The sequence below is a fragment of the Dromiciops gliroides genome, chromosome 4, assembly GCF_019393635.1.
Source record: "Dromiciops gliroides isolate mDroGli1 chromosome 4, mDroGli1.pri, whole genome shotgun sequence".
NCBI classification, from domain to species: Eukaryota; Metazoa; Chordata; class Mammalia; order Microbiotheria; family Microbiotheriidae; genus Dromiciops; species Dromiciops gliroides.
In genome coordinates, this window is record NC_057864.1 from 411,846,096 (window position 1) to 411,964,373 (window position 118,278).

The window sequence follows — 118,278 nt, forward strand, 5'->3', positions numbered from 1 at the left end:
GCCTTACAGCTAAGATCTTAGAATTCTACTTGGGGAAAAAAAAAAAAAGTTTAACCTCACTAATACTCAAAGAGATGAAAATGGAAACAACTTGGAGGTACAGTGTCATACCCATCAAATTGGCAAAAAAATATTTAAAAACAAAATTCAATGCTGGCAGAGCAATGGAGAAACACTTCCACTGATTCCTTGCTGGTGGCATCTTTTTTTGGTGATGAGAGAAATGATTTATTGGACCCCTGTTTTATTTCAATCAGTATTAATCAGTTCAGTGTGATTCTGTAGGGGTAATATGCTCATCTAGTAATATATATTTAGTTAGTCTAACTAACATGAGTTAGGAATTACATATATCAAAACATACTTTATATATCTTAGATATAGGATTATTAGATAGGGTTATATAGATTCTTTCTTGTAGCAGGCTTCACACTTTAAAGCCACCTAGTTGTCTCATTTGATTCTGACAACAACCCTGGGATGTGAACCTACATCCTTAATTATGATCCCTATTTTGAGGGGCAGCTAGGTGGTACAGTGGATAAAGCACTGTCCCTGGATTCAGGAGAACCTGAGTTCAAATCCGGCCTCAGACACTTGATACTTACTAGCTGTGTGACCCTGGGCAAGTCACTTAACCCTCATTGCCCTACAAAAAGAAAGAAAAGAAAAGAAATGTGATATTTAAAATAATTGTGAAAAAGACAAGTTTTGGGTAGGCTTATTATCTATTTACCCATTTCTACCAGTAAGGGATTGACAAAGAGGCTCCCTAACCTCTCATAGTCCAAAGAGGTCATGTGGCTACCTTTTCAGGCTTTTATCCCTTGTCAACGAAAGGTAGGTCTTTATACATTAATCAAATCTAATTGGTTCACATAATTAAAGGTAGATTACATCAGGTCAGAAGGACTGAGAGTCCCCTTGATTCAAGACAATATCTCTATATATGGTAATCAATCCAAAGAATTCAGACCCCACCCAGACTGAGCCCACATGTTAGTTCCTATCCGGGTGTGGTCTTGAGAGAGTCTGGCTGACAGCATTTAACACAAAGGGAGATCTGAAATTCCCCATAACATTGGTCATTAATAATTATTTTCTCACGAAATATAATTTTTAAAGGGGGTAAGAAAGGGATAGTGTAACATTATAATTTTAAAAGGTATAGTCCTATGAAATAATAAAAAAGTTATATAGGGAATCATGATGAAGACAATGTAGCTGAAGATCAACAAAGGCAAAAGCACTAGTATTGTCCTCAGAGTATACTACAGATCTAGAAAGAAGGGAGAAAGGGGTGAGGAGTCTGGGAAATACATAACAAGCTTGTCCTAGAAGCATGATCCAGTAGTGATGAGGGACTTCAGTTATTTAGATATCTGCTAAAGCTTTCTACCAAAAGGCCAAAAGGCCATTTTAGCCCCTCATCCTTATAAATGATGTCTGGTTTTTTTGTTTGTTTGTTTTGGTGAGGCAATTGGGGTTAAGTGACTTGCCCAGGGTCACATAGCTAGTGAGTGTTAAGTGTCTGAGGCCGGATTTGAACTCAGGTCTTCCTGAATCCAGGGTTGGTGCTCTATCCACTGTGCCACCTAGCTGCCCCATTGATGTCTGTTTTAATATGTATTTCCTTTGGCAAATGAAATAGATGTAAAGAAATAAATTCAATAGTGATTTTTCTTCCTTCTCTACTCCATACACACCTTCAGGATATTTCTTGGTAGAGTATTTCCCATCATTACCCCCAGGTACTGTGGTGAACTCTGAACTTTCTTCTTTTTAAAGTCATACATTTTAAAATATTAAAATAAGGTGTCTTTTTTTCTTTCTCTTAAAAGTATCATGGAATAATTGGGAGAAGCAATAGTAAGGTTATGCAACTTTGCTCTCTTTATAATGAACAACAAGAGTCAAGAAGAAACATCTACTCAAACCTAACCCAGATCTACCAGGCAGTACAGGTAAGGAAACTTAGTCACAAGCCAAAGATGCTGCTTACACAGTAGATTTTATATGTAAAAAAATTTATATAAAGAAATAAAAATATGTATATATGCATATATATACATTATCTCTCCATTTCTATACATATGCACATACATACAGAGAGAGAGATTGTATTAAAAGAACAACACCTACAAATTTTAGTGTGAACAAATAAATCCAAGGTCATTTGGGGAGGGAGGGACTGTGGGGCAGGGTGGGGGGGGCGCCCCGCAGAATCAGGAAAGGTCTCATATAGGGTTTGTTGCTTGAGATGATCCTTGAAGGAAATTAGGTTATTCCAAGAGACAGAAGTGAGGAGGGAGTGAATTCCAAGCATGGTGATGGTCTATGCAAAGGCATAGAAATGTATGTATGTATATGTGTGTGTATGTGTGCAGTATGTCATGCATGAGGAACAGTAAGGTCAGTCCGACCAGACTAAAAATGGAATGATGTACAATAAGAGTGGGAAGGTAGAATAGAGTCAGGTTTTCAAGATCTTTAAATGCCTAACAGAAGATTTTTTATTTTATCACAAAGGTAATAGGGAACCACTATATTTTTCTGAATAAGAGAGTAATATAATCAGACCTGTACTTCAGGAATATCCCTTTAGCAGCTAAGTAGAAGATGAAGTGGAGAAAGGAGAGACTTGAGGCAGGGGGGCCAATTAGAAGGCTAACACAAAAGTTCAGATGAGGGGTGATGAAGAGCTGAACTAGGGCTTGAGAGTCAATGGAAGGGGACAAGTGCAAAAGATGTTGTAGATGTAGAGTTGACAAGCCTTGAAAACTGATTGGATACGTGGGAGTAAGGAATTGAGGGTGACATAAAATTTATGAACCTGGTAATTGGTACCCTCAACAGAAAAAGATGTTTGGAAAACAGGAGGGCTTGGGAGGGAGAGGGGAAGATAAGTTCAGTTTCAGACATCATGAGTCTGAGATGCCCACAGGACACGGTTTGAAACATCCAATAGGCAGTTGCAGTGAAGGAGGAAAGAGACTAGGGATAGATATATACAGATTTGGGAATATCTGTATATAGATGGTCATTGGAAACTAATGAAGTCACTAAGAGAAAAAGTATAGAGGGAAGAGAGAAAAAGGATCAGGATAGAACCTTGGGATAAGCCAACAGGAGGTATATTATGGATGACAAACAAAAGTTGACTGAGAAGGAACACTCAGACAAGTAGAGAGAATCAAGAGAGGGTGGTGTCATAAAAATCATATAGAAAAGAGTAGGGGGGTGGAGTGGGGAGGGAAGGAGTGTCAACGCTGTCAAATGATACAGAGGCATAGAAGGATGAAGATTGAAAAAAGGTCATGAGATTTGGTAACTAAGAGATCACTGGTAACTTTGTTTTGTTTTGTTTTGGGGGGGGTGGGCAATGAGGGTTAAGTGACTTGCCCAGGGTCACACAGCTAGTAAGTGTCAAGTGTCTGAGGTCAAATTTAAACTCAGGTCCTCCTGAATCCAGGGCCAGTGCTTTATCCACTGCACCATCTAGCTGCCCCCCACACTGGTAACTTTGGAGAGAGAAGTTGCAGTTGAGCAATGAACTTGGAAACCAGATGGCAAAGGGTTAAGAAATGAGTGAGAGGAGAAGAAATGGAGGCAATGAATGTAGATGGCTTTTTTTTTTTTTTGGCTTGATAGCAAAATGGAAGAGAATTTCTGGATAATAGCTTGAGGAGATAATGGGGCAAAGGATGAGGAAGTATATTTATTCTCATCAGAGAATGGGCCAGTAGTGGGGAGATGACTGTGGGGGCATTCTGCTAGAGGAGAAGGAAGGGGATGGGAACAGGCTATGTGTAGGGGGATTGGCCACCTCTTCACCAAAGACTCTAGGAAAGAGATAATAGTGGATGATGTTAAGATTTGGGGGTTTGTTTGTTTTGATTAATGTAGAGAGGAGGAGAATGACGGTGTTCACAAAGATTGGCCTATATTATCTCAGTAAATAATGAGGCTACATTTGCTGAGAGGGCAAAGGGAGGGGAAGGTGCAAGACATTTGAGAAGGCAAGTGAATACTTGGAACAGCTGTTATTGGGAATGTAATGAAGAATCAATTAGAGAGGAGTAAAAGGATGGCCTCACTTCCATGAAGTCTTTGATGGCTCAGATAGCAAATATTTGAACAGTTTCCAGTCAATGTGATTATGTGAATTTTCCCAGCTTCATTCAATAGTATTTGAGTAGGAATGGAAGGGGAAAATCATACATCATAGACTTAGAACTCGAAGGACCCTTAGAGGTAGTCAACTCCAACTCTCTCAATTCTTGGGTTAAGAAAATGGGCTGCAGCTCCAATGATTTATCCTCTAAGTAATATTGCCTCTCTAGGATGGTGACAGTTAATCTAGCATTAGGGTTCATTGAGGTAGTAGAATGGTAGTGGGGTAAAGGGACAAGAGACCAAAAATAAGAGGATGGTGTAACATTTAGTTGGCTAACTACAGGCAGGATTGGGAAGAATGTGAAGCCAAAACACTGGTTAGGGTTTAGGAGAGTGTTGAGGGGTGGAAGAGCATGTAACTATAATGAGAATGATAATAGATTGAGGAAGAAGGAGGCATATGGAGCAATGGGAGGCTATGGTAGGAAAAAGGACTTTCAGAATTCTTCATCAGGAAACTAGAACATTTAGGAAGTGATGGTGAGATCCACCATCCTTCTATGGAGCTAAGGTTAAGTAGAATGAGGAACTGGGAAGTCAGTATGTTTGAGGGAAGATCAAATATATGTCTTCTAGTGTAAGAGCAGGGATTGGGAAAGAAAAGAAGATTGTAAACCAGGTAGAGAACTCCTTCAAAAATGAGGGAGAATGACCTTATCTGCTAGATAATTGCCACCACGTTCTAGATTGGGTGATCTATCTGCATAGAAGGAAGCTCAAAGAAGGGGAGATTGCTGAGTTATAGTGGGAGAGGAAGGGGCTAGAAAACGTGGGGAAACAAAGAGTGTGCTGATTGGCCCTTCAGAACCAGTGTGTTCAGGAGGCATTAGGGAAGGGGCAGAAGTTCAGTGTGAAATGAGATGAACCACATATCAATGGGTGCCAGAATATGGAGGGAAGCACAAGAGAAAAAAGTGTGACATGAAGGGGAGTCTGATCATGATAACGTGTGGATTCTAGAAGGGACAATGGAAATGGGTTTGCAGAGTTGAGGCGATGGCGAGTGACCTTGAAAGACTGGAAAGTGATGGCAAGGGTAGAGGCATGGTTTATGCTTCTGCAGCTAAGGATTCTTTTAACATTTGGATAAGAAAAGTAAGAGCTTGGGAGTCATAGGGAAGTTAATCCCTTTTAACTGAGCTTTTCCCTTCAAAGGTGCAATGAATGGCAGGGTAAGTGTGAGGCCTTTCAAGCCTAGGAACATGAATGCTCTGTGTATCCAGGGGAGGGTGGAAGGGGCCCTGATGTCTGAGTCTCAGGTTGCATCTAGAGGGTGAAAGGTGAAGTACGTAAGCAGGGTCCCGGTGGTGAAAAGTATGCTATATAATCTGAATCTAGGAGGCAAAAGGCAAGGACTGTGACTTAAGTTGAATTTGAATTGTGACATATAAAAGGGACATCTTTATGACACTCAAAAGAAACATAGTTGAAGTTAATCCATGTGTGTTAAACAGCATTCCCTTCTTTTTTTTTTTTAAAGTGAGGCAATTGGGGTTAAGTGACTTGCCCAGTAAGTGTTAAGTGTCTGAGGCCGGATTTGAACTCAGGTACTCCTGACTCCAGGGCCGGTGCTCTATCCACTGTACCACCTAGCTTCCCCCCTTCTTTTTTTATTTTATTTTTTTGGGGGGTGGGGCAGTGGGGGTTAAGTGATTTGCCCAAGGTCACACAGCTAGTAAATGACAAGTGTCTGAGGTCAAATTTGAATTCAGGTCCTCCTGAATCCAGGGCTGGTGCTTTATCCCCTGCACCACCTAACTGCCCCCAGCATTCCCTTCTTCAAAGTCTACTGATCAATACTGGTTGAAAAACCTCCTCAGATTTAGTTATGAATGTCCCCCACTGGGAACAACCTCATATTTTGGGCCCTGCTTTCTAGCACTCACAGAATAGAAGGCAAAAGCTTCTAAAATGAACCATATCCAGGCTGCTTCTGAATAAAAAATTTTAAAAAGGATAAGGAATTTAAAAAACAGAATAAATAGTTTTAGCATCCAATTCTGGTGATATGCTTTCCACAAAGGGATGATAATTTAATTTTCGAAGCTGATGTCAAATCTATCTTGATTTTTAAAAGAAATTAAATGCTAGGAAAATGGTTGCACTTAGATGCTTTATTAAAACCAAGGCTGGGACAGCATGTCATTTCATAGGACAGGCTCCCTTTAAAGTACTGACAATTTCTGGGATAGTATTAGAATAAAAATTAGGTTTCCATATTGTTTTGCTGGAGATTTTCCAAGTAAAACTATGCGGTTATTTTTAAACCTCCAGTTCAAGGCATTGTTTTGCTTTTTCATTATAGCCAAACAACGTGTCCAGCATCAAAACTTTGAAATGTAGTCATTGTTATGACAACAAAAACACCACCTGTAAATGTGATTACTGAGCTGTCCTGCTTAATAAGGCTATAGGTTAGCAACGTCTTTACTTTTTTATGAGGTACTTTTGCATATTAAAAGTTTACTTTAAGATTTCTAAATTAAAATCTTTGAAATGAATCAAATTGGTCTGTCTCTGGTTATTTGTGGAACAGTTCAAATACAGAACAGAGAGAACAAGACATATTTCTAAGCAGATGATCAGCCAGAGCTGATTAGATCATAGTATTAATAAGCCAAGAATCATGGATAGGTTCTTTTGGAATCTTTTTTTTTTTTTTGAGGCAATTGGGGTTAAGTGATTTGCCCAGGGTCACACAGCTAGCATCAAGTGTCTGAGGCTGGATTTGAACTCAGGTCCTCTTGAGTCCAGGGCCGGTGCTTTATCAAGTGTACCTCCTAGCTGCCCCCAAATTAATTTATTCTACAGGAGCATTTCTCAAACTCTTTGGTTTCAGTACCTCTTTACACTCTTAAAAAGTGATTGAGGAACCCAGTACACTCCCAAAGTGATTGAGGACCCCAAAGAGCTTTTGTTTATGTGAGTTATAGCTATCAATATTTACCATATTAGAAATTAAAACTGATCATTTAAAAATATTTATTTATTCCTTTACAAATAACATAAACAACAAATTTTAACATAACATTTTCATGAAAATAGTTACTTTCCAAAACAAAAAAAAAAATTGGTAAGAATGGCATTGTTTTATGTATTTTTGAACATCTAATGTCTAGCGTGATAGAAGACAGCTTCTGCATTCTATCTGTTGTGATATGGTGTCTTGGTTGAAACATATGAAGAAAATCCAGCCTCACTCAGCTATGTAGTTGGAAAAGGGAAGAGTATTTTAATAGGTAAATAATGTCTTAGTTTTATTATAAAAGTAGTTCTGACTGTGGAGACTCACAGGTGTCCATGGACCACACTTTGAGAACCACTGTCCTACAACAGGGCTTCTTAAACTTTTTCCACTCGTGACCCCTTTTCACCCAAGAAATTTTTATACCACCCTGGGTATATAAGGATATAAAATAGGTATACATAACCTTTTCCTGTTGCCAAATTTTTAGCGACCCCCCACATTCAGTGATGTGACCCCATATAGGGTAGCAACCCACAGTTTAAGAAGCTTTGCTCTACAATATATCCTCTTTTATGTGGTCTCCCGCTCGCCCTCATTTCTACTTCCATCCCTCCTTCCAAACTATGTCATATACCTGGAATGTTAGACCATCCCTTGTCCATAATATGTTTCTTCCATGATTCAAATACTCCTAAAATCCCACCTCTTTAACTCCTGACAGAAATCTCCTTGACTTCTAGAGTTAAGCCCTCTCTAACCATTACACATGGTATTACACATTTTTAGATTTCACTGTATTTATCACTTTCTTATGAATATGTCTATATTTCCTTTATGATTTTGTCTACTAGCTACGTTAACTGCAACACTGTGTTAGCTGTCCTGGATATAAATCCTCTAGGACAATACGGGAAGAACTTTTTCTAAATTCTGGATAAAACCTAGTATAGTCCACGTAGTATTTAAATGTACTTTAATAATAAATAATGATAAAATAAATTATTCTATATTTGAACAATATCTAGAACAACAAATTGTTCTAAAATAAATGGTAATAAAAGGAATTAAATTATTTTTAATCAACATGATGGTATTTACTTTTATTAATTTCTTTGTTAACTCAATTAAGGTGATTTTAAAGTACTCATTCAATTTAATACAAAAGTTTACTTTTATACCCTATCTTTCATTTCTGCCTCCCCACCCCAAAACACACATAAAAATGTTCATGTAAATAAGTAGAAGTCATCTGATCTTTTAAGCCTGTGGTGTCCATGTTATAGATTAAAGACTAAGAAACAGACAAAATAACTGGACCATTTTACAGGATTTATGTGATCCAGGACCATCATTAATCTGTATCATTCAATGACAGTGCATTCTCTTTCATACTATTTACTTATCTTCTCTATGTATATAGAAAATGTTTTGGTTTTGTGTAAAGAAGAATTCGTTATATAGAGTTGGGTTGTTTGTTTCTTGTTTGGTTTGGTTTTGGGGGGGGGTTTTGTATAGAGAAGGATTTGTTTTGTTAAAGGGCAAAAGGAAAATATGATGAATGGGATTTTTTTTGGTATGCTTTGTCCTTAAGAGATTTCTTCTGGGATTTTGAAAAAAAAAAATCTTATTTAGAATTTCACTATGTTTGAGTCCACAGTAAATAGTTTTAACTTTATGAAAATCCTTTTTTTTCCTCATTCATCCATCATAATTATGTCTCTAAAAAGTGGATCTGGGTAATTGATAAGAATTTCTTTCCCCATTTAATGGCAGGGTGACAGAGAGTTTCGGAAGTGGTGCCAAATTCATAAGGAAGTCAACAGAGCCAGCAGAGAAATACCATATGTTCATTTCTTCCTACTTTTATTTGGTATTTGATGTTCTAAAACATAACACTTTAAATAATTGTAGTTGAGGGGATGTCTTCTTTGGAAAGTGAGGAAATTATCAGGAAAATGACTATGGTACAAAAAGCATAGATAAGAAAAAAGTTTTTAAGAGCGTGGTTGACAGTAGCAATGGTATTAATTGTTAGGACTGTGTTCTTTTCGTTTATAGAAATTTAAACAAGAGCTGAAGGATTTTCAGTCTTTTTCTTGTCTACTCATGAAAAATTTCCAACATCATTACCAGGACTGTGTTTCTCAGATAGCAGATGCCGTTCAAGGAACACAGCTGGAAAATGAGAATCTGCAATGTAAGACTCATTACCTGCAAATATGAGTTGGGTCACTTGGGTTCAGGAAAATTTCTGTAGAGAATGCAACTTGATTAGCATGAGTGTTTTCCTTTTGGACCATGCAGATCTCAAAAATCTGAAGCAGATAGTACAAAAATCACATGTGCCTGAGTAATTAAATGTTTTAATGCCTGACTTCCAAACTGGGCTCTAAACATTGTGCAAATTATAGATGCCACCTTCTCTCTGCCTGCCCCACCCCAATGGAACTTAACTGTTAATGGAATTTCACTGGATCAATTCACAGTGGTTACAGTAGGAATGTACTACTCTGCTTCTTTGGTAAGGAAAAATAGCTAGGCAATTTCCTGGCATATGAGAATGGGGTACTTAATTTTAAATTTTAGATGTTTTTTCATGTGTAATGCTTTATATTTAATACTGCTCATTTTAGAAGATTAGTCCTCCCTTTCCCCACCCTCCCTAAATACATGGTAAAGTAATACAAGGTGTCCTGATTTGCCACTGTAGAAAGTAGTAGAAACTAATGAATGCATTGTATTTTGGAGAGATTCTCTTCCAAAGGCTGTTTTTGTTACACTTTTAATTTGAGCTTATATTTATAGCTTCAGACATTCAAAGTACTTCCCAGTTAAAAAGGGCATTATTAATCCTCTCTAGTCCAACCCCTTCATTTTGTAGAACTAGAAAAATGAAGTGGTTCCATTTGTTCTGAAAATGTTTCCATTATCAGCTAGTTTAGACATGACCTGACCACTTCTAAAATCAGAACCTTTGGCAGATTGTCTCAGAGCATAGAGAAATTAAATTGCTGCTTAAGATCATATGAATCATTGACCCAGATAGAATTAGTATTTGCCTCTCTTGTGGAAAACAAAGAAAGGAATAAAGCCTGGTGTTGCAAGTGAGATTTAACAAAAGGGTAAACTGAGGCAATACTTTGAGTAAGATAACCTTTATTAGCAGGGTCAACAGATAGCTTCCATTTATGCCAAAGACCCCCAGCAAAAGGACGGTTCCCGTTTTATAGGTTTGGGGGGTGTACAGAACAGGGTAGGTGACATCATATTATTGAGGGCAATGTGATTGGTTACAGAGCTAAGGCACAGGGAACAACATAATTGATTGGAAGTTTGGTAATGGTGATTAGCAACAACATAATCCTTTTCTCTTGAGAGTCCAGGTGCAAGATAAAACAAAAACACCAGACATCCTTGAAGGATAGCTTGGTGGTATTAGGATATTAGGCCCAATTCTCTATTCACAGATATTCCCCAGGGTCAATTAAATTCCCTGAGGCAAGAATAGATCAGTGATTAGCAGGAAAGCTGGGTTTTAAAACTTAACTGATTGGGGCAGCTAGGTGGCGCAGTGGATAGAGCACTGGCCCTGGATTCAGGAGGACCTGAGTTCAAATCCGGCCTCAGACACAACACTTACTAGCTGTGTGACCCTAGGCAATTCACTTAATTCCAATTGCCTCACTGGGGAAAAGAAAAAAAGAAAAAAAAACTTAACTGATTTACAGGCCATCTGAGTTTTGAACTAAGTTCAGAACATAAAGAACTGTGACTTAAGCAGTAACAGGACAAAAGCAGTTACAGGACAAAAATAAATTAATAATCTTCTCACTGGTAAACATTCTAGGTGTGTTCTGGTCAGGATAGACATTCCAAATGCAAAGTTAGAAAATGAATAGCCTCCAGGTATTAAGGTTCTGGGACAGGGACAAAAAAATTAATTTATTACATCCTCTTCTTCTTTTTTTTTTTTTTAAGTGAGGCAATGGGGGTTAAGTGACTTGCCCAGGGTCACACAGCTAGTAAGTGTTAAGTGTCTGAGGTCAGATTTGAACTCAGGTCCTCCTGACTCCAGGGCCGGTGCTCTATCCACTGCGTCACCTAGCTGCCCCTATATCCTCTTCTATACTGCATTTCACCTGTTTCAATATTTTTTCCCTATTCATGTTACCTTTAATTACTATGATGCTTTAAATTAGGTTCCAGAACTCTTTTCTAAGACTAAAACAGCATCTTAGACCTGACCAAGCTATGAAAAAAAAAAAAAAAGTTAAAAAGTAAAAGAATTGGGGGCAGCTAGGTGGCGCAGTGGATAAAGCACTAGCCCTGGATTCTGGAGGACATGAGTTCAAATCTAGTCTCAGACACTTGACACTTACTAGCTGTGTGACCCTGGGCAAGTCGCTTAACCCTCATTGCCCTGCAAAAAAAAAAATAATAAATTAATTAAAAACAAAAAACAAAAAAAGTAAAAGATTCATGTTGTGTGACCCTGGGCAAGTTACTTAACCCTGTTAGCCTCAGGTTCCTCACCTATAAAATGAGCTGGGGAAGGATATGACAAACCACTTCAGTATTTTTGCCAAAAAGACCCCAAATGGGGTCACAAAGAATAGGACCTGACTGAAATCAAAACAAGAACAAAAATAATTCATGAAGACTACTTGGTAAAGAAAAAAGTTAATTAATAATAATGTCACCGCAGCTAAATGACTGCTTAGTTATAATGGTTTTATTACCATTACTGTTTTTTTATTATATTATTATCACTGGACTTAGGAAAGATTATTTTACTCTTTTTTCTCCTGCCAAAATAAGTATTCTGACCTCTGATATATAGTGAGGTCAGTGAGAGTAGAAATTATATTGTCCCATATATAAGGATGTTTAAGAATTTAAAGGTCAAATGATGATGGGAGAAATGCTAACGTCTTTAAGCATAATATATCTATATGTGTATATAATCCTTAAAGACTGAACTGAACTGACTTGTATTTCCTGTCTAACTTTTGCTTATAAAATTCTTTCAGTTTAATTTTATTTCCCTTTCCACCCTTGGGAACAAATCATCGTTACCCCTACAAATTCAACAATTAAGAATGATTAAATGTAACATTGACTTTGCAAACTGTATTTTTTTCAGTTAGCCTGACAAAGCTTTCAAGTTCAAATTCCTTTCATTTAGACTTTCTACACTTGCCAATCAATGTACTTTGTGTCAACACTGTCCCAAAATGCAATCTCTCAGTACATCATTGGTTTGAAGTCAAATCTGAGTTGAGCACACATTTGTTAAGCACCTTACTACATGCAGACCACTCTACTAGAGTCTGGGGAATACTAGAGATGGCCCTGGATGTTTAAGGCAATTGGAGTTAAGTGACTTGCCCAGGGACAGCATAACTAGTAAGTGGAAAACATTTGTTTGTTTTGTTTTGCGGGGCAATGAGGGTTAAGTGACTTGCCCAGAGTCATACAGCTAGTGTCAAGTGTCTGAGGCCAGTTTTGAACTCAGGTCCTCCTGAATCCAGGGTTATTGCTTTATCCACTGCTCCATCTATCTGCCCCACATAACTAGTAAATGTCTGAGGTCAAATTGGAACTCAGATCCTCTCAACTTCAGCGCCAGTGCTCTATCCACTGCTCCACCCAGCTGCCCCAAGTGGGGTCACAAAGAGTCTGAAGTAACTGAACAAATAGCTTTTGTTAAACTTCGAATGGTAGTTTCTTTTTTTCTCTTGACACCCAAAGTATTTTTGTCGGTCTCCTTGCTCCATAATTATCTTCCTTGAACCCTTTGTAATGATTGGAATGACGCCACCTGCTGGAGACTTACTGTAGAAGAGTTCCACCCATGAAGCGAAGGTCTTTGAGGGCAAGACCAGGAATCTTTTCTTTGGCGTCAGGAAGTGACGCGGGCTAGTGGGAGGAGGAAGGAAGAGACTGGCACTCGCTCTGACTCTTTCTTTTGGACTCTGGTGGAGAGCGGAGCTAGAAATGTGCTCTCCCTTTAATAGATAGGAATCTAGGCCTTTCTCTCTCTCTTTACCAAATTCTTGTTCTCCTTAATAAATGCTTAAAAGTCTAACTCTTGCTAAAGCTTATAATTTATTGGCGACCACTCATTGGATATTTTAGACAGACTAGCTAGGATTTTAGCCCTTAACACCTTCTTAGCCTAAGCCTTATTTCTGCAGAAACTTAACATTTCTCCTAGATAAAAGAATTATCTACTTTTACTATTTTGACTGACAGCTGCTCAAGACAATTGTCGGGGCAGCTAGATGGCGCCATGGATAGAGCACCAGCCCTGGAGTCAGGAGTACCTGAGTTCAAATCCAGCCTCAGATACTTGACACTTACTAGCTGTGTGACCCTGGGCAAGTCACTTAACCCCCATTGCCTCACTAGGAAAAAAAAAAAAAAGACAATTGTCACCTAGATCCAGTTGAACCAGGAATTTCAGAGAAAACCTCCTAGCCCAGACATAAATATAGAAGAGAACCACCACAAAATGAGCCAGGTAGAGTTCAGTTGGAGTTTAACCCAAGAGGCATGTAAGATCTGATTAGTTTATGCAAGTGTGAATTTCTACAGGTTGGATTTTATTTCAATGTCTGATTAAAAGAAAAAAAAACTATTTTCCAGTATTTCAGGCCAGAGCAGTTGATCTTGAGCAGTCCTTACAGGAAATAAATGAGCGTTATCAAGTTGAAAAACAGAAGAGAAAAGCACTTCACAACAATCTGGTGGTGAGCATCTGTGGTTAGTCATTAGTTACTTTACCAATATAATAGACAGCTTTGTACGACACATTACTGTTTCCAAAAACATCTGGGAATTCTGGTTCTTTTTCCCCTTCCTTTCCAGTTTTTTCCAGCTGCTTTTCCTCAGATTTATTTTTTTAGGAAAAAGTTTCAATGAGTTATTTTGTTTATTTATTTGATCTGAAATTCTCTGAAATCTAACACTATTTAAGATCCAAGTTTCTATTTACCATTCATAGTTTTTTATTCTTTGGCAAATCTGGGCATTTATTCAGTGTCTGACTCGGCCACAAAATATGGATTTAACACCTTTATGCCTTAGATAAGAAACACCCCTTCAACATTTCATTTGTGTACACTGTACTTGTGCCAGGATCTTTGCTCTCCTGTTTGCTTTTCTCTAAAGTCATACCATCCTGCCATTCTGGGAAACACCCATTTCTAGCCATCTGCTGAGAATTCTGGGTCAGTCTCTAAAGACAGGATATAGAACTATTTAGCTCTAGAAATAGTTCCATTTTTCTCATTCTTATTTGCATTTCATTTTTAAAAAAGAAACATTTTCTAAACTATACAACTCATACTAGAAAGTTGATTGACTTCCTGTTTTATTCCTATTTCAGGCCACTAAGGGTGAGATCAGGATTTAATAAAACTGAATCAAAAACCCATTAGCAAAAAAGAACAACAAAGTAATTGCTTCTAGGTAATAGCATCAAGGTTATTACCACTGAATGAGAATGTGAATTGATGGGCACAGCTCTCCAACTCTCCTGATATGGACTTCTTTGGTCTAGAGCAGCAGCACCTTACAAAGAAATGAGAAATCCTTCAGGTCTGAAGTGCTATGCCATCATGCCCACAGCTGACTTGTGAGGGATTCCTTACTTCACCAAATCACCAAGAGTTGGCCTCAGTGCATTTAACCAATCAGCTAAAAATAATGCCCTACTATAGTGCTACCTGTAGTCTTCTGGCTCTCCATAGATAACGAATAAGCATGCATTTTGAATCATCAACACCATGGGGTCTAGTCACCCCCTTGGGCAAAGCCCTAGGCTCAGGCAAAATGGGTGATGCCCAGGGCAGTTCCCTTCTGGCTTGGCAGAGCATAGCGTTCTTGTGGTATATAGAGTACAACTACTTCCTCTCTGCTTTTTTCTCCCGTATGATCACATTCCATGACAAGGGGATATTGGGAACAGAATACTGCATTTCCAGACAATCTCCCAAAATATCACAGAGAAGTATTTCAGGATCTTGTTTTTCTTGTCCCTTCAGGTCTGGTCCCTTATTCCAAGGTGTTTTACTGCCCTTTTCCCCAAAAAGAACAAATGAAAGAAATCTTTCTCACTTAAACAAAAGAGTTTGTAAGAATGGAGAAAGTATTTTAGTACTATCTTGTTAATATTCTAGAAAATATTCTATTAGTATGTCAGTTAGTTAATCAGCCATTAGACAAGAAGCTCACATTTAGTGTACCAACAATTACTAATGTTAATCAATGGTTTAAAAAAGATTTATCATCCTTTGCCTATTTTTCTGCCTGACACCCTTACTGCAAAAACAGGAAGCCTGAATGGACTTTGAATCATTTTGTATTTTTCTTTGTTTCATAGTCTGCCAATTTGTTTCATAGCGGCCAGTCTACTGGTGTTCACCCTCTCCATGCTAAATCAGCTAAACCATACTAAACCAGCTAGACTGGTCCTTGGAAAAGACGTGCGGTCTGTCTTTAGGACCAGAGTCTATGAAGGATTAATGTTGAAGATAACAGTGAAATACATGCTGGTGAGATATGGGCTGTTCTGCACCAGAGAATGGCATAAAAGGTGTTGTCAATAAGACTATGAACAGAAAAAGAGAAAAGATGGGATTGTAGTGAGATCAAGGCTAAAACCATGGGTTTGAATGAATGAATGAATAAAGCATTTATTTAGTGTTTGCCATATGCAAAGAATTGTGTTAAATCTTGATAATGCAAACAGAAAAGCAAGGCAGTCCCTGTTCTCAAGGAGTTCACATTCTAGTTGTGGGCGGGAGCAACACATAGGGAAGGTTTCAGCTGCAAATGAGATGGAAAAGTCCCATGGTTCTTAGGGTGCAGCAGCAAAGCAGATGGCAACATAGCCTCTTTATTGTCATTTCCACTGTTAAAAATCCTATCATTTTCTGATGCTGAACCATTTGGCAGGACCAAGGACATTGGTGGCAAGACTCCCTTTTCTTGTTCTTCAGTAGCTGTAGCTATAGCAGCTGCAAGAAATAGTTGCCATGCTGCATCTGCCCAGTATGGTGGACTGGAAGCATTGCCATTTCCAAGGTTTTGGGGTTCAAGGTCCTTGGCTACCTCCATCAGGGTCTGAGGGAACACCACCTCTCTAAGATATTGGTGGCAATATGACTGGCACATGCTGCCTCCTATCTTTCCTTCAGTGTGCTGAAGCTAGTCATCATGCATGTAATGTCAAGAATTCTAGAGGAAAGTCCCTAGTCCACTGGGCATACCACTTGTGGGGCATGAACAGGAGGTCAATGGACAAGGAGTCACCAGGATGAGATGGGTAGCAATCGACAATGTAAGAAGAGGGACCCACACTTTTCAGAACACAGATCCATTGAAATATTAAAATATTATTATAGCATGTGACACATGATAATAAAATGCTAGGAGATCTATAACAGATCTAATATTTGATCTTCCAGGGAAAATCTGGCCAGAAATCTATGTCCTACTTCTTAATATTTTCAAGGTTCATAATTTTGCCAGGATGTGTACTTTTTTCACCAAGGAAGATTGTAGCCCCTCTCTGTCTCAGTGGATAGTCTTCACACATGGTTATTTCTAGAAAATGCATCATCCTTTGCCCAACCTGCTAATAAGCCTCCCTAGGCTTAGCTAGGCTGGCCCTTATATAAAAAATGCAGCAAGCATTGACCAGCACTTACAACTTGGTAGGGCCTGCATAAATTTTGAACATTCCCACTGTAATATGATATCAAAGTTAGGACTTCAGTGAAAAACAATGTTTTTTTTCTTGTTGAATACTTTCACTACCTGAATATTTTATTAGCTGGAGCATAGATGTAATTCTTATCTTTATGTTGTTCACAGCTTCAGTAAGACAAGATATTTATATGCCTACATTCCGGGAAGGGAGAAGTAGTAAAGAGCAGGGGAGACATGAATGATCAGGGAAAGTTGAATCATTTATTTGTTTATTTTAAACCAGGAATATCCCTAAAAGAAACCTGCCAAAGGAAAGTAGCACATTCAAAGGGAAAACCAAAGGCAAGCTCTGTCTCTCTTCTCCTTTGACGATTAGAAGGTATATCTTTCATTGTAGGAACTGAGAGGAAATATCCGAGTGCACTGCAGAATCCGCCCTTTGCTGCCTTTCGATACTGAATCTGGAGATCCAGCCCTTCAAAACAGGTCATTTGTGTTTACAGCATGATTGTTATTGACCCATAAAATCATGGAAATCCAGATGCATAAGTGGGATATATGAGTATGTATGCAAAAAAGATGAAATATTCTTTTAAAAAACTAATAACAGGGCAGGGGGCAGCTAGATGACGCAGTGGATAGAGCACTGGCCCTGGAGTCAGGAGTACCTGAGTTCAAATCCGGCCTCAGACACTTAACACTTACTAGCTGTGTGACCCTGGGCAAGTCACTTAACCCTCATTGCCCTGCCAAAAAAAAAAAAAAGAACCCAATTAAAAACTAATAACACACACATATAAAAATGTGTTATTAGTTTTAAAAAACATACACACATACTCACACACAAATATATCTGGAAAATATTGACATATGTTGACACATACATACATATATCTGAAATGTTGCCAACAGAGTTCACAGTATTTTAGGTAACCCTCTAATCTTTTTTTTCCCTTTACTATAGATAGGTAACTGCCAATTGAGACATATGGAGATTAAGTAACCTTCCTGTGACGTTATTGTCTCTAGTAGTTCCCACTTCTCTTTGATGGACACCAGTGGGGCCTCAGAACCACACTCTCAAGTGTAAATCTGTCCTTGACTAACCTGAGACCCATTTTCATTACCAACAATTGCCTTCTGGTAACTTGACCGGCTCTGGCCCCACTCGCAGATACCTCCTGCCCCAGCCCAGGTGCACACAAACCACCTGTCATCTCCACAGGGACATGTAAGATGAAACCCATCTCTCTTGGTTCAGTTCCTAGGTAGTAGAACTAAAGGAAATGTATACACAACCCTGAGGAAGGATAGGGCTGGTAGGTGATTCCTGCAGGTCTGCAGTTCTTTGGTGTGACTTGACCTCACATTGTCTCCTTCAGAAGCACTAGTCCACAAGTAACTAATCACAAAGTACTTTTGGTTTAAAAAAATAGAGCAAAGGATGCCTCTCTGCTGGGTTCTTCAGTGGCAGAACACAGAGAGGTGGCTCCCCTGTGGAAGAGAAGGGGGAAAGGAACAAAAAGCCAGCTATATAGTACCTAGAATGTGTCAGGCACTATACTAACCACTTTTTACATATATATAGAAGGTGGATAGTGATTCACAAGCTCTTCATATGCATTGCAGAATTTGTGAGTCTCTGAGTGTCTAAATGGCTGAGAGACTATGACCCTGACATTGTCCAGAACCCTATCATTATATCCGTGTCACTTCTCTCATAGGTCACCCTTTTACTCAATCACTCAGTATTTCTCAAGGTCCTGTTGATGGAATCTGACAAAATGCTATTGGACGAGGGCTCTCCTTTCCCTCTTTCCCCATTCAATCTCCCATGTCATGTCGCTATCAGAGTGCGTGAACATCTGAACATCCAGGGCCCTGTGACTTCTGGCACTGACATACATTTAGGTTTTAGGAATGATGCAGAAAAAAAAAATATTCTCAAGGATGTTCCAGATCTTGACTCTGGGGCAGCTAGGTAGCACAGTGGAGTCAGGAGGACCTGAGTTCAAATGTGACCTCAGATATTTACCTGCTGTGTGATGCTGGGCAAGTCACTTAACCCCAACTGCCTCCAAATTAAAAAGAAATACTCTTGACTGCCACTAACTCCATGTGTGATCTCATTCAAATCACTTAAGCTTTCTGAGTGTTAGTTAGTTTTCCCCCTAATCCTTGATCTTCAGAGTCTTTGTAGTTATAGCAACACTTGTTGTTGTAAAGAGTTGCAAACAAAATGGGTTCTCATTGATTGGAAAATTGCTGAACACACTGGTATATGAATGTAATGAAATATATTGTTCAGCAAGAAATGATGAAGATGAGGAATCCAGAGACACATGGGAAGGTTGGTATGAACAGATGCAGAATGAAAAAAGAACTATACACAGCGACTAAGCAACATAAATGAGATCACTAAAAGGAAATCAAACTCTGGATAATTAAAAAACCAACGATGGTCCTGGAGAATAGATACTTAAACCTGCCTCCTTCCTCTCCCAGAAAAGCTGATGACTACATAGACAGAATGCCTGATACTGTCACTGGTCAGCTGTTTTTGCATGACTGTTACAAAGGGGTTTCAATTTTGGAGGCATACCTTCAGAAATTACAAAAAAAGTAAAAACGACATACATTAATAACACTTTTGTAGGCTATAAAAGAAAACAAATAATTTTGAACAGTATTTAAAAATTTTGTAATTTTTGTCCCATTAGGTCCATATCACTTTCCGAAAAGGTGGTACATGCAACTGATGATGTGAGTTGTTTTATAGCAAAAGTTGATGGGAACTTGGAGGGGAGGGGGCAGAAATTAGGGAGAGAGGTCTTGGTGTGTGGAAAAGAAATCTGAGAATTGGTTTTTCAAGAAGGCCAAGGTCTTCTATCTCTACAACTCTCATCTAAGCACAGTACCCAACAGTTACCATAGTACTTGGCACATAATAGGCTCTTAATATGTATTTGATTGATTGATCTGCCAGCACAGAAATAATAACAACTCACATTTATGTGATGCTTTAAAATAGAATAGGAATAAGATTGGAATAACTTATAATTAGCTAATTGTCGCAGGGAGGTAATAAAAACCAGGTGAAACAACACCATTTGACATACAAATGGCCTGTAGGCTTGGTTATCTGAATAAGTCTTGGGCTACTTTTGGAGCCAATAGCCCAGTTGGTTTGGGGAGGTACTTGGTTCGGCTCACCCCTGAAAAACCCAAAATGATCAGAACAACCTCCCACTGACCAGGACAGAAAAATTCTATTTTGTTCTTCTGCAGAGGGAGGAAAATAAAGAGGGCTAAGAATTTCTCTATGAACTGCTCCAGCTCCTATTTGCTTTTTCTTTCTGTCATTTTTGCTTATGAAATCATTTTGGGCTGGATGACAGACATTCAAAACAAAGCTTGAATGGATATCATTCTTTCCTCAATAAATAACAGGCTAGAATCTTTTTTTTTTCTTTAACTCTCACTGTCAGCTTTTCTTCCTCTCTCTGCTCTTTGGGCCCAGCTTTTTAGGGTTCAACCTAATTTGAAAAATATAGACTTATGATCCACTAAAGGAATATATTTACGTAGATTTTAAAAACCAATGGAGCCCAAATTAATGATGGAAAATAGAAATCAGTTACTCTGGAGACCCGGGTATTAAATTATTTTCAAATCAGTAAGTGATTTACTGCCAGATCTTTAAGTTCTGGTTCTCTGACGTCCATCATCACTTTCACTGGTACTGATACCCCAGGCATAATTTGAAAATAAAATTACTCCATTATTTTGTCCTTCCTGAAATGATAAAAAAAAAAAAGTATTTTCCTTCCTTTGATTCTTGTTGATGTCAATAAAGCTCTTTGCCTATTTGATGCTAGCTCTTGTTTTGTAGGTTAGTGTGGGGAAGTTTTCTCATGGTTGTTTTTAGTCTAGAAAAGGTTAGTTTACTTTTATTATTGTTCTGGCCCCAAAGACCATGAACACATGGTTAGAAGTGATTTGTAAGATTTAAGGAATTTAACCCAGGTCTTCTGACTCATAAGTCCCATAATTCTTTCACATCTAGTTCATGGTTGTTTGCATAAATAATGTAGACAAGTAAAGGCTGCCTTGTTGTTGTTGTTGTTGTTGTTGTTGTTGTTGTTATTGTTGTTATTGTTGTTATTGTTGCTTTTTGGAGGTGGAGATTTGAGGAATAAAGAAATGTAGTGGATATTTTCAAAAGATATTTAAATCGATTTTGAGACTTTTAAAATTATACTTACTGGTCTGATATTCAAGATATAGAGGGAATTAGCACAAATATGTGTACCATTCCATAATAGATAAGTACTCAGAGGTGTATTTTTTAAATTATTGTGCTAAAATTGTTTTCTTTTGTTTTTATTGTGCTAAAGTGTTTTCTAAAATTATTGCTATTTATATATTAATGGCTATCGTACCCATTTTGGCAGTAAGCATTTCTTTTTTAGGACTTTCTTTTCTTCTTCTTTCTTCCTTTCTTTTTTCTTTCTTCTTTCTTCCTTCCTTCCTTCCTTCCTTCCTTCCTTCCTTCCTTCCTTCCTTCCTTTCTTTCTTTCTTTCTTTCTTTCTTTCTTTCTTTCTTTCTTTCTTTCTTTCTTTCTTTCTTTCGGCAATGACTTGCCCAGGGTCACACAGCTAGTAAGTGTCAAGTGTCTGAGGTCGGATTTGAACTCAGGTCCTCCTGAATCCAAGACCAGTGCCTTATCCACTGTGCCACCTAGCTACTCCCAGCAGTAAGCATTTATTATTAATTAATATTATATATTAGTAAAGTATTGAATAAGTGGCAGTTATCACAGACAGGAGAAAAGCCCCAGACCCATGGTGTCTCTCAGAGAGACAGCACATGGTCTCAAAGCCTAAGAGAAAGAATGTGTATCAAGTAATGGCATTCTGAACCAAGGGAGGGGCCAAGAGCAAGCCAAGATGGCGATCCTCGAATGGTCAAGGCTTTTATCCTCTTTTGATAGAGGTGGGTCATTATACATTGATCAAAGCTAATTGGTCAGTATCATTCAACTCCATTGGTTGACATGACCTGAGGGTGGTCCAAATTAAAATGAACTCTACAGATGACCTAATGGAGAGACCCTCGGCAAAGGCAAATCAAGTATCTAATCCAATCAGCTCAATTTAGCTAGACAAAAGAATTCCTTTTGTTTCCTTGGGATTGTGCCAAACAAGATTAGAACTTCCTCATGAATTGAACTTTCTGGAGGGAGGAGGAGAAAGGGACTGAAACTGATCTGAGTCCCCCCCCCAAAGAAATTCATTATTAATAATTATTTTCTCACAAAGAATATAAATAAACAGCTCTCAAAAGAAGAATTGTAAAGTATTAACCATCATATGAAACATTTCTCCAAAGCACTAATAAGAGAAGTGGAAATTGAAACAACTTTGTGTGCTCATCTCAAAGCCATCTCTCATCTTCGGGTTTTTGTGACACTATGTTCCTGGTTCTCCTCTTCCTTCTTCTAGTTTCCATCACTCCCTGATGATCCATAAAAAGCCTCCTAACTGTGGCTCCCCAAGGTTCTGTCCTGGGCCTGCTTTTCTTTCTATACCTGGGGTTCTTAACCTTTTTTGTGTCATGGACCCTTCTGACAGTCTGATGAAGCCAGTGGGTCCTCCTCAGAATAATGTCTGTAAATGCATAAAATAAAATACATGGGATTGCCAGGGTAATACATTATACTGAAATACTGTTATTAAAATATTTTTAGAGTTCGTTGACTCCAGATTAAGAGCCCTTTCTTTATATTCCCTTGCTAACCTTATCAGTTCCCATGGATTTAGCTGTCATCTCTATGTGGATAACTCCTAGACCTTTATGTCTAGCTCCAGTGTCTCCTCTGAGCTTTGGTCCCAAATCATTAAATACCATTGGATATTTCAAATTATATGTTCTAGAGACATCTTATACTCAACATGTCAAAGACTGAACTGATTATTTTCACCCCTAAATCCTTCCCTCTTTCAAACTTCCCTATTTCTGTCAAAGGCATCTTTCCAATGTCTCAGATTTGCAATTCCATCATTATCCTGAACCTCTCCCTCTCCCTCACCCCACATTTCCAGTTATTTGCCAGACCTTGTCATTTCTACCTTTCCCTCTTGGATCAGACACTATTTCTCTACTCTCATACTACCACCTTAGTGGAGACCCTCATCATCTCTTGCCTAGATGATAGCAACAGTCTCCTAATTGATCACCTTGCCTCAGTCTTACCACTCTAATTCATTCATCCATCTGCTTCCAAAATAATTTTCCTTATGTGCAGATCTGACCATGGGTTCTCCTCTACTGAACCAACTCCAGTGGCTCCCTATTGTGTCTAGTATAATTTTTTAACTCCACTGGTTAGCTTTTAAAGCTCCACACAACTTGGTCGTAATCTGTTTTCCCATCCTTATTGCAAAGTATTCCCCCTTCCCTGAATTGTCCTTCATTTGGTTCCATCTCCATCACCTGTCTTGTTGCCCTTGTACCTTTTCCATGCCTGGAAGGAAATCTCTCCTTAGCTTATCTTCCTCCTATCTTTCTTCCTTTTAGATACAGCTCAGACACCATCCTCTTTGTGAAACCTTTCCTGGTTCCTCTGTTAGTATCTTCCCTCTCAAAAGTAGCTCATATTTAACTATTTTATGTGAGTAGATGTTTATTGATTTATTAACTATTTCCATGTCATCTGTATATATTTTATATATATTTGTTGTCTCCCACATTAGACTATAAACTCGTTGTGAATATGGATTGTTTCATTGTTTTGTACCTATACCCACAGCATGTCATAGAGTGTCTAACATATAGTAGGTGCTAAATAAAAACTTTTTGATTGATTAATAAATATACCCTCTATTAGTAAAAGAATTGTGTAGTCTATCCAAAGTGAAGTGAGATATATACATATTTTGAACCATGTCCCTCAATAAAAATAATGTATTTCAGAGGAGGAAAGGACTTAAGAATAATCTGATCTGGTGAATCAAAAGTGATCGCTCAACCTTCAGTTGAAGGCCTTTAGTGATAGGGAAGGCACTGCCTCCAGAAATAACCTAATTTTTTTGACACTTCAATTCATCAAACATTTATTAGGCACCCACTGTGTACCAAGCACCTTGCTAGTTGCTGGGGATACAAAATAAAAAACACAATTGCCGAAGTGAAAACATTCCTCTTTCAAAGAATTACTGGCCCAGACAATCCAATCACAATTTAAGTAAAAGTTTTTATTATTCAGCACACAGAGGCACGGCTGGGAGAAGAAGCCTAGACTTCAACTCCCAGAACAAAGGAGAAGATGACAATTTGATAGAGGAGAAAAGGGGGTGGGGGGAGAGACTTAGGACCCAAAAGTTACAACTGTTTGGAGAATGATGGTGCTAGCTGTTTGGATACATGAATAATAAAAATTCCACATTTCTAACTTGAGATTATTGCCACTAGCTGGTCCTAATCACGAAGCAAACACGACTGGCCTCCAACTAAGTTCATGCTGTAAATTCAAGCTGCCCAGCTTTCTGGGTGTCTATGAAAGGTTTGCTTTATTATTTGTTTGACCAGCCACTATCTGGTTGCTTCTCCAAGGAAAGAGTAATCTCTAATTGACCCCAGCAAGCTGATCGACCATACTCTCCATGGTCAGAGTGTCCCCCTCAGGGCCAGAGCATCCCTAACTGGGCCCAGGACTACCAGGCTGCTACTACAACAATAATTCTAAAGTTTTTTCCCCCTATAATAGACTGAAATTTACTTATCTGAAATGTCAACTCATTGCTTCTAGTTCTGGTCTCTGGAGTTAGACAGAACGAGTTTAATTTAGTTGATTTGATTTAATTAATTCTTCTACATGAAAGGCCTCAATGCATTTGAATACAGTTCATGTGTCTTGCCCACTCTCTAAATAAAGCATCCTTAGTTCCTTCAGCTGATTCTCACTGTCTAAAGTAGCTTTCCACCTCTTGGTGTCCCTCACCTTAATAATAATCTAGCTCATATGTATCTTTTCCAATATTTGTTGCTCAGAAATGAACCCATGAAACATAATACCTGGATGTTAGAGATGACCTGATAATACCTGAATGTTAAGAGATTAAACTGAACTCTCCCTACACCACTATAGGAAGCTTCCTTTTTTGTTTCCCCCAGATTAAGAGGCAGTATGGTATAGTGGAAAGAGAAGTAGACTTGATGTCTAAAGACCTAGTTTTGAATTTGGGTTCCAACACTTCCTAGTTCCATGGCCAGAGACAATCAATAATATTCCTGATCCTCAGGTCATAGAGTCTTGGAGTTGGTTGAAATCTCCTCGGCCATTGAACGACATTCATACTTGAACAAGAATTCCTTCTACCACATACCAACAAAGGGTTTTCCAGTCTTTGCTTGAAGACCTCTAGAAAAAGGGAACCCACCATTCTAAGATAAATTGAGTAAACCTACTGTCCTTCCAAAATCTAAGGTACAGGGGGCAGCTAGGTGACACAGTGGATAAAGCACTGGCCCTGGATTCAGGAGGACCTGAGTTCAAATCCAGCCTCAGACACTTGACACTTACTAGCTGTGTGACTTTGGGCAAGTCATTTAACCCTCACTGCTCAGCCAAAAAAAAAAAATCCAAAATCTAAGGTACATGTGTGAGGATTAAAACATACTTAACACTCTCTAGCATTTCTATAGTAATTTTAATTTTACAAAGAGCTTAATGTGTTACCTCATTTGATTCTTCCAACAAACCTGGGATGTAGGAGCTATTATTATCCCCATTTTACAAATGAAGGAAACAAAGCCCAGACATGCCTAGGCATCACACAACTAGTGTTGTGGTGGGATTTGAACTCAGGTATTCCTGACTTCAAGTTCTGCACTCTGGCAACTAGAACATCTAGCTGTACTTATTAAACACCTGCTATATGCAAGGCACTGTGCTGTCTGCTGGTGATACAAAGACAAAAAGTAAATAGTTCCCACCCTCAAGGGGGATTATATTTACTGAGCTATATTGGGGGAGGGGCAGGGAGAAGGAAATGGCAAATCACTCCATTATCTTTGCTAAGAAAACCCTAAATGAGGTCACAAAGAGTGAGATACCACTGAAAATTGACTGAACAACAACATGTAAGGGGTAAGGAGAATGAGATAAATACAAATATAAGAATACGTGGGGTAATTCCAAAAGGGACACTAGCAACTGTAAGGATAAAGAAAGGCTTCATGTACTTGGCTTTTTAGTTAGTCGGCAAGTATTCATTAAGGGCTTCCTGTGTTCCACAGACTATGCTAAGTCTTCAGGATACAAAGAAAGATAAAAACAGTCCCTGCTCTCAAGAAGCTCACAGTGTCATGGGGGAAACATAGAAATAACTAGTTACATACAAGATATATACACGGAGTAGATGGAAGATAATATCGGAGGGGAAGGAATTCACAAGTGGGGGACTGGGAAAGGCACTTAGATACAGTGAAATTTGGACTGAGTCCTGAAGGAAGACAGAGATGAGGAAGTAGAACATTCTGGATGTGTGGGACACAATCACATAAAAATAGGAGATTGAATATCATATCCCCCAAACAGCTAGTAGAGTTAGGGGTGGGGAGGGAAAGATACTAGGTTGCTGATAAGATTGCCAGGCATTAAAGGGAGGAAGCATGGTATTGGGCAGCCACCAATGGGCATAGAGGTGAGGTCTGGAAGAGGTGTTTCCAGAGCTGAAAGTGTTAAGTATTTCAGAACGTGGGAAGAGTTTAAGTCAAGACAGCTGGGATGGCCAGGGAGGAAGGTGATGCCAAAGTTGATTTAATAGGATGAGGAAAATGAGACTAATGAGTACCTTGGTTTTTGGTCATCTGATTGACAACAGCTCCCTACCTTCAGTGTACACACACACACACACACACACACACACACACACACACACACACACACACACACACACACACACACACACACACACACACTACAAAAGTTTTATTGTCTTCAAATTCAGAGGTTTGAGGTTTGCATACATCAGAATAAAGTTAAGATTCCCTTTCATGTGGAGGAGTGTAATGGAGGAGAATTCTCAAAAATGATAGCAAATAGAACTCCAGTCTCATACAAATACATATTTATTTAAACCCTCCAAATTATTAAATCTACTGAAAAGACAAGTGCTCTTTTCTTTGGCTATGTAACTCTTGGCCCCTCTGTTGTGATTTTAATTCTAAATGCCCAAAAGGAGTTTGAGTTTGTATTGGACACGTAAGATAATATTTAATTTCAATTTCTAAGCTACTTGAGTTCATTTGAGGGTTTTTTTAGAGTCCTAGATTGCATCGATACACAAAAAACACTCTCTGATGGAGAGTCTTACTATTAGGAAAAGGGATCCAGGAGTCTGGATTAGGGGTTCATCTATTTTTTCCGTCTATTTTAAATAGCATAGATTTGGAAGAGCACATTTGGATTTCAGCATCCTTCAGTTTGACAGTTACTGAAAAAGAGTTACTGAATTTCATGTTAGTGAGAATTGTTGGCAGAATCTTGCTTAGCTCAGCCTTTTGAGTTGCACACATGCCAGGAGTCACCCCTTTAGGTCAAATAACCTGCTGTTTCGCATGTCTTAAGGTCTTTCTAATAAAGTCTCATCTCCTCTAAATAGATATGTTGAATTTTGATCTTGGAGATGGGTACTAGTCTTAGACCTGCCAACCAATTTGTCAGCTAACCCTCAGTAAATCACTTAATCTCCTTTAATTCATCTTTGGCTAGACCATAAAGTAAAAGGTTTGAGAATATGGTCACCTTATGTGAATTCCTTTGACATAAGGAGACTTTTGCAGCTGCTTTATTCTTTCTCCATGCTTGCTCCTGACATTTCTGACTTCTTTCTCCTCTGTGTTCCCTAAAAGGTGCCTTCTTCCTTCCCCTGAACCTTTCAATTTCCCTTTATGTGTCGTCTTGGGTTATTAGAATATTAAAATGTAAGCTCCTTGACAGCAGGCATTGTCTTTTTGCTTCTATGTGTATTCCCAGCATTTAGCACAATGCCAGGCTGACAACATAGCAAGCACTTAATGCTTGTTGACTTGATTGAATTTGACTTGCTTTCTGAATAAAGGTGTACCCATATCATAGTTTAAAAAGAATTGTCGGGGGCAGCTAGGTGGCACAGTGGATAAAGCACTGGCCCTGGATTCAGGAGGACCTGAGTTCAAATTTGGCCTCAGACACTTGACACTTACTAGTTGTGTGATCCTGGGCAAGTCACTTAACCCTCATTGCCCTGCAAAAAAAAAAAAAAAAAAGAATTGTCCTTTCTGATAACTCAGGGATCTAGTCTAGCAGTTGGAACATTTGTTTTCCCAGGGGAAATTTTCCTAAGATCAAAACAATGTTCAGTATTTGAATATTAAAGATAGCTAGTCAAGTGGATAGAGAGCTGGTCCTGGAGTCAGGAAGGCCTGCATTTAAAACTAGCCTCAGAAACTTACTAGATATGTGACCCTGGGCAAGTCCCTTAACCTGTGTTTGCTTCAGTTTCTTCATCCGTAAAATGGGGATAATAACGTCACCTATTTCCCAGGATTGTTGTGAAGATCAAACGAGAGAATAATTGCAAAGTACTTAGTACAATGCCTGTCACATTGTAAATGCTAGATAAAAGTTAGCTATTATTAGTAATAGTATTAACATATTCTGGGAAGTTAGAAAGAAGGGACAATCCAAATGTGACTGTGAGAAAGGCTGTTTTGCACTAGAACAAAGACTAACAAAAACATAACAGAGAAGTTACATCAACTGGTTCATTTCACCAAATCAGTGCCCCTAAGATTGCACTATTACATTTCTAAAAATAGATTTTTCATAATTATACCTGTATGTATTTATGTGTGTATATACATTTGTGTATGCAAACACATGTGTAGTTATATGTGTGATTGATGATAGGTTTGTATGTGTTCACATATCTGTATGTACATGTATGTTCATATTACTTTGTGCACATGTGTGTTTTTTATGTGTGCATGCATAGATATATGCCTTAAGTTTACTCCATATGGGTACAACTGGTGGCGGTATATTTAATGTGCTGCTAACAAACTTGCTTTTTTGAACAACCTTCCTAATTCTCTAAAGTGACACCACTGTGTCTTATTTCATTCTTTCATTGTCATGAAAAATTTATTAACAACTGATCTACACATGGTGTAGTGTCTAGCTCTATATGCATGGGCTCTGCTCCGTATCATATAATCTAAGACAAGCAACACTGAGCAGATGGGTAGATTTGGGTCAGGCAAAGGACTAGGTAGCACCCTTCTGGCCCTTGGAAAAAAGACAGGGAAGAATATGGAGGTAAGCTAGGTCATCTAAAGGGAGGTGGAGGGGTGGGGAAGGGAGGGATGGAACAGAGGGAAGAGCCAGAAAGCTCAGAGAAGCCAGGAAGGAGAAGGCAGATATAGCATTAAAATTTTGGCTGACTTGGAAATTAAATAAAACCTAGTTTCCTTGTGGTACATTAAGAAGTAAAAACAAACAAACAAATAAACAAAAAAAAAACCAGTTTTGAGATGATGGAAAGAAGCAAAATTTTAATTGACCACAACTTTTTTTTTTTTGAGAATGTTTTTCTCCTTTTAATCAGTTTAAATAAGCACAACTAAAGGCATCTCTCAGTATGGCTGAAAGATTACCAGTTTTATAGTCAGAAGACCTATGTTTAAGTCCCAGTTTTACCATTTAATGTCTATAAAACCGTGGACAAGTCATTTAACTTCCTCAGGCCACATACGTATATGACTCTTCTAGTTAACCACAACTTCTAAGGAGAGCGGTTTGATTGATTCTAGGGTCTAGAGTGGGAAGATAGGGAGGTGAGGGAGAGCAGGGGGTGATGGGCTGGGAAAACAAGGAAGGGCTGAGAGGGTCTACAGGTGTTCATGAGGACAAAGAATAAATTTGGGAAGTTGGGAAGAGGTAAAAAGATAGGAGATTATGAACAGAGTAATTATGGGTTAAGGGATGGGATGGCATGGTGGAGTGCGGGAATGAAAGTAAAGAAATGATGGGTCCAAATCCCATTTCTTTTTTTTCATATATAATCCTTTTTTATTTCTCTTTATACTATGGAATGTTTCTATTTGTTGATGACTGTTAAGTTCATAATAAAAGGAGGGTTTTCCCCTTTTTATTTCACCAATTTTGGTGGACAAAGATCAACTAATCACAAAGCATTTTTAAAATAATTTTTGTTTCTTCCATAACCATAATATCCCATGTATCCTACCCCTTCTCCCTAAGCCATGCCATGTGACAAGTAGTATTTTTGAAATCAATAAGAATTTATTAAACACCTGCTCTTCTCCCAGAGTTGAGCTTGGTGCTGCAAATACAAAGGAAAAAAAATGAACCAATCCCTGCCCTCACAGAAGATGAGAACTACCTCCTCTGCCTCCATTTCCTCTTTTGTTACTCCCCTGTAATCTGACTTGATGATGATTTAGTATAAAATATTCTTCTGGTTCTGCTTACTTTAAGTCATTTCAGACAATTATTTCATATTTTCAAATCCCATTTCTGATACTTGCTAGCTTGAGTTAAGAGAATATCTAAATAATTTAGCATTTTTAAAGAAATGCAATCTTCTCACTAGAAGGTATTCAATAAACACTAGATAGAGTAATACACTATTACTGCTTGCAGGGGAAAGAAAAACTCAAGCTGATCCCCGTTAATTGCATTGCATCATTCAAGTTTAATCAAGGCTAAAAAAACTGGAACCCAGAAATAAATAGCTCAAACAATCAAGAGTAAGAAAAGGAGAGCAGGTGGAGTGGGGAAGATAGAATCTAAAAGATCAAGAAGAGTAAAGCGAGAAAAACAAGGGGTTATAGAAAAAGAGATGAAATTAATATGCCTCTATCAGTGGATCAAGCTAAAATGTTTAAAACAACAACATTAAATCATGCATTCATTCAACAAGGACTTATCGAGCAAATGGTGAATGGTTTCCAGAAGACAGCTTACAGTCTGGTCGGGGAGATCAGACCATAGATACATGTCTAACCATCAGGGGGAGAGCTGGTGGGTGAGGCTGGGCCCCCTCTGGCCACAAGTGCTGACAGCTTCCATCATCGGCCACCTTGCTAACACTGGTGCCTACAAAGTCCTCCAGCTCATTACACTTCGTGAAAGGAGCTCTCCTTACCTCCTTGGGTTAGGCCTCACAGGGAACCAGTTGCCCAAGCTTCTCAGTCTACAGCAGCTGCTTCCCCCTTTCCCCCATAGCATGCAGTTGTCCAGGCTTGCAGTCCTAGAGGTATATATCCCTATGGGTCTTGGCTACTACTTGCCTCGGTGTTTAGCACAATACCTGGCACATGAAGGATACTTCATAATATTTTGAGGATGAGAAGCAGCATAGCAACATGAACACAATGGCAGACAGTGGTCTTGTGGTTGCGGAGAGACAAAGATAGAGAGATGGGGCAGGTCCAGAGATGGAGACTGGGGGAACCAAGACAGCTTGAATTCTCCCCTTGCTTGGTGTCTCCACCTATCTATTGCATCCACTGTGAAAGTTGTGGCTGGGACAGATTAGAGCTGAAATGTGCGAAAACCAGGTGAAGTACTTTTAACTGTACCTCCTCTCCCCCATTGCCCCTCTACCTGTAGTCGGAAGATGGTTGCTCCAAGATTGTTCTCTGTTCTTCAGAAAACTTTCTTTACCAGCTTTCCTTAAAAGCTAGCTTACCCTTGATATAATAAATAATGAAAAAAGCATTTATTAAGTTTTTACTATATGCAAAGTATTATGCCAAGTGCTGGGGTACAGTTTTTCAGTGTCCAACTCTTCATGATCCTATTTGGGGTTTTCTTGACAAAGATACTGGAGTGGTTTTTCATTTCCTCCTCCAGCTCACTTTACAGATGAGGAAAATGGAGCAAACAGGGTTAAGTGACTTTCCCAGGGTCACTCAGTCAGTAAGTGTCTGAAACCACATTTGAACTCGGGAAGCTGAGTCTTACTGAGCTCAGGTCCAGCACTCTATTTACTATGCACCCTAGCTTCCCTCAAGGATACAAACAGAAAAGCAAAGGAAAAAAATCCTTCATTCCCAGGAGTTCACATTCTAATGAGGAGCTCCCACACACAGGAGGTTTCAGCTGTAAATCAGATAGCAAGCACTGAAATATTTTAGAGTCTCCTGATGTGATCTATAATCGCCCAAAGTAGTTTGGCCGCCATTGGATTGTAAGTTTCTTGAGGGCAAGAACTCTTTTTTTATCATTAGCACTGAGTGCCTGGAACATAGTAGGTACTTAATAAATGCTTATTGAATTGAATATCTACATAAGAAATAGCAAGTAGATAAAGTGTACTTATTGCCCAGATTACAACATGCATTTGAAAGAAAAGCCTATGGAGCTTGTCCAGCAGTATGTATGTCTTGTACACACAGTTCAAATGGACAAAGAGTTTGGCTGAGAACAGAATAGGAACAGAAGGGCCTGCTGGATTGCCTTTGGGGAAGTGCAAAGCCCTTTTAAGGGCTCTAAGTTCCCCGGAAATCAAAGGCCTTTTTTTTTTAATATTAACATTCTACGGGTGTTGATGAGTGGCATCAAGACACGGAATAAACAATTAGAAATATGACACAGAAGACAATGGAAAACACATTATTGACATGAACAGGCTGCAATATATAACCAATGGGGAACTTTGAAGAAGAACAGGAGTAAATCAAGGAATCACATGATGGGAAGAAAAGATGGGCTGGTTACATAATAAAGGAGAGGAATGACAGGTACTCTTGAGATACTGAAAGTAAGAAAGGTCTCAATACATTGGGTGGATCCCTTGTGGGGGGGTCTTATGGGAAAACAAGGATAAGAGTAATACAGGAGAAGCAATCATGGATCAGTCATAATCAATATCATTAGAAAGAACTTTGGAATCAATGAGATCATAGATACACTTGAGTTTTTTAATATATAAGAAGTGATGATGATTTGTGTATATTTTACTTTGTCTCTTGATACTTTACTGAAGTTAACTGCCTTAGTTTCTTTGCTTCTTCATTAGGGTTGTCTGGGTCAAAGCTTCTTAAACTGTGGATCAGGACCCCATAAGGGGTCACATAACTGAATGTAGAGGTCGCAAAAAAATTGGCAACAGTAAAAGGTTATAAATACATGTTTTATATACCTGTGTACCCAGGGTCACATAAAAATTTCTTGGGTGAAAAGAGGTTGCAAATGGAAAAAGTTTAAGAAGTCCTGGACTAGGTAAACCATCATGTCTTCAACAATGGGGATAACTTTTGTTTACCTATGTTATGACTTTGATGTTTGTGCTAACATTTCTAGAACCATGTCAGATAATAGTGTGTAAGGGTAAGGGTGAGAATCTTTGTGTTATGTCTGTTTTTATTGGGAAAGCTAGTGTTTCCCCATTACAAATAATGCTACCTTTTGGTTGTTAATATATACTCGCATTTTTTAAATGGCCCTGCTATGACTATAATTGAGAGGGGTTTTTAGCATAAATGAGTGTTATATTTTGTTAAAAGTTTTTGCTATATTCAATGATACACTTCTGGTTTGGGTTGTTTTTGTTTTAATATGATTATGTTAATTGTTTTCATAATGTTGAACTACTCTTATATTCCTGGACTAAATCCAACTTGGTTATAGTAAATTGACAAATGGATGGATGGATAGATGGATGGATGAATGGGTGGATGGATGGATAATCATTATAGGTTAGGGTTTTTTTGCTGATTTTATTTTTAAAATTTTCATATTCTTTAGTGAGTTTGTATTATGGTTCTTTTCCTTTGCAAGGTACTTATTTCTTGAGAACCCATATGGGTTGATCAATTTTTGTTCAGAACAGAAGGATACCATCAATAATGAGAGTTTGAAAATGAGTAAGGAGAGAGAGGATATTATAGAGAAGTCACTAATTTGAATAGAGAACAAATGGGTTCCTGGCTTAAGGTGGTGAGGCTAATATTATAAGGAAGGAAAAGATTCCTATATCACTCTTGCTGTTCCATTTACAATTGGATTTCTTTATATAAATAGATTTCATTAAAAGTATAGCTTTTTTTACAAGTTTCTTTTTAATTCTGATTTTAAAAATACTTTCATTCCCTGAGTCATTTCAAATACTCTGAAATCGTGTAGAAATGGTCACAAATAGGAAGATATTCAAAACATCCATGAGGACTTCTTGGAAAAAAAACAATTTTTTAAAATGTTCTGAATATGGTGTCTCTTGGGCTTTTGGGTGAGACATTATGAATTTTAGCATTTTAAATTTGTTTTCCTTTGTTGTTAAAACCCAGGCATCTGATGACAGCGGTTGGACACTTTAGGGTTTAAATTCCTGTGTAACTCATGCCAAATCAGGGCGATTACATTTTGGCCTCTTTTTAAAGTAATACTACCACAATCAGGAGACCATTAAAATGAAAATATGCCACAGGGAGGGAGTAGAGGGTTAGTGGTTAAGAGTCCAGGCCTGGGAGCCAGAAATTTTGAGATCTATTCTTGTAACTACATTAGGATATGATTTTTTTTTATTACTCTCTGTTTTTGCTCTTCTCTTCCCATGTCAGGTAACTATTAGAAAAATAATTTCGGATCATAGATCTAGAGGAACCTTAGAAAACATCTAATCCATCCCTCTCATTTTTCAGATGAGGACACTGAGGCTTTAGGGAGGTAAAATAACTTGTCCCAAATCACACAGATAGTTGTGTCAGGGGACACTGTGATCTCAGAGACCCTTGCCCTGGTACCACGCTGCAATGTACTAAAATTATATAGTGAATCTTTAATTACTAAATCCCTTGGGAATGAAGCTCCTCTATAGAAAGACAACTCTTTCAAAAAGGATCTTCTTAAAGCATATGCAACAGAGTGACCTGTATTGCACCTGTTTGACAAATGTACCTCCATCACTCAATTTATGTCTGCCCCATCATCCATTTAGAAGTAAATAGGGCCAACCCTAGGCAAAACAGTAAAGTCTTGAGAAATTAGGTTTTTACATCACTAGCTTCCTTCCCTTGTCCCTTTTAGGAATATCTATGTCTTGTATAACACAATGACTTTTTGTTAGTTATTTATCCCCTGGGATTGGCTGATTACACATGATCCAAAATTCTATCACAAGAGTACATTGCCCTGGCATTTGAATTTTAAACCTTTTGTCTCTAATTATTGAACATATTATGTAAATTACATATAAATCATGTTATATATAACATAAGAATCTCTTATTAAAGGAATTTAAGGCATCAGCAAACAAGCGGGGATTTTTTTTTTTTGGATAAGACTTGACCTAGCAAGATCTGTGTTCAAATCCTGCCTCAGACACTATCCATAAGACCTTGTAAAAGTCACTTCACCTCCTTCAGCCTCAGTTTCCCCATCTGTAAAGTAATACTAGCTAAGATATAGATAGTGCTTACTCTGTACCAGGTACCTCAGTAAGTGATTTACACTTATTTGGTCCTCACAGTAGCCTTGGGAGGTAGGTGGTATTATTATTCCCATTTTACATATGAGAAAACTGAAGCAAGCAGAAGTAAAGTGACTTGCTCAGGGTCATGTAGCTAGTAAGTGTCTGAGGCTGTATTTGAACTCAGATCCTCCTGACTCCAGACCTGTCACTAGATCCATTAGTACCCACCTCACAGGATTGATGTGAAGATCGGATGAGATAATATGTGAAGCACTTTGCAAATTTTACAACATTATATAAATGTTGTTGTTATTGTCATTGATATTTTTGCAGAGGGGCTTCAAAGTCATCATAAGCCTGCCTAGCAAGCTCTTAAAATCAACCTGAGTTAGTCCTTTCAGGCTGACTTACAATGCAACAACAAATTCAGCAAACATCCATGAAATGCCTGCTATGTAGAAAATACTTCCAAAGTTCTGGGGACTCAAACATTTTTACAAAGGACAGAGGGCCTTCTCTCAGAAAGCATGGAGATAAGGAAAACAAAGCCCAGAGAAGCACTGACTTGTCTTAGGTTACAGTACTTGTGGATACATGCAGAGAGATGAGCATAATTCAAGATAAGGCATGATGGGGGCAAAGAAGAGATGATGACAAAATGCTCTTTGGAGAATTTGAGGAGGACAAGAATGGTTTCACCTGGGGTGTGGGGGCAGGGGCAAGGAAGGTACTATGGTAGTGAGAGCACCTGAGCTGAGTCTTGAAGGGAGAGGATTCTGAAAGGAAAAGAGAAAGAGAAAATGCCCTTTAGGCACGAAGGATGATTTGCCCAAGTCCAGCAAGGTAAAAGATTGCAGAATGAGACCAGATAACAACTAGTGGCCCAGGTGAACTGAAACTCAAGTTTGTGTGAAGGGGAGGAGACTGGAATGGAGGCTAGACTGTGAAGGACTTTAGAGGCCAAGCTGAGGGGTTTGTATTTCATTACCATAGGCAGGAGGGAAACACTGAAGTTTTGGAGCAGAGGAATGGTCTGGTCAGACCAGGACGTTGAGAAAATTTTTTCCTTGATGTGGAAAGAATAGGTTAGAGAAGGGAGAGACTGGAGACAGAGAGACCAAGAAGAAGGTTGTTGTAATAGTACAGATGAGAGATGGTAAAGGCCTGGATTAGGACGCTGGCAATGAGTGGTGAGGAGACGGATGTGAGATATTTGCAGAGGAGTTTGGTGGCAAGAGAGTGGGAGGGGCTTCTCACAACAGTGGAAAGCAAAAAACACTGGAATGTGGGCAGATGTTGAATCCCAAATATTTATTTTTTTCTAAAAAAACATCTGGTCAGTCAATTTATTTGACATTTAGGAGTTGATATATTTGAAGGCAGTGTTCTAGCATTTCCTAATTACTGTTTACAAAAATAAAATGTTCATTTTTAGACTAATCACTATTGCCATTTAAGAATTTCTTTAAACTATTTGACTCTTCCGGAATATATTTTTCCATTCGACTGTGTTTCCCTTCACATTCCATATAGTAGATTTCCTTTCTCCTGGCCCAACTGGAGGTTGACTGCAACTTACTGAAAGTTGCCTATGCCTCTAACCACCATACCCCAAGAACAACACTTTTGAAAAAAAGAACAAAATTTGAAAGAGCTTTAAACGTCTTTCTATACTGACACAGTGGCCCCCAAACTCTTAGTGTGGTTTTAGCTTTGATAGGTTAAAAACTTCATGATGACTTTTGGAGCATTTTATAAAAATAGCACCTGAGATTCCACAAGCTATCCTTAAATCACAAAGACATGCAAATTTAAAGTGGTCCTCATCCTAGCGTGTTAAGCTTTATGAAGCTTTGCCCCTTCCCTTGAAGTGGTCAGTGAGTAAGTGGTCTACTCAGCCCATTTCTCTCTTGCATTTTCGTGGGTCCCTTAACATATTTTGAACTAGTCGCGTATTTTTTTTCCCATTGTGCCATAGGTATATTCTTAGTATGGTCTTACCTTTTATTTTTAATGTTCTTTCTTATTTTTCTTTATTTTTTTAATCATAAAAGTATTTTATTATTTTCTAGTTACACGTAAAAATAGTTTTCAACATTTGTTTTCATAAGATTTTTAGTTCCAAATTTTTCTCCCCCCGCCCTTCCCTCTCCCCTCCCCAAGACATAAAGCAATCTGATATAAGTTATATATGTCCAATCACATTTAATGTTCTTTCCTGTTAGGAAACTGTCCTGGTGAGATGCAGTCGAACCGGTCACCCTTTGATCAATAAGACATTTCAATTTGAAAGGTAAGTGGCATGCAGAATGGCTTGTTAAGTAATACTGACTGTATAGCAGGAAAGCAGATTTTGCAGCAGGGGCTGATAGAATAAATTGTGCTGAAGTATTGACTTTGCAAATACAAATAACAGGATTACAGGTTCCCAGAACTGGAAGAGGACTTAAAAGCCATTTACTCCAACCCCTATCTAAGAATCCCCTCTACAGCCTCCCTAACAAGTGGTCATCCAGGTTCTGTTTGAAGAACTCAAGCTGCCCTAGAGTCAAGCCTTGTAAGATTGGGTGGGGTCAGATAGAGGAGGGTTAGCTCGACCTTCAGAGACTGAGGTCTTCAAATGAGGATAGAAAAAAGGGGAACTCTGAATTTCCCCAAATCATTAGTTATTAATAATCATTTCTCTCCTTCATGAGTTCTAATTCTGTCTCTTATGCTTATTAGCTGTGTGACCACGGAAAATACACTTAACCTGTCTGAGTTTCAGGGTTTTTTTAAACTATAAAATGGGAACAATAATACCAGGAGTACCTTCTTATGGAGTTACTATGAAGTTCAAGTGAGATGATGTATATAAAGAACTTTACAGACTTTAATAATTTCAGATAAATAAGCATGTGCTGGAGTCAGCTCAAACCAGCTTAGAAGAGCCAATTGGCAAACGCTCCAAATCAGAGCCTGATTTATTGTTTTGTTTATTATCTAGATTTAAGAATATGATGAGGGAAATGTTAATAATGCAGATAAAACTTAAAAGTGTGTCATGCATATTTTTTTGAGGGGTGAGGAGAGCTGGTTGTTAAACATTTATTAGCACATTCCTATATGTAAATGTCAGCTATCATTATTGTTGGACATTATGCAGTGAGTTCAAATATTTATAGATGTGTATTGTTTTATATAATGGTAAAAAATTGCACAAAGATCAATGTTTTATGAATTTAATCACTTTAAATGCACTAGAGAAGCAAGTGGGGTTCTCAGGTGCATCCTGAAATAGACTAAAATGAAACTGGCAAACGTTTAACAAAATAAATAAAAATATAATACATCTCAGTGGAGAGTTCCAGAGAGCTGTGCTTGGCCCTGTGTTCTTTAACATTGAAACCAATGATGTGTGTCATTTTGCAGTTGACCCAAACCTGGGAGGGATAACTTACATGCTAGATGACAGAATTAAGATCCAAAAAGATCTTAATGGGATGGAACATGTGGTTGTATCCAATAAGATGAAATTTAATAGGGAAACATGTAAAGTCTTAAACTTGGGTTCAAAATCCTAATTTCACAAGTACACAATGCGGGAGGCATGTTTAGACAGGATGTCACAGTCACATAGCAGTTTATCTGAAAAAATCTGGGTGTTTTGACATACTGCAGACTCCCATGTGAGTCAATAATATGATATGGAAGCCAAAAAAAAAGCTAATTTGCTCTGGGCAAAGAAAGGCACAGTTACCAGGAATGAGTACATGATAGTTCTACCATTATTCTGTCTTGGTCAGACTGTATCTGGGTACCATATTTAGGAAGGATATTAATAAGCTGGAGAGTGTCTAGAAGAGGTCAAGCAAACTGGTGAGGAGCCATATAAGGATCAATTTAAGAAACCTGGGAATCTCAGTTTCCAATTAGTCTGAATAAGAGAAGATTGGGGGTGGGGGGGGTGGGGGGGGGGGTTGATGGATATCTGCCTCTCTATATCTGAAGTACCATCATATACAAGATGGATTGGGTTTGTTCTGTGTGGCCCCAGAGGACAGCACACAGAACCGTGGGCACACGTTGCAAAAAGACAAATTGAAGCAGTATGACAGAGCAGAGTTACTGGATTTGGAAAAGAATGTCCTTCAATGTTCAAATGTTTCTGACTCTTATTAGCTGTGTAACCCTGGGGCAAGTCACTTAACCTCTTAGTGCCCCAAGCAACTTTCAAAGACTCCAAGTGGCAAAACAGTTGCTGGCATCCATTGGTAAAAGTACTTTCCTAACCAGGATCTCCCTACATCACTGAAATTGGGGCCAGACCAAAAAAAAAAGAAAAGAAAATGTTCTAACACTTAGAGCTATCCAAAAGTAGAATGAGCTGCCTTAGAAGGCCGTGATTTCTCCCTTAATAAAGATCTTCAAATAAAGGATGAATAACCACTTGTCCAGGATGTTGGAGAAGAAAATCTCAGGGAGGGTATATGTCTTTTGTTTTTGTTTTTGTAGGGCAATGAGGGCTAAGTGACTTGCCCAGGGTCACATAGCTAGTAAATGTCAAGTGTCTGAGGCCAGATTTGAACTTAGGTCCTCCTGAATCCAGGGCTGGTGCTTTATCCACTGTGCCACCTAGCTGCCCCTGGGGAGGGTATATGATGAACTAGTTGGCTTTCAGGGATCCATCCAACACTGACTTTCTGTGATGCCATGAATACCATCCCAAGGTATTCACCTGTCATTTGACAAGCCATTGAGCTGGGGTGTGGCATGAGGACTGGGCTTTAGAAAGACTTCTGGCAGTGGGGTATGAAATCATACTGGAGGCAAAGAGACTAGTTAGAAGGCTAAATGTGGGGTGAGAGGTCATGTAATCCTTAACTAAGGATGATCAATCAAGCAGTCAGCAAGCATTTATTATAGTACTTGTGTGCCTGGTAGATAGGCTGTGCAGTGGATAGAGCACCAGGCTTGGAGTCAGGACGACTCAGCTTCCTGAGTTCAAATCCTGTCTCAGACACTTACTAGCTATGTGACCCTGGACAAGTCACTTAACCCTGTTTGTCTCAGTTTCTTTATCTGTAAAATGATCTGGAGAAGGAAATGGAAAACCATTCCAGTATTTTTGCCAAGAAAAATCCAAATGGGAGGGGGCAGCTAGGTGGCACAGTGGATAAACCCTGGACCCTGGATTCAGGAGGACCTGAATTCAAATCCCACCTCAGACACTTGAAACTGGTGACCCTGGGCAAGTCACTTAACCCTCATTGCCCACCCCGCAACACTCCCCTCCATCCCCTACAAAAACAAAAAACACAAATGGGGTCACAAAGGGTCAGGCGCGACTGAAAACAACTGAACAACAACAGAAATGTGCCTGACGCTGTATTCTTCTAGTCAAAACAGTCTCTCCTCTCAGTGAGCTTGCAGTCTATCTGGTGGGACCACAAGATCATATATAAGTATATGCAGAATACAAAGAGGTTGTTTGGGAGGGAGGTCACAAGCAAGGAAGTCAGGTCATGCTTTAGCTATCTCTTGCAGAAAGTAAAGGATTCTGTGAAGAAGAGGTGAGGAGGGAATGCATTTCAGGTAAGGAGAAGCTGAAGGTGTGATTGGTGGGGGAATATAGAAAATGGGAACAGATTCAAAAGAAATTTCAGAAGAATGTCTTGGTGACTAACTAGTTGGGTAGAGTCAGTAAGTCAGATGTTTCCAAGATTTTGAGCCTGGGGGACTGGGGGACTACCAGTGCTACTATCCACAATAGAGAAGTCAGAAGGAGTATCCTGAGGGTGAAAGAGTATGGGAAGGTGATGAGGTGATTGAAAAAGAAATAATGTGTCATCGTTTCCCCCTCCAAGGTGATTCATCCAGTGTTGGGGGGGGGTACTTAGACACCCACAACCAGAGAGCCCATCAACCCAACTAGTCCATGGTCCTTCAGCCAAATAAATAATATTTAAAGTTTAAAAAAAAATTTAATTTTAAATGTCAATTTTGGAAATAAGTTTGAGCTATTGGTGGAAACATCCAAGTGAGAGGGAAATGTGTTAGTTGTACTCAGAAGAGAAGTGAGGTTAGAAATAAAGATTTATAGTCATCTTCATAAAAATTACATCTCAGGTCATGGGGCTAGGTGAGATTGTCAGAGGAAAAATGTGTAGAGAACATAAAGAATTCCAAGGACAAAACCTTGGGGAATGCCTCAATACTGGGGCTGAGAAGAAAGGGAAAACGCATTAAGAGATGACCTAGAATAGTGAAGTCTAGGCCATTGGTCCCTAACTTCTCTATCACCTTAGTGTCAAATTTTTTTGGACTCCCCCCCTCTCCCCTGCTGTGCTGTTCACTAGACATTACTACCTGCCTTAAACTATCATCCTATATTCTCCTCCCTTTCTTAGCCAGATTCCTAGAAGTTGCCTATATTTATTGAATCAATTTCCTCTCTATTCACTCACTCCCCAGTCCCTTTTTCCAATTTCATCACTCCACTGAAACTTCTTTCTCCAAACTTACTAGTGATTGACCTTTTCTCAGTCCTCATCCTTTTCAGCCTAGCCTATCTCCTAGCATTTAGCACATCTCCTCTGGGTTAACACTCTCTCCTCTCTGGATTTTTGTTACATTCCTCTCTCCTCCTTTTCTTCCCAACTTTCTGATTGATCCTTCTTGGTCTCCTTTGCTGGTCCGTCATCCAGATCACATACCCTAACAGAGGATGTATGCCAAGGATCTTTTCTAGACACCTTACTCTTCTCTCTCAGTGACCTCATCTGTTCCTATGGGTTTAATTATCACCTCTATATATCTAGCATCAGTTTTTCCCCAAGCTTTATCCCCACATCATCAAATTTCTATTGGAAAGCTTAAGATGGATGTCCTGGAGACATCTTAAACTCCGAGACATCTCAACTCCCCAAACAGAATGCTTTCCCTCACCCCATGCCCAATCTACCCCTCTTCCAAATTTCTCCATTTCTGTCATTCTTTCAGTCTCTATGGTTCATAACTTTTCCCTTATCCTTGACTCCTCACTCTATCTCACCCCCTTATATCCAATCACTTGACAAATCTTCCCATTTTTACTTTAACATTTCTTGCATCCGATCTCTTCATTCTGCTCATACAAGTACCATCTTAGTCCAAGCCCATCATCTCTCACCTAGATTACTTCAACATCCTCCTAATTGGTTTCTGATTACTCTGCACAGCTGCTGGAAAGTGATTTTCCAGCCGTGTTATAAATTACTCCCCATCTTGTCTCTGAGATCTAGTCAAACTGGCCTCTTCTTTGTTCCTCACATGGAACACTCCATCTCTAGTCTCCATGCCTTTGCACTGGCTGCCCCTATGCTTGAAATGTACTCCCTCCTAATAATAATTTATTTTATTTTCCAATTACACATGGAGATAGTTTTCAATATTCATTTTTTCATTTTTTTGGTAAGATTTTGAGTTCTAAATTTTTCTTCCACTGTCCCTTCCCTTCCCCCTCTCAAAGAGCAAGTAATCTAATATAGGTTATACATTACAATCACATTAAACATATTTCCACATTAGTCATGTTAGGAGAGGAGTCAGAAAAAAAGAGGAAAAACACAAGAAAGAAGAAATAACCACAAAAAACCAACAAAAGTGAAAATAGTATGTTTCAATCTGTATTTAGATTGCATAGTTCTTTTTCTGGATGTGGAAAGCATTTTCCAATCATGAATCTTTCAGCATTGTCTTGGATCATTGTATTGCTGAGAAGAGCTAAGTCTATCACAATGTTGCTGTAACTGTGTACAATGTTCTGCTCACTTCACTCAGCATCAGGTCACTTAAATCTTTCCAGGCTTTTCTGAAATCTGCATGCTCATCATTTCTTATAACACAACACTGTTCCATTACATTCATATACCACAACTTGTTCAGCCATTCCCCAATTGATGGGCATCCCCTCGATTTCCAATTCTTTGCCACCACAAAAAGAGCAGCTATAAATATTTTTGTACATGTGGGTCCTTTTTCCTTTATTATGATCTCTTTATGATATAGACCCAGTAGTAGTATTGTTGGGTCAAAGAGTAGGCACAAATGTATTCCCTCCTCATCTCTACCTCATAGAGTTCCTCTCTTCCTTCAGAACACAGATCAGGCAAGACCTAATATGTGAAGCCTTTTCTGATGCTCTTAACTGCTAGTTTCCTCCCTGACTACCTTGCATTTATGTTCTTTATATTGATGTTACATAAATGTTGTCTGCCTTAATAGAATGTAATAATAGTAATAACTAACATTTACATAGACCTTACTATTTGCCAGACACTGTGCTAAAAACTTTACAATTATTATCTTATTTGATCCTCAAACAGTTCTGGGAGAAGGTGCTATTTATAATTCCCGTCTTATGGATGAGGAAATTGAGGTTAAGTGACTTGCCCAGGGTCACACAGCTAGAAAGTGTCTGAGGCTGGGTTTTGAACTTGGGTTTTCCTAACTCCAGGTCCAGCACTCTATTCACTTAGCCACCTTGTTGCCCCTGTAAATTATTTGAGAGTAAGGATTGTTTCATTCTTTGCATTTGTATCTTCGGTGCCTGACACAACTGGTCTTTAAGAAATGCTTGCTGATTCATAGATTAATGAATTGAAGTTTAATGACCAAAATCTACTATGAATTGAGGATATTTTAAAATAAGTTTGATTTATTAATCTTAGAAGCGTATATTTGAAAAATAGCTATACATATATTGTGACATTATTTGTAGTTTATAATTCCTTACTTGCGAATTTACATTTTGATTCACGAACCCCTTGCAAAAATTCTCTGCCTTGACTCCTCTCAGGAGTCTACTGCATACATCCTGGTAGCCACTAGCTTTGGCAAAGCCAAGACTAGAAAGTGTCGAGAAGATTGCCATCATAACCAAATACTATAGAGCTGAAGAGGTGGCATTAATTGAGAAAAGAACATTGGATTTTCCCCCATATGTCATTGATAACCTTTAAGAGAATAGATTTAGTATAGTGGTGGGAACAGAACCAGATTGCGAGGGATTAATGAGTGCATGTAGACTACACTTTCAATAAATTTCATCCCAGAAAGGAAGGAGAGAGACAGAAACAGAGAGACAGAGTGAGACAGAGACAGAAAGAGAGATAATGAGACATATATGGAGAGACAGACAGAGAGAGTGAGAGAGATATACACAAAGAGACAGAGAGAAAATCATAGCTAGAGGGAATGGCTTGATATTTTCAAAGTAGTTGTAAGATCGGGAGAATTGAACTTGTAGACAATTTGGTTCAACAAATACTTTTGTCAAAGCCATTGTGGAAGGCATTGCAGGGTTACAAAGATAAATAAGGTGTGTTGCATACTGTTAAAGAGCTTACTCTAGAACCTAGTGGAAAGGGAATGAGTGAATGAATACATGTGTTCCATCTCCTTGAGCTTTATGAGAGTGGGTGTTTTTTTTTCTCTGTGAGTTCATTATAGATTTGATTTTATTCAATTGATTAGTCAAAATCACTCTAAGTGAATAAATAAATACCCACTGCCTCTTTTTTCAATCAGCTAATGGTGCCAACTAGCTATCTTGAAACGTAGTCCACAGCCTTTGAGACTTGACTCAATCAATCCATGTTTTTTTTAACTTGTGCAACTGGTTGAACAATGTTCTCTTGTTGGCTGTTTGGCCTGTTTAGCTAATTCTTTTCAGAGCCAGGTGGCTTAGAAGTACTCCCATAAAATCTTTGCTGAACTTCCAGCACTCTACATGCAGCACCAAACCGAACAAGCCAATCCTTCAGAGCAGCTTTTCCTATTCATAAACTCAAATGAATGTTGCCTGTTTCCCAAATGGAGCTCCGTGTTTTCTAGACATTTCCAGGATCCAGCGCTTATGCAAGACCTTGGGGTGTTTTTTTTTTTTTTTTTCCCAAAGCTTGTTACTATACAAATAGTAGATGGTCTGTCCTTTGTCCCTGGTAGTGTGCCTGTTCTCACGGTTTGTATATTAGAGAAATAAGGCAGGATGGAGATCATCTTTTTTTTTTCCCTTCTAAAAAACAGTTGTGAAATGAGTCTCTGTATTCTCTACAAATATTCCTTTTTCATCTCCTTTATGAAGTTTAATTCAGTCTCCCTCCAAAGTTAATAATATTGTGCAATTCTGCCCAGCAATATCACTATTAGGCCTCTAACTCCAAGGGGATCAAGGAAAGAGGAAAAGGACCTATATGTACAAAAATATTTCTGAAAGCTATTTTTGTTGTGGAAAGAACTCGGAGAGAGGCCCAGCCCAAGCTGGTTCTTTGTTTAGAGGTCCCACTTTAAACTGGTTGACAAGAAAATGGGGGCAGGGGTGGGGTAGGGGGACAGCAGGAGAGATCACATTAATGAACCATACCTTTAGTTCAGACTAGGAAGACTACCTGAGACTGCCTTCTGAACTAGATTGAGAAATGCGGTTTGACAAAATGGGGAATTGGGTGGATTACAGAATAATACTGATTATTAAACAATACAGTATAATATTAATTTTCCATTAGGTAACTTTGGGCCCAGAGCAGAGAGCTGGAGGTTGCAGAGGTCTTAGAGAATTCCAAGGAATCGCAACCTAATGTGTGCTTTTTTTTTTTTTTTTTGGTGAGGCAATTGAGGTTAAGTGACTTGCCCAGGGTCACACAGCTAGTAAGTGTCAAGTGTCTGAGGCCATATTTGAACTCAGGTCCTCCTGAATCCAGGACCAGTGCTCTATCCACTGTGCCACCTAGCTGACCCCACCATAATATTTTAATGTAAGAGTTCAGTAGAGATAGCTAAGGAGATAGGAACTCCCAGAAAAGTGAGTTGTTTTTTTTTTAACCCAGCACTTAGTTAAATCATTCACTTTCATGTCTACTTACCTAGCACACCCAACTCTTTACAGGTTGCTTTCTTTAGCAAAGTTTATTACAAGTTAGTGTTTTAAGTTGTTGGTAACTAGCCAGCTATAATCCTAGATAGGTAAGAGTGTTTCTGGTCCTGCCAACTGCTGAGAAAGTTCCTTCTAAGACTTAGCCAGTTAAAGCTTCCATCACCAAATAGAGCATGGTTCGGAAGGGGGACTTGGGTGAGCAACACACACACACACACACACACACACACACACACACCACCCCTCTCTTCACTTATGAAGGAGATGAGACCCAGAAAAATAAAATTGTCCAGAATCAATAACAGAGCCAAGACTACCATCTATCATGGGCAAACAGACCTTTGCTGTGTGTATCTCCCAATATGATCTCAAGTACAAATGAGGCTCACAGTTTGAAGGGAACAGGAGAAACAGCAGTTGTATAGACTGAATACTGAAGGAAATGCCGGTCTATGTGGAGCACCTACTTAAAGTGTCCCAGGGATGCCATGACCCCTTGTGTTCAAGATGCTTCTCTGGCAGGAGGCAAAGAGTTAAAATAAAAATCCGCTTAAGAATGCTGCTTTGGGGCAATGTTTTTTCAGCATTTAGTCACAACTCATTTTTATAAACACTGAAGCATATGGTTCTTATGAACTCAAAACACTGTTTATTTTTTTTAGCAACTTTTTATGGATCTAATAAATGTCAAAATATTTGATTTCTCTTCAGAAAGAAAATTCCAGCTTTCAGCATTTTATTCTTCAAAGAAAAAAGTTTATCAATGAATCAGAAGGGAAAGCATGATACCTAATATCCAGGAATGCAATTAATGGTAATATAGGAGACATAATGTCAAAGGAAAGTTGGCTCTTAGGTGGACGAAAGAATGTTGTAAAAATCAGTGATAATAGCCATTCTCCAGAAACAGTGGTCTGAGAGCTATCACAAGCAGCTAGGTGGTATAGGAGACAGAGTCATGGAAATGGAGTTATAAAGACCTGAGTTTGAATTCTGGACTACCTAGCCTCAGTTTCCCTATTAGTAAAGTGAGGGGATTGGACTCAATAGTCTGCAAGGGACCTTCTAGTTCTAATTTTGTGATCCCGAATTCCATTTGGCTCTGTGTGATTTATATATCTGAAAGTTGAAGTGTTCTCAACACTATTGTTTAGGAATCTTCATTAATAATAATAAGCATTTATATAGCACTTTAAGGTTTGCAAAGTGCTTTGCAAATATTATTTCATTTATACTTACAACACTGGGAAGTAAGTGCTATTATTATCCTCATTTTCCAGATTCAGAAATTGAAGCAGATAGAGGTTATGTGACTTGCCCAGGGTCACACAGCTAGTCAGTGTCTCAGGCAAGATTTGAAGTCAGGTTTTCCTGATTCCAACTCCGGTTCTCTTTCCATTATGTTTATTCTTACCAATAGATCTATACTTATAATCCAACTTTCTTTCTAGACACACCACACTGATTTTTCAAGAATAAACTTCTTACCTATAGTACCTGAAGATAAAGCAAGACAACATAAGATGGAAATTACCTCAGGTGTTGTACTAAAATGAGTAAGAGTCCAACTTCAGGTAGTTATCATTGATGTGGATGGTGTTTTTAAAAACTAACAAAATACCATCCTTGATTTACCAGAGGCTAATCAGGACATTCAGTTAAGCAGAATTTATTCTGTCCTCTTGACTTTTAGGACAAAGAGACATCTGATAGAAAAACAGGGCATCAATAATTTCTTTTAAAATAAAATGGAATCGGGGGCAGCTAGGTGGTGCAGGGGATAAAGCACTGGCCTTTGAGACAGGAGGACCTGAGTTCAAATCTGGCCTCAAACACTTGACACTAGCTGTGTGACCTAGGCAAATCACTTAACCCCAATTGCCTCACCAAATAAATAAATAATAAAATGGAATCTTGAAGAATATGTTTTCAGAAAGGCAATGTGGTCTCGTAAATAGAGATGTGTTAAGTCATTTTTCAAGTGTGTTTGACTCTTCCTGACCCCATTTAGGATGTTCTTGGCAAAGATACTGCAGTGCTTTGCCATCTCCTTCTTCCAACTCATTTTACGGATGAGGAAACTGAGGCATGTAAGAGTCAGTGACTTGTGCAAGGTCACATAGCCAATAAGTGTCTGAGGCCATATTTGAAATCAGGAAGAGTCTTCCTGACTCCAGACCCAGTGCTCTATCCACTCTGCCACCTAGCTACCCAAGTGGTTAGAGAACAAGATTTAAATTCCAGAAGATCTGGGTTTGACACAGACTGGCTGTGTGACCCTGGACACTTAAACTCTCAGTACTCTAGGCAACTTTCTAAGACCCTAAATTGTACCTGTATTGGTAGAAAAGTTTAATTATCCAGAAGTTCCCAATAGTAATGAAATGTCCAGTCGCTATCCTTATTCCTATTCCTATGATGCTAATAAAAAATATAGTTGACAAATTAAATTTTTAAAATTAAGCTCCTACTCCATACTAGATACTGTTTTAGGTGTTGGGAAGCCAGAAATGTTTTATGCCTTCTCTTTCCTCAAGACACAACTATGCTGACTATACTGTATTTTCCAACTCTGGAGAGTGGGCTAATCCATTTTAGAAAGCTTTCCAAAAACAATCACTGAGACAAAAGTATTTTCCATTAACAAGGGAATTCACTTAGGCTGAATGACCCATTCCCCAAGCATTCTAATTGATCTATGTTCTACCGCAAAATAGAAAACAACAACAACAAGGACAACAAAACAGGCTCATAGCATTTTCCTTTGGGTAATGATACCCTAAAGGCAAAATGAAATGCATTCTACCTGATTCACCAAAACAATCTAGCGCGAATTTAATTTGTAGCCCACGGGCTCTGGAGCTCCGCTCCCAAACTTAACTTGACTGACAAGCTAAGTCCCAGAGGGCAACTATTTTGTTCCCTTGAGCACCTCCAAGGCAGGTCCTTCAGATACTATAGTTCACTAGCTCCCATTGGTATTCTTTTTTTTAATTTTTTTTTTTTTGGCAGGGCAGTGAGGGTAAGTGACTTGCCCAGGGTCACACAGCTAGAAAGTGTCAACTCCCAAAGGTAATTAACTGATATCAGTTAGCTAGATCTGATTAGCTTTTAGAAAATGATATTTACTAAGGTGGTACAGCAAAGACAGGTGGTCTAAATATTCAGTCTGTTCTCCCATCAGTACATGCAGAGTCCAAGGGAAAGCTTAGAAATCACATGTGGTGAAGGAGTAACTCCCAGCTTCTAGTTGTTGTAAGTTCTTTTCTTCTCTCTGAAGAATATTCATTAGGTATGTTGCGGCTTTCTGCTAGGCTCCTTTTAGAGAGGGGGGAGAGATGAGCCAGTCTCATCCCTCCAATCCTTTGTGTCATTTCATTTTTCTGAATTCCTGAAATTCTTAAACTATCCTTTCCTAAATTGATCAAGTTTTTAAAACACCTAGTTGAAATGCCTTTGATTGATTGATGCAACAGAGATGTCTAAGATCTCTTTACAATTAGTTCCTGGGGGGTAGCTAGGTGGCTCAGTGGATAAAGCATGGACCCTGGATTCAGGAGGACCTGAGTTCAAATCCGACCTCAAACGCTTGACCCTTACCAGCTGTGTGACCCTGGGCAAGTCACTTAACCCTCACTGCCCTGCAAAAGAAAAAAAAAAGTACAATTAACTCCTGCTTCTGATTGATTGGTTCGATTAAGATAAATCAGGATTCAGGGCAGCTAGGTGGTGTAGTGGATAGAGCACTAGGCTTGGAGTCAGGAGGACCTGAGTTCAAATCTAGCCACAGACACTTACTAGACACTTCAGACAGTTACACACTTATTATGTGACCCTGGGCAAGTCACTTACCCCCAACTACCTCCAAAAAAAAAAAAGATAAGTCAAGACTCACTGTGATTACTGAGGTAAGGGTATGGAACGTGCAGGAGTGTGCTGTAGACAGCTCAAGTAGTAAAAACTGATGACTGAATTGTTTGTGTGAGTATTTATGCCTCAGAAATCAGCAAACTCTACAAATGGGAACTTGAATGATTATTTTGTTGATTGCCTACACTTAAGAAAGTCATAGAGAAAATTTTAATAATGAAGATTAAATGTAAAAGTGTATCATGAGGGGCAGCTAGGGGGCGCAGTGGATAAAGCACCGGCTCTGGATTCAGGAGGACCTGAGTTCAAATCTGATCTCAGACACTTGACACTTAACTAGCTGTGTGACCCTGGGCAAGTCACTTAACCCTCATTGCCCACCAAAAAAAAAAGTGTATCATGAGTACTGCCTCCCCCACCTGCTCCCAGCCAGTTGTTAAACATTTACTAGTTATTAAACCATTTTCCACTTGGGACACTTCTCTTACACCACATTCTGAATTCACACACTGATAAGGTTCTCACTTCTAGCAAGTATGAAGAACAAGACAAAATGTGCTGACTGTATGTGACATTTGTATTAGTGCCACCGTCAAGGCTGGCTTTCTTTGAGAAGAGTGGGGCTCCATTAACACCTCCTTACTCTCCAGTTATTTTTAGTCCTGGGCTCCCCGCTAAGGACCTCAGGCAAATAATCAAACCTCTCTGGGTTTCAGTTTTCTTGTTTGGAAGATGAGGAGGTTGGATCGATTAAACCCTAAAGTCCCTCCCCCCCCCCCCCAGCTCTAACATTCTCTGATTCTCTAATTCCTTGATTTTTGGTTGATAGCCAACTGGATTGTTGGGAACTAACTACCCAGACAAAGCACATCATCCTCACCTGCTCGAATTCAGTTTTCTACTCCAGGGTGAACTCTTTGTGTCATTCTAGATGCTTAGGAAAGATGACTTAGGTCAAAGCTGAGAGCGAGACTAAATCAGGCTATAGGGAAAGGTCAGCCAAGGGATGGGGAGCAACTCTCCTCAGGGACTGAGGCTGCTACCTTTAGATGTCAAATTCCTTGGTGTGGATAATGATTTTCATGCTTTGTCACTGTAACATTATACACAAGGAGCCCCCCATGCTCATTCCTGATTGTGATCTATAGTCCTGAAACAACTCCAAAGGGTGTTGGACTTTCTGTTGACATTCAAATGAGGGAATGACTTGGAATGTTTAGTTTTATGTTTCAAACCTTTTCCTTGCCATAAATTACTTTTGGAGGTACAAATCTTTTAAAGGAGCAAAGTACATCATTAGAAACCAGTTGTTCTTTTCCCTTGATTTTAGAAAATGAAATAACTTTGATTGATAGAAATATAAAGTAGGTGCATAAGGTCATAGATTCAGAACTGGAAGAGATCTCAGAGAACAATTATTCAACTCATTTTGCTGATTAGGAAATAGAAGCCTAGTGAGGTTACTTGGCCAAGGGCATAAAGGTGGTGAGGGTCAACGGTAGGGCTTCAAACCAGTGCCTGTGACTTCAGAGCCGGTGCTCTGAACCAAATATTACCATGGCCACAAAAACAGTGAACATCAATGAAGAGCTTGCCCTGTGTTATGCACTGGCCTAGGAGTAATGTTTGGAGATGACACTGTCCCTGACTTCATAGAACTCATAGTATAATAGAGGGAACAGGGCACAAACACAGATGAATGTGTAATACATGGAACTATAACAAATGAATCAGAAATGTGTAAATCAAAGGGATCCAAGTGAGAAATCATTAATAATAGGGGAGGACAGATCAACTCAAATGTTAAGTGCCTATTGAGTACTAGACACTGGAGATAAAAAGAAAAAACAGAGTCTTTGAGGGTGAGAAGCTTTTATGCTAGATAGATGATAGACAAACAGATAGATAGATAGATAGATCTATATATGTGTACATAGATATGGATATATCTTATATGTATAGAGATACAACATGTTCACAAGCAAGCATAATATAGTAAATTTAGGAAAGATAAAACACTAATAGCTGGGTGAATCAGAGAAGACTTCACAGAGGAGGGAGCATCTGACTGGAACCTTGGAAGAAGATAGGGATTATGAGAGACAAACTTCCTCTTGTCTCCTTCCCCTCATCTCCTATCACCCAGATGCCTTCTGTTACTATCTTCTCCTTGACCCCTGTCTCGTACAATGAGATGGCCTTTCTCCTTACCAAGGCAGATACCTCTACATGCACATCTAATCCCATTCTATTCTATCTTCTCCAGTAATTGCACCCCCACCATCCCTACTCTCTAAATGACTCTATAAGAACATAATAAATAATATAACCACATATTGTTTTCTTTGGAGAAAGATTCTATGAGATAAAGGAGCTGTTTAATGTTTTTATTGTAGCATTATTTAATGTCATTGACATACATTGATATATAAGATGTTTTGGTTCATTTCCCTCCTTGATTTTGAAGCCATGTTTAGTTTTTGTTAGGAGACATGATCATGTGTTGTTATCCATTAATATTAGATAGTGAATTGTTATTAATATTATTATTGACCTGATCTTCATAAGATTTGAACTGAAGGCCCTTCTTCTTGTGTGGTCTTCCTCTGGATGCCTTCTGGCATATCAGTGTCTATCTTAAAATGTGGTGCCAAGAACTGAAGACAAGACTCCAGATGTGGCCCAACTAATGCCAGTTTCTCACCTCCTTATTCATAGACACACTGCCACTTCTAAAGCAACCCTAAATCAGATTAGATTGGTTGTCATATCATATTATTGACTCTTCTTGAGCATGAAATGGATAAAGCTCTCAGATCTTTTTTAGGCAAATTGATGTCTAAAATTTCTTCCTCCCCAATAACAAGCTCCATTTTTGTTGGGAGTTACTTATGGGACATGTAGGGGAGGTACCCAGAAGGTAGTAGACATAAGTGTGAAGCCTAAGAGGAGAGGTAAGGACTGAAGATAGAGAAGGGAAAGTTATCAACATAAAAGTCATTGTTGAAGCTATACTTGTGAATTAGAGTGTAAAGAGAGAGAATGTAGAAAGAGAAGATGTACAAGGGAAGAGCATAGAGAATCAACGGTAGCTACAGAGGAAGAATGGGTAGAGAAATAAGAAAATAAGAAAACCTGGAGGAGAGTATTAACTCTCACAAACCATGAAAGGAGAGAATCAGAGAGAGATCAGAGGATGAAGACTATGAGCACTGGCTTGTTAAATAAATACCTACTGCGTACCAGGTACTGTGCTAAGCAATGGGGATGCAAAAAGTCTTTGACCTGGGGCGGCTAGGTGGTGCAGTGAATAAAGCACCGGCCCTGGAGTCAGGAGTACCTGAGTTCAAATCCGGCCTCAGACACTTAACACTTACTAGCTGTGTGACCCTGGGCAAGTCACTTAACCCCAATTGACTCACTAAAAAAAAAAAGTCTTCGACCTTAAGGTGTTGAACCTCGACTAGCCCTAAAAATTCAAATCTATTGGTTTATTGGACTTGAGGGTGGTCCAGAGCAGTAGGTGCTGAGGTGAAAGTACAGAGAACAGACCCTCTGAGGGGAAGGTTTACAGGTAGGTGTGGTTTCAATTTCCAATTGTCTTTATTCACAGTGCAAGGTCCAACCACATTTCCTTTGGAATTCTCCTGACTCTGGGCTGGCCTTAAGAAAGATCAGGCAAGGCTCTCTGGGTCTCATAGAATGCCATTATTTTCTCACAAAGGCTAGACCTCCTTGAAGTGTGTGTGTGTGTGTGTGTGTGTTGAATCATGGTGGGGTGGAGAGATGTAAAGAAAGGATTTGGAATGCTCTAAGGATTTGATGTGGATAGAATAGTTGTCATTCAGTCATTTCAGTCACATCTGACTCTTTGTGACCCCCTTTTGGGGTTTTCCTGACAAAGACATTAGACTGGTTTGCCATTTCCTTCTCCAAAGAGTAGAATAAAAGGCTTGTCAAATGACAATGACAATGGGGAAGGTAGGTGGTGCAGTGGATAGAGTGCCAGGCTTGGAGTCAGGAAGACTCATCTTCATGACTTCAAATCAAACCTCAAACAGTTACTAGCTATGTGATCTTGGGCAAGTCACTCAACCCTGTTTGCCTCAGTTTCCTCATCTATAAAATGAGCTGGAGAAGGAAATGGAAAACCACTCTAGTATCTTTGCCAAAAAAACTCCAAAGGGGTCATGAAGAGTCAAATACAACTGAAAACAAAGTTAAGTTTGAGAGCTTTTGCTATAGTGTGCTTACTGGGAGTTTCTTTGTTTTACATGTGGTGAGGGGGTTGTTTGTTTGCTTTTACCAGCTTGGCTTCCTGCCTTTGGCATGATTCCCTCATAACTGGTACAGGCTAGTCTGTGTATTGTTGGAGATTAATGGAAGAAGAGAAGTCTTCCCAGCCCTTTCTTCATTTTGCACCCCCAATCCCAGGCTACCAAAGTTGGCTGGCCCTCTAAGACCCATTTAATCCACCCTCCTCTTTTTGCAGATGACGAAACAGAGGCCAGGAAAAGTAAAGACCTGCCCAGTGGTACAGTTATACCTAAGGGACCCCCATATCTTCAGATTTAACCCCACTGCTGGTGTGTGAAATAGTGCATTTTGGAAAAAAAGCAAAGTTTTGGAGAAGTTCAGTTCCAGCAAAAGTAAAAACTCAGATTTCAGGAAACTATATGAAATCCTGATATCAAAGCAGCATTTGGCTAATGAGAGAATCCACTGGTGTTGACAGTACAGGGTTTTTGGCAGGCTGTCCCTTGATGTTAACGTTATTGTCTGGCAACATTTTACACCTCCTCGATTGTGCAATGAACAGTACCCACTGGATGCAGCCTCAAAACTTACCTTGATCCTAAGCTTAAGAGACATATTTAGCCATTTAGATGTGCTAATCTGATGTAGGGCCATGGGGGGAAGCATTTAATATATCTGACTGTAAAAGAACAAATGTTTGTTTGGACTGTTGTTTTGGATAGAATTTTTAAATTTTCTGGTGAGAATTGTATTGTTCCTGTAACAAGCTTAACACAGAGTCTGACACACAGTAGGCCCTTGAAACCTGCTTGTTGACAGGATTTAATTTGAACGGTAAGAAGACTTTAGTTGTAAAATAAATAGTGTTTTTAAGCTTTGCAAGCAGTATCTTTCTCCCTGTGTTCTATCATGCATTTTGGCTTTGGCCTCTGTTAACTTGACAAAGTTGAAAACCTCATTTCCCTTTGACTCTGAAAGAACATTAAACCTTAATTGTGTTGAGTAGTTCAAATGACACTGGTCATGGGAAATATGCCAGTAAATATTTTCCCCACAATCTTAAATTTATGTTGCTAAAGTGGATCAATCTTCTTTTTTTCCTTTCATTAACATGTCATTTCTTCTTTTCCCATCAGAGTTTATAGTCCTTTAGAATCTCAGAAGATAGTGTTTGGGGATGTGTGCCCCCTGATTACATCTCTCTTAGATGGGTAAGTAAAGAAAAAATAATTTTGATGTCAGCACTCACATTTGTAATTAATATTCTAAAGGAATTTTATGCTTTTCTGAATATACTGTATAAACAAGAAAATACAATTATGGTTTTATCATGCAATGATATAAGCATACCCAGGGGGGAAAAAAAAGGTTGCCTGGGTTAATATCATTTCCCCAAAATGTCATTAACACAGTATGACCCCATACACACATGCATAAAGATGTGGAACCTCATCTGTAATGTCATCTAGCCAATAATCTCTGAGAGCAGCATTCGAGAGCTGTCCCCTGTAATATTGTTTCACCCAACATCATGTTTTCAAAGAACCAATTAACACAATGGATGACACAGGGCAAAACCAAGATTAACAGTAGCTTTTGTTTATTTTTAAACAAAAATTGCAGGTGAACTCCGAAACATTTCTCACATGTGGAGTTGAGCATACTAACCAAATGGTCTTGTAACTGGGTTAGGTCGTCAATATTGCTATAGATCAGTTAGGACTTGGGCTCAAAATTGTACTGTTTACCACAATAAGTAGGATTCTGGCCATTTCTGTGATGTCATTTGCTCTTCTCTCCCGCATTTATGTTCCAGAACTTTAAAAAAATGTAATAGGAACAATCTGTCAGTAACATTAGCTTCAGAAAGGGAATGTCCCCCTCTGGGAGTCAGTCTCCTGTTCATCACAGACCAAGCTCCTGTTCACTTCAAAAGGAGCTTTTGACTGCTATGGAGTAGTGAAATCTGGCCTGATTTTGATCTCCTATGGCCCAGTGGGTTATGAGTCAGTCATGAGGGAAAGGAAATTCATTGAGCAATAATATTATTTTTTGGTGAGGCAATTGGGGTTAAGTGACTTGCCCAGGGTCACACAGCTAGTAATTGTTAAGTGTCTGAGGCGGGATTTGAACTCGGGTCCTCCTGAATCCAGGGCCGGTGCTCTATCTACTGTGCCACCTAGCTGCCCCTGAGCAATAATTTATAGAGTGTTCTTATGCATTTAATAGACTCACAGGAGGCACAGACTTTCCACATCAGTTTTGTAAGACTGTAAAATTCAGTTCTGCAGGTTGTATTGATTTTCCAAAAGAGAGATTATATGTATCAATAAAGATATAGATATATTGCACAAAAACTTATGTGAAATCAGTGGCAATATAACAGACCCTTTTGTTAAAGGTGCTATATGCACCCACAGTATACTAGGCACTTAATGAACATAGAACCTGTCACAAAATATAGGTGGTGATATTTTTTTAAACCATTCCTATGATTTCACTGGTATTCCCAGGGAGAGAAATCTCCTAATGAGGAAACTCCCTCTACCAATTTAGAAACAATAGTTGTTTAGCAATTTACAGTCTTGGGGCAGCTAGGTGGCACAGTGGATAAAGCACTGGCCCTGAATTCAAGAGGACCTGAGTTCGAATCCGGCTTCAGACACTTGACACTAGCTGTGTGACCCTGGGCAAGTCACTTAACCCTCATTGCCCTGAAAAATTAAAATAAAATAAAAAATTTGCAGTCTTATAGAGTTGCCTGGGGGCACCAAGAGGTAAAATGGTTTGCCTGAGGTTGCAATAAGTATGAGTCAATGGTAGGACTTGAGCTCAAGTCTTTCTGATGTCAAGGATAGCTTTCTATCCACTATTGTGGATAATGTCTCTCATGGCATATTTTACTATATATAATGACACGTAACTCATGATAACACAGAACAACACATAACGCAGCACAACATAACATTACAACACAACACACAACACAACATAATAACACAATATAATGTAACATAGAGTTAGAGAACAAAACTGTGAGTTCATGGTATAGGGAACTCTCAAGTGAGGAAAATCCCTCTGCTAGTGCAGATAGAAAAGTTGTTCAATATCTTAGTCTTGGCAATTTGCTTAGAGGACGGCGAAGTTAAGTGATTTGTCCAGGGTCACACAGTCAATCTTTGTCACAGGCCAGACTTGAGGCCAGGTCTTCCTGGCTTCAAGGCCAGTTCTCTATCCACTACACAACGCTGCTTCTATAACATGACGTGATGTGATATGACAGGACATGACCTAGCACACAGCGCAACACACAGTGGCAGTCCATACCAAGCATACAGAATCAACATAGATGGCCCACACAAGGCAGTCTTTCCCATTATGTCCTGGAGCTTCTGTTTGACCTTTTCTTCCCAAATACTGGGATTTCCACATTCATTTAGGAAATATTCTTCCATTGAAAACTTAACGTTGTCCGCCATCATTTAAGCAGAAGCAGATTCCAGAAAATAGGAGAGGCTTGTGGGTCAAAGCCATCTGTCTCAGAGTTGCTTTTTCATTACAAATATGAAACAGATGACATTATTTTGAGCTTCTAGTTCTTCCCGTGGGTTCTTTTTAAAATTATGAACTCCAAAATAGTCTGAAACATCCCTATAAGAAATAACATTTTGAGTGCCAATGATCTCCTGCAGATACTATTCCAAAAGCCAAAAGAATGCAGATGGATGGGCATAGGAAAGGGGGGGACAGGACGGAGGTTTTTTTGGTCATGTGTAGGGGGGGAGGTGTTTTTTTTTTCCTTTTTCCACAGATATCTATATCTTTAGACTTGTCATTTGGGAAAGAGAAAACAAGAGTGACACGAATTGTCATTGATTTTTCCCTCTTAATGATTAGTTTTCATTGGAGGTAAAAGTTTATCCTGGAAATCGGTGCTGCCTGCAATTGTTAATGGTTTTTGGAACACTTTCCCCCTGTGAATCAGAGGTTTCAATTAATCCAAATTGCACTTTCAGCATCTCTATCTGTGTTGTTCATCTCAGGACCAACAAACAAGCAAACCCCAGAATAACAGCTTTTTATTGCTATGATGAGTCTGCCATTTGAACAGAAAAATTTGAGTTTGGGTCCAGTTATATTTTAGATGTTCATATGGGCTGTGGACCAAATAAGCCTTAACTTCGGTCTCTAAACTTTTTTTAATTTACAAACCCGACTGTGAATTTTAAATTTCTAAAAAAATTACCCATATGAAGAAACATTATTTTATGTCCTAAACTGCTTCCAAATGTTAAGGATCTACTCGTTTTTCTCCCTGTTGATGACACAAATACTTTATGCTTTATCAGACAAGTCAGAATAACATAACTGAAGGGGACTTTAATATTGCATGTGGTCCTTGAGGCATGAGACACCATTACAGGTTGATGACACTTCATTTCTTGGAGCCTCAGTTTCTTCATCTGTAAAATGAAAGGAATTAGGTCAGAGGGTCTCCATGGTATCTCTTAGTTCTAAAAGTCTATGATCCTAATGTAGCTTACTACTGTAACAGGGGAAGCTAGGTGTCATAATGGATAGAGCACTGGCCCTAAAGGATATTTACTAGCTGGGTGACCCTGGGCAAGTCATATAACCCCAATTGCCTTAAACATCTGGAGTCATCTCCAGTGGTCCTGATAATATATTTTACCATTGGACCCAGATGGCTCTGAAGGGGAGAGTGAGCTTGGTGGCTTTTCACAGACCTCCCTTGTTTAAATCCACTTCATTGCAAGTCATGACATCTGTCATGGTCCTCTTCAAGAATGAAGGACAAACAACAACAACTACTGTAATCTTCCATTTATATATTGTCTTTACATATTGTCTTAAAAGTGCTTTAAATACACTGAACCATAGAACAACAGTATTAAGTATTCAGTCCAAGTACTATTATTCCTGTTTTACAGATTAGGAAACTGAGGCTCAGAACAATGTACTCACAGTCACACAGCTAGTAAATGGCAGAACTGGGAAAAGGCACTGTTTAAAACAGTTGGTAAATACTAGTTTCTGTGGATATGGAAACCATGTATTATTTTAGAAAAACATAAATGTTCAAACAATCATTGGAAATTGTGGTCTTAGTCAATTCTGGTACTTGTTGGGCTGCCAATATAATGCTAATAATTTCTTTCTTTTTTTTTGTTTTTTTGTTTTGTTTTGTTTTTTGGCGAGGAAATTGGGGTTAAGTGACTTGCCCAGGGTCACACAGCTAGTAAGTGTTAAGTGTCTGAGACCGGATTTGAACTCAGGTCCTCCTAACTCCAGGGCTGGTGCTCTATCCACTGAGCCACCTAGCTGCCCCAATGCTAATAATTGCTAAAAAATATTTTTAAATCAAAATAAAATCCATAGATATTCACAAAGTAGGATAAATGTGTATGTGTGTGTGTGTGTGTGCAGGTAATCAGATTTCATAAGAGCAAACTCTGCCATTCAATAGTGACACAGTCAGTACTTTCCAAAGAACAGCAATTTGGTTGGCTTATTTTAGACACAGTGGGTGTAGGACTCTCTTCATGACTCCAAGTCCAGTGGATTTGGGTTACAGTCCCTAGATTTCTGGCCTTGGGCAAGTTACTCCACCTCTCCATCTCAATTGCTTCATCTAAAATATAACAAAGTCCCAATTAATGTATAATGAATCCCCTGAAGTGTCTGCATTATTAAAATTTGCACTATTCAAAGCCGAAATTATTTTAAATATGGTAACCGGTTCAAGCTCAATGGAAGTAAGCAAAGTGAATTCAAATAATTTGAGCATTCCAGAGAGGGATCCATTATTCACACTCATGGAGATTTAGCACTACCTACCTCAGAGGGTACTTGTAAGAAAAGTGATTTGTGAACCCTGAAGTGTTCTATAAACATGAATTGTTGTTTACATTATTACTACTAGAAGAGTTCTGCTAGGATTTGTACCAGTTCCCTTGAAAAGGGAAGGAATAGTATTAATATATTCAAGTAATCCCCAAAACACCAAGGAAGGGAGAAAGAATTAATAGAATTCATGTAGTATATATTCAAGAGAACAAGAGATTTCTTAAATGGTTTTCTAGCAAAACTCTAAAACATGTCATAAAATTCTACATTTACAGCTAGAAGAGACCTCAGAGGTTTTAAAGACCAATGCCCTCATTTTATTTTTACATTTTTAAAAAATTCTAAACTTAAAACAATCAAAAAGAGAACATTCCCATACACAAAGCAGAACACAGAAAGAAGAGTCTTTATGAAATGGTAAATCTCCATCTCACACTCCTTACTTTTTAAAAAAGCATGCAATAAATTCTATGCATTGCTTTCAAAATGATCTTGTCTGTGCTTTCTGAACTTCCTTATGTTTTCTTTTGAGCATTTAAAAGTATTACAATCACTTTTTTGGCATTGCTATTGTTAATCTCCTATCCCCAATTAACCAAGAAGAAGAAAGAAGGAAAAAAAGACCCTGGAACAAATAAAAAGTCAAACAAAAGGAATCCATATACTTTGCTCAGAAATTCATGTTTATGTCACTTGTATCCATCATCTCTGTCTGGAGGTGAATAGTATCCATTCTCCATTCTCCATCCTCCATCCAAGCATCAATGGTCCTCTTATTGAAAAGCAACAAATGGTTGTTACAACAAAAATAAGACTACATCCTTTACATAATTGGTTACATTTCATTTCTCCATACTTTCTACTATTAGGCTAATAGGTGGTTTAAAGATTTCCATATTGTTAGTCCATCGGAGATATTGTGAAATGATTGTGATTCCTATTTTCCCCCCAGAGTATGTAGAATCTCCCCAAATAGTACTTAAATTCCTTGAGCACAGGGAATGGTTTCATTTCAGGTTTTATATTCCCAGAACCTACAGTACCTGGAACATGGTAGGTACTTAGTGAATGTTTTGTTAATTGATGTGAATTAGACATTTCTGTTTTCTTCTTCCTTCTTTCTTCTCTTCTTCTTTCTTCTCTTCTTTCTTCTTCTTTTCTCCTCCTCCTCCTCCTCCTCCTTCTTCTCCTCCTGGTGAGGCAATTGGGGTTAAGTGACTTGCCCAGGGTCACACAGCTAGTAAGTGTCAAATGTCTGAGGCCGGATCTGAACTCAGGTACTCCTGTTCCAGGGCCGGTGCTTTATCCACTGCACCACCTAACTGCCCCTAGACATTTCTGTCTTCTAGAAACTTCTGCAACTTACACTCCTAGCAATGTACCTAGAGGACAGAGAAGTGATTTGCCTAGGGACACACAGTCAATCTATGTCACAGGAAGGATTTGAACCCAAATCTTCCTGGCTTCAAATCCAGCTCTCTATCAGCTGCACTGTGCTACCTCTAAAATACACTATAACATATATGACATGAAATATCATAGCATAGCACAGCACAACATGACAGATCATTTGACATCATATATTAGCAAGGTTTGTAAATTGAAAAAAGTTTAGAGATCAATGCTAAGGCTTACTTGGTCCACAGCCCATATGAAAGTCTAAAATATTACCAAACCTCCAGCTCATATTTTTCTGTTCAACCTAGCAGACTCATAGCAATGAAAGGTGCTAAACATTGTTATTCTGGAGAAAGATTTGATTGATTGTTTTGAGATGAATGACCCAGCTGGGGACAGTGAACATGTGATTGGGATTAATGGAAACCTCTGTTACACATGGAGAGAATGTTCCAAAAACCATTAGCATTTCCATGTAGCATCAATCTCCACAATAAACTCCTACCTCTAATTAAAAATAATCATTAAGGGGAGGGGGGCAGGGAGAATCAATAATAATTTATCTATTACCCTTGTTTTCCCTTTCCCAAATGACAAGTCTAAAAACGTAAGTATCCATAGAAAAAGGTTTTTTTAAATGGGGGAAAATCCAACCCAATAACGTTTTTGCTTTGTAGGTATAATGTTTGTATTATGACTTATGGACAGACAGGGAGTGGAAAGAGCTATACCATGCTGGGACCGCATTCAGAAAGTGATCCTATTTCACCATCAGAAGATGACCAGGAGATAGGAATCATTCCCAGAGCAGCTGGAGAGCTTTTCAGGTATTGCTAATAGAGGTAGTTATAGAGAATCAGGAATAAGAATTCACAGGAACCAGAAGGAAAGTGGAACGTGGATGGGTGCTAATCTCTGAAGATGAGGAGGGAACATCTTTTTTTAATGAAATTATATGCTTGACTAGCTATAGCATTTTTGCAGCCCCGATTTGCAAGATATACAGACATATTTCTGGAAAACGTTGCCTCTGTTTCCCAGGATTTCATTTGTACCTCTTCTTTGATGCATTGAAAACTCGCCACATTTCATACAGGAGGGCTTTGCCATAGTCAATGTTCCTTATGGATGGCAGTCTAACAAGACTGGGTATTTCTACTCGACCTCTATCCTTCTGCAACCTTTAGATAGGGCAAAGGTCAGGGGAAAGGGTCTTCTTTTTTGCCTTCCTCTCTTTAGTAGGAAATGTATTGACTTTTTTTCTCTAGGAGATTCAGTCAATTCCACATGTTGAAAGAAAATGCTTATCTTTTAAGACATTCATTTAACTAAACTCAAGAATCTGAGCCCCTGTATACAGAACTTATCCTCAAGATCAACAAGTTATTGGCAGAGACAGAAAGAACTTACAGTCTTGGAGAGTCCATTTCTTTGACTTAACCCATGTATGCACACTGCCTTTGTTCCTTTATATCCCAGATACTCTATTGGTAATATGTTCATTTTTATGCATTTATATTGTCCCTGGTGTATGTTCCCAAATCTATGGCATAACTGTGTGTTATATATATATATTTTTTTTTTTTGGTGAGGCAACTGGGGTTAGGTGACTTGCCCAGGGTCACACAGCTAGTAATTGTTAAGTGTCTGAGGTCAGATCTGAACTCCTGAATCCAGGGCTGGTGCTCTATCCACTGTGCCACCTGGCTGCCCTGTGCTATATATTTCTAACTAGACTACAAACTCCATGAGGGCAAGGGCTTTGTCTTCTATTTCTTCTGTGTTACCTTGCAGAGCACCTCATATTCAATTAAACACCATGCTCTATATATGCTGAATGGCTGTTGCTCCATCAGAGTACTTTGGGGATAACACACACACACACACACACACACACACACACACACGTACACGTTCTGCTGCTTGAAGGAGCTAAATAGTGGGAACCAAACATTTCCCATTGTCATTAGGTATGAGATGACCTGGGAGACAAGCCGTGTAAGTAACTCTTTTACAATTTGAACAAGAGGGCAAATGGTGAAGGTCTCTGTGTATCATTCAAATCTATCACGTCTTGTCCTGTGAGTTAGTTCTAGCTTCCTTTGACTAAGAATCCAAACAATACTGCTGATTGAAAATAAGCCAGAGGCGGGGCGGCTAGGTGGCGCAGTGGATAAAGCACCGGCCTTGGATTCAGGAGTACCTGAGTTCAAATCCAGCCTCAGACACTTGACTTACTAGCTGTGTGACCCTGGGCAAGTCACTTAACCCCTATTGCCCAGCAAAAAAAAAAAGAAAGAAAAGAAGCCAGAGGCATATCAGTGTATGTGTGCTCATTACATTTGGCAAGGAGACCCTGGGCATAGCCAGAAAGGGGTAAGAGAACATTAGATCAAGTCCTCTAAAGAGGGTCATAGAGGAAATTTCAGCTCTCTAACTATTGCCAGATATCCTTCTGCATTCTTATGTAGTAAATTCTCATTTATCAAACTTAGGAAAGATTCAATTCCCATAGATAGTATAAATGGGGCTTTGGTCCCCGCTACAGGAGCTTTTTTGGGCTTAGAAAGCAAAGAGATCAAATAGCAGGGAGCCTGGGTAGTCTCCAGACAATATCCAGGCTGGGAGTTGTGAATTATCTTCTTCTTCATCCTTTGATGTCTGTTTTGCTCTTATCTTGCAGCCCTGTGGTTCTCAAAAAGCAAGACAGTATTCTCTTGATTGAGAGGAGAGCCAGGACTAACTAACTAGCAGGTCATGTAAAAAATGTTTAGAATGAGCTGACAAATGTGATAGGATTGTAGTGGAGAAAGGAGCTAGCACAACCTTAGGTTGTATTAATAAAAGTATTTTGGACCTCTGATTTCCATTGGACACATTATGTCTTATCCCCCCCATTACAATATAAATATCTTGAAGGCAGACCCCATCATTTTATCTTGATGTACCATGTTCCACACAGGGTACACACTTATAGCCAATTTCCATATGCCAACTAGTGTAATGGAAAAACCAATTAGACTTATACTTTTCAATGTATACAATCAAATTTTATTAATTCTAATTTTATTAATTAATGTGCAAACAACTAAACATCAGCCCTTCTAAGAATAAACCACCAACCTGCTTCTTAGAGATCCCAGTATTCATGCCAGTGTTGCCTCTCTGCCCAATACCAAATGTCCCTCTCTCCAATGTGGTCATTGGGCAAGTCTCCATCAGTCAACATTGCCTTCAAGTGAACTCGGGCTTCTTGAATCTCAAGTACAGGAGTCTTGACTTACTTATGATCCAAGAGCAGACTAGTAGTAATGGCTTCCTGTTGGGTTTCTTATAGTTCTAGCTATATGTGTTTCTAGTTGGTTCACTGCATCATTTGATTGGTAGTTCATTACATAATCTACTTTTTTTTTTTTTTAGTGAGGCAATTGGGGTTAAGTGACTTGCCCAGGGTCACACAGCTAGTAAGTATTAAGTGTCTGAGGCCAGATTTGAACTCAGGTACTCCTGACTCCAGGGCCGGTGCTCTATCCAATTACATAATCTACTGATAAAGTTTCTTCATTGGTGGTCTGTCCTATCACGTATGCTTATCCACATATGCTTATCAGTTGTTTATGACATACATGTTGTTTAGTAAATCATACGATACTAGGGCTTCTCTTATTATTGAAATACAAGTTATAGGAAAATAACTTATTCAAAACAACTCATTACAGAATAAAGGTTTAAAACAAGAGACAGTTTTGCTAAGGTGGCAAACATATTCCTACTATCTTATTAAACTTATTCTCGCTACACAGTCCTAGTGTCTTGTCCATAATGGATAATTAATAAATGTTTATTAAATAAAATAGAAAAACAAACTTTAATTAAACCTGTTTAGCATTGTATAGCACAGGGGGCAGCTAGGTGGCACAGTGGATAGAGCACTGGCCCTGGAGTCAGGAGTACCTGAGTTCAAATCCGGCCTCAGACACTTAACACTTACTAGCTGTGTGACCCTGGGCAAGTCACTTAACCCCAATTGCCTCACTTAAAAAAAAAAAAAAAGCATTGTATAGCACAGATTCTCAGTCTAAGTTCTGTAAAACTTAGGGTGCCATTTGTTTTCTTATGGGATGACAGAAATTTCTCATAAAGTAGCTCCTCAACCCCCACCCCTTTCAGCTCCCTTTTCTATGTAATTTCCTCCCGCTACAGTGTAAGCTTATTGAGGGAAGGAACCGTCTTTCTGCTTATATTTTTGTATTACAAGTGTTTAGTACAGTATCCAGTGAGTGCTAGTAAGAAATAGGAAGAGCGTAGTAAATGCTTAAGACAATCAAAAGCAAAATTGATTCTAATTTACTTAACTTTCATAATAAACAAATTCCATTTATTATGTATAGAGAAAAGTCTGTCAATCAAACCAAACCAACCAGTTGTTTCCTAGAAAGAATGCCAAAGAAATTTGAAAATTCCCAGTACAGAGGAACATATCCCACTTAATTGGTTCAATTTTATTATTCTTCAACCCATTTTGTGATGCTATTTGCAGTCAATCATAGCACAATTATAGCTTTATGAGGGGAAAACTATGAAAATCTTTACAGAGTAGTAGCTGTAACTTTACTGATAGCTTTGTATATGGCAGTAAAGTCCATAAAAACTATTTTCCAAAGTTCACTTTCTTTCATCTTAACGAGCTCCTTTTGTTCATAAATCCTTTTTATAAAGATATCAATTTTTCCCTTTTTATATTGCAATATATTTGATTTAATCGTAGTTTTAGTAGGTAATAAATAACTCAGCTCCAGCAGCAGCTCTCTGGAAAAAATTCCAAAATGAACAGTGTTGCCTATAAAATGCCGTATTTCAGGAAAACAGTGTGATCAATTTCATTTGGCCTTCCTCTAGAATCCCATGAATTTATATGATGAATGAATTAGTATGGTGAGGGCAAGGTACAAGGTAGTATATCATTTCCATTTTCTAAGCAGAGGAATTTAAACATCAAGACTTTTCTCACTTTTGAAATTGCTAAATATCCTTCATAAGATGTTTTAACTAGAAAATATAAAGTAAATGGGTTTCTCTTTCAGGAGAGGTCCCTTCTTACCTTTATTCATTCATTCCATCCATTCATTCATTCATTATTAAAATGTTTTAGTTAATGATTAAATTTACAATAGAAAAACAATACAATTATCCCTTCCACATCACAACTTTCCCCTTCAAGGTTTCCAAATACCATGGGTTGGCATAAGAAAGTAAATGGGAATTTTATGGAGAGTTTTACAGAGGCCACAGATGATACACAAAGGCCAGCAGTCAACACAGAACCTGTGACCAAATCCTTAACCCAAATTTTACAATAAGGTATGGTAAACACCCCATAAAAGAAAATGAGAAAAATTCAGACTTCTTCTCTGGTACAAAGGGAGGGCCAATAAGTTTTATGTGGATTTTCCGAATCACGGGGTCATCACACCCCTAACTCCTGCAATGTGGAAGGGATAATTGCAAGATTGGTTTGAAATTTCTGACCGAAGGACTACATAAAAGTTTGACAAGAAACAAAATGATTCATCTAAGTTTGGGCTGTAATACTCAAAACAAGTTCTAGTCAGTAAAAAAAAAAATTATATAGACATTTCTACTATATTAAAAAGAATTTTTCTGGACCAAAACATCAATTAACCAAATGCCTTATCTTTAGTACCGTTAACACTTCACTTAGGTTCAATATGGGAGAAGGCAGTGGGGGCAGCTAGGTGGCACAGTGGATAGAGCACTTGCCCTGGAGTCAGGAGGACCCGAGTTCAAATCCAGCCTCAGACACTTAACACTTACTAGCTGTGTGACTCTGGGCAAGTCACTTAACCCCAATTGCCTCACCCCCCCCCCCCCCCGCCAAAAAAGAAGAAGGTAGTGGCTAGGGCAGTTGTATAGAAATTTACTGAAAAACAAAAAAAATTTAAATTAAATTAAAATAAAATAAAAAGGAGGGCAGCTAGGTAGCACAGTGGATAAAGCAACAGGCCTAGATTCAGGAGGACCTGAATTCAAATCTGTCCTCAGACACTTGACACTAGCTGTATGACCCTGAGCAAGTCACTTAACTCTCATTGCCCTGCAAAAAAAAAAAGAAAAAAAGAAAAAAAATTACCTATGTAAATTAAGCTATGTAAAATTAAGAGGTATTAAAGAGATAATCACAAGAATTTAAGTACCTACTATGTGCCATGTACTCTGCTGCTTAGTGGGAATACAAAGACAAAAAGTCAAATAGTTCTTGACCTCAAGGAATTTCCAGTCTAGCTAAGAGAGATCACACATATATACATAGAATACATATGTGTATATACATATGAATACATGCATGTATGTCCTTGTGTCTATTATATATATATATATATATATACATATATAGACAGACACTTGTGTACTATAATTGGGGAGAGTGGAGGGACTAGGAAGGAGGAGGAGTAGAGAAGACTTTGAGGAAGGTGCCTCCTAACCTAAGCATTGAAGGAAACTAGGGTTGTTAAGAGGCAAAGGTGAGGAGGGAGTACATTCCAAATAAATAAGTCTTTAGGCTGAGATAATAACCAAAGGGGGGGGGGAAGCTAAGTAGAAATTATGTCTTTTCTCTAAATCACAGGAGACGACATAGCTTAATGTAATAAAACAACTATATTTTATCAAGCAAGATTTTCCTTTTAACATGCTTTTGTTTTTTGTTTTTTTTTGTCAAGGCAATGGGGGTTAAGTGACTTGCCCAGGGCCACACAGCTAGTAAGTGTCAAGTGTCTGAGGCTGGATTTTGAATTCAGGTCCTCCTGAATCCAGGGCCAGTGCTTTATCCACTGTGCCGCCTAGCTGCCCCTTTTTAACATCCTTTTAACAGATGTTTCCTAGGGGAAAAAAATGCCAAAGAAATTTTACAATCACTAGTACAGAGGAATTTGTCTAATTAGTTCAATTTTGCTATTCTTCAACTTGTTTTTGTGGTGCCATTTGCTTTTAATTTGCTCTAGTGGCAGAGGATATTTTGAATGGTGAACAGGAATAGAAGTCTGAAGATCTTGGTTATTTCTTTGATTTTATCACTCAATCAATATGATGTGGTTTTTAATAAAAAGCATTCTATATTCTATGTAAGATAGAGAAACCAAGCCTCGCTTTCTCCAGTGATTCTTTTTCCTATAGAAAGTAACTTGCTTTCTCTTTCATTTTTTTTCTGTTTTCCTTTTTCTCTATCATGCTGGTCATCAGAAGATACTAAATGCCTACATAAAGGATCTGAGAGGTCATCGAGGCCAGTACATGAAAGGATCCCTCATACAACACTTCTGCCAAATGACCATCTATCCGCTCCTTTAACAAGGAGATCACTGAGGGTTTCTCCCTCCCACATTGATTCTTTTGTGAGGGCAAACTAAGCCATCTTTTATAGTTCTTTTTTTTTTTTTAAGTGAGGCAATTGGGGTTAAGTGACTTGCCCAGGGTCACACAGCTAGTAAGTATTAAATGTCTGAGGCTGGATTTGAACTCAGGTACTCCTAACTCCAAGGCCGGTGCTCTATCCACTGCGCCACCTAGCTGCCCCAAACTAAGCCATCTTTTGCCTCATCTAGCCTTTAATTATTAAATGGGAATTGCCTCAGACAAAATGAGATCTGGGAACCACCTAGCTTGAAAAAGCCAAGGTCTTCCACTGTATCCTGAACCATTATCAGTCGAACCGACCTATGTCTTACTACTGTACTCCCATGACTCTGGAGGAGAGAGTGAGGATGATGACTGCACAGCTCTGAACTCACTTAAATCCAGTTCACCTGCAAGTCAGGACATCACCCTCTTAATGTCATGGTTCTCTTCAAGAATTTAGGATGAACAACAACACTGTTAAGGAGTCCCCCCACCCCCACAATTAAAATTGTTTGATAGTTCTAATTGTTAGGATGTTCTTTATAGGGAACAAAAATCAGCCTTCCTGTAATTTCCACACTTGGGGAGAATTCTGTCCTCTAGAGATAAGCAATATGTTTATCTCTTCAAATATTTAGAGATCATTATTGTGTTTCCCCCGAGTCTTCCTTTTTCTGGGCTAATTAGCCTTAGCTTCTCAGTCTTTTTCTGGTATGGTTTTGAAGTGATTAACAGTCCTAATTGTTTCCTCTAGACTATGCTCTGATTTGTCAAAATCTCTCTTAAAATGTGGTACCCAGGGGGCAGCGAGATGGCGCAGTGGATAGATCACTGGCCTTGGAGTCAGGAGTACCTGAGTTCAAATCCAGCCTCAGACATTTAATACTTACTAGCTGTGTCACCCTGGGCAACTCACTTAACCCCAATTGCCTCACATACACACACAAAAAAATGTGGTACCCAGAATTAATGCAGTGTGCTCAATTCCATATGTGGTTTGACCCATGTTCAACTCATGCAGGTTTTAAGAAGTTTTGGGGGGCAGGGAAATGAGGGTTAAGTGACTTGCCCACGTTCACACAGCTAGTTAAGTGTCAAGTTTCTGATTCTGGATTTGAACTCATGTCCTTCTGAATCCAGGGCTGGTGCTTTTATTCACTGTGCCACCTAGCTGCCCCCAGTTTTAAGAACTCTTAAGGTGGATGTTGGTAAACTATTGTGCACCTGAGATCTTTCATCTAATCCATGTTTATCTGTACATATAATTAGATGCCCTGGAGAAAGGAAATGTATGTGTGTGTGTGTGTGTTTTTAAAGAAAAACTTTTAAGTGAAGAATATCTAAAATTAACTGCAAACCCTATCTCAGTTTCCAATTTAATTCCACCACAAAAAGAGCAGCTATAAATATTTTTGTACATGTGGGTCCTTTTCCCTTTTTATGATCTTTTTGGGGAAAAGACCTAAAAGTGGTATTGCTAGGCCAAAGGGTATGCACAGCTTTATAGCCCTTTGGGCATAGTTCCAAACTGCTCTCCAGAATGGCTGGATGAGTTCACAGCTCCACCAACAATGCATTAGTGTTCCAATTCTTCCACACCTTCTCCAACATTTATTATTTTCCTTTTTTGTCATATTAGCCAGTCTTATAGGTGTCAGGTGGTACCTCAGAGTTGTTTTATTTTGCATCTCTCTAATCAATAGTGATTTAGAGCATTTTTTCATATGGCAATAGCTAGCTTTGATTTCTTCATCAGAAAACTGCCTGTTCATATCCTTTGACCATTTCTCAATTGGGGAATGACTTTGATTCTTATAAATTTGGTTTAGTTCCCGATTTATTTTATTTATTTTATTTATTTATTTATTTATTTATTTATTTAAGAAATGAATCCTTTATCAGAAATACTGGCTATAAAAATTGTTTCCCAGTTTTCTGCCCCATGACTCTTTCAGTCTCCCTGATTCCTCAGAGATAGCACAGTATGGAAGAAAGAGTAGATTTCCAAATTCTTTCATATCTCTGACATGTAATTGTCAAGGCTTAAAGACAAATGCATTTGAAGGAAGCAGTTGTGTGCACACTATCTCCTCACCTCCTTTGGAATTCAATTTCTTTCTGCCCTTTGGAATTTGAAGGTCATTCTCCTTGATTAAAAAAAAAAGATGGGGGCAGCTAGGTGGCGCAGTGGATAGAGCACCGGCCCTGGAGTCAGGAGTACCTGAGTTCAAATCCGACCTTAGACACTTAACACTTACTAGCTGTGTGACCCTGGGCAAGTCACTTGACCCCAATTGCCTCACTAAAAAAAAAAAAAAAAAAGATGGAACTAAAATAGAAACTGCTTTCCTTCTGTTGTCTCTTAATATTATACCATTTGCCCTCAACACTGGGCTTTGTAGTCTTTTTCCTTTTTACTATCCTCAGTGACACATAACAAAAGTTTTAGCTCATTCTAGATTTAGCCTTCCTGACACTAGTGTCATAGTCTTGTCATTCTTTTGTATTTGTTCTTGGTTATTTGTCTTCTTGGTCTGGCTAGAAATTGACTCCACTCATTGTTTGACTAGGAGACAGCTAGGATGGATCTTCTCCAAGCAGGAAGTAATTCCACCATCACAATCTTCCAACCCAGTTCTCAACAATATTCTTTTTATGTGACCCTTGAACATAAAATTAATCAGGAGTTACTCGGTGTTCTAAAGCTTACCCTATAGCTTTGGAACAGCAGACGGATCTGTGTTGTGCCTAAGTACTAGATAATCCCCTGAAAACATGGCAAAACCTTGAATGGTTAGGGCAGTTGACAGTCAAGATAGAGTAGACAGTAATTTTAATGAGGTCATCTAAAAAGGAACTATTTAAATGGAAAGTTTGTGGGGAAAAATAGGGAAAACTGGAGTAAATCTCAATAAAGATAGGAGATATATATGTGTATATATATATATATATATGCATATATTTAAAATATAGAAAACATGTAGCAATGCTAAAAGTTGCCTTGCTTGCTGTTCTTGGAAATCTATCAAGTGCTAAAACTCACCTCCCATGGTTTTAATTCAAGGAAACATGTCTTCTGTGCTCTTCATCATAAAAATGTTTAGCGTTCTAAAAGTACCAATTGTTAAGAGTTGGTTTGACTATAGCCAAGATGAAATCTTGGCCCCAATTCAGTTATTTGTTCTATAATTTAAAGACCATGGTTGTTTTCTTGTTGGGTTTATATTTTTTTTTTAGTGACGCAATTGGGGTTAAGTGACTTGCCCAGGGTCACACAGCTAGTAAGTGTTAAGTGTCTGAGGCTGGATTTGAACTCAGGTACTCCTGACTCCAGGGCCGGTGCTGTATCCACTGCGCCACCTAGCCGCCCCGGGTTTATATTCTTGATATCAGCATAAACATTATCATAAACTCACTGTCCTTGAGTCTAAGTGATTTCTGGGATTATAATCATTTTGCAATGAAAGCTACTATGTTAATGACAGCTTATTGACATTGCAGAGGTGCCCTTTGGTATATTTTATTACTTTGTCTATTTTTTTTCTCCTTTCTCTCTTCCTTTTGTCCTCCTCCCCTAACCCAGACTTCTTTCAGAAAATCCAACAGTAAACCCCAGGGTTGAGGTTTCTGTGGTTGAAATATATAATAATGAACTCTTTGACCTTCTGGCCAAAGACAGCTCTGGAACAATATTTGGTGTGAAGCGTGATGTAATCACAACCAAGGAAGGAAAGAGTAATGTACCTCTGTTGACCTATGAGTGAGTACATCATATAACCTCCTATTGGAAATGTTTCTTATTCTACAAGGTGAGAAAGACACATATGATGCAGTGAGGGTGAAAACGAATGCTATCCCAGCCATCCAGATTAGCCATGTCATGCTTTTCATCAATGAGGTGACAGGAGCCCTAGTAAGATCATTATCACTCCCCAATCTACTATGTAACCTACTGCCATGTCATTATAGTCAAACTATTTGACTTCCAAAGCCAGCTATGTTTGGGTTACTTAAGACACTATTCACTTTCAGTGGAAGATGTTTGTTTTTCTTCTCTCTCTCTCTCTCTCTTTGGTATTTGTTTTTCTTAGATGATTATACAAGTTAACTTTTCTGGTCTTTATAAGTCACCTGATCCATGACACCTTCTTTAAATGACACAACCAAGTTGTAACTGGCTTTATCTTATAAATATGTTTACAAATAGATTTATATAAATTGAACAGATATAAAAGAAATGCTCTTTTTAAATGACTAGAGAAGCTTCTTATTTGAAAAGACTTCTAGGGTAATTCCTAGTTGATTCAATGGGTAGACTACTGGATCTAGAATCAAATAAACCTGAATTCAAATCCAGCCTCTGATACTACTAGTTATTTAACTTTGAGCGAAGTCATAGCCTGTCTCCCTCAGTTTCCTCCTTTGTAAAATATGAATAATAATAGCACCTATCTCCCACAGTTGTAAAGATAAAATGAGATCGTATTTGTAAACCACATTGCAAACTTTAAAGGTTGTATAAATGCTGGCTATTATTATTATTATCAATAAAAATAATAAATGAAGAACTATTTTACTGAGCAAACGGTCACATATAATTTACATTTCTTATTGATCTAAATTTTCACCTAACAGATTTGCTTAATACAAGGCCACACCAATATTTGAAATCCAGAGAGAGAAGGAAATTTTAAAATGCAGAAAGATGAATAATTATATGTTATATATATTCTCAGATAAACAAGCAGGAACAGTAAAGATTCCCTATTGCTAACTTTGTCTATAACCCTGCTCACACTTTTGGCGCCAGCTCCTTCTTTTAGGACTTCCTCTGTTTGGCCCTATATGCTTCTTGGGTACTACACTTTGCATCTCTGCTAATGGTACCTGTTAAAGTCTAACAATAAGTGTTAGAATTATTGATTAAATTATTACTAAAGATGAATAAGTGAAATAGACCAGAGAGAGATGTGAGACAAGATCAATGAGATATGAATTGACAGGCTGGCAAGACAGATGGGATAGTAGGTCCCATCTAAGATGTGTATCCATTTTTCTCTGTAGACCTTCAATAAATTTCTATTAATCTTTCATTTGAATGAAAACCACTTTTTAAGAAGTACGAAAAGCCCAGTAGACCCATATGAAAGTAATAGTTATGTGCAAACCACTGAGGAAAATCCAGACTACTCCCTCAAGCTGACTGTTAAGGGTATACCACAGAGCAAGCAAAATCATTGTGGCTTTATTTCTAATGTGTTTTGTGTCTGGCTTTTCAGTTTTATTTTTTAAACAAACTAAATATCTCAAGTGAATTTATATAATGGAATTCTGTCAAGCCATATTGTGTTTGAGAAGTTGGAGATAGGGGTACATAGGATGATCTCCCTGCCTTGCCCCAGTCAAACTTAGAAGGGTGTGTTAACCATAGAAAACTTGTTTTCTTAAAAAAGCCGTTACCTAATAGTGATTCATTCTCCAGGCTTGTAGAAAGTACTGCTGAATTTATGAAGCTAATCAACAAAAGCCTGCAGCTCAGAGTGAAACACCCCACACTGGTTCATGCTGATTCCTCACGTTCTCACTTGGTGGTTACAGTTACTCTCACAGTATCTGTCCCTTTTGATAGCTTCGGTAAGTAGAATGAACAGTTTCTAAAACAATTCTCATTTCACCGTTTCTCCTGGCACCCCATGGCACTTAACATATGTTTATTGAATCAGATTGAATTGAAAGATGGAAGGTTTGTCCTTATCCCCCATGACAGAGGTCTCTCTTGCATTGCAGTCTCAGATCTCAGATCTCCTGGAGTTTGTTTGTTGTTGTGGTGGGGTTTTTTTGTTTGTTTTGTCTTGTTTTTTGGTGATGCAATTGGGGTTAAGTGACTTGCCCAGGGTCACACAGCTTGTAAGTGTTAAGTGTCTGAGGCTGGATTTGAACTCAGGTACTCCTGAATCCAGAGCCGGTCGGTCCTCTATGCACTGCATCACCTAGCTGTCCCTTTCCTGGAGTCTTAAAAGGCTTTTTGTCCCATCCCAGCATGGCCTTACTGTATGCTCTGTCTCCTAATGTATTAAGAATTCTGCTCACCCTGAGTTCAAATCTGACCCCAGACACTTGACACTTACCACCTGTATGACCCTGGGCAAGTCATTTAGCCCTCATTGTCCTGAAAAAAAAAAAAAAAGAAGTTTGCTAAAGGCTTACCCAGTTTTTTCTGATCTCACTTCAGAATCAGAAAAGGCAGCAAGATGTTGGAGGGGACCTAGCTGAGGGCTTCCTGTGGAGAGGGGGAGGAAGAGAGCTATGATACCTGTCAGGTCATCCAGCTTTCCTCAACATTAAGAGAAATGGTTCCATGGCAACTGTCCCCATGCAACTGTTATGACAAGAGATTATATAGCTGGACCGTCAGGAGATTTAAGGAATAACTGCTACAGATAGTCAATAAGGATTGGTTAAGTGATTTTGATGTGCCATGCACTGTGCTAAGTAAGTGCTAGAGATACAAAATTAGAAGGCCCCAAACAGGCCCTATTCTAAAGAAATTCTAATGGAAGAGATAACATGCAAACAACTATGAAAAAACAAGATATATATGTACTAAACTGGAGATAATCAAAAGAGGAAAATCACTAGCATTAAGGGAAACCAAGAAAGTGTAGCTAGAATTTGAAGGAAGCCAAGGAGGTCGGGAGATGAAGATGAGAAGGGAGAGAATTCCAGGCTTGGAAGACAGCCAGAAAAAATTCCAGGGTCTGATGCCTCTCCCATATGACAATAGTCCGACTACTTGGAATAGAACTATATTATATTAATTATTAATTAAATATTAATTATATTAATAGAATTATATCCAAATATAACTCCCCTCCACCCCAAGTCTTCTCCTAGTTCCTTCAACTAGTCCTTATATAATACCAACACAAAGCCTTTTACCCTCCTGTTTGTACTCCTCAGAACTGTCTTACAGTTTCCTTATCTATTAGGAGGTATTAGCTCCCTATTAGCCATTTTTATTCCACCCTTTCCAGTCCAAAGATTACTTTATCAAAGCAAAATAAGTTTATAGGATTGTAGCTTTACAGCTGGAAGAGACTTGTGGACCATATAGTCTAACCCATCTTTTTATAGACTAGGAACTGAGGCACAGAGATACTGCATTGCCCAGGTCACACTGGTAGTGAGGGAGCAGAGGTAGAATTTGAACCCAGGTCCTCCTCCAGCCCATTTTCATTGGAAAAGTTTATTTCCAGTCTCTCATTGAACAGGCTCTTCCTTCTGTTGTCCATTGTCACTATTCCATTCATTCTAAGTAGGTGTCCTAAAACTTCTTTGATCTTCCCTGCCCCCCCACCCCCCCATAGCTTTTTTTCTACAAATGAGCACAGCTACCAAAGTAGCTTTAAAGAGACTCACCCTTTTTGGTCATCCAGCTTTCCTCACCCGCTGTGGCTCTTTCTAATCTTTAGCATTCTTGGTATTCTTTTTGAATGGCTGTACCACACTTTTGTATTCCTTCTCCTTTCCCTTTCCTTTCATCCACTTTTTCTTTACATGTCTTTTTTTAAAATGAAGCTGGGTAATAAGTTATTTTTGTATCCTTATTGTGCTCTTTCCTCCTCCTATTAATTCTTTCTTTCTTTTTTTTTTTGCGGGGCAATGGGAGTTAAGTGACTTAGCCAGGGTCACATAGCTAGTAAGTGTCAAGTGTCTGAGGCCACATTTGAACTCAGGTACTCCTGAATCCAGGGCCAGTGCTTTATCCACTACGCCACCTAGCTGCCCGCCCCCCTACTAATTCTTTCTTAAGAGATTCCCAGTCCTTCTGGACTGCCTTCTGTAGAGTTTTAGTCCAGAGGCTCCTACTTCTATTTTATCTGGACTCTGAAATTCTACCATCCTAAATCTCTGATGCTCATCAATAATCTACTTCCCTCCCAGTTTCCCACCATTTCTACTATGGCTGTTTCTTCTTCTTGGTAAGAATTGTTAGAGTGGATAGAGCACCGGCCCTGGATTCAGGAGGACCTGAGCTCAAATCCAGCTTCAAACACTTAACACTAGCTGTGTGACACTGGGCAAGTCACTTAACCCCAATTGCCTCACCAAAAAAAAAAAAAAAAGAAAAGAAAAAGAATTATTAGAAAATGCTTTTGTGAATAGAGCCCAAATCTGTTCCTCTACCAGTTCAACTCATTCATTATTCCTAGTTCTGTTCTCCAGTGCCAAGCAGGACATGTCGAATCCCACATCATTTTTAGACTGGTGCAGACTTGTGATTTCATTAGCACAGGGAACTCCAGCAGTGGAAACATCCCTTAATGCATATCAGCAGCTCATTTGCAATTTACAATCTTGGAGAGTTGCCTATGGGACTGAGAGGTTAAAGGACTTGCCTGGGGTCGCACATCCAGGATGGGCCAAAGGCAGGATGTGAATTCAGATCTTCCTGACTGTAGGTCCAATCCTCTACTACATCACACTGCTTTGAATCCTACCTTATAATAGAAGTCAAGTCAATATGCCAGCTACATGTTTTGTAGACAGAAAGTTTCCATAGGGTTCATAGATAGCAAAACATATTACAGGTTGTTGGTGCTGCCTGTCCTTTAGTCTTTTTTAGGTAGAAACAGAAGGCAAGGAGATGGAGGTCAAACAAACCCTTTGTGATAGAGACCCTGGACTGATAGATCTAGGCTATAAGAAAGACTATTCCTATCTGGGTCAGAAAAAGGAGTATTAATATAATATATCGTTGGGGCAACTAGGTGGCGCAGTGGATAGAGCACTGGCCCTGGAGTCAGGAGGACCTGAGTTCAAATCCAGCCTCAGACACTTAACACTTACTGGCTGTGTGACCCTGGGCAAGTCACTTAACCCCAATTGCCTCACCAAAAAAAAAAAAATATATATATATATATATAATATCCTCCCCGTCAATATTCCCTCCATGTTTACCAAAACTTAGATATCTATCGATCTATAAATTTAAATAATAGAAATGATTTTTAATAAATCTATATTTAATATATAATTCTATCTAGTTAGATATCTAACTGGATAGACAGATAAGACCAAGAGTTCCCAAATCCCATTTGTGATTTTCAATACACAGATTTTCATCTGCATAGGAGTGACAGTTTAAACCACTGGAGTTTATAAGTTCACTGAGAGAGTATATGGACAAGGCCCCAGGGCAAGCCCTAGAGTATGCCCACATAGATATGGATGATGATCCAGCAAAGGAGACTGAGAAGGAACATTCAGATGAGGAAAACTAGAAGAAAGTTGTGTCATGAAAACCCATGGAGGGGAAAGCATTCAGAAAGAGAGGGAAGGGAGAAAAGGTCATCAGTGTCAGATGCTACAGAGAGATCATGCATGATAAAGACTGAGTAATGGCCAGTAGATTTTGCAAGTCTGAGATTATATTGTTAACCTTTGGGAAGAACAGTTTCATATTTTATAGAGCTAGAAAAAATACTAATAAAATTCGTCTGGAGGAACAAAAGGTCAAGAATATCAAGGGATTCAATGTGGAAAAACTGAAGGAAGCAGGCTTAGCAGTAGCAGATCTCAAAGTACATTACAAAGTGGTAATCACGAAAGCAATCTGGTATTAGCTAAGAAATAAAGTGGTAGATCAGTGAAATGGATTAGCTGCATTATACACAGTGGTAAATTACTATAGTAATCCAGTGATTCATAAACCCAAAGATCCAAGCTTTTGGGACAAGAACTATTTGACAAAAATTGCTGGGGTGGCTAGGGAAATTGGAAAGCAGTTTAGTAGAAACATGGTATAGACCAACTTCTCAAACCATATACCAAGATAAGTTCAAAATGGGTACATGATTTAGACATAAAGGGTGATATAAGCAAATTAGAGGAGCATGTGAAAATTTCACCTGTCATATCTGTGCATAAGGGAAGAATTTATGACCAAACAAAATGTAAAGAGCATTATGGAAAGTAAAATGGATAATTTTGATTACATTAAAGAATTTTTGCACAAATAAAGCCAATGCTACCAAGATTGGAAGGAAATTTTAAAAACAGGGAAAATATTTACAGTAGGATTCTCTTATAAAGACCCCATTTCTCAAATATATAGAGAATGGAGTCAAATTTACAAAAATATAAGTTATTCTCCAATTGATAACAAAGGATATGAACAGACAGTTTTCAGAAGAAATCAAAGCTACCCATAATCATATGAAAAAATGTTCTAAATCACTATTGATTAGAGAAATGCAAATTAAAACAACCCTGAGGTATTACCTTACATCTCTCAAAAAGGCTAATACGACAGAAAAGAAAAATGACAAATGTTAGAAGGGATGTGGAAAAACTGGGACACTAATGCACTGTTAGTGGAGTTATGAACCAATACAGCCATTCTGGAAAGCAATTTGGAATGATGCCCAAAGGGCTATAAAATTGTATGTACCTGTTGACCTAGCAATATCATTACTAGGTCTGTATCCCAAAGAAAAAGGAAAAGGATTTCTATGTACAGGGTGGGCCAAAATCACAAAAGGATTTCAATATTTAATAACTCCTTTATTTTTTGTTTTTAATTTATAATACCATAGCATCATATATAGTATATATAAGAAATGAATTTATATTGTGTGTGATCAAATCTCAGAAATGGCAAAAATAAAGAAAAATAATTTTCAAAAAGTTATTAAAACAAAAAACATTTTAATTAAAAAAAGTTATTAAAGCATCATGACATTTGGCCCACCCTATATTTATTTATAGCAGCTCTTTTTGTGGTAGAAAGAAATTGAAGAGATGCCCATCAGTTGGGGAATGGCTAGACAAGTTGTGGTATATAATTGTGATGGAAAACTATTGTGCTATAAGAAATGATGAGCAGGATATTTTCAGAAAACCTGGGAAGATTTGTATGAACTGATACAAAGTGAAGTGAAGAGAACCAGGATAACATTGTACATAGTAACAGCAATATCACACAATGATCATCTGTGAATGACTTAGCTATTCTCAGCAATAAAATGATCCAAGATAATCCCTAAGAATTTATGATGAAAAATGCTATCTGGGGGCAGCTAGGTGACACAGTGGATAAAGCACTGGCCCTGGATTCAGGAGGACCTGAGTTCAAATCCAGCCTCAGACACTTGACATTTACTAGCTGTGTGACCCTGAGCAAGTCACTTAACCCTCATTGCTCTGCAAAAGGGAAAGAAAAATGCTATCCATCTCCAGAGAAAGAACTGATAAAGTCTGTGCAAATTAAAGCATACTTTTTAAACTTTCTTTGTTTTAGGTTTATTTGGGGGGGGATGTTTTCTTTTACAATATGGCTAATACGGAAATATGTCTTGCATGATTGTACATATATAACATAGATCAAATTGTTTGCCTTCTCAAGAAGGGAGTAGGGGAGGGAGAGAATTTGGAACTCAAAATTTTTTTTAAAATGTTAAAAAATTTATGTGAAATTGAGAAAAGAGAAAAAAGAAAAAAACAGTTTCTCCAATTGTAGGGTTAAAACTAGGTTATAAAGGGTTGAAAAGTGAGTAGGATGTGAAAATGTAGAATAGGTATTGTTGGCACTTCTAAGAGTTAAGCTGCAAAAGGGAGAGATATAGGACAATAATTTGAGGGGATGGTAAGGTTATGTGGAGAGTTTTTAATGATGAACATTTTTACAAGTAGTAGGGAATGTAAGGAATTAATTGTGATTTTTATAACCCCATCTTTGCTTCATCATGGTCAGACTGAAAAGATGCAAGCTTTAAGAGCCTAAGAGAAGATGGGTGTGTACTTTAAGAGATTATAGGAACAAACAACACAAAGAACATTTATTGAATCAAAGTATCAAACTAAGTACCTATCCCCCACCTGGGAGTTCCCCCATGCCCACATGGGCCTGGCCAAATTATAATGGGGACAGCCCAGGGGGTATGTTAAACCAATTGAAGACTCAAGCTAGCTATAGAACCACCCTTCCCATGAGAGAGTCAGGAAGGGGGAGACTTTCAGAGAGTGGAGGAAGGTTGGGGGAGGAGGAGGAGGAGGAGGAGGAGGAAGAACTGGTGAGTTTGTGTTGTTGAAGTGAGGCTGGCTCGTTAAGCCAGCTGAGCTGCCAACAAGTTTAGGGTTTGAGTTAGTTTTTGCCAGACCCAGGCTGTTCTGAGTAGCTGAGGAAATAGAGCTTATTCAAGGTACCTGGGGGCCTTTTTACCCTAGAGATTTAGATTCTAAGCATCTGGGAAGAGGGTCATATTTTCCCTTTCTCTATCCCCTTTCTCATTGTACCGGGCTTTATTAACTCCACTTGTGTTATATTATTCCCATTAATAAAATCTGATTTGTTTGTGGAAAAGAGGCTGTTAATCTCCTTTCTTATTAGTCTGGGAGACATAACTGAAAAATAGGCAGTTTGGAGAAGGGGAAACTCTGGACCTAGAGGTCACTCATTGTTTTCTGAACCCCAATATTACAGTGATCCACCCAATTAACTCTCACACACTAAATTTGGCCCGAACAGGAAGAAGCCAATGAATGAAAAGAAGTTAGGGTTAAATTAGAAAATGGGGAGCAGCTAGATGGCACAGTGGATAAAGCACCAGTCCTGGATTCAGGAGGACCTGAGTTCAAATCTGGCCTCAGACACTTAATACTTACTAGCTGTGTGACCCTGGGCAAGTCACTTAACCCCCAATGCCCCGCAAAGAAAAAAGAAAAAAAAAAAAGAAAATGGGATGGGAAGATTATTGCCCTTAGAAAAAAGGACTACTTCTTCCACTAATATTGGAGCAAAGGAAAAGATAATTTGGGGGAGGGGTAATGTTGAACCAGCTGAGAGTAAATAACAAATGTGTCATTAAATCAGTTGTGTGACTTCCTCTAGCAACATAAAAGTAGGAAAGAAAGGAAATGGTGTGGGGAGGGGTTTAGTAAGGGATGAGCCACAGTAGGTCAAAGGGGAAAGGATTTAGAGAAGCAAGGAGAGCACAAACCTGATCTATTATAGCATTAAGACTTTGAAAGGGAGCAGCTAGGTGGCACAGCGAATAAAGCACTGGCCTTGGATTCAGGAGGACCTGAGTTCAAATCTGACCTCAGACACTTGACACTTAATAGCTGTGTGACCTTGGGCAAGTCACTTAACCCTCAGTGCCCCGCGCAAAAAAAAAAAAAAGTGAAAGACTTTGAAAGAAGGGAAGTGAGAGCATAGAAGGGACAATGGACTAGGAAATCAGGGAAGAAAAGAATCATCAGACATTGCAGAGGATGAACTTTATGTTTAGGAGGGATGAGGCACAGGGAGAAATGGAATGATAGGAATTTATGATGAGATAAAGAAATTTAAAGGTTCTCTGATTCTTGGGTTTAGTGATGAGATCAAGGTTATGATCATCCACATATATTGCTGAGATGAAGTAAAAGTGATGGTCATGGGAATCAAGGAGGTTGATGAACTGGGAAGTGAAGGTGTTTGCATTCAAGGTCACACAGAACACATTCAGAGAGTAATCAGGAGGGGCACCAGACCACCACAGATGAACCTCTGTGGATTCCCTAGAATCTTACCTGGCCACTTCTGCACTCTTCCAACAAAGAACTGTGAATCTCACAAGTTATGAGCCAACTTGCTACTGTGTTGTACAAATCAGCATGCACTGATGGAGGGAGTAGCTCACCAGTGAAGTCACAGATCCATCAGAACATCCAGGAAGACCAGTATTCCCAGAAGTCCAAGAGGAAAACCTGGATAGACCTCACATGGGAGTCACAAATATAAGATAGAAATATAGACTGAACCTCAGAGGTCATCAAGTTCAATCGCCTCATTTTTACAAGTGGGGAAACTGAGGCCATAGCAGAGCCAGGACTCAAACTTCGATTCTCTTGATTCCCAGTTTTCCCCTTTCTTTTCATCATACCTGGCACTGCTTTACTTAGTCAGGATCTCCTTTATACTTGCTATTGTCTCTTCTATCCTAGAGGAAGATTGTCACATGTCCAATTGGTCCAGTCACCACAGCAAGAACACCTGGGATTGATTTCTTGTTTTACCACTTACCAGCTTATGTTTTCTTAGGCAACTCAAACTTTGTGAGATTCCATTTCCTTATCTACAAGAATAGGCCTACTGGGCAGAGGCAAGTAGGCTGACTATCAGGAAGAAGTACAGTGAGTGCTTCCCAAAACTTCTCCTGACAGATCTAGATAATGAACCAGAAAATTCAAGAATTTCAAGAAATTGGGAAACTCAAGGGAAATTGGGAAGAAATGTAAAATTCAAGAAAAAATCAAAGGAGTCATTTATCTATCCCACTGTGGCACAGGGAGATAAAGAAGTGTATAGACTCTGGATATGTGGTCCAACTAAAAGCTACTAGCACATTCTTGCACCCCAGAGCAAGATGAGGACCCTAACCTCATGCAAGATTCAGGAATAGGTGCCAAGTGACAGCTTTGTCACCCACTACCCAGTTCTGGATTACAGATCTAGGAAGGACAGATGAGGGGACCACCATCTAGAGGTGATAATCCAGGGTAACGAGTTATTAGGCGCAGCTAGGTAGCACAGTAGCGCCTGTAGTCAAGAAGATTTGAGTTCAAAATCAGCTTCAGACACTTACTAGCTGGGTGACCCTGGGCAAGTCACTTCATCCTGTTTTCCTCAGTTTCTCATCTATAAAATGAGCTGGAGAGGGAAATGGCAAACCACTCCAGTGTCTTTGCCAAGGAAACCTCAAATGGGGTCAAAAGACTCAGATGACTGAACAACAACAACAACAACAACAAAAAGGAGTCATCATGGGCCCTGGGATGAGTACTGATTAAGAAGCAAGTGGTTTAAAATGCTATTATTATGACAGGGCACAAACTTAGGTGAAGAAAAAAATTCCAAAACATCTACAATCAAAGTTTCAAAGAAAAACACAGCTTAAACAAAGATAAATTGCTTTCATTCTAATATGGGGAGATGATATGTGTGTCCCTTTTGAACTCTATTTTTTCTATCAACAACAATCTTCCTTCTCTCTCTCCCTTCTCCCAACTGAGAATAGAAGAAAAACAAACCCCTTGTTACAAACATGTGTAGTCAAGAGAAACTAGTTTTTGCATTGGCCGTGTCCAAAATAAATATGCAAGTGATGTAGATAGATTTATGTACATATATACAGGGTCTTAGTTCAAGCTCAAGTTCAACCCAGTATGAATCCTAAAGAGGATAATCAGGGCAAGAATCTTAGACTAAAGTGAAGCCTATAGTTCTTTCACACTGAAGCGGCAGAGTTGTGGCAGATTCCTTTAGCAGTCTGCTGTGGCTCATACCTTTGCCCAGGGTCAGGAACTTGCAGAGCTCAGACTGGGTGTGGAGAGGGGCAGTATTCAGACTTTTCCCTGGATCAGATCAAGATGAGAGAACTCAAAGCTTGTAGGTACTCAGCCTGAGTTGTCCCTGAGAGCCTGGAATAATACAATATTCAGTCCCCTGAGAAAGCAGTAATAGGATCAGCCCAGACCTTCCCAGAATTGTGCAGCCCCTGTCCCTAATATAATATCTAAAATCAGAAAGTAGGGTGAAAAAATGAACAAACATCAATCCACCATAATACACTATTATTGTGACAGAGACACTCAACGAACAAACTCAGGTGAAGAAAATAATTCCAAAACATCTACAAGCAAAGTCTCAAAGAAAACCATGGCTTGGACACATATTCAATTGGAATTCCTGGAAGACTAAAGCAACTGTTTGGGTTGTTGTTTTTGTTTGTTTGTTTGTTTAGTTAAAAATGCTTTTATAAATGAAATTAGAATTCTAGAAGAAAAAAATTGGAAGAAGAAATGAGAGCTATGAAAAAAAAAGAATTGGAAAGGGAATTAACAGCTTAGCACAAAAGGTAGAAAACCTTGCCCAAGCAACAAATTCCCTAAAAATTAAAACGGACGAAATAGAAGATAATGACTCCATAACACGACAAAAAAATATTAAAACAAAATCAACAGACTGAAAAAGCAAAAGCTTCAAGGTATCTTTTACCAAAAAGAACTAACGTTGAAAGTATTTTGAGCAAGAAAAAAAATAAGAATCATTAGACTACCAAAAATCCAAAAAAAAAAAGAGCCTAGGCATCATATTTAAAGATACTGTAAAAGAAAACTGCTCAGATCTCTTAGAACTAAAGAGAAAAGAAGTAGAAAGAATCCACCAGCCACCTCATGAAAGAAACCCCCAAATGAACACTCTCATGAACATTATAGTCAAAATCTAGAACTTCCAGGTCAAAGAAAAATATATATTAGCATCCAACCAGAAAAAATTCAAGTAATGAGAAGCCCATTTGAATTTCACATGATTTTGCAGCCACAACTTTAAAAGAGTGGAGAGCTTGGAATACAGTGTTTCAGAAGGCAAAAGATAATAGGTTGGGGTGGCTAGGTGGTGCAGTGGATAAAGCACTGGCCCTGGATTCAGGAGTACCTGAGTTCAAATCCGGCCTCAGACACTTGACACTTACTAGCTGTGTGACCCTGGGCAAGTCACTTAACCCCCATTGCCCCGCAAAAAAAAAAAAAAAAAATATATATATATATATATATATATATATATATATATATAATAGGTTTACAGTAAAAAATAACTTACCCAGCAAAACTACATATAATCCTACTGTGGAAAAAATGAACCTTTAATGAAATAGAGGACTTTCAATCATTACTGATAAAAAGACCCAAGCTCTGTAGAAACCTTGAAATTCAGACACAGAGTTGTTGAGAAACATAAAAAAGGTAAATACAAATGAACACTCAAAGGATTAAACAAAGACAAATTGCTTACATTCTAATATGGGGAGATGATAATATCTGTGTCCGCTCTGAATTCTATTTTTTTGTCAACAAAAATCTTCCTTCTCTCTCTCCCTTCTCCCAATTGGGAATGGAAGAAAAACAAACCCCCTGTTACAAACATGTATAGTCAAGAAAAACTAATTTTTATGTTGGCCATGCCCAAAAGAAATATGTATGTGATGTTGAAAGGTTTATGTACATCTATAAATATATATCCATATGTATACCTGTAATTTCTTATTGTATAATAGTAATTCCTCATGTATATACTGTAACTAATTCAGCTATTCCCTAATTTATGGGCACCCCCTCAGATTTCAATTCTTTGTTTCAAAAAGAGCTGTCAATGTTTTTATATATCTTTAGAGTTAGTTTTACTTAGGACTAATCCCTCCCTTAATCTACCTTCAACCTAATCCCTTCTCCCCTTTCCCTTTCTCTTTTGAGTGAATGAGCATATTGATCCTTGCACCACCTAAATCAATGGTTTTTGTGAGGAAAGTGGTTCATAAACTATGTAAAGTGATATAAAAATATACATTTTTAATGCCCTCAAGTTTCTTTTAGGGCTTTGTTCCATTATTTCCCTTTGGTTTCCAGCATCAACAACCTCTCTAATGTTCATGTTCTGTCTACAAATATATTACATGATGTCTTTAAAAACAAACAAAAGCCTTTGACTCTCTTGCCTACTTGACCTATATCTTTTTATTGCCAAGATTCTCAAGAGTAATCTGCCTCATCGCCCCCAGAGAATCTCAAAAGCAGAAAGGAGATCAGAGGCTTAGCTAGTCCAACCTGTACACAAACAGGAATGCTTTCCCATAGCCAGCAAGAAGGCATTCAGCCTTTGCTAGTAGAACCTACTGCCTTCCAAGGCAACCCATTCTATTTTTCAACAAATCTGATTGTTAGGAATATTTTGTTTTATCTAATTCCTTAAACTTTATTTTTTTAATTGACATTTTCTTTCCTTCTTATCCCATTACGTCCCATTAAAGAAGAAAGAAAAACAAAATTCTTACAGCAAATATTCATAGTCAAACAAAATCAATTCCCATATTGACCATATCCAACAAATATATATGTTTCATTCTATATCCTAAGTCCACTACCACTCACTAAGCAGGTGGCATGTTTTATCATGAATCCTCTGGAATTATAGTTGGTCATTGCATTGACCAGAGTTTTAAAGTCTTTCAACGTTTTTATTTTTACAACGTTGTCATTATTGTATAATATTATGTGTTATGTTATTATATAATATTGTTATTATATAATATTATAGAAATTATTCTCATTTTTCTCATTCTACTCCATAAACTTTTATAAAAGTCTTTGCAAGGGGCAGCTAGGTGGCGCAGTGGATAAGCACCAGCCCTGGAGTCAGGAGTACCTGAGTTCAAATCCGGCCTCAGACACTTAACACTGACTAGCTGTGTGACCCTGGGCAAGTCACTTAACCCCAATTGCCTGACCTAAAAAAAAAAAAAGTCTTTGCAAGTTTCTCCAAAACCACTCCCTTCATCATTTCTTACAGAACAATGGTATTCCATTACATTCACATACCATAATTTGTTCAGCAATTCCCCAGTTGATTGGTATCCCTTGATTTTTCTTTCTTTGCTACCACAAAAAAAAAAAAGCTGCTATAAGTATCTTTGCATTTTTGGTATGGATTACTAAATTTCCCTGACACCAAACCTAAACCTGCTTCTCTGCAACATCCATCCATGATTCCTAGCTCTGTTCTCAAAGGCCAAGAACAAATCTGTAACGATTGGAATGACGCCACCTGCTGGAGACTTACTGTAGAAAATCTCCGCCATGAGGTGACGGTCTCTGAGGGCAAGACCAGGAGTCTTTTCTTTGGTGTCAGGAAGTGGCGTTTGCTTGTGGGAGGAGGAAGGGGGAGCCAGGCGCTCTGACTCTCTCTCTCTCTCTCTCCTGAGGACTCTGGTGGAGAAGGGAGCTAGAAATATGCTCTCCCTTTAATAGACAGAAGAATCTAGGCCTTTCTCTCTCTCTTTACCAAATTCTTATTCTCCTTAATAAATGCTTAAAAGTCTAACTCTTGCTAAAGCTTATAACTTATTGGCGACCACTCATTAGATATTTTAGACAGTACAGCTAGAATTTTAGCCTTACAAATCTAATCTCTCTTCCACATAACAGCCTCTTTCTTACACTCTGGCTCTCAATCTTCCCTTAACCACAGCACTGAAACTTCTCTGGAAAGTGGTCACCATTGACCTCTTAGTCATCAAATCCAGTGGTCTTTTCTCAGCCCACATCCTTAACTTCCACAGCATTCGGTGCTATTAGCCACCACCTTCTTGGCTTCCTCAAGACTCTTCTTCTGCTTCTCTGTCCCCTTTACCGACTGTCCTCCCTAAATGTACAAAATCTACTATCCTAATATATCACTCTCCTGCTCAAGAAGCTTCCTTGGAGGGGCAGCTAGGTGGCACAGTGGATAGAGCACCGGCCCTGTAGTCAGGAGTACCTGAGTTCAAATCCAGCCTCAGACACTTAACACTTACTAGCTGTGTGACCCTGGGCAAGTCACTTAACCCCAATTGCCTCACTAAAAAAAAAAAAAAGCAAAGAAGCTTCCTTGGCTTTCTATTGTCTCCGGGATAAAATACTGTCTTCCTGCTTTAGCATTTACCACCTTTCACAACCTGGATCCATCCTTTCTGTACAGATCGATTTCACATGAATTCCCTTCACAAAATTCTTCTTTCTATTTAAACTGGCCTACTTGCCAGGCACCATACACATTTCATCTCCCACCCTGCCCATGGAATAATCTTCCACCTCTTGGAATTCCTCACTTTTAAGGCTCCGCTTTAATGCCACCTCCTATGCAAGGCCTTGCCTGAAACTCCCCCAAAGAATGCTTTCCCTCCTCCCATACTCATTTACCTTGCATACATTTTATATAGACTTTAACGGCATAGATGATGGTGAGTGAAGGGGCCGTTCTTGTTTTTGTGTCCTTCGTTCTTTGCACAGGGTAAGTGCTTAATAATCGTTAAATTGACTTTAATTTAGTTGTTTGTAGAGAGGAGCAGGGCACACCCAACAGGTAATGAAATTGGGTGGCCTGTGAAAGGGCCAAAAACCTATGACTAAGCAAATGGGAGAAGGCCTGACAAAACCACTGCCAGAGACCAAGTTTTCCATTCAGAAGAAATGTTACTGGTAAGTGAAAAGTGCTGGTGTTGCTGAGGTTTCTTGTGGCTGTATTTATTTTTCCCTCCCCATGTATATATCTTTAATAAATACCCAAAATATTGCCACATTATTTATAGACTCTGAGATAGCTAAACAAATACTTGGAAATGAATTGTAATAACCTTGAAAAACTCAAAGAACATCATAGTTATTCATGTCAACAAACAACTATTAAGCACCTACCATGGTCTGGACCAGGGTTAGGCCCTAGAGTGGTCACCACCTTCAAGAACAGGACAAGAGGAAAAGGACTTCCACTGCAACCTAAGGAATTTAAGTTTGACATAAAAAGGGTTGAGGCTTGTTGCATTAGATTATCAAATTGGAATTTCCTTTTCTTGGGGCCTGTAAGCTTAGGATAGATTTTTTTTTCTGCCTAGAATAATTTTTCTGGTGTTAATGAAAGTGGAAACGTTTGCTCATACTGTAACTCAACCAGTCTGGAAAACATTGTTAATTTGTCTTGAGACAAGTATTGGCAATTAGAGATTAGTCTAACATCCAACAGACAAATGACGATCCCCTCTTCCTTTTTTTCCTTTTGGCATTATTGCCAAAAGAAACCACTAATTATCACTCTGCAGTTTTTTCCAGTCCATATATAAGTCATTAAGTGAATGGCAACAGTTTTTTAGACCCAAGAATATGCTGAAACCATTGGCCTCTGAGCTGAAGGTTCATCAGCAGCCCTTATGAAATGAGTTTGTATTTCCTCTGTCATCTTTTTTACCTCACAAAATTCCAGTGGTTTCCCCCCCACACTTACAGCAGATCAACAATCAAGTCAAAAGCTGTATAAAGAGATACTCTGTACCACTCCTCAGAAAGTAATGAAAGGTGAGAAGCCCAGCTTCTCTCCCCGAGGTCTTTCTCCAGCACCAATCCCCCTGGATCCCACAGAGCAACAGAAGCAAATCCAAACCAAGTTACAACTTGTGGACTTGGCTGGCAGTGAATGCATTGGTAAGTTGACTCTTCCAGAAGTGATAACCTTGGCATGATAGTGCTTTAACTTGAACCTAACTTGTCTGCAGAATAGAGAGCTTAGAAAAATGTGGGAAAGAACTAATACAACTTTGAGGCCGTGTACTTTAACATACTTTACAGATATGTGTGTGTGTTGCGCGCGCGCACACACACACACACATATATAAATGTGTGTGTATATGTATATAATTTTAAAATATTCATTACTTCCTAATGGGCCAACTATTTTTTCCTTTTTCTTTTCTTTTTACAATTGTAGTCTCCTCCTTAAGTCTAGAAATAATGTTTTGAAAAATAGAGCCCATATCATAAAGGCCTTGATTTTCAAAAGTTTTAGCTGCTGACTCTTTAGCTTCTTATAGAGCCAAAGTTAATGGAATGTTTTCATATACTTCCCATGTGAAACAACACTAAATAAAACTACATGGAAGAAGATCCTCATTGTGAAATCTTTTTTCTGTTTTTTTAAATATAGTTATTCAATTATGTTCCTTGTGGTTTTAGCAAAAAACAACAGAAAACAAAAAAGAAAAATAAACCCCAAAACCTAAATTCAAAAAGCAAGTAAGAATTTGAGTGTGACTTTGGTTTTGCTTTAGGTATGTCTGGAGTGACGGGGACAATCCTGAGGGAGACCTCCTTTATAAATCGAAGCTTAGCAGCCCTCGCTGATGTTCTAGGAGCCCTGTCAGAACACCGGGGTCACATTCCATACCGGAACAGCAAACTCACCCACCTACTCCAAGATTCCATTGGTAACTCTCTTTCCCCTTCCCCTGTTCTCCCATTTTCTTGTTCTATACCAGAAGATTCTGGAAGTACTCAGTATACTCTCTGCCTACTGCATAAGACCAAAGTCATATTTCATCATGTTTAGTGATGACACAATGAACGTGGTTCTACTTTCCCCCTTTGGAATGCTCTCCCCAATTCCATTAGGATCATTAGAATTGCAGAAGCTTAAAATCAATGTGAGATGCACAAATCTAGAGATATCTCCATTCCAAATGTTCACGTGGACTATTTGTGTCTGACCTGTGGTAGAGCCTTCCCAGCTCATATTGGTCTGATCAGCCACAGTCAGACATACTGTACCTTGACCCCAACATAGTAATGTCATTTTGGTCCTCTTTGAGAATGAAGGACAACAACCAACCAGGATCATGGATTTAGAGCTGGAAAGGGACCTTAGGGTGATCTAGTCTAACCCTCTTTATAGATGAAGAAACTGAGCCCCAGGGAGGTCAACTGTTTTGCCAACAGCCATACATTTAGTCTTTGATCCCAGGTCTTCTGACCCCCATTCAATTTTCTACCATACTAGTCTCTCTCCCTCCCTCTCCTCTCTTTCTCTGTCTCTCTCCCTCTCTCTTCTTTCTCCCCCCTGCCTCACCTTCCAATAAAAAATTTATCCATCAAATAAAGGGGGAGGGGAGGGAAATAAGTATGTATTAAATGTTTACTACGTGCCATATACTGTGCTAAGTGCTTTACAAATATTATTTGATTTGATCCTCACCACACCCCCAGGAGGTAGGTGCTATTGTGATTTCCATTTTAGACTTGAGGAAACTGAGGCAGACAGATTAAGTGACTAACCCAGGGCCACACAGCGAGTAAATGTCTGAGGCTAGATTTGAACATAGATCTTCCTGACTCTAGGACTAGGACTCTACCCACTGTACCACCTAGCCGCTTCTCATAACTCAGTGTTCAATTCCTCCATCAATCCTTCCCTCACTATACTTTTAATCTTCTCTTCCCTCAGCTCCTGTGCCCTGTACAATTTAGCACTAAGTTTTTAATCATCTTATATTGGTTACTACTTGTTTCATGTGTGGGTTTCTTGTACCCCAAAATGGATTGTAGGGACCTTAAAGAAAGAGACTGTGCCTTCTGCGTTGTCCATAGTGCTAGGCATATAATAGAAACTTAATGAACAGTTACTGATTGAATCACTCACCTGCAGGTAAGAAGGTTGAATCCTCCGCAGAGCATGAGGCACCATTCAGTGGCATCCTAAGCAACTGTTGACTACACTCTACCAAACTCACCCTATATGAGTTATACTCCTTCTCTTCTCTCTCTTCTTTTTCTCCTTCCCTCTTCCTTTTGATCTATCCTTTCCCCTTCTCCTTCTTTCTGCCTCTGCATACATTAGGCCTGCCCTCTGGAGTTGTATGCAAATACAGGGAATTGCTTTATAGAGAAGGGGGCATAGGGGAAGAAGATGCCCATCTCTTCTTCCCTGTGGTCCAGGAGATAGCTTCCATTAAAAGATACTCACATTCAAGGGTGAGGCTAAAAGAACGCCTAAAACAAAAGAGTGCATATGAAAGTGCTTTGAAGCTAAAAAACACTCTGAAACATAATAGGATTGTTGCTATCTTTCTCCTCATCATTATTATTAGCCATATTCTTCAAATGCTCAATGCAGGCTTATAGATAAAGGTCACTGGCTCACCAGCAGTGAAAAAAGATGGAAGATGGAGGAAGAAGTCAGATCTCTTCTTATTCTGCTTCCTTCTGGCTATCAGTCATCATTTTGGGTGCCTTGGTAAGGCCCTATGAGACAGCTGAGGGGTTGGCAGAGGGGGAGCGGAACAGATACAGAGGGTTTTCTGTAGAATTCATTATGTTGCTGACCCAGAAGGTGGAAGGAAAAGTGAAGAATCAGAAAGTTGGCAACAGCTCCCACTGTGCTGTATTTTTTTATTTAGATAAGCAATTATTTTCTCCCTCTATGTGTGTCTGTGTGTATATTTATTTGTTTTGCTTTTTCTTATTAAAAGGGGGTGATGCGAAGTTATTGGTGATGCTCTGTGTGTCCCCTTGCCAGAAGTATTTGGCAGAAACATTGCAGTCCCTGGGGTTTGGAAGCCGAGCACGGCAAGTTCAGAAAGTCCAAGCCAAGAGAAGAAATCTGCTTGTGTCAGGCAAATCCAAATGAGAGAGAAGATTCTAGCGGATTAAAAATATTAATGAGTTCCTCATCCTGAAATGTATCTTCTTGTCAGAGAGCCATGGTTTAAAGTGTAAGCTGCCAGAAAAAAATAAACTCTTTTCATTTGGACTTCATAAACATGGTTTCATTCCAAGAGAGGAGTGATAAACATTGACAAGAGCTCCCAAACAGTATCAGTAACAAATCATCAAAGAAGCCGTTAGCTTCAGGATTTGAGGTGGTGGTAGAGGGAGAAGGCTAAATGAAATATCTTATCGACTGATCTTTTTTTCTAGAACACCATGGGGCAATTGATAGAATGGGAAAGGGAAAGGAACTGCAACTGTGAAAACAAAACCTATAGCATCCAAGCAAGCCGAAGCGGGTAGGGGTATGGGTGTAGGTGGGAAACGAAACTCTGTGCCAGGGCTTACTGGGCCTACTTCTGCAGCAAAGAGTCTCCAGCTGTGTCAAACAGTGTCACAACATTCATCTTAATTCCCTTAAAAATTAAAATCATAAATCTAACACTTTTATAGAGAGAAGCTGGTTACCAAATAAAATTCAACAGCGGGGGTTGCAATTCCAAGAAAATTGACCTTCTTCAGGCTTTGCAAATATTGTGATTGGTAACACATGTGACTAACCATATTTGACCCTGGACTTCCCTAAGTCCAGCTAGGTGTAGAAAGTGTGAGACCGAGCACATCTTTAACCCTTGAGGAGGAAGGAAGTGAGGGCAAATAGCCATTCCATTTCCATAGAGGGGCATGTCCTTTCTTGGGAACTCAGGCTAGCTCAAGCTGCCCTTGTCCGTGGTGGACAGCCCTGACATGGAAAAAGACAGGGGTCTGCATTGGAGGCCAGGAGCATCACTTCATTTTCACCAGCAATTTAATTTTGGCTCTGAAAATGGGAGGCTTTGTCATGGGGTAATGAAGAGATGTCTCACATGTGGTGGTGGCTTGGTGGCGTGAATGGTTTATGTATGTATGTATAAGGAAAAAAATATCCTTAAGTTTCCCTCATTTCCATGTGATAGGGGAGGAGAGTTTTTTCTCTAGTCTCTAGTTAGTACAGACTAAACAACTCTTTGGTTGGTGCCCTATGTGCCAATCCAAGACTCCTGGAGGGTTCCCAGCTATGCCACATAATGATAGGTTTGTGAGATACGTCCCCTTAATCATCACATACAAAATGATCCAGAAAGAGGTGAAGCATTTCCTCGTCATTTTAAAATACACGAAGCAGGGGACAGTTAGATGGTGCAGTGGATAAAGCACCAGCCCTGGATTCAGGAAGACCTGAGTTCAAATCTGGCCTCAGATACTTGACACTTACTAGCCGTGTGACCCTGGGTAAGTCACTTAACCCCCATAGCCCCACCAAAAAAACAAAAAACTAACTAAATAAAATAAAATACACGAAGCAGCCACCATTGAGGGTGCCCTTTTCCTCTTGCCTTCCTGCTCCCCACCCCCAGCCCCACAACTCAATCTGGGTTTGATGAAGTAGTCACCTCATCCTCATCTCACTTTTCCCTTCAGGGAGATGGAGGGCCAGCAGCTTTTTACCATCATCCCTGCCTCAGCCTCCTAAGGCCTTCAAGCCTTACCGGCAGGACCCTCCTCTCCCCATCTGACCTAATGACCCAACCTAAGTAGCCCAGAGCTGTTCCATTCACTATGCTGTTGAACTTTCTTTTAAGAGTTATCAGAAGAAAAAAAAAAAGGTTATCTATCCCAATTAGTGCTTGAGCTCTTTGACAGTAAAGGCTATCTTGTTTTTCTCCAGTTGCATCCCTAGGCCTTTGTCACATAGCAAGCACTTAACAAGTGTCTTTTCATTCATTCCTCAATTCATGTTCCCATAGGCCTGGGGACCAGTCACAATTCATGGCAGGCCATAGTAAAAGCTGCTGATTTCACTATCTGCATGGGAATTCACTAAATAAGTCCTAATTGAGCCCAGAACAGTATGTACAAAACACTGTTCTACTGTCTAGTATTCCGTGTTGAGACAGAAGAAGCAAAGGAGAAATTATTAGGAGCCCCCAACTTCCCTGACAACGGAAACAGAATCCTCTAGTAGAGAGGGCTGAGAAAGACACACAACACCCCAACTATTTGGTGCACTTAATATCCTCCAAGGAATAAGTGGAAAAACAAGAAGACAGAGAACCAGAAACATGCTGTTTTTTCTTAAGGAACAGTGCTTACCTTTCTGACCTTGATACACATCTCCTTGCTTACCCTGTGAGGTCAGAGCTACAACTCCACTTGGAAGATGAAAAATCGGGGGTGGGGGGGCACATATTGTTTTAGAGATAAACAATAAATACGTATCTTTAGACTAGCATGACTGGAGCCAGGTATTGAGTCTCTGTGTCCCAAATATGTCAAATGCCAGTAATGCCAGATGTTCTAGGCACTGGCTGGAGAGTCTAGTACAACTGAACTACTCCCCACCCCACCCCTAAATAAATAAAGATAATCATTCCTGTGATGAAAATAAGGATAGGAATAAGGTCTGGATCTGTGATTTCATTTGTATAGAGAATTCTCCAAATGGGGAAATTCCCCCTACTAATACAGGTTGGTACCTTCTTTTCAACATTTGCTCGGAGTAGCCCTGAGGGCTGACGGATTAAGTGATTTGTCCAGGCTCACATGTGTCAAAGGAAGCACGTATATTCATTTTTCACCCCTCCAGCCACCCTGCTAAAGACAGTTTTATTTTAAAAATAATTCTAAAAAAGACAATCATTCCTAGAGGTGAATGACAATGGATTAGCAATCAGTTCCTGTTCTTTGCCTGGCATAACCTGGCTTGACACCAGGCCATACAGAATTCCTAATTCCTGGAAGAGAGAAGAAAAAAAAGAGAAAAAAATAATATAGATCATTCATTGCTCCTCTGCCCACATGAAGTTGAAGGAGTCATTATGTTCACTACTGCTCTCCATTTCAGGAAAGGACAGAACAGAGAGAGAGAGACACAGACACAGACACAGACACAGACACAGACACAGACACAGACACAGACACAGACACAGACACAGACACAGACACAGACACAGACAGACAGAGCGAGCTCCTCAGAGCCAACCAAGAGTCAGTCACAAGCATTTATTAAATGCATTCTATTAGTCAGAAACTGTGCTAAAACACTGGGAATACAAAGGCAAAAGACAGTCCTTGCTCTCAAGAAGCTCACAGTCTATTGGGGAAAACAACATGCAAATAATTACGTGCCACCAAGATGCATACAAAATAAACTGGGGATAATATCAAAGGAAAGAAACTAAGATTAAGGAGGACTGGGAAAGGTTTCTTACAGAAGGTGAGACTTTAGAAGAGACTTGAAGGAAGCCAGGGAAGTCAGGAGATGGAGATGAAGAGGGAGGGAGTTACGGGCATGGAAATGCCTGGACAAGCAGTGAAAATGCTTGGAGTTTGGAAGAGTGAGAAAGGGAGAAAGCATAGGAAAATTAGTCATTTTGAGGGAAAAAAAGAGAGAGAAAGGCTAAGAAGGAACAGAACCAAAGGACTATTCCCTGCTGGTTGTCCGGAAGTCAGGAAATAAAAATCAGGAGAGAAACTGCAGAAGTTCTGAGTCTCAAAGTTTCAAGTACTACTTCTGGTCAGGTAAAATTATATGGTCCTACTCATGATCCTCCTTGGTAGGGTATATACCATTCTTTTGTATTTATACCATTCTTTTAAAAATTTATCCCTCCTGGACAACTTGGTGGCACAGTGGATAAAACACTGGCCTTGGGTTCAGGAAGACCTGAGTTCAAATCCAGCCTCAGACACTTGACACTTACTAGCTGTGTGACCCTGGGCAAGTTACTTAACCCTCACTGCCTTGCAAGGAAAAAAAAATTTTAAAAACCAACCAAACAAAACAAAAAAATGATCCCTCTCTCTCCTCTGGTTGGAATGTCATTTCTTGCAAAAACAAACAAAAAAGAAGAAAAAGAAGAAAAAACTAACACAAACATAAAGTCTGATAGTACATATAGAATTCACACCCATAAACCACCACCTCTTTAAAGAAATGGTGCATTCTCTCATATCAGGGACCAAAATTGGTCATCATAAATTACACAGCATTTAGGTTTTTGGTATTTCTATTTTTTTATAGTCATTGTGCATATTGTTTTCTTGGTTCAGCTTACTTCATTCTGCATCAGTTGAGATGTAAGTCTTCTCAGACTTTTCCCCTTACAATCCAGTAATTTCCCACTTTATTCATGGATTCCAACTTGTTTAGCCATTCCAATGTTAGAGTTTGTTGTGCTTAATTATGCTTATTCATCACCTGGGGAGGTCAGTTGTTTTGTTTTGTTTTGTTTTTAATTTGGGGCACAGGTATGGGAAAGGGGATGAATGATAATATTTTTTTAAAAGAAAGGAAAGAGGGGACAGCTAGGTGGTACAGTGGATAAAGCATCGGCCCTGGATTCAGGAGGACCTGAGTTTAAATCTGGTCTCAGACACTTGACACTTACTAGCTGTGTGACCCTGGGCAAGTCACAGAATCCTCATTGCCCCACAAAAAAAAAAAAAAGAAAGGAAAGAACTAAGAGGGTCATCAAAGTTTTTTGTTTTTGTTTTGTTTTTTTAGTGAGGCAATTGGGGTTAAGTGACTTGCCCAGGGTCACACAGCTAGTAAGTGTTAAGTGTCTGAGGCCAGATTTGAACTCAGGTACTCCTGACTCCAGGGCCAGTGCTCTATCCACTGTACCACCTAGCTGCCCCCAAAGTATTTTTTTTTTTAAGCTAGAAGAGAATATAAGAAAAGTTAGTGGCAGCCACAGATAAGCCATACAACTTTAAAATAAAAATACTGAATTGAAAAAATAAGGACAAGCTATTTGTAATGGAGATTAGTGGTTTCATGAATAAGCCTTTTTGTTCTATGAATATGGAAATGTTTGTGTTAATTGGTGTGTCACATATAGAATATCAAAAATAAAAATTATTCTTTAAAAAATGTTTAGTTATTCCCCAATCAATGGGTACCTATTCTACTTCCAATTCTTTGGAACCACAAAAAATGCTGTTATTTTGGTGTATGTGGGAACTTGGCCTCCTTAGAGCATATGATTAGCAGTGGGATTTCTGAGTCAAAAAATACGTGCATCTGTGGTTGATTAAGGGAATAAATAAGGTATACAATATGCAGTAGTAAATGACTTTGTGTTTGATAAACCCAAGATCCAAGTTTTGAGGCAAGAACTCACTATTTGACAAAACCTTCTGGGAAAAATGGAAAATAGTCTGGCAGAAACTAAGCATAGACCAACATCTCACACTATATATTAAGGTAAGGTCAAAATAGATACATGATTTAGACATGAAGGGTGCTGTCATAAGCAAAGTAGAGGAGCATGGAAATTTTTCCCTGTCAGATCCATAGATAAGGGAAAAATTTGTGACAAGAGATAGAGAGGATTCCAGGAGATAAAATGGATAATTTTGATTACATGAAATTTAAAGGTTTTGCACAAACAAAACCAATGCAGTCAAAAATAGAAGAAAAGCAGGAACCTGGGGGAATTTTTTTTTTTCAGCAAGTTTCCTAATAAAAATTTCATTTCTCAAATATATAGGTAACCAGGTCAAATTTATAAAAATAAAAGCTTTTTACAAATGATAAATGATCAGAGGATATAAACAAGGAGTTTTCAGAAGAAAACACAGCTATCAATAGTCATATGAAAAATGTTCTGAATCACTAATAATTGGAAAAATTCAAATTAAAACAATTCTAAGGTACCACCACACTCTTATAAATTGGCTAATGTGACAGAAAAAGAAAATGACAGATGCTGGTGGGGAAATGGGTAAATAGAACACTAATGCAGTGTTGGTGGAGTTATGAGCTGGCCCAACCATTTCTGGAGAAAAAACTGGAATTATGCCCGAAGGACTATGAAACTGTATATACCCTTTGACCCAGCAATACCACTTGTTGAGTTTTATCCAGTCTTTCTGACCTAATGGTATGTTAATACTGGTCATGGGGTTTTGCAAAGATATTGCAATGGTTTGCCATTTCCTTCTCCAAGGGATTAAGGCAAACGGAGGTTAAGTGACTTGCCCAGGGTCACACAGCTAGTGTCTAAAGCTGGATTTGAACTTAGGTCTTCCAGAGTCCAAGGCCTATCCCCTGAACCACTTAGGTGGTGGCAAGAAATAGGAAATTGGGGGGATCCCCATCAATTGGGGATTGGCTGAATAAGTTGTAGTATGTAGTATATAATTGTGATTGAACACTATTATGATATAAGAAATGACATAGGGGATGGTTTCAGAAAAACCTGGGAAGACTTATATGAACTGATACAAAGTGAAATAAATAGAACAAGAAGAACATTGTAATATTGTAATGATAATCAACTGTGAAAAACTTAGCTATTCTGATCAATACAATGATTGATGACAATTCCAAAGGACTTATGAAAAGTGCTGTCTACTTCCAGAGAGAGAACTGATGAACTATGAGTGCAGATTGAAGCATATTTTTCCACTTTATTTTTCTTTGCTTGACTTCATATATATTGTGCTGCCTGCTTTCTCAAGTGGGAAAGGGGCTGCAGGAAGAGAGAAAATTTAAAGCTGAAAATAAAAGTTAAAAAAAAAACACAAACAAAAAATACGGACATTTTCATCACTTTTTAAAATTTTAATTCCAAATTGCTTTTGAGAATGATAGGACTAATTCTTAATTCCACCAACAGTATGTTAGTGTGCCCGAGTTCCTACAGCCTCTCCAATATTGAATATTTCTACCTTTTGTTCATCTTTAGGGCAATATCTTTTATCTTCTAAATTTAGATTCTTGGAGGTAGTGTCACTTTTCCAAGGAAGATGTCAGTTTTGAATCAAGTTAATGCTATTCTATTAATGAACACCAGACTTCCTCTTCAGTCTGCTCTGTATGACTCATTGGAGACTATCATTTTGAATCAAGGGGACCCTTTCCCATTAAGGAACAGAAAGCTACTCCTTAAATGGGTGACCTGTTGGGGGCCGCTCATATTGGCTGGAGCCAAGTAAGAGAGGGACAGATTATTCTAGACTAGGGCTTCTTAAACTTTTTCCACTTGCAACCCCTTTTTGGCCCAAGAAATGTTTACACAACCCTAGGCATATAGATATATAAAATAGGTATACATAACCTTTTACTGTTGCCAAATTTTTGTGACCCTCCATATTCAGTTACTCAGTCCCATGTGGAATCACAACACACAGTTTAAGCTAGGTTCTAAACCATCACCACCCCCATTCAAATAGACTAAATGTTTCAATCATTAACTATGATGTGGCCAAGGATTCTTAAACCGAGGGAGTCTTATAACCATCTCTTCTGTTGGTGGTTTATTGTTTTTTTTGATTGTCTAGACTTAAGAAAACAATGGAGAAAATATAAATAATGCAGATTAAACTTAATAATATGTCCTTCATTTTAAGTAAGCTGGTTGTTAAACATTTACCAGCATACCCCTGGAAATAGATATAAAGATCTTCCGGTAAAGGAAAAAGCTGGGCCATTTCTGGAGGCAGTAGCTTCTTGCATTCCAAGAATGATATTCCCTTGATCAGGCAAGAGGTCATCTCACAACACACAAAGGAAGAAAAGTTGTGGTGGCGACACTTGACTGAAGGGTACTGAAGCAGCTGTTAGTCTGGGAGCGTATATCCAGGATGTGATGGAACACTGCCCAATCATTCTCAAATTGGACAACCATGACCCACTTCTGGTGATTCCTATGGGAAGATAAGCAACTCGAAAACATGGCTAATGATCATGACGTCATAAGAAAAATGAAAAAAGGCCACAAAAAAAACTAAAAACCTTGAGAGTACAAGTGGTGTTTAGTCATTATTGTTGATTAAAGACTGAAGATACAGAAGAGAAAGGCAGATTGGGTAAGTGAACAGCAACAGCAAAATGCTATCTTTGAACAGGGATTCGAATTTCTGGAACACAATTTAAAATATTGAAATAAACTTGCCTAGGAGATTTTTAATCTCTTCAAGAAGTCTTTAAACTGGGGCAGCTAGGTGGCACAGTGGATAGAGCACCAACCCTGGAGTCAGGAAGACCTGAGTTCAAATCCGGCCTCAGACACTTGAAGCATACTAGCTGTGTGACCCTGGGCAAGTCACTTAACCCCAATTGCCTCACCCCCCCCCCAAAAAAAAACAAAAAAACAAACTGATAATGGGGACAAGGAGGGAGGAAACTGCCAACTTTGATGTTGTTAGCTTGGTGAATCACAGAAGGATGGAAGATGATATCCCAGAAGAAAGCCAGTAATAAAACCTGTGACCTCTGATATTTATAAATAAATGCATAAAATGTGGGTAATTAATAGAGTGAGCTAGGAATCTTGAGGAAAGGAAGCAGTGTTGATTTTATCACTAAAAGGATGGATGAAGGATGAAGAATGGCTAATATGAATGACAGAATTAGGATCTAAAACTATCACAATAGACTTTAATGATGGGCCAGCTTGATTAAGATGAAATTTAATGTGGATAAATGTAAAATTCTATACTTGGGTTAAAAAATCAACTTCAAAAAGACACTGTAGGGGGGCAGCTACGTGGCACAGTGGATAAAGCACCGGCCTTGGATTCAGGAGGAACTGAGTTCAAATCTGGCCTCAGACACTTACTAGCTGTGTGACTCTGGGCAAATCACTTAACCCTCATTGCCCCACCCCCACAAAAAAAATTTAAAAGACAGTGTAGAGGAGGCCTGACAACTTGCTTCTCTGAAAAAAAAAATGTCTGGGGATTTTGGTCAACTACAAGCTCAATATAAGTCAACAATGTGATAAGGCAGCCCCAGAAGTGATTCTATCCTGGCATGCAACCAGTACTAAGGACGTTGTAGTACTTTTATACTATGCCTTGGTCAGTTTTGGACTTATTTTAGGAAAAGCAAAATTAAAGAATTCTAATTTTTTGTTTTGTTTTTTTGTTTTTGTTTTTGTTTTGTTTTGCGGGGCAATGGGGGTTAAGTGACTTGCCCAGGGTCACACAGCTAGTAAGTGTCAAGTGTCTGAGGCCGGATTTGAACTCTGGTACTCCTGAATCCAGGGCCGGTGCTTTATCCACTGTGCTATCTAGCTGCCCCCAAGAATTCTAATTTTTAAAAGGAGGGAGGAATGATGAGATAGATCAGAAGGATTGGGTGTTTATCAATAAAGCTACAACATGGCAAACACCTTGAGACGAAGTTGAAAATGAAATAATCCCTGCCGTCGGAGAGTTTATATTCTATCAGGGAAAGCCATAAGTATCATACATACAGGATATATATAAAATAAGTACAAAGTGTTTGGAGGCAGGAAGCACTAGCAAATGAGAAGAGAAGTGATCAGTCTGAGTAAAGATGGTACTATTAGAGATATCAAGTGAACTCTTCCTCTAGACTTCTTTGAGCTTTGATAGGCCTCTATAATACTTTTCCAATATCTCCAGCCATGCCACTGCCCAGGTATGCCTAATCTCCCTGCCCAGCCTTTGTTAGTCCTATTTTTTTTGTATAGACTTCTACCATTAGAATGGTAGACCAAAAAGTACTTGAAAGGAAATGATATATAATGAGATTAGACATGTTTGAGCTGAGTTGTAATGGTCTTCAAACACCTCCCTCTCAAAATAGGGAGTTTATATTTGAGTTTAGAGGTAATAGGGACCATTGGAGCTTTTTGAGTGAGGGAGTGATTCAGTCAGACCTATGCTTTTAGGAAAAATCACTTTGGCAGTTGTGTGGAGGGTGGATTAGAGGGGAGAGACGTATCAGAAGGCCATTATGATAGTCTAAGTGATGAGGTCTTTTTTTTTAAAGTAATAAACATTTTTATTGATAGTTTTGACTTTCAATTTTTATCTCTCCTTCCCTCCCTCCCCTCACTCCTCCCCGAGGCATCAAGCAATCACATATGGGTTATACATGTACAATTATGTAAAACATTACTATATTAGTCATTTTGTACAAAAAAAAACTTGAATAAAAGAAAAAAAGTGAAAGAAAGTGAAAATGCTTTAGTCTGTGTTCCATCAATATCAGTTCTTTCTTTGGAGGTGGATAGTATGCTTCATCAATAATCCTCTGGGATATAGCTGTGTGACCCTGGGCAAGTCACTTAATCCCAATTGCCTCATTAAAAAAAAAATCCTCTGGGATTGTCTTGGATCATTGTATTGTTGAGAATAGTTGTTATTCACAGTTCCTCATCAAACAATATTGCTGTTTGTGCACAGTGTTTTCTTGGTTCTGCTCACTTCACTATACATCAGTTCATACAAGTCTCTCCAGGCCTTTCTGAAATAATCCTGCTTGTCATTTCTTATAGCACAATAATATTCCATCAGGGGCAGCTAGGTGGTACAGTGGATAGAGCACTGGCCCTGGATTCAGAAGGACCTGAGTTCAAATCCGGCCTCAGACACTTAACACTTACTAGCTGTGTGACCCTGGGCAAGTCACTTAACCCCCATTGCCTCACCAAATAATAATAATAATAATAATAATATCCCATCACCATCATATACCACAGCTTGTTTTGCCATTCCCCAACTGATGAGCATTCATTTGATTTCCAATTCTTAGCCACCACAAAAAGAGCTGCTATAAATATTTTTGTACAAATGGTGTCTTTTTCTCTTTTGGGGGATGTCTCTGGGATATAAACCTAGCAGTGCTATTGCTGGATCAAAGGGTATGCACAGTTCTCTAGCCCTTTGGTCATAGTTCCGAATTGCTAGGTCATGAGGTCTTGAAATAGGGTGTCTATGTAAACACAACAAGGGGATTTTGTAGAGGTTCAAATGGAAAGCTATAGCAACTGATCGGGGATGAAAGAGTCATGGATGGCACAGAGATTACATTCTTAAGTGACCAGATGGAATAGTAGGGCCCTCTATAGAAACAGAACAATTTGGAAGGTGGAAAGGTTTGGAAAAGACAGATGAAGATGGAAACAGGCAAAGTTCTATTTTGGACATGCTGAGTTTGAAATGTCCAAAAGACATCCCCTTCAAAGTTAGAGAGATTAGGGGAAGAAATATAGAGTGGGGAGTCATTATCATAAAGAAGATAATTAAAACCTTGGGAGTTAATGAGGTCACCAAGAGATGGTATGGATAGATACGAGATTCCAGGACAGAGTCCTGGGGTCCACCCACAGCTAAAAGATGGTGATATGGATGAGAATCCAGAAAAGATGAATGAAAAGCTTTCAAATGGGTAGGAGAATTAGTGTCATAAAAACCTAGAGAGAAGGGAGTAAACAGGATGAGGTGAAGATCAACAGTACTGCATGCTGTATCGAGGTCAGGAAGACTAAGTAATGAACAAAGGTCATCAGACCTGGCAATCTGGATTAATTGGTAACTTTGGAGAGAAGAGTTTCAGTTGAGTGGTGAGGTCAGAAGGCACCTAACAAAAGATTCAGAAATGAGTGAAAGGAAAGGATTTAGGGGCAAGAACAATACAGTTTGGTTTTTTCTCTAGGAGTTTAGCAGTGAAAGGAGGCAAGATACTTGGTGATAATATAGTACTCCCTTTGGGATACATGATGGAGGGGCCCTTCCTGTCAACCATAAGGACTCCTAAAATTGGCTGTTGAGCCAGAACTGCAGGGATAAGTTACCAACGGGGAAATCCCTATGCCCATCTCCTTCCTGCTGCCCTTGATAAGTAACAATGATTCTCTGAGTTCCCAAGGACCTTAGGTGAGAAGATGCCCTTCCCCCTAGAATATCTGGGTACTGGCCAACTGAAGCAGTTGTAGAAACTATCAGAGTCAATGACAGAGACAGAGGCAAGGGGAAGAAGGGGAAAAAAGTCACTGGCAGAGACATGCCCCTGGAAAGGAAAGAGTCCATTTGAAATTTTGTGGGCTGTAGTCATTGGAAGTTAAATGTAATTTGAACATTCCTGTTGCAAAAGTCCCATAAAGAGGGGGCAGCTAGGTAGCCCAGTGGATAAAGCACTGGCCTTGGATTCAGGAGGACCTGAGTTCAAATCCAGCCTCAGACACTTAACACTTAACTAGCTGTGTGACCCTGGGCAAGTCACTTAACCCTCATTGCCCTGAAAAAAAAAAGTCCCATAAAGGGTTGAGATTAGCCTCTCAACTAATTGACATTATCCCATGATTCTCTGTTACTTACTAGTTCCCCACCTTTGCTGGAAGAAAACTGTCTGTTCCATTCCCAATTGATGTTTCTACCATAGGTATGTTTTCTATTCCACCATCACCCTCAGTGAGTAGGACCCCTTAAGACTAGAGTCATCAGGAATCTGAGGTAGTGGGACAATTAGGGCACTGGGAGCCTACTTCTCTTCTTGAAGAGACACACAGGAGGAGCCATGAAGGCAGAGGAAAGGCAGTAACTTTCCAGACCCCTCCACAATATCCCTCCAAATAGCGCCAAATAATGCCATAAGACAATTCCTGGAGCAAGAGAGAGACACAATCCCAGAGAAATGAACCCAAGAGGGCAGGAAAAGGACAGAGAATCACCAATTCACCAATCTCAAAAAGTTTCAGGGGCCGCTAGATGGCACAGTGGATAGAGCACTGGCCCTGGAGTCAGGAGTACCTGAGTTCAAAAGCGGCTTTAGGGGCAGCTAAGTGGCACAGTGGATACAGCACAGGCCCTGGTTTCAGGGGGACCTGAGTTCAAATCCAGCCTCAGACACTGAACACTTACTAGCTGTGTGAACCTGGGCAAGTCACTTAACCCCAATTACCTCACCCCCCCCCAAAAAAGTTTCCAGATAGCCATTATGATAGAATAGCTTGAAGGGGGTGATATGTAGTCAAGTGAGGAGAACCTTTTATGGATGGGAGAGATCTGGGTGTGTTTATAAGCAGCAGGGAAGGGACCAATAGGTAGGAAGAAATTTGGGAGAGACAGAAATGAGGGAGGGAAGATAAGAAGGAGGGAGGGAGAAAAAGAGGGAAGGGGAGAGGGAGAGAACAAAAACAATGATTAGGGAGCAATCTATTGAAGGAGTGGGAGAGTATAGGATCGAGGGCATATGTAGAGGTGTTGTCTGGCAAAGAGAGAATGGGAGATGTTATTAAGGAGTTTTGAAATGTAGATCAGGAGAAAGTGGGAGGGAACTTACAATGAATGGCTTTTATTTTTGCAGTAAAGTATGAGGAAAGTTGAGGGACACAAGAAGGTTTGGAACAGCTGCTATGGGGAGTGCAAAAGGAAATCAATTACATACTAGTAAAAACATTGCCTTCTTCAATAAGGGTCTAGATGAGATTAGAAACATACATTTGTAGTCAATCCAGTTCCTCAAAGTAACTTCCTCCAATTCCATTCAGCAAAAGGTGAATAGGGACAAAGTGGACAGAGGAAGCAAATGGTAAGAGTGATCCAGGGTTGGATTTTGGCAATGCAGAAGTAGCACCAGCACAAGGGGGCAAAGGACTTGTATAAAGGATAGCATAGTATTGAACTCATTACCTACAGCACTAGAATCGTGAAGGAAGTAGAGAGAACAGAAGATGGGTAGATTGCTTGGGAAAGCACAGAGGATTGTAGGTCATGGTGAGAATGAAGAAGAGGTTTAGAAGGAGGGAAGCATAGAGATAGGAGGTTATGATAAGAAAAGGAATATGTGAATCTTGATAACAGAAGTGAAAAACTTTAATTAATATCAAGATAAAGGGTATAATCCTTGGGTGGCTAAGGTAGAGTGGAGGAGGTCATGAGAATTGAGGAGACTAAAGACCTGGGAATTCTGGATGTTTGAGAGAAGATCAATGTGCATGTTGAGATCCCATGGTAATAAAATGGAAGATATTGGCTTGGGGAGGGAGACACTGAGCCAAGCAATAAATTCCTAGAGAAAGGAGGAAGAATGCCCCCTAGAAATAGGGGAATAACTAGCACCTGGATCTGGATTGGCTCATGAGTTGATAAGTTTAGATAGAGTGAACTTCAAACAGGGTGATGGTGGTAAAACAAGGAGTCTAGAAGTGGTAGTAGAAGCAAGAAATATCTTGTGGGACCAGTGTATTGGAGTTACAGAGAAGTTACAGCCAGTTCTGTAGGGGATAAGAGTCTCTTCATGAGGGAGCCAGCTCTTGAGGAGTACTGGAAAACAGCAAGAGCATGAGAAGTCTAAAATGAATGGAAGTTTATTATGTAACAGGAATTTCTGAGGGTACAATGGAAGGGTTGGGTAGAATTGGAGTGAGACATGGAGGGATAAGGCTGAGGGAACAGGATAGGGATGAGCATCGGGTTAAGGGGTGGTTTGCTGTTAAGCAGCTCAAGATTCAGTATCTCAGGGATTGGGAGAGCTAGAGGTGTTAGTAGTTTGCTGACCAAGGGGGAAAGAGACCTCACAGAGATTGGAATGTTCCCTGATTTGCCCCTTTCCTTGAGAAGACTTGGCTTTGCCTCTGGGCAGTGGAGGCTCCTCCTGGCTTCATAATAGCTATCTTCAAATATTTTAAAAACTGTCATGTGGAAGGATTAAATCTGTCCTACTTGGCCCAGAAGGCAGTACTAGGAGCAAGAGCAACTAGTTGCACAGGGGCAGATCAGCATTCGATGTGAGGGGAAAAACATCTTAATGATTAGAACCCTCCAAAAGTGGAATGAGCTGGCAGGAGAGGGGGTGACTTTCCTCTCACTCCACATATTCAGCTAGAGGCTGGAAGATATTATCAAAGGCTCTTTGGTGATATTAGGGTTGGTTTAGATGGTCTCTGAGATCCCTTCAAGCCTGGGATCCTGGGATCCTGGGCAGAGAAGTTACTGAGAAAAGGAATGTGAGTGGGTGGAGGTAGGATAGGTTGACACACATGCACATCTGCACATGTCTGTATTTGGAGACCCAGAGGGTGAAAATCCCTACCCTATTTACACATCCACAAGTTCTCACAGGTTTTAGACATTACACAACAATCCATCTGCATTTTTAAAAGTGTGGGCTAGAGGAGAACAAAACAAAGTAGTGATAGGGGAAGAAAACCTACACAGTTGAAGGCTCACTCCTTTCCATTAGGCTATCCAAGAATCACAGAATATGAGAGCTGGAAAGGACCCCAGCAGCCGTGCTGGGAAAGAAATCCCCCATCCAGCCTCAGTCTAAAGACTTCCAAGTCAATGGAACCCCCTACCTGCCCGGGCAGCTCATTCAACTTTTGGACAGCTCTCACCGTTACCAAGTTTTTCCTTACATCAAGCCTTAATTTATTCCTTGGTAGGTTCCACCCATTACTCCCAATTCTTCCTTCAGAGGCTGAACAAAACACGTTTCTGACAGCCCTGCAGATCCTGGAACACAGTTCTTTTGTCTCTCCCCTCCCCCACCAAAATATTTTCTTCTTTGAGGTAAACATCCCTATTCATTTGCTCTTCGTGTGACATAGATTCTAGGCGTTTTCCTATCTGTCCACATTCTCTCTCCTGCTCTCCTTTATAAAAGGTGGCACACATCCCTGATCATGTACCATCAATGGCTTCCTATTATCTGCCCAATAAAGTCCAGATTCAACCTTGCATTCAAGCCCCCCACAACCAAGCTCTGACTTACAGTGGCACTAACTCTGAGATCCTGTGATACCTTTCTGGCAGCATAGCCCTAGAACTGAAGGTGACTTTAGAAACATAGGACTTATCTTGATTGGTAGGTGAATGGGTGAGACTCATGTTACCCACAGTTATCTACCTGGCCTTAGATGATGCATCCTATCTAACCCACCATGAAATTAAGATCTACCTAGGAGGAGCATCTTGGCACCTGTAGACCTGACTATCCCTCCACCCTTTCACCCTTTCCATAACCCCTCACCACTCATCATATTTTTGCTTTTATTCTTATTCTGCAAACAAGAAATGCTACCATTGCTACTGGAAAGGGTTTGATGGGGAACTTACCAATCAATGGTTTCACCCACAATCCCTGACTCCTCAGACCAAAACTTCCTTCCTTGGCTCCCACCTCTCCTGCGTGTTGTAGGCCCCATTAGAATGTAATTTCCTAGAGGAGAGAGTCTATTTCACGTTTGTATTTGTAACTCCAGAATCCAGAACAACGCCTGCTACTTTAGTTCTTGTTCATTCATCTAGTCTAATCCCCTCATGTTATAGGTGACCCCACAAAGATTGTTACTTCTCCAATGCTTAATCCACAACCCTTCAAATATACCCTTTGCTTTAACCAAACTGTACTTTAAAATATAAAAAAAAGGGTTTTAAAGATATATTTAGAGCTAGAAAGGACTCAATCTATTAATCTTCTCATTCTAATCCCCCTGTTTTACAGATGGGGGGGCAGCTAGGTGGCGCAGTGGATAAAGCACCGGCCCTGGATTCAGGAGGACCTGAGTTCAAATCTGACCTAAGACACTTGACATTTACTAGCTGTGTGACCCTGGGCAAGTCACTTAACCCTCACTGCCTCACCAAAAAAGAAAAAAAAAGATTTATAGATGAGGAAAGTTAGGAAGGTAAATAATTTGCCCAAGGTTACATAAATAGTAAACAGAGATGGCATTGGAATTCAGGTCCCCCCACTTTACAGTCAACATGATTTCAACTATATCACATCTTCCTTAAATCTCAGGCCTTATCAATCAATCGACAAGCATTTATTAACTGCTTATCGGGGCAGCTAGGTGGCTCAGTCGAGTGCAGGGCCTGGAGTCAGGAAGACCTGAGTTCAAACCTGACCTCGGACACTTACTAGCTGTGTGACCCTGCACAAATCACTTGTAAGCCTATTTGCCTCTGTTTCCTCATCCATCAAGTGAGCTGGAGAAGAAAATGGCACACCACTCCAGTATCTTTGCCAAGAAAACCCCAAATGCAGAGAGTTGGACAGGACTAAAATGACTGAACCACAACAACATCATATGCTGGGCACTGTGCTAAGTGCTTGAGATTCAAAGAAAAGAAAAAAAAACATGGTCCCTGATCATGCAATTTAGAACTCAAGGCGTCCTATCATGCATGAAATATAAGGAACTCAAATTCTAATTGGGGAGACAATACATGAATAACTATCTACATACACAATACATGCAGTGTGATAGGTAATCTCAGAGGGAAGGCATTGGGGGAAGAGAGAGGAGGAAAATCATTTTGAAGATGGGATCTGAGCTGAATCTAGTTCAATTCCTGTCTAAATCATGAATTCCTCCCAAAGTGGTTATATAGCCAATATCTGAAGACTTCCAGTGATGTGGAACTCACCACCTCATCAACTAGAGCTCTTGGTGGAGACAGAGTTCTGGGGAAGGATGTCTCTGTGTCATAGCCAAGACCCTGGCTTATCCAAGAATAGAAGGAAGATTATTAGGCAAAACTCATTTCTAGGTCTTCTTAATTTTGTAGGACTGAACCAGGCTTAATTTTGCCCAACCTTGTGGCTTTGTCTCTCTCTAGGGCAATAGTAGGGACACAGTTGCTAACTGCATTTCCCCAATCAGTCAAAGGAACAGAGATGAGGGTCGGCAGCTCAGTTTCAAACAAGCTGTTGACAGTCATTTGGCATAATTCTCCATGTCTGCCAATGGGCCTTCATCAGCTCAACGAAGGTCAAAAATCTGAGTCACCCCCTAAGAACGAGTGTTTTTTTCTGGGTCAGCTGGCGGTCACTGGCTGTCTTCTGTCTGCTAAACACACAGGGAGTTTTTCTTGACCACATCCATACCACTTGGCTGCTGGCCTGCTCTGAATCGGCATGGTTCACATTAGAGACAATTTGGCACTATCATTTGGCTTTTCCTGGCCAAATGGACTCCTGGCCCTGGGTGCCCCGGAGGCCATGCAAAAAAAAAAAAATGCCTACGTGGACACTGCTGTAACTTTCTGAGGAATCTCATGTTGGGAAAGGGATAGTTATGGGGCACTAGTGGAAAGACTTATTTGGTACTAGTGTTCATAAGCCATTTTCTAGCACCCCTCTTGGTTTTCCCTTAACAGACCTTGAGTTCTCTCTTGAAAAAGCTGATTTTCAGTCACAAGTTTTTAGATCTCTCATTCCAAATCCATTACTTGTTGCTCAATTTCATTCAATTCTTATTTTTGTCTCTAGTTGTTTCTTTACACAATGAGATATTGTGTACCACTGAATAAAATGTATCCAAACAATAATTCCCCACCATCTCCTTAGCAGCACTGGCTGAAATTTTCTGAAATTTAACATATAGCCACATATCATTTTTATGAAGGTATTTTTCCTTGAGGATGTGCTGCAAGATTAAGTGCATTGCCAGTATCAACAACACTGTGTGTTCATCAACTGTGATAGACTTGATTTTTCTCAGAAATACAATGGTACAAGATAGTTCCAACAGACTCATGACTTAAAAGACTCTCCAAATCCAGAAAAAAAAAAAGAACTGTGGAATATGGATGCAGATTGAACCATACTATTTCTTTTGTTTTTGGTGCTGTTGTTTTTCTTTTTTGAGGTTTTTCCTTTTTGCTCTGATTCTTCTCTTATGATATGACTAATGCAGAAATATGTTTAATGTTATTGTACATATATAACCTATATCAGATTACTTGCTGTCTTGGGGAGGGAGAAAAATTTGAAACTAGAAATCTTATAAAAACAAATGTTGAAAACTATCTCTACATGTAACTGGAAAATAATAAAATACTTTTATAATTAAAAACAAGACAAATAAGTGCATTGCTTTTTTTGGTTTGGGGGGGGGGGGAAGACAGAGAACTTAAGTTTCAAGCTCTGCTCTGCTTCTTAGCCTCTATGGGAAACTGGGCAAACTACTTAATCTCTCTGAGACTCAGTTTCCTTATCAGTCAGTCAATTAACATTTATTAAGACACATACTATGCGGCAGGCACGGTGCTGAATGCTAAGGAAAGAAAGAAAGGCAAGACAGACCTTGCCCTCAAGATTTACAATTTAATGGGGGAGATGACATGCAAGCAACTATATACAAATGAGATGTGGAAAGAATAAATTGGGGACAGTCTCAGAAGGGAGTCACTGAGAGTAAGGAGGACTGGAAAGGCTTCTGCAGAAGGTAGAATTTTAGCTGGTACGTGGGGGAAGCCAGGATGCAGAGATGAAGAAGAAAAGAATTCCAGGCATGGGGGCCAGGCAGTGAAAATAGCCTGAATCAAGAGATGGCTTATCTCTTGTGAGGGTCAATAGATAAGGGGTGTAAGGGATTAGCAGATAGTATGGCAGGGGAGGGGGGCAGATTATGAAGGTTTTTGAATTCCAAACAGAGGATTTTATATTTAATCCTAAAGGTTGTAGGAACCACTGGAGTTTATTGAGAGTGTGTAGGGGGTGGGAATAGGGGGTGAGGAGGGGAAAAGGCTGGACTAGAAAGTTCCAGTCTCCTGCAACTTAAACCCTAGTGATCTTGGGTAAATCACTAAATCTCCTTGGGCCTCAGATTCATCCTAAAAGTGAAGGGGTGGGGCAGCTAGGTGGCACAGTGGATAGAGTACAGGCCCTGGAGTCAGGAGGACCTGAGTTCAAATCCGGCCTCGGACACTTAACACTTACTAGCTGTGTGACCCTGGGCAAGTCACTTAACCCCAATTGCCTCACTTAAAAAAAAAAAAAGTGAAGGGGTACAGCAGCTTGAACCACTTCTCTAGCCCTCCACTCCCCTCCCCAGCCCACCCCCCCCACTGGGGAAGTAGGGAACTCCTACCAAGCACCTTGAATGGGGTAGGAAGCAGGATGAGGGGGGACCTCCATGCAGGGCCAGGGTGCAGAGGGAGAGGAGGGTTCCTGCTTGGCCCATCCTTCCTCCTACCCCTCCCCTTCATTCCCTCCCATCCCCACTGGAGACAGAAGATCTTTTATTTTCTAATACTTATAACCTCAGACTCGGGCTCCCCTACCCTTCTTTCCCATTAATCTGAGACAGACACAATAGACAGATGCCCCACAAGAATGGTTGACAAGGACTTTTGCTTTTTATTTCATAAAAACATTTGAAAAAAATAAAAATTTAAACTAAAAAAAAAAGAAAGTGAATGGGTGGACTATATGGCCTTTGAGATACCCTCCCATCCTAGCTTTACAATATGATTCTAAAAAGTAAAATTTTTTAAAGGTTCCTTCAGGCAAATATTACACAAATGTGGAACCAGCGACTGACCAGTGTAATGCACCACCACTGCCCTCTGATGGCACAACTGAGAAATGCACCTTCTGCCCAGCTTTGCATGAAAACAGTGGGGCTGGAGAAATCAGAGAATCCCAACATTTCAGAGCTAGAACGGACCGCATAGATTATTTGACAAATTCTTCTCATTTTGAAGATGAGAAAACTGAACTCCAGTGACTTGTCCTATGTCACCACACTGGTATAAGGCAGAGTTGGACTCGAATTTAGATTTCCTGCCTTGATAGATAGCAGGTTGTTGTTCCCAGCAGGGCAGTGGTTGGGGACAAGCGTCCATGCTGTTCTGTAAGTATGTACAAGTGGTTCTCTCTTTGCCAAGATAAACTAATGAGTCTGTACCTGTGTGTTGACTCATCTCATTTACAAGGAGCTGTGCATGGCTAACAGTGAATCATGGGCCTTGGAGGCAAGAGGAACTCAGGCCTAAAATTCTCATGCCACCCCTCTCCCCAATCAAAGCACTGAACCCTAATCAGGCCTCCTCTCCTTAGTCATGCTCCCATTTGGAAGCACTTTCTCATCCCTCCACCCTCCTTACAGCCACCATGATTCCTACCTCTTCAGTCTTCACTCCCTCGGGGTCAGGTTCACCTTCCCACCCACCCCCACGAGTCACTGAAATCCCTCCAAGGTTTTGTGGGTTGGTTTGTTTGGTCTGGATTTGTAATTTCATGAGTGTAGCAGGGAGATGAATACTTTAAATAGCATACTTCTCATGGGAGGGGAGCAAAGGGATGGAAAGGGGGAGATTAGTCAAGTATACATTCTCCAGGTTGAGAATGTTCATCTGTAATTCATCTGCCATTTAAAATCTTAGAACTGCATCATACACCAAAGTAAAGTCAAAATGGGTACAAGATCTAGACATAAAGGGCAATACCATAGGCAAAATAGAAAAGGAAAGTTTACTTGTCAGAACTGTGGAAAGGGGAAGAATTTTTGACCAAAGATGAGATAGAGACCATTATGAAATTCAGAGTGGATCATTTTGACTACATTAAATTCAAAAGTTTTTGCACAAACAAAAGCAATGTAAACAAGATTAGAAGGAAAGCGGAAGAGGGCAGCTAGATGGCACAGTGGTAAAGCGCCGGCCCTGGATTCAGGAGTACCTGAGTTCAAATCCGGCCTCAGACACTTGACACTTACTAGCTGTGTGACCCTGGGCAAGTCACTTAACCCTCACTGCCCTACCAAAAAACCAAAAAAAAAAAAAAAAAAAAAGAAGGAAAGCGGAAGGTGCAGCTAGGTGGCGCAATGGATAGAGTACCAGCCCTGGAGTCAGGAGGACTTGAGTTCAAATCCCGACTCAGATGCGAAACACTTACTGTGTGACCCTGGGCAAGTCACTTAACCCCAATTGCCTCACCAAAAAAAAAAAAAAAAAAGCAGAAAGCTGGGAAAAAAATTTTACAGTGTTTTTGATAAAGGCCTCATATATAAAATATAGAGAGAACTGAATCAAATATACAAGAATACAAGTCATTTCCCAATTGAGAAATAGTCAAAGGATATGAATAGTGCTCAGATGATGAAATTAAAACTATCTACAGCCATATGAAAAAATGTTCTCACTCACTACCGATTAGAAAAATGCAAATTAAAACTACTCTGAGGTACCACCTCATACCTTTCCATTTGGCTAATATGACATAAAAGGAAAATGATAAATGTTGGAGAAGATGTGGGAAAATTGGAACACTAATACACTGCTGGTAGTGCTGTGAACTGATCCAACCATTCTGGAGAGCAATTTGGAACCATGTCCAAAAGGCTTTAAAAATGTGCATACCCTTTGACCCAGCAATACTAGGTCTATATCCCAAAGAGATCATAAAAAAAGGTGGAAGGACCCACATGCACAAAAATATTTATAACTGTTCTTTTTGTGGTAGCAAAGAATTGGAAATTGAGGGGATACCCATTAATTAGGGAATAGCTAAACAAGTTGTGGCACCTGAATGTAATGGAATACTATTGTGCTGTAAGAAATGATAAGCAAACGGATTTCGGAAAAACCAGGAAAGACTTACATGAATTGATGCCGAGTGAAATGAGCAGAACCAAGAGAACATTGTACACAGTATCAACAACATTTTGTTATGATCAACTGTGATAGACTTAACTCGGATCATTGCATTGCTGATAAGACAATGCCAAAAAACTTATGGTGGAAAATGCTCTCCACATTCAGAAAAAGAACTATAGAGTCTGAATGCAGACTGAAGCATACTATTTTCACTTTTGTTGTTGCTTTTTTGTTATTGTTCTTGTTTTTTCTTTCTTGCATTTTCCCCTTTTGTTCTGTTTAATGTGGAAATATGTTTAACATGATTGTAATGTATAACCTATATCAAATTGTTTGCTGGCCTTGAGAGAGGGGAGGGAAGGGAGGGTGGGAGAAAAATTTGGAACTCAAAAAATATCTTTACATGTAATTGAGAAAAAAGAAAAAGAAAAAAAGAAAAACAGGAAGAAAAATAAATAGCTAAATGAATAAATAAATGATTGAATAAAGATAAAATGAAATCTTAGAACTGATTGGAAATACTGAGTTGTATGTGTCAGAAGCAGGTCTTCCTAACTGAAAGATTGATCCCTATCCACTGGGCTAGGCTGCTTCTCCAACATGACCATTTGATAGTGTTCTGGCCTTTTCTCTCTCAGTTCACATATTTTCTGGCTTCTCTGCAGCTTTTGGCATTGTTGACTGAGTCCTTTCCCTGAATACTCACTGTACTCCCCAAGCTCCTCTCCTACGTGTGACCAGTCCTCAATCTCCTTTGCTGTATCTTTCTCCTGAATCTTCTTCATATTCTTTCATGATTTCATCAGTTCCTATAGGTTATCATTCCTATATAGGTAGCTCCCAAACCTACATATGCAACTTTGTCTCTCCTGAACTCTGGATCCACATCTCCAGATGCCTGAATTTTGAATTGTATGCCCTGTATCTCAAACTCGATAATCCCAAAGTCATTATCCTCCCCCATAAAACTCACCCCTCCTCCAAAGTCACTCAGGTACAAAACCTAGGAGTTGGGCTCAGATTTTCCCTTTCCTTTGCCACAATTATTCAATTGCTATGTGTTGAAGATTCTACCTCCACAGCAGTGTTTGCTAGTTCTTAGCAAAATATATGGCATATAGTAAGTGCTTAATAAATGTCTGACATCTCTCTTTCCATTTCTCTTCTCCCCTCATATGACAAGTACCCTATTTCAAGAAGTCATCTTGTAATGGGGCTATCAAAATAGCCTCCTACTTCAATTTCCTGTTTCCTGTCTCTCCCATTTCCAATCTATTCTCCCACAGCTGCCAAAATCATTCTCCTAAAGCCCAGTGCTTAGCATGTCAACACCCAGTTCAAGACTCTCCAATAGCTATCTTTTCTCTAGGATAAAAAGCTTACCTTTGCAGACTTATTTCACATGAATCTCTTTTCACAAAATGAAATCACAGATTCATTTATCTCCACTCTGGCCAAACTGTACTATTTGCTGTTCTCCTAACTTAGCAATTCATCTTCTGCCTCTCCCTACGCCCCTGCCCCCATGCCTCTAACAGGTTTCTCTGCATGCATATAATGAACCTCATCCTCCCCCCTGCCTTTTAGAATTATTTGTTGACAGACGTGATGTCATTGTGCAGACTGAAATTTACTTTTTTGGACAATGTGTGAATTCGTGTTGCTTTAAGATTTGTCATGAGGGGGAGAGGTAGGTGATTGTTACTGGTGTTCATCAAGTGCAAAATAACCACAATTTAAAAAAATCTGTAGCTTCCAGGGGCAGCTAGGTGGCACTGGCCCTGGATTCAGGAGGACCTGAGTTCACATCCGGCCTCAGACACTTGACATTTACTAGCTGTGTGACCCTGGGCAAGTCATTTAACCCTCAATCCCCCGCCCTGCCCCCCCCAAATTATATAGAAGAATAAGTGATTCCATGAGCTGTAACTCCCTCCACCAAGAAGACTTAATAGTAGATAAGTCACTCAGGTTTAAACAGGTATTAAATGTCTTTTAAACTCCAAGTCTAGCATTCCATTCACTAGCACAGGAGAACTCTACTGAACTTGTAAGAACAAAATAAAAGATACTTACCAATACACATGGTTGTCATAAAAAGTTCTCATCACCAATTCCTCATACCAATTAATCAGTCCCATCCACATAAGTTTTGGGAGTGGGTGAGTGGATCTGGACCCATAATTTCAGATTTGTAATGATTTTCAAGTAATCGCATCTACTCTGCAAATTACAGCAGGACTGAGAAATGTAGTGATTTGCCCAGGGTCATACAATCGGCGTGTGCCAGAGATGGGACTGGAACGCAGGTCTAACTCTGCACGCGGGTCACCATCCAGTCCATAACACTGGTTCTACCTCCCTCCATATAATGCAACTTTTACAAAAGGTATCTTTATTTTCAAAGCCTTTCTCCTTTAAAAGCTTGTAAATTCAGGCACTGTACCTGGCTGCCTTGGCTCACACAAAGTAATTCAGGAAGGAGTCAAAGAGCCTAGGCACATAAACCAAAAATGTTTAGATGGTTCCAGACATTCAGAAAAGCTCTCACCAGTCCCACTGTTCTGATGCCTGTCCATTCAGTCACATGAGGGCCAGTGAAGGTGGGCATCTGAGAAAATTTTTCTACATTTCAGTCCTTTTCCTTAATGGTACCATTATTAATGCTATATTTCAAGCCCCTACTCCACCCACCCCCACTTCCTGGAAAACATCTTCATTATTGTTCTCTTTAATTTTTTTTTTTAAGGTGACTTGAGTGCTTGTACATGCCCAGTAAAATTATCCTTACATGCATCAACCGATCAAAACCAGCCAAACTGGTTCTCCTTCTGTCTGTCTTTTGGCCCATAGCTTCAGAAAAGATCTGGAAAGGGACTGGAGCTGTACGTGAGTTCATCAGTATAAACTACAATCACCCCCATGAGCTGGGTAGTACATGTACAGACACACACCAGCTGTCTGACCATGGACAAGTTCACTGAAC

At 39.2% G+C, this 118,278-nt stretch overlaps 1 protein-coding gene and 1 long non-coding RNA gene across 2 annotated transcripts; one reads left to right on the top strand and one right to left on the bottom strand.

The window, feature by feature from the left end:
* Positions 1-1,877: 1,877 nt before the first annotated feature.
* Positions 1,878-93,078, top strand: KIF25 (kinesin family member 25). The gene is made up of 13 exons (XM_043963678.1): positions 1,878-1,964; positions 9,203-9,341; positions 13,793-13,896; positions 17,259-17,347; positions 19,582-19,624; positions 37,573-37,640; positions 55,505-55,579; positions 62,312-62,461; positions 72,634-72,810; positions 74,533-74,684; positions 89,910-90,104; positions 90,728-90,883; positions 92,921-93,078. The coding sequence occupies exons 1-13, from the start codon at positions 1,878-1,880 to the stop codon at positions 93,076-93,078; spliced, it is 1,593 nt and encodes a 530-aa protein (XP_043819613.1).
* Positions 87,492-90,937, bottom strand: LOC122726144. The gene is made up of 3 exons (XR_006352778.1): positions 90,865-90,937; positions 89,325-89,405; positions 87,492-87,527 (listed from the first exon to the last, which is right to left on the bottom strand). It is a non-coding gene; the product is annotated as an uncharacterized LOC122726144 (long non-coding RNA).
* Positions 93,079-118,278: the final 25,200 nt, after the last annotated feature.

Coding starts and splice junctions, on each gene's coding strand:
- KIF25 (XM_043963678.1), top strand. CDS start 1,878: ATGCAACTTTGCTCTCTTTATAATGAACAACAAGAGTCAAGAAGAAAC. Junction 37,641..55,504: donor AAGACATTTCAATTTGAAAG/GTAAGTGGCATG, acceptor TTTTCCCATCAG/AGTTTATAGTCCTTTAGAAT. Junction 55,580..62,311: donor ATTACATCTCTCTTAGATGG/GTAAGTAAAGAA, acceptor TTTGCTTTGTAG/GTATAATGTTTGTATTATGA.